Source organism: Acipenser ruthenus, chromosome 23, assembly GCF_902713425.1.
Source record: "Acipenser ruthenus chromosome 23, fAciRut3.2 maternal haplotype, whole genome shotgun sequence".
Lineage (NCBI taxonomy): Eukaryota > Metazoa > Chordata > Actinopteri > Acipenseriformes > Acipenseridae > Acipenser > Acipenser ruthenus.
The window spans coordinates 6,509,057-6,653,235 of record NC_081211.1 but is presented as its reverse complement, the minus strand read 5'-3'; the positions used below and the strand labels follow the sequence as shown (position 1 = coordinate 6,653,235).

Below are 144,179 nucleotides of genomic sequence, written 5' to 3'. Positions count from 1 at the left end.
GCTAATTGATCTCAGAACTTTGTCCAGTTGGGTCCTAAAGGGTCCAGATAATGCTGCCTCAATAACATGACTATTCAGTCCATTCCATACCCTTACCACTCTACGTGTGAAGAAGTGTCCCCTACCCTATGTCCTAAGTCTATCTTCACTTCATTTCCATCTGTGTCCTCTGGTCCTGGTTTCTGTACTGCACTTCAAGTATTGGGTTGGGTTAACCATGTCAGTTCCTTTTAAGATTTTAAAGACTTGTCATGTCCCCCTGATTCTTCTTAATGAACAAAAGAAGATTTGATATTGGATATAGCCTGAAATATACACGTTACAGTACTGTTACTGTTTAATTTATTATAATACATGTGCTGAACGAAAGCTTATTGAATTAAATAGCCCACAAAACTCTAATGACCATCAATACTTGTACAGTACATTATTAAACTGCCCTTTTACTTTAAAAACAGACTGATCTGCGTACAGAAGGGAATTGCACCTTAAGAAAGCAGCCAGTCAGTGGTTTCAAAACGAATGTGACCTTGAGTACAAAACAAGAAATCTGGTGCTTATCTTGCATTGTCACAACATCACAACATCGTAATACAGCTTTTAGGCTGCATCCCTAAGTGTCCGAGCCTTGTTTTACTGTACAGATGAAACATGTTGTGTTTTTTTGTTTTGTTTTTGTAATCACAAAGCTCATATTTCAAAAGCAATTTATTTCATAATAAGAACATTTTCTTTTAGTCTCAGGTTTCTATATGTGTGGGCATTCCGAACGATCAAACATTCACAGAATAAATATTCAAAATGAAAATGACTTCCAGTAATAAGGATGAACGAGGTGCATTCATTTAAACAAAATGTTATTGTTCGTATGCATCCTTATTTTTCACAGCAGGTCTATTATACACTTAGTTGCCATACATCTAAATATACGGCAGGAAATGTATGGTACTATTAAAAAAAAAAATGCTAATTTCTCATTTGTTCAGAACACAAACAGATATAGGTTTGTTAAAAAACATTCAAAAAGAATAGTAGAAGGAAATCTTGAAACATTCCAAATTTGCAATAATGTCAAAGAAATGTGGATTTAAGCCCCTGCTGTGGTTTGTATGTGATTGATAATAACAGGAACATATTTTGAATGAGACAAATGATTAGTTTAAATGTCAGTATTATTAGCCACAAGGCAGATGAAGTGGACATGATTGTACTGGAGAAGATTAATTAAAGTGATTATAGCCCCTTCTATTCTGCTAATAACCGCCATTAAGCATAATAACCAGGACTCTAATAAGGAAGTTATTTTTGTACAGTAAAACCTGGACATCTGATCATGCTCTAACTAGTTAGTTATTATTATTATTATTATTATTATTATTATTATTATTATTATTATTATTAATAATAATAATAATAATAATAATAATAATAATAATAATAATAATAATAATTCCTACAGAGGTAAAACAGCTGCTGATTTTAAAAAACTAGTAGAAAATATGGGCCTCTCGTCACACAACAGAAACAGCACCGTTTCTAAACAATAGAGTGCTTATTTGTTATAGCTGCCTCTAGCCTATCATTGAAAGACAGGAACCGTGTACAAGATTTTAACCTTTCTGTTTGCTTAGAAGAGCTGCAGTGATTGACAAGCAAACGCAGATAAGTGTTTAAAATAAAAGAGGAAAAAAAGGTCAATAAGCTTTTCTGTCTCATTGAAATAGGAGTAGATCCCGTTTGCTTGGTGTTTGCTGTGAGCCGTATTTATCCACTCAAGAGGGGGCAGATTGCATGCCGTTTAGATCGTATCACTATTCACTGAGTACTGACTCCAGAGAGCAGATCAGGCTTGAACAAACACAGCAACTGCCAGCCTGCTCTGTATAGGTTATTATTATTAGTAGACATATCTGACCACATGAATAGAAGACAGAGAACCTTACAGAAATGTTTGCGAATTACCTTTGGGATTTACATAATAAAACCCAAGCAGGGCTGTTTGAAAACTTGGAAAAAACTATGAAATGGATTTACAGCCTGTACTGTGAAGAACCACTAAACTGCTTTTGTGTCCCTGTTTCTGTGGTTGGGGAACATGAAAAAGCACAATATAGTCAGTATGTCAAACATTGGTGACCATGACAGTATGTACAAATAGTGTGGAGTACAAAATGGTAAGAATGGTGAAAACGGTGGTATTTAAAACCTAGCGGTAAACAGAAGAAGTGGGGTAAAGGATATTATTATGAGTTATTTATTATTTATTTAGTGTGTGGAAGATACTGCTTGTGTCTTCAAGATAACGTGTCACCGAGAGATGTACACACAGACACCCCCATATTTATTTAAATAATGTTAATGCAAAGTTTCATCACACCATTCGAGTTACATGTAATAAATTAATGTGTGACATGTGTGTGTCTCAACTGTATCCCCATTGCCCTGTTTGGTTTCATTTCCTGTGGGGTATAATTAAGGAGGGAGGTCAATTTAAACTTTTACTTGAGGTATAAAAGGGATACTCATTTTACCAGCACTTTACAGCTGTTTGAAGCAAATGTTTTTTTATTTTTTTTCCCTATTGAAACAGGAAATTAAATTATACATTTTCAGCTAATGGCAACACTGAAGCACCCAGCAGTACAATTAACAAGCGAGATTCGAAGCAGCAAGCTCTACATTGCATGACTCATCTTTCAGTGATTCTACATACTGAACCATTACAGACCCTAGACAGAACATTGTTTCATTGTACATGTAATTTATAGCAATAGAACTGATGAAACAAAGCACATTCAAGTGCAGTTGTTGTGCATAAGACTGATCAGGAGAGTGGAGATGAATCAGTACATCATTATTGATTTTGGTATGTGATCATTATATAATAATGTTTAATTATCAACTTGCATCACTCAAACTGTGACAGACCATCATCATGTGGCTGGAAGATCCTATTACCTAATAATTGTTCACATTTTTAACAAATACAGATTTTTGCTGAATGCTCATTTAAAGGTAAGGGTTAATAGCTATATAATATGATCCTTTTAAATGTTTTTTTTTCTTATTGATCATCATCTCTAGCCAGTATAACTTATGATTTATTATAATAAATAATTCTCAAATCATCACTGGTTTGTGCATTTGAGCCCTAAAGCATGGTCAAAATGATATTGTGATGCATTTGCACTCCCGAAAATATCCTCATGGGATATCTTCCTATTTGATAGTATTCCCATGGTTTTATTGTATGGAATTCATAAATATAGGGAATATGCCATGGTCATTTTTATTAGTTAGCAATGACCCTGTGCTCTCTACTATGGTGCTTCCATTGATACTAGTAGCTTTACTATGCCCTAATATTTCTCTCTACAACCTAACAAACTGCATTTTACAATAGACTACAATGCTTAAAGTTAAACAGATATTATAGTAAATAATACTTTGCAGGAAGTCTTAATGCCGTTTCCATCTGAGCAAACAGATGGGGGATTTATAAAGAAATATAAAAGCAACATTCGCAAAGCTAGCACCATAGCAACAAGGAACAGCTACCAAAGCCCTTCCAAGCTAGTTGGAAGCAGCATTGTCAAGCAATTAAGTCATGTAAAATGCCCCAAGGTCCATCTCAGCTCCATCCAGATAGCATGTCCCTGTCAGAACCCCTGTTACAGGTCCCAGGAGAGCCTTGCTCAAACAACATGCATTTTCTTGACAGGTGACCCCAGTCGGTTGAAGGAGACCTGAATTTCTACATTAAATGTGTCTGTCACTGTACTCCTCCATGAATGAAAGTGTGTCGGCATGTACAGTACTGGGCATACTATTGACTATACACACAGTAGTTATAATATATATATATATACATATAAATAGTGACAGTGTGTCTGGATTATCCCCGTTTAGCAGGCTGAATACCACAGCCTTCCATTAAGAATACTCGGACAACAGAGTGTTATTCAACAAAGGGTGGTACCTGTATGTTTATTTATGTACAGCACATCCTTGTTCCGAGGATGCGGGTTGAATTGAAAACTTTCACGAAATAAATAAAACTAAACCAAATCTTAACTCCCTCACGGAGTACTAACTAAACAGAAGATTATTAACTAAATAACCAGTCAGCTAAGCTGCTTGCCGGTTGAACGCGATTTCAGTATTAAATACACAGATTTAATACCCCTTTGTTTTAAACTTCGCTCGGGCTCTCCACCACACTCCATGGCCTTAGCCCAACCCTTCCCCAGCAGGCGGATTCCAGGTCTTTGAATACACCTGCTAACAAACCACAGGTGTCCTGGATTCCCTGGAACTTGCAACACCTGCTGGGAAGTGTGGTTTTTACCCTGTCTTTAGGTCTGTTGGACTACACTTGCTCATCCAGTAGTTATAACGGGTATAGACTCCGTGCTACCCGCGGTCCTATATATCTCCCGTCTATAACTCTACCCCACACCTTACCACTATATGTGTGTGTGTGTGTGTGTGTGTGTGTGTAAGCAATAAGACCTGACACAGAGGGCATTACCAGGCATCATACAACCGTTTGGGTAATGGGGCTCGAGACGAAGTTGAGGGCACTATTACAACCAAACGGTCGTATAATCCCTGATGGTCTATTAAAATAATTGTGTAAAAGCTATGAGAAATATGGGGGTGTCTCTCTTTATTTTGGTGCAATAATGCCCCCTTGCTAAATATTCAGCTTGTAAACGTAACTTGCTGCAGTTCATTATTTTGCAGGCACTGTCCAAAAAATAAATTACTCTCAGTGAGAATATTAATAAATTATATTATTATATTCCCAGTGTCTTACTCTGAAGAAACAAAAGAAAAATCAGCAGATTGCAGCATAACCAACAATGACAATACAATCTATTAGGAACCAACACTAAGCAGTTACCATTGATTAAAAAGAGAAAAAGCACCAGGAAAATCAGGAACATTCATTCTAATTAATGCAAACCAACTTCCATTTAACATTAAAATACAATGGCCTGAAATAACTAACAGACTCAGCAGTTTTGTTGACTGCCTGCAATCTGTTAGGAAGTTGAAGCCAGAGTACATAGTACATGAAATTGCCTTCATTTTCACTGTTCAAAAACAACTGTAAAACACATTTGTTTTGTGTGACATTTTACACACATGGTAACAGAAAAATGTGATGACGTGACACAATATTCTCTTTAAACGTGTTCATCAAAACAACGATTTACAACATATGAAGGTGTTATGTTATTGTATATATAATGCAGTCCTATATTATCAATTTGTTATTATTTATTTCTTAGCAGACACCCTTATCCAGGGCGACTTACAATTGTTACAAGATGTCACATTATTTTTACATACAATTATCCATTTATACAGTTGGGTTTTTACTGGAGCAATCTAGGTAAAGTACCTTGCTCAAGGGTACAGCAGCAGTGTTCCCCACCTTGGATTGAACCCACAACCCTCTGGTCAAGAGTCCAGAGCCCTAACCACTACACCACACTGCTGCCCATGGTTACAATCCATGTTTGAACATGGTGTAAACCTGATACAAATATGTGACGCCGCGTCAGGTAAATTGCTTACTTCACTAGCTATAATCCCCTTTACATATAGTGGCAAACAACAAAGAGTTTAAAGTCGTTTTTTAAAAGTAATCCATTAGCTACACAGGTCTCAAATGTGGGGTTTTGAAAGAAACACATTGTGGCACACATGTATTTTCATTTTAAGACATCTGGTACCACTTTAGGTGTCTATGCCATACTCTCAGGTTATCTGTTTGCACTTGGACTTGGTCTTTTCACCTCAGCAGTGTCTTCTGGGTCAAAGTATGTTACTGGTTGAAAGCATGTCAGTCAATAGGGGATGCAGCTGGCTTGTTACTGACAGTTTAGAAGCCGTTGAAGGGGTGGGGATAATTTCACTCTCCAGTTGAAATGTCCAAGGAATTTCAAGACAATCTAAAATAATGGCTTGTAACCAGTGATTTATTTAACCTAGTGTAATGCTGTTTTAAAAATGATTGCTATAACGTGAGTTTATTTTCAGAACTGCACTGAGACCTATGTAATGAGTGGATGTGCATGGCAGAGACATTTTATAGGACTGTTCTGTTAGAACATTGTTAAACAACGCAGAGTGTTAGAGCTTTCCTTCCAGTGACTTTAGTGCGCTTTCATTAAATCCCTTGAGCCTGTGACTGCATAGCTCAGAATAAATTAAAAAAAATGTTTTCTATTAACTGTAATTTATACACCTAACTGAATTGCTTTCTTTATAAACCACACATATTACTGAATTGCTGGAAATGGTGCATACAATTGCAGTAACAAGATAATTGTTTGTTTCCTATGATTGAATTATAATATCATATGAATTACAAGGATACTGGTTCAACATTTAAGCACAAGCTTACACTTTGAAGATGGTTCTAATTAATGTACTTTTGCAAAACATATCGACGTAAGGATATACTTCTATAACTGAAGTTAGAATTTTTGACTGCTAGCTCAAATGTTGTCATTCATAATTACCTTTTTAGCACAGACGTATAGAATAGGAAATGTTATTGATCTTCGTAATGTAGGAATATGGTGTTACAGTTGATGTTCACAGGATGCAACTAATGGAAAAATACAGTGTGTTCTCAAAGAACTACATTTAACTACATTTAAATAAAGGTGTGTTCCTTTGATGTATGTGTAACGGGCAGTGTTGTGTGATACACTGCAGTTATTCTGTCCAGTGGCAGCTCTTTTGCATTGTGGTTTAGCCGCTTGCTTACAGTGCGTGGGGTCACCAGTTCACGCCCAGCTTCCGCCCTGTTATATGTGCTACGTCAGTGATACCCCTGGTAAGATATCACTTGGGCTTGTGTAGTTAGTAACTGTAGCTTAAAGTTTAATATCTCATTAAGGGAATCTGAATTGCAGTTGAAGAGCTTATTTTATCAGGTAATTAAATATTTTTCTGACCTTATCCAGACTTAACTTAATTATCATTCTCTTTCAGGCTTGTCTGAGATTCATCAATTATAAAGAATAGCTCTGTTTTAATTTGGCAAGTGTGTATATATTTAATCCTCCTCCAGACAAGCATCTCACTACATGAAAGAACAGAAAGGTTATTTTAAATACATTGCACATGTGTATTTTAGGGTGAACTTATCAGGAACAGTAGATGGCCCTTGTCAATCTTGTCCTGGGTTAGATTTCACTTTTGGTGTCACTATAAAGAGATTAGATCTATAGGGAAGTATGTGTTGTATGCTGATGTCAGTGATATTAACTCATCAGCCGCTAGGAGGAAATCCATTACATTCTCCCCCTGTTTAATCAGGATCTGGAGGTGCTGGCCATGGTTCTGAAAATGTTGATTTCATTAATCCTTAATGTTGTTGTGTAATGCTTTATTGTGGGACACCAGATTTGTAACCAGCATACTCAAAACATTAATAATTGTCTTATAATGTCGATCAAAGGGACATGTTTTGCTGGTTTCAGAAACGACTTCATGCCGTGACTGGTTATATGTTCTCAGAGTTTGATCAACATGTCATGCCAGTTTTGCTCTGAACTTACCAGTGGCAAGAAATCGCAATGTCAAAGCCAACTGCTCACCAGCTGGTACAGCACATCTTAAATAAGAACAAAAGAACAGAAGAAAATGTACACACAAGAGGAGGACATACGGCTCAACTAAGCTTTCCCGGGTCCTAGAAGCTGAGTGATTTCAGAACTTTGTCAAGTTGGCTCTTAAAGGATCCCAGTGATTCTGCCTCAACAACATGACTAAGTAACCCATTCCATACATTCACCACTCTCTCTGTGAATATGTGTATCTCTCACTCTGTCATAAATCTATCTCCAGTTAATTTCCAACTGTGTCCTCTGGTAAATACCCTCAAATGTATTCTGATATAGGGATTACTATTTAAAATATGTCTATAGAATGATTTGAAATGGGTATTGGTTCATGCTAATACAACCACAGTAGGCTATTCAGAGAGATAATTAATTAATGTGTTAAAAATTTAACAACACGAAAAGCTGCCTCTCCTTCACTTTTACAATTGAGTACTAATCAATAGCAATCAATTTCCACAATAATTATGTAAACAAGGACAACCAGAAGCACTTTGTTTTATGTTAGGTATTAACACATTTTATTCTATTTAACTAATACATACTGTAACTATTAAAAAAAGTTATTGTGCCTAAATGTGTTAAGTTTTGTTAAATATCACCTGGTCTTAGCATAGGTTAATAACACTGTCTGTCAAGGAAATTTAGCATGATAAAAATGTATTTCAAAATTGAGAGAAAAGGGTAAATTATTGTTGGATTATTGCAGCCATGTGTGTATACCCTTGGCATTTCGAGATGTTCTCTTCCAGGTGACAAAGATCCTGTATTTCACACAACATATCTGCAATACTGTCTCCATGACAGTTCCTTTTGAAATGCTAATGAATGAAATAAATTGTCTGCTTCATTTTGGAAGCTAATGCAATGTGTCTGTATAGATTTGATTTTTTCTTGGTGGTATAATGGATGCAGGTAGACAATCTCCACAATGAATTTGAATGGAAGTGTTTTAAACACCCTAAAGTTTTAACTTTATATTAATAATTTAGCTACTGTAAAAAAACATGTTAACCCTAAATAGGCCAAACACCAGTATCCTTTGAGGCACTTATTAGTTATACTCATTAAGATAATCAGAAACCAATACTCGTACATCACAACAACAACAACAAAAAGTATTTATGGCCTGTGACGAGGAACCCCGCTCCTTTGTATAAACCTTCACTATATTATTTGCATTGTTTTCATTATAATTATGGCTGTTTTGTTTTGATACTATAACTATCTGTATTGGCTTTATTATTGTGATTTGTTGTTGTTATTATTATGATTTGGGTATGTATTTAAGTAAATATTATGGTGAACTGCATTATTTTGGGTTAGTGAGCATGGATGGGGTTAACTCCCCAGCCTAATTGAACGATTGTGGAATGTGACAGGTGGCTAGGAGTTAAGTGATTGTCAATTGTTTAATTAACTCCTAGCCACCTGCTATATAAGATCCCATCTCCACATAGGTAATGGTGGAGCGCAGTTAGGAGAGAGCCGAAAAAGCCGAGAGTGTTTTGTAAAACGATATGTATCTGTTCAACACTTATTCATACCGAACCATGAATACCTAACATGAATTTATCATGAACAGGGGCAACCTTATCATAAACAGACAGGGCTGCTAAGTGGAATACAAGTTGAATGTATACTTAATTAATGGCAACTGCATATAAATACATAATAAATTAAAGTATCACATTTGTTCATTTAATTACATTGTAATTAATGGTCTTCAAATCATTATACAAATACATTGAAATTCAAGTGGTGTAAACTGTTAAAAATGGGTGAAAAATGGGAGAGTCTGTCTATTAAGGGAAAAAAGTAGAGGCAGCTTACTCATTTTGCTAAGTATGCCTTTTCTACATTTCTTGCATTGACTTGTACTCCTGTCTTGTTTCCAGTAAAAGGCAATTTTCCCATTTTAGACAAATGCTGTTATTTAAACGTCTTCTTCTTGGAACACAATCCCCTCCGGTGTTTTAAAAATGATTTTTTTGGTTAGGGCGTTTATTGCTCGTAAACTGTGCTGAAGTGCCATGTTAAACTTCTCCACAGTCCAAAGAGCAGCCACACTCACAATTGCTCTTTGAAGGACTGTATTGTGCAGCTGTGGCTTTTCATTATACACAATGGACCCTATTCATCAGAAGGCATGGTATTTTTTTATTTTAAAGAATATTTTTAACAAAGCATTTACCTCCATATCCAACACAGTTCCATTGTCACCACTGTTCCAGCCCTATCACTTTCATGGATGACTCTTACCATATTGAATTATATCAATTAGCTAATTGCAATGCGTACTGATGAAGCCATGCACTAAAGGGAGAAACCTGCAGTGATATCTGTTAAACAATGAGCAAGCAGACATCCAGCATGTCTCTGGCTGCAGAAACAGGCAAAACTAAAAAGAAACCCCAGATTTAATGATTTAGAAAAGTACCTAATAGAGGTAATTTAACACATCTCTCTTTAAGGCTCACAAGCCTTACAAATGCAGGGAGAACATTAATTTGGCAATACACAACTAAAAATGTCAGGTAGAACCCAGTGGTTTTCGAATAATATAAATCATGTTAATTACTCAATAAAGAGCAAGTACCTTCAAATGTAATTTTAACTAGTTTGTCATTCCAACATCAAACTGTTGATTGGTATAATTGTGTTAACTAGGACAACCAAGGGAACACTTTGTGTTTGTATTGAGCAAGTAACATGATGTATTCTATTTCATTAGGGGAATTGCTGGGAAAATATAAGTATCGGCACACCCCTAATATGTTGCATTGACAAACTAACGATTATATCATTGTCAACCCCTCCCATGCTCTGTGAAGATTCAGACAGGACTCTTTACTGTGCTGATCTGTAACAGGAAAGTTAAAACACACAAATACTTTAGCTCTTGTGTTGTAATGTAAAGCTTGTAGATTATGTTGGTGTATACTAATGATCATTCATGTAATCATTGTATGCATATTTATACAAAAGGTATATAGGAGAGCATTTGCTTTAAATATGATTACTCAAAGTACCTGACACAAACCTTGACCAGCAAGCACAGTGACAAATAAGGGAAGCTTGGTTGCTTCACAGCCCTCTGTTCCCTTTCTGATATGGAATTATTATCAATCACACATGGGTATATATGCCTGAGCTGGAGCAAGCTAGCAAGATGGGTATAATATCTGTAAATTCATTGTGCACTAGTGCCAGTCTCTGGTCGTCTGCCATGTTCAACTGGTAGAACTTCAATAGAGCCCCTGCAGATGCAGATGTTGGCAGTCGTTGAATTATCTTCTATGTATCCATCTATGGAACAGTCAAAGAATATGAAGTTGATGATGACAATGACAATGCGCACCTATTAGTGCTTCAAGAGGCACCTTGTCACCACAGTACTAAGTTTCCTGAACCTTGTCACAGTTTGTTGGCGACCAAGTCTTCTTACTCTTGTCACAGAGGAGACCAGTCAGATGATGGTTGTCCTGATGCACACAGTGCAGACAAGGGCTTGTTATAGCTTACTGTATAATCACAGGGAGAGGAGGAGCAAGTTTACAGTGAAGCACAGCCCACTGCTCCAAAAAATATACAACATACAGGCTGTAACTAAAACATGAACAATATAAAGAATAACCAAATGCATAAGATAGCTTTCTCACCAATATAGTTTTACTATACTGTACAGCTTTGGCATAAATACACTGGTCAAAATTTGGATAGAAGAAACACCGAAGCAGCGTCAGTGTCATTTACTAGTTGTTTTAAAGGATCTTGTTTCTAAATGATTTTTTTTTAAAGATGGCCAGGGTCATTTCTATTAAACAGCAGTCATTTAGATAAAGCAATGCTATGAAGCATTGTACATTGCACTCTGAATGTGTTTTAATGTCATTTGAAATTTCGTTTTAAGTTCAAATGAGTTAGAAGTGTGTGGGACTAGAAACGGAAGTGGTAACACTGTCACTGTTTCTAGAAAAATTGCAATGCTTCCTATGGAAACTTGTTTCTACTTGTTATTCAGTGCGCCATAGTATCCTGCAAAAGCCCTTACTGTTGTAAAATGATACACTGTCATCTGCTGAAAAATACAGTATCAGTAGGAGAAATCAGTAAACGATGTGCTGTCTCTCATTTCAAGGCGTCCTCAAGTTTAGATAGTAATGCTTAAATGTAATACCTGTGTAGCCTGAATCACTTTCTAATAACACTGGAAGTGAGATTGAAACTCTGTCTCTGAATATTCTCTGCTGTGCACACTGCTGACAAGTAAGCACACATGCTATAGCTGTCCATCCGAGGTCAATGTTCCAGATATAAAGGGTAGTGTTAGACCCAATAGACCACACTCATGATTGCTTTGTTAAATGTGTGGGACTGCAATGCATTAATGCCAAATCCTTATGAATATACAGCAGCTCTATAAATATCACCTACACTTTATAATTCATCTGAGAGCGCTGTATTGCACTCAGAATGCCAATGTGTGGCTGATCTCTTCACACTGGAAAACATACAGTTTGCCTCAGTTTGTCACGGTTTCATTTGCTGGGTTGCTTAAAATGTCAAGAACATGTTTTTTTTTCAAAAATTATAAAGCACAGGTTCAAATGTAGGATGAGTCTGAGTACTTTCATGATTATGTTTGTAGTTATACAACTAGTCTGGGGCCCCTTTTCATAAAAGGGATTTGCTCTGAATCGCAGTCACAGGCACCTCACAGATTAAAATCTGGGTTTCATAAAACTTTCGCACGGCTATGACATCGCCGATTTTGACTGAAACTTGCGACAGCCAGACAGCAACAGCAAGTAGTAATTTTCATCGCAAATCCTCTTTTAGTACAAACCATGTCTTTCATAAAACTAGCTGAGAAATCAGAAGGGAAAGAGTATTTAGGGACTGGTCAAATCCTCTGGATGCGTATACAGACTCAGAATTAATATCAAAGTACCGATTGCCAAGAAGGGAGATAACTCATTTTAGGGGGTCAAACGTATTTTTAGATTTAAACAGAAACAAATCTAAATGTATTTTATTAACCAGTTTTAACCTAACAAAGATATTTGAAACAAAAAATATTTTAAACCATTAAAGTATTTATTTTAATGCGCAAAAATCAGCTCATTATTAACTTGTAAGTCCACTTTGGATTTACTCTGCACACTGGACTAATTTTGATTTCCAATAGTACATTTTTTTGCAGAAACCAGGGTGAAGGCAGTAGTGTAAATCATTCATGCATTGATCAAGTACCCCTTGTCTTGGCTGGGGGCTGCTTTGATGCTGGTTGCTGCCTTTATTAAAGAAGGTATTCAATGATTCTCCTGCAAGATTGCTCATGTGAGATGAAAGGTTATGGAGAACAATACACTGGGATTGGGATCTGGGATTTCCAGGCTCCAGCTTTGTTTTACTGTAAATATTTGACCATATAGCAATTGTATATGGTGTCAATGCATCCAACCCCATCCAATTTAATCAAGAACCAAATGGTAAGGGTGTCACTTAGTTTTATCTTACAATATTACAGTGTCTAATAGAGACCCTTTCTCTTACCACACATACTGTTTCCAGACACTGTGAGAAGTGGTACTGGCCCAGTTTCAAGGCTGAGCATACAATGGTTTACTCATTAGCCATGAGGCAGTGCTGGTGATGAACAGTCCACCAGATAAGTAGTGAATACATTCTAACAAGTGGTTTGATAACATAAACTTTTTCTGTTATATTGACCAAAGACTTGTCAGATTATAGTTGGATGGATTTTCTAAACTTTTATTGGTACTAAACTAAATTGAGTTTACAGGATTAAAAGTTGTTATATGACTATATTTGCTCTTAACATTTGGTATTTACCAAAGAAACAGATGCACGCCTTTGATCACATGTCCTATAGGATGTACATAAAAGATGTATGGTACAAATTAGTCTAAATAACAAAAGACGGTCTGGGGGTGACCTACCCACACATTGACTCAATACTATAAGGATCTGTGGAGTTAGCCCACTTCAAGCTGAGCCTCATAACACCTGTAGAGGTATGATAACCTCACATTAACCACTCTGTCTGTCATGCTGAAATGTTTAATTTAATGGCTTTTAACAGCATGTCCAAGTAGTTTTCTATTTTTGCTGTTATTTTGACATATTGTTTCTCCAGTGTAATCTCCTGGCTGACTAAAATCTCTTTTTTCTTTACTTTCCATTATTTGAGTGCATTGGGAGTCTCTATGGATTGACACTGATAGGACAGCTTGTCTGCTCTCCACTAGACTAATTGCTTGCTGCACAACAAACTCTTTCGACTGCCAGCCAGCCAGCCAGCCCTGAAGAATATATTCCAGATTTCTGTCTAGCTAGAGAAAGCCCTTATGGATTTTAATGTGACAATTATTCCCACATGTAATTATGCAATAGAAGCGCTGCTTTTCAAACCCCCAAACCTTTTCAAAGAAAAGTTATACAAGTGAATCTGTGCCATCCTGGCTGTCCATGGTGGTGTTATACCCCATTAACTTTTAAGATTGTGCACATTTTTGTTATATTTGGACCATAATGTCTAAACATTTGACTATATGTCTTTGTATTTTAAAATGGGATTTGTGTTGATTTTCTAGGCTGACTAAACCAATTGTAGTTTTCAAACCTTTGGAGGAAATTCCATAAAAAAAATAGAAATAAATAGTGAGCCTCTAGCAGACCAATTTTACACTTTGGGAATTAGTGTTCAACCCTGTTTCCCACAAATTCGACAACACATGCACACAAATAGCTTTCCCAGTTTGTGCTGTAAATAACCAGGTCTATCCATCTTTCCTCTGGAAAATGTCAGGATCCCCATAAAAGATTAATGACATTACAACAAACTGATATAAACCAAATGTAGTAGCCAAAGTGTTCTTTTCTTTAGGGATGAGGTATTTACCACTAACCTCTGAATACATCTTAAGTTGTGATGTATATTGCCTGACCCTATTGATTTAAAATATCATCAATCAATGTCATGGGATATGCATATAGATATTGCTTCTTTATTTCATTTTTTTTAGAGCCCATGCAAACTATAAGTGTCCCTTGCAATTTTCTATTTAGTTTTCCAACCCCTCCTTAATGGAGTCCTACACTCTCACCATCACCCTAAATGGTTCATGGTTCTCTATTTACCAAGCCTGACAAGCAAAGCTGCTTTAGGATTCTTTTTTCCCAGGTTTGCATGAAACAACTATTGTTTTTTCTTTGGCTGTTCTCTTCCATAAGTGATCTATCCTAATTTAAAACTGTAAAAGCCCCTTGTCACTCGGCATAGAAATAGAAGCACTGCTTCTAATCTGTGGATGCTTGTGGAACCTTCCAACAAATAACAAACATTTCTCCCTCAACGCATTTCTGTTATATTTGTTTCAAAAGTTTGAATACATCTTTTAGCCAGGCCATCTGTTTGTGGGTGGTACAGTATATGGTTTTATAAAATAGCCGGCCAATAAAATCTGTACAGAACCTTAGCCAAGGTCTTCTCATATAACACTATGAGCTAAGTGCATTTTTTTCTCTGAAATGAAAACTACCATTAGTTCACATCAATTGTAAAATCTAACATTCATCTTGACTTGAAAATTGTAACACAGCCCCCCCCCCCCCCCCCCCCCCCCACACACACACACACACACTCAACACTATACCCTCTGGCACTATCTCATTATTAATGGGTTCCGATGTCTTACCATTCAAAACACCTTTCAAATACCTCCCTTTTTCCCTCCTTGAAATGTTACACCTCTGATTAAACAAATCTGGGTCTTTAAAAGGAAACTCCTAAGTGAGGGCTAAGTTCTTTATAAAAAGTTTTCAAATTGAATACTGTCATTATCTGTGATATAACACTTACCCAGAATGGCTGTCTCTATATTTTTTGCTAAACAAAGCAAAAATATATACTACATAGAATATGTAAGCAATAACACACTCCAGGGTGTGCAATAGTTATACAATTACAAGCTGAGTGTGCTATGAGGCATAAGGCAAAGACACAAAGCCTGCATAAAGGCTTTGCAATTCTCTAAAAACTGTGACTGTTTATTATATTCTGGAGATTATTTATTATTTATGATTATTATTAATTATAAGCCTAAATTTAATCACTTAACTGTATTACTGAACTACTGTGTTACACTAGGAACTGGGACCAGACCATTACAATTCATTTTGTATGGACCCCTTCACAAAGCCATCACAATAAATCTGGAATGAGAAGAAAAATAATATCTATAATGTATCTCATCTGCAGACACCTTTGTCTCCCAGTCTTCTTGTATTTCACTATCCTAAGCGGCTCACATATTGTTAATGTATTTTGTAGCTTTTAATTAAGATGGTGTTTTAAGCTGCCATCTAGACCTTTCCATTAAGAGTCATGTTTCATCTTTGAAAAGATATCGGTTTTGAAAGATGCCTGTCTCTGAAATGGGTATCTTCTTTTTGATCATCAACATAACTCAGTATCTTATCTTAAGCAAGGATCTAATAAAGTAGTAAGTCGTTCAAGACTGGGATATTCATCTGGTATTATTATGGATTTATTTTGCACTGAGGAGTGCCATGATAACTAATTAGAGAGAATGTATACATCTTAGTATTGGTCTTTGTGACTAATATTATTATCTCTGTTACCACTGTTCCATTTTTTTAAAAAAGCATTGGGTATATGTGTACAGTATATTGTAAATAATAAGGTCTAGAAATACATTTATATTGAGAGGTGACTATTGACCATCATCTTCACAAACACACACACAACCAAAAAAGCTGGGACTATGTTCTGATCATGTGATTATCTCACATTAACTAATTAAATACAGAAAAGCAGAAAACAAGCTTAGAACCAAAACAAAATAATTAAAACACTTTAATAAATGTGTCAATTAGCAACAAAAACATGTACTAAAACTGTTACAAAGCTTTTAGTCTGAAGCTTTTAGCCCCCCTGCCATTAAAGTACATTTTGTACTGTTTTATTTGTATCTGTTTTGCATCCCATATGTGTTCTTAATAATAATAATAATAATAATAATAATAATAATAATAATAATAATAATAATAATAATAATAATAATGCTGTATGTTTATTACGCTCACCACCCTATTTTCCCTTTGGGACAGTCTCTGAACAAGCTAAGCAAGGTGTACGCTCTATAAACAGTACAAAATACTACTGTGAATGTGCATTGGTCATTTTTTTCCCCTGAAACAGTGAGGTTGTTAGAGATTTTCACAAATCTTTAAAAACTCAGTTTCTGGGGGAAAGAAATTACTGGTGAAAATGTATAAGTGTATATGCAAATTCCAGGGCAACTCGACTGTTCCCAGGTCTTAGTGACATGAGCTATGAAGACAGGCCAAAATAATTAAATCTCCAGCCTAGAAAAAAGAAGGGAAAGAATTGAATTTAAAATTGTAAATGGTAAAGATAAAGTTAACCTAAGACACTACTTTAAATTTAGCACAGAGAGAAGAGGGCATAAATGGAAGCTGAGTAAAAGTAAGTTTAGAACTGAAGGTAGGATGCACTTTTTACACAGTTATACATCTGTGGAATAACTTTGCAGGTCAAGTAATAGTAGCTAAAACACTGGGAACATTTTAAAAAGACTAGATTCTGTGCTTTTAAATTACTTCCCCTCAGTAGAGGAGAATGGGGTGCTAACAGGGGACGAGCCTTGACTGGCCGAATTGCCTTTTTCGTTCCCAAACCTTTCTTACAAATTATTCATTTAAGGAAAATCCTAATTTCCGATGGATAAAAAAGAAAAGATAACATGAAAAAATAATGAAAAGGAAGAACAGAATAAGCTAGCCCTTCTGGTAGGAAAATCTAAAAGTCACATTCATTTTTAAATTCCTGCAATGCCTCAATATCACAATGAAATCACACATCCGCAGGCTTCCCCCATCCCCATGACCTGAGCTTGCACTTGTGTTAAAAAGTAATTAACTATTGGGCCATTTGGTGTGACAAAGCTTTCCCCCATGGGAGTTACTGTGACAGAAAAAGACCTGTCTTCCCATTGAAATCAATATTTTACAAAGCAGATATTCAAAGGCACCAAAGAACAGTGTAGCAATAAGCAAACATATTGCAATTGAATGGCTTCTTAAGAGTGATATTATCATTCTGGGCAACATTCTCTTATATGTGTTTTCCATGGCTGCTTTGATCTTTTTCTTACTTGTTTCTTGAATCCCCATCTGAAGGTTATGTGATGTCTTGATGTCCAGTGTCCACACTCAGTCACACAGCCTCAGCTAGCCACTCCCCCCACAGATCAGCACGGTACGGCATCTCAGGGAAACACACACCAAAACCTAAGCGAGCAACGAAACCAAACCAACAATCTTTGAATTATACAACAAAATAACAGGACAATAAATGCAACGATGAAACAACAATGAACATTGTCCCAAAAATCCCATATACCCAGCGTCCTTTGTGCTCATTTACAACTATTTTCATATTCCTCCCAGAATTCCCTGGGAGGTGTCTGTTAGAGGGCGGAGTCTCGAACTTCCTCTAGCAGGCAGTAGGTGGTGTGGTCAGTCGTGCTCTTTAAAGTATTTTCACATGCTTGAGGGGGCCAACTTTTGTGTGGAAATTGGTAGATAGAAGATTGTTTTTTTGTAAAGAGTAAGAATAAAGTGCCTTGGTTATGCTCTGTGTTAATAACACATGCACTTGAATGTATATCCTTTTATGTGGATCACAGCTCTAACATTACATATAATATTGGTCTCTGGGAGAAAAAAAAAACACAATGAGAGTCCTGTTATAATTATTTTAAAGGATGATTTCACAGACCCTGAGTAGCACTAATCTTGAACTACCTAATTTATTATTATTATTTGTTTATTTAGCAGACGTCTTTATCCAAGGCGACTTACAGAGCCTAGGGTGTGTGACCTAATGTTACTTTAGGCAAGGTAGTATAAGATTAATGCAAATCTGGATCTGTGAAAGCAACCGTACATTTTCTCCAGAGTTTGAATCTTTCCTCACCTCTGTAACCCAGAAAGACTGAAGACTGAGCAGCCATGCCATGACTTATCACACTCTCTAACTGTGATGTTAATCCTGAGTGCCAGTTTTGGTCTAAATCCATTTCCTCAGGGTTTAAAAGTATAAAACAATGATGAACTTTGAGGCTGCCGATACCAAGATAAATACAATTCCATGCTTTTTCAACACCGCATGAAGGAAGGACAAATTAAAAATAAAAAAATACATACTACATTCATTAGAGACAACAGCTGCAGTACTACTTCATTGATCACATCGTTCTTCTGTTTAAGCGTGACATTAAAAACAACATTATTTTTCATAGCCACTGTATCTACCTTTTCTACTCTGTTGGTGTAAAGCAGTTGTTGTGGTTGCTAGGTAGCCTTTGATACTTCTGTTGCAAAAAAATAGATTTCTGAGCCTGTGGTTGCAGTGGTACAGAATCTTATTATATACTGTGTTTGTGAGGGAGCTCGGGGGGGAATGGAAGGTTGCTAATCACATTACTGAAGGGTTGACAATCGATAGTACTGCATGATTGTTGTCATTTCTCAGAGTCAGGAGTACATATCAGGAATCCCCCAGCTGTTATTCCCTCATTTGCTATACTGTGTAATGTGGAGTTTAAAAGACCTCCAGAAAATTACATGATTTTTAACAAAACGCAAGTCTGTCAGCACAAAACATGAAAGCGCAAAGCAATGTGAAATAAGGAGTGGTGTCTTTACAGTGTGTGCAATGGTTTTATTATTTTAATAAACTGGCAAATTGGAATAATCAAACTGATAGCCTGCTTTGCACATTCAAAAATACAATGAAGCCCGGGGCCGCCTTACATTTAGATCTGCAGCCCTTTGCGCATTCACATATGTGACTGAAAAGCAGAGCTAAAATATGGCAAACTGCTTTTTTTTTTTTTTTTTTTTTTATGGAACGATAGCCTGCACTCAGAATGGAAGAGCTACCGGGATATACAGTAATTGTTTTGTAGCAGATGTTTCTTATTATTTTTTTTTTCAATGCAGCACAGTAGCAATTTTATGGTATATATTAAAAAATATTGACTATTTTGACTTAATGTTATGGTGTGTAACAGGGTGACGGTCCGAGCTTACCCCCACCCACAATCACATTATTCTCTCAAGAACACAGAGGTATTTAGAATGCGGGAAACAGCAACTTGCTAATGTTGACAGGTATAAATATTAATTTTCGTAATGGATACTCGCAAATGACTATCAGGTTGTACACAATGACTGACATTCACAAGACAAGCTCACGACTGACCACCTAATAGTACGACTGCTCCCTCCTAAGGAAAGACATGGCATTAAATAATGTTAAATATATTACACATGTTTCTTCTCATTTATACGTACTTGTTTAACCTGCATGAATACCATCTTTGTTTACAAACACGATCGTTAAACTATTCAATCATTTACTCGTTATTATTATCATTGTTATTAATACTATTGATACAAAAGGCCGGCCCTGAATCTGCTTTGTGTTCATACATTTGTAAAGGCTGGACCTGGGCTGCCTTTTCTTTTTTGGAGAGTTCACATATGAGAAAAGGCGGCCCTGGGGTGCCTCAAATCGCAAGTGTGAATGGGGTCTTAGAGTACTGTGTCCATTTCTGGTCACCACAGTACCAGGACCAGAAGACACAGAAACCAGGACCAAAGGACACAGCTGGAAATTGAGTGGAGGCTTAAAACAGAAGTTAGGAGACACTTCTTCACACAAGGGAGTGGTGAGGGTATGGAATGGGTTACCTAGTCATGTTGTTGAGGCAGAATCACTTGGATTCTTTAAGACCCAAATTGACAAAGTTCTGAGATCAATCAAACACTAGGAACCAGAAGAACCAAGATGGACCAACTGGCCTCCTCTCGTTAGTAAATCTTCTTATGTTCTTAATTTAAATAAGATCAATCTAATATGGCCCTAATGCTACTTAGCTCAATCCAGATGGTTGTCATGCTGATGCGCTGGGGAGGCCGCACTGTGGTTGATCCCTGGAGCCAGCATCGCAGCCTTTGTGTGTGCTGATACGCCAGGGAGGCAAAATAAACTGATCCCTGGAGCCAGCATTACACTTCAGCCATTAACACCAGACAAAAGGATATCTACATCATCATATGGAAGGAAACGTAAATGGATGGAGACACATATGGATCACATTAGTTTACTGTAAAGCTACGTCTTAGTTGGTGCTTATCTTGGCGAGATGAGTTCAAATCAGCATGAAGTTTTAACATCTACTCTCGTGTAATGGAAATCATTATTACTACAGTGTTACTATGGCTTATTGTAATAGTTATGCTACCAGAACAGTGTAATTGCTCTCTAGTCAGGGTTCTATTGCTTAACTCATTTTAAAGTGTAAGGGATAAACTATATGCTTTGCTTCAATAAGAGGACAGAAAAGAAGAATATGAGAACACATTGTACATGGATAAAATAAACTGTGTAAGCAGGAATTCTCAGAAACAATATGGCATCCCTTGAACTCTTATCTGCATGGATGCTGATTTTAAAGAAAGAAGAAACAAATCGAAAAGATTGGTGGTTTATCACTATGCTTAATGCATTGCATGGAGATCAATAGGTTATCATGCCAGGTGTACAAATCAGGAATCCCTGAGGAGGCAGTGTGGTCCAGTGACTGACTAATTGTGTGACCCTGAGCAAGTCACTTAACCTCCTTGTGCTCCATCCTGCAGATGAGATGTTAAATCAATGTCCTATTATAAGTGACTCTGCATATAATGTGCAGTTCACAGCCTGCCTCTGTAAAGTGCTTTGTGATGGTGGTCCACTATGAAAGGCACTATATAAAAAATATTATTATTATTATTATTATTATTATTATTATTATTATTATTATTATTATTATTATTTTTATTATTCCATTAACCAAGAGTCAGTGTTAATCTGAAAAATCACACGAATGGCTATGGATCCGGGTGATAATATATTCTGATTTGTTCAACTTGGTGTTTATTTTAAGACACTCAATTTATTTGTTGGCAACTAAGGTGATGTCTAATAAATCGATTTAAAAAAAAAAAGTTCATAATGAGAGAGGACATGTTTATTTTTTTGCAGCGTACAAACTGTCTCACACATTGCAGCAAACCCAGAGAACAAATAAAAAAAAGAAAGAAAGACAAACAGCTGTAATTTGCTTAAGAAAGACTGTCAGAAATATGAAATAGGAGTACAGTGGAGATTGAATACATACATCATTTTTGTTGAGATCTTGTCGTGTTTCATCTGACACCACTTATACATGTTGTGCCTACCTAACAAATATGTAGTGCCTGGTAATGAATGTTGATGGAAATATGCAAATGAATTGTCACAGGACTTATTCTGTTCACATATATTTAAATACATTTAAATAAACAAGTGGAATAAAAAAAAACATCTTTGAGAACTGAGGCCCGTTTAATAACTGGTTTTAAATGCATTTGAAAAAAAAAACATTGTAACCTCATGATTAAAACAAAAGACAGGATCTTGACACCTGCCCCACTGCTTCTGGTTTACTAAGACACATGTGTACAAAATGATGCTCGGTTACCATATGACCCCATGTACTCTAGGACAGTTTGGGACTGTTCAGGCTTTTCATCTCACATTGCAATGCATTCTGGTATGTTTTACCTGCCTTGGGTACCTTTCACAGCAGGACTACACTTACCAGAATGCATTGGGGGTGTAAGTTGAAAAGCCTGGACTGTCCTAGTGTGCATGGAGTCATATGGTAACCCTATCTGAGAACGATTCTGATCGACTCTTTAGACCAGGGGTGGGCAATCCTGGTCCTGGAGGGCCGGTGTCCCTCCTGGCTTTTGTTCCAACTGTGCTCTAAATTACTTAATTGTACTGATTATTACCAATTATTGGTCTAATTAAGTAATTTAGAGCACAGTTGGAACAAAAGCCAGGAGGGACACCAGCCCTCCAGGACCAGGATTGCCCACCCCTGGTTTAGACTAACCCTCAGATTGGTCTGTGACCCGTTCAACTGAGACCTGCTAGGCAGTAGGTCAGGACTCAATAAATATTATGCAATACTGTAATATTTGTGTTAAAGAAGCTGTCTGTGGAGTTGATACACATTTTTATGGTGGCTCATTAAAGCCAGGGAAAATCAATTTTAAACGTATCGTACATTTTCTGTATAAATTATATAACAATGTTTGTATTTCGAGATCTGGATATAATGTATCGTGAGGTTTCAACATAACTATTTCTTCATTTTCAGTTATTTTATCATTCGGTAACACTTTACATTAAGTGTCTCTGATTACTGTGTATTTACATAGTAGTTACATAGTAATTACCATGTTATTAAGCATATTTACAATGTACTTAATGTGTAAATCGTTTTGCACAACATATGTATGTACACAATTGTATCAGAAAAGGGTTAGGGTTAGGTTTAGAGCTGGGGTTAGGGTTAGAGTTAAGGTTAGGATTAGGGTTATATCATTCATTTTACTATGCATAATAACATTGCAATTATGTGTAAGTACTATGGGTACAACAATTAATCAATGCATCGATTATTGATCCTCTGTCCTTAAATTTCCTGAGCTTCAATTATATAATGGTGAATCGATGCATCAAATCAGAACCCAGTTTGAAGTCTCCTGTTGCCAGTTTGCATTGAAACCTTGAGTGTGTGAGAGTGCACTTCTTTTAGTGCTAGTACAGTAGATTAGCGCGTTGCTAGGATACACAGAATGTGCAGACTGATCGAATATGCCTAACTGCACACAATGTCTTTACCGATGTTATTCTCCTATTAAAAATAACGGATTGCTTTCAAAACTACACTACCCAGAAGCCCAGCTATAACACTTGTATGACACGTTTTTGTTATTTATTTGGCCATTGGATAACAAGAAATCAGGTGGTTTTGTGGGCGTTTCAGTTGGCGATGCGCTGCTGGTCTGTGTGACAGGAGTGATTTGAAAAAGCAACTAGCTGTTTTGTGAGAGTCCTGTTGTGTGGAATAATTTTGGAGTTGTATATACAGAGAAGTCAAAAGTACCTGAAAAAACCTATAGTCAACCTTGTGATTAAAAAAAAACTTAATTTGATGTATGTCCCCTCACACAAGGAAACGCCACGGTGGTTGAGGTGAAACCATACTTTAGTTTTTTAATTTATTATTTCTAATTTATCATTAACTCTTAATAATACTATTAGCCCCTTCAACACGTTTTTTTTTTAATTTGTCAAAAAAAGCAACAACAAAAAAGTCAAGTTCAGAGGATTTTTTCACGTGCTGCTTATTTTAAAAGCTGTTAATACTGTTATCTAGCCAGAATATTATTATTATTATTATTATTATTATTATTATTATTATTATTATTATTATTATTATTATTATTATTATTTCATAACAGCAAAAGTATTTTGATAGTTTTAAAACCATCCATTTCTCTTTGGCTAGCTTTTCTTTTTTTACAAAAAAATTTTTATTAGTCGTTTTATTATGTATCAGAAATAAAATGAATCATACTGCAGCTACTACATCCCTCAAAACATATATATATATAGTTGTTATATGTAGTATTACTGTTATTGTTCAATAACAGCATATTATTATTTGTTCTATTTTTTTTTATTTCACAAAAATTAAAAATAAATTTGTACATTTTTGCTTAGTATCTCACATCTTATTTTTTGCTTGCCTATCATATTTAATATCAAATCTTACTGTTTATTAAATAGAGCCTTCTGATATAATATGGCCATTAATTTGTTCCTCCTTCTCTCATGGTCATGACAGTGTGTGCATTGCAGGGAGTCATCAAGTCAAAGACAGTTTGAATACCTTCACCCCCCAGGGGACCTATTTTTTAAATAGTCCCGGCAGGGGGGTTGGATTGTAAAGTCTGTCTGAAATGTGAGGAAAACCAATTTCTTTTCTTGTATTTTTCATCAATAAACCTGTCACTGTTTACATTAATGGTATTCCAAAGAAATCTGCTGGATTCTTAGTATCTCAATAGTGGGCGTAAATTCAAAGCCAAATATTTGCATCTGCTGTTATGTTTTCAACTGTTTTAAGTACTGAGTCTCTACAGTTTTTGAAAGTTTATCGACTTTTATTTCAGCGTTGTTATGGTCTTAAAAGTCTACTTTCTGCAATTCAGCACTTCTGCTACATCTGCTTCGATTTACGATCACGAGACAAGTAAATTATAAGACAACTATTTGAACAATGGGCTCCTAGAGTAAGACTCGCCCCCCTGGCATGAGAAGTTGGCTCCGCCCCTGATTGTTAAGTGTTCTAATTTGAATGTAAGTTGTGCCTTTTTGTTTGACTATTATGCACAACAGTGTTTTCAGTTATTGGATCTTCTGTTGAAAAATGTTTGTTCTTTCCTTTGAACATTAAAACGTCAATGCATCGATCATCGTTGATAAATGCCTATACGATAATCGAATAGGAAAGGGTGCCGATTGCACCACTAGTAAGTACACATGCATTTACTGAGTAACTACTATGTAAATACACAATAATTAGAGACACTTCATGTAAAGTGTTACATATCATTATTTGACTTCTTTACTTATGTTTTCTGTTGGTGAAGATCTACTGTACGAAAAAAGTGGACATGACAAGAAATGGCCCCCTTGGATTGATTAAATAAAATGTGTATGAACAGAATAGATATGAGACCTGTCTTGTGAGAACAGTTCTCTGAGGATCTGGTCTGAGATCAGTTGTAGTTTAAACACCATGCACCATGCTCATATTAGACATGTACTTTACTTGCATGAGCTTTACCATGCTTTGATTATACCACAGAAATAATTCACAGGAGACTAAACAAAATATTCAGGCAAGTCTCCGAAACCTGTCATCAAATGTGAAACAGCATTGGCAGACTAGCTATTTTCACAAACCCGTCAACTACAATTAAGCAATGATTAACTGTCATCCCTCCATAAGCAGTATTCAACCCATAACAATGAACTCTGAATCACAGCCTTTGCTGTGATATTAAGTTCACCTCACCTCCTTTTATCATTAGTCTCATTTCAGGTAACCATGGCAATTTTCTTCACAGATGCAAAAGGATGAAAAAAAAAATTGGGTTAATCTCAAATGCTGTACTGTGTTGCTGGCTTGTTAATTACATTTTGTATTGAGTGGCTCAGACTGAACTGACATAAATCTAACCATCCAACTAATTATGTGTTGCTTGTTTCCTGAGGTCAAAGCTTGCAACTGCCTGTGCTGCTCTAAGGAATTGCATATTTGAGGCATTTCCAAAAAAAGTATGTTTTAAGAAAGTTGTTTTTGACTGTGAGAGGGAGTGTGGGTGTCCACTGATAGAGAGAGACCAGAAGTGTATATCCCAAGATTTATTTACAATATTTACAGTCCTAGGGCCGGGTTATCCTGTGGAGACTATGTGGCTATACCAACAATGATATCATTTTTTTTTTTTACCAGATATACATTTTTTAAAATGAAAATACACGATTTCTAAAACATGTATTGGTATAACACACAGGCAGGAACACCAACAAAGTGTAAGAAAATAAATACTAAAATGCAAAAATGTAAATGGCTGTGCATTATACTCTGAAAACTATGGTAACTGCTAACAAAACAATTACATAAATCTAACCCATTTTGCACTTTCATTAACTACATAGTCTCAAATGTGCAGTTTTTCTTTTAAAAAAACACATGTTATATGCATTTACGTTTTAAAATAGACTTGGGCCTGCCTTCCAGGAAACCTGTTTCTGCTTTATCTCCTTGGTTATTTCCGTTCAGTGTCAAAGCATGTTACTGGCTGAAACCATGTCAGTCAATCAAGGAGAGAGCTGATTGGTTTATTGACAGGAAAGTGAAGTGGTGGGACAGTTTCTGTTTCATCCTCCAGTTGAAATGATCCAGGAAGTGCAAGGAAGTCTAAAAGAATGGCTTGCAAACAGATTTCTTTAATCTAGTGTAGTACCAGATATATATATATTTTTAGAATGAAAATACATGTTTGCTAAATCTTTCAAAACTGCACATTTGAGACCTATATAATGCATGCATGTGCATGGCAGAGAACATTCATGGAACTGTTTTTAGTTACAATTACATTAAGAGTCCTCTATAACACATTTCATTGAAGTAACATTTTAGTAATGTGTGTTTTGTTTCATTAAGTAGGATTTGGGTTCAGCACCACCAGTGTCAATTCCTGACTGTCTTCTGATCAAAAATTCGAAACCAGTATCATTTTATTTTTTAAAGAAAGGCTATCAGTTGTGTATTATATAAGTATTAATCTGAATTCAAATACTGACAGCAGGATGCAATTCGAAGAGTTTAGAGACTATAAACACTTTATTAATTGACATACACAGAGAGCTCAGCTGGTTATTTGAGTGTTGAGTGTTTAATCAGTGACAGACTGGTATTTATGTACAGTATATATCAGTCTTAGTACTATGTTAGGCACAAGTCCATATGTGTGCTCATTTTCTCCAGTTTGGATACCAATTTTATTTTTCATATGGAGAGTCCTTGGCCCTTCCTTACATGACTACCAATTCTTAAAATGTGATTTTCAACAAAATTACTGAAGATCAGGAGGCGTCATTTTGTCTCAGTTTTGTCTCAGTTTTTTAGTAAGGTTTTTTTTAGTAAGACCATTCCTTTCTGGTTCCAAAATATGTTGCAAATAAATCCATTTGTGCAATCTTCACAACATGACAAGCTCAATTACTGTAGATGTCTTGTTCATCATTATTACAATATATGCGTTTTTGATCATTCAGAAAGGTATAATTAGCATGCGGGTCTGTCATTTAATTTGAGAAAGTTGTCATTATCTGAATAAATAATATTTGTTAAAAAGAAAATGCTAATGATGTACCAAGCCGTTACAAACAAAGATGGTTAATTAAAACACACTCAGTGGGATAAACTGGAATACAGGGTGTATTTTTTTCTCTTTAAAACATGTTATTGCACCTTTTGTATGAGGCGTTTTTTAATTATGTGGTCTTTCTATAGAGCTGTACTGGTGCTTTGAAGACTGACCTAGTTGGTAAGCAGTAATATAACCTCCAAGGCTCCCATTACTCTTGGTCCTGTTGGTGTTTGAATGATACAAGAGCTTCCTTAACCATATTGATATCAGGACACTAATAAGTATATATGCTATCATTACCCACTCTTTCAAACTCATTGCCTATTCTCATTTATTCTAGTGGATCTCATCCTGTGTATGTCTCATACTGGACACGACCGTTTTAAAATGAACCCAAGTTTGGGAATATTGGTTATATTGGCTGATCCACCAAGTGGGTTTTAAAAAACACAAGAAGCAGAAAGCAAATTCGTTTGCTATAGAAATGAACAACAGGCCGTAGTACTGTGTCTGTATGTAATCCTGGTCACCAAGTTACCAAAGGGAAATGGGAGTCCAGCGAAGAGCATCTAATCCCAGGGCTTAATAGACTGAGCCTGCATAGCCAGAACAAAGATGAATTAGCAGCGACATTATTGAAGTGTTTACAATCTTAAAATGAGTTGACATGGTTAACGCTCACTAATACGTTAAGCACAGTGCAGACACCAGGAGACACTTCATCACACAGAGAGTGGTGAGGAAATCGAATTACTTACCTAGTCATGTTGTTGAGGCAGAATCACTCGGGTCCATTAAGACCCAACTTGACAACGTCTTGAGATCAATCAGCTACTAGATGGCCAAGTGGCCTGCTTTTGTTCGGACATTTTCTGATGTTTTTATGATCTTGTGTTCATATTCAGTAATGTGAGAATTTATAAGCATCATCAGTGTTGCAAAAGGAAAAACAAAATTACAGAACTAGCATGAAACCACTGAATTGGATCTCTTAAATTAACTTTAAAAAAATATATATATATTGACAAATTACATTATTTTGTACTTCCTCTAATCCTTTTTATGGCGTTTTATAATATTGTAGTTACTGAAGTATTGTGTTTTTTTATGTCTGTTTTGGGGTGTTTTTACTGTCAGTTCAGGAGCTGCTCTTTGCCCATCAATAACATCTATAATTATCATTTGAATAAAATTTTAAAAAAGCACATTTCAGGCCACATGGTTGTGTGTCTGCAATCAGGTTTTACTTGATTAATAATTGCATTGGTACTACCATCATGCCACTCCCACTTGCATGCCACCAGTACAGGGGTGCTCAACATGCTGGGCTGTAGTAATGGATTGAATTAATGTGATGCTGTATACTGTGGAATATTAACAAAAAATATGTACCCAACACATACCCAAGCGATATGTTTTTTCTCAAATCAGGTTAATAAGGATCCAAATGATACAGAGTCAATGTGACCTGGTTCTCAAATACACTCACCACTCTCTGAGTAAAGAAATATCTCCTACCCTCTGTCCCACTTCATTTCCTACATGTGCTATATATATATGACTTGCAATACATACTCAGTCAACATTTTGTAATGACTAAAACCAAAATGTATTCCATTTTGTTCCTAGGAAGCCATTAGACACGACTGCTTAAATATCTGTCCCACTAAGTGATATTCTTTCCTGCTTGAAGATGTAAAGTCTATTTTTTGATCAAATCTTAAAAGTAATGTAACTTACAAAAAAAATGCCATACATATCTGAGTGTTAGAGAACGCCTGGTACAACCTGACATATCCTTAAAGTGTCCATTAGTCTGTTTTCAAAACTGTGTTTCCTAGTATCTGGATCATTAGCTAGTCCCCACGGAAATCCGCGGTAACATTTCCTAAATTCTGCAACGAGAAAATAGCTTTTTAATGAAAAATAGGTTATGAGTATAAATAAATAAGAAAAATTAAGTCACAGTTAGTTAAATTCATGTTTTTATTAAATCAAACTTTATTAAAACACAGAACAAAAATGTTTGCCATATTTTATGGAAATCAAAGAAAATTACAGCAATTACAGCACTGACTATTGGATGCCATTTTTTAAAATATACATAAAACATAACAATTCTTACAAAATAAATTAAATACAGTTATAGCAAAAAACATATGACTATATTTAATCACATTAGTAATAATAACATTTGCCTAGCAGAATAAGTCCTCATGGATAAGGAACTTGTTAAAGGATCACGATTATGTTTACTCAAGGCTGCAGAATCCTATTTTACACAGTGTACTTGAGAAGCGATCACCTTCTCAGGGTGCCTAGTTTAACTGCCAAGATGTCTGTGTTATAAAGTGCCAGCGCAGCTTTTCTTCAGTTCAAATACTGTATCAAAAGGGAGAGACAGACTGAGATGTAAATGTAAATACAACCGTATCATGCTTTAAATATATTACAGAGATGGTGTATCACAATTCTAGAATCTTGTTCCATTTTGAGTCCCAAAAGTCATTGTAAACATAATTGTTCATAACCTTATTGATACAGCTTGCAATCAGAACACTGGCTCACATCAATATACTGCACAAGTAGTGTCTGTCCCTGAAGCTGACTTTGATGGAACATAAATCAAACTTGGCAGTCATCAAGAGGCCTTTAACTGCCTATGTAAAAATGTAGTATTAAGGATTTATTTTCCATGGGTTTTTAAAGTCACTAGACACAGTAATCAAAATATTATTAACAGTATAATTTTACAAATTGATAGAATTACTGTCTGAGTGTTAATAGGCTTCGGGGATGTTTGAAGTCAAGGCAGAGGATGATGCTTGTTCAAGGTGTGATACCTTGCACACTGTGTTTGTACAGATACATCTTGACAGCAGGAGATTGTTTTTCTGTGTTTTAATTAACTATAAGCACATTCTTAATCAGATTCCAGGCTTATCATATTGTCAGGCGTGCCTCAGACAATTATTAGTAACTCTGCTTGATGCAAGGAGATTCCGGTTCTTATTAGATGAAATTAAAAACAAATTCATGTAATTATCTCTTGAAAATCTTTGGAAGGTTGAGACCTATTGTCATGCAATTTGCTTATATAAAATATCAGCTTCTGCAAAAACAATGATTAATAGAATATATAGTACAACTCTGCAAATGTAGTATATCTAACTACATATAACGCCTGTAATGATATGTTTTCAACAATTTGTCTAACAGTCTGTTCTACTCCTTAAAATAAATGTCTACAGTACACATTCAAGAAAAAAATGACATCTTTGAATGTGACACGCATGTCTGTGTTAGGTGCCTCAGTCTTAGATAAGTATAGATGTCGCTTCTGCCCTGCTACCTTCTCACACCCTCCCCGACTGCTTCCCTCATAATTAAATCACCAACCTACTCACTAAACCCTAAAGCAGTCACGATCCCAACCCAATCACATCCGCCACCTTAATAGCCAGCCACTCTCAGGATTAGCCTAAATACAATCCAATAACAGAACGTTAACAGAGATACATTTTCAGTGACAGTGCACTCAGTGGCTGGTTGATGTATTTCTATACCAACCGGGTTGAGCCAGTTGAGTACTAGCTGTAGTCGTGCTGCCCATATGAATGGTTGTAAACACTAAAGGGACGTACCCCCCCCCCCCCACATGTTACAACATGAAGAAGCCCATGCATCTTTTAGATATTGTGCTAGTTCTGCAATTTTTTATTTTTTTTTTTATTTTCCAGCAATATCTATGGATTTGTAAAGCTGCGGTCAAATGCTGATTTACAGTACCAAAACCATTACTCTGACAGCCTATTAGGATATTATCAATCATTCTTTGAACAGTTTCCAGTTTCATAACACTTTTCCAGAAATGACTATTAACCCACTTCAATTTTGTTCCCTCTCATTGATTTGCTTCATTTTTCTTACATGAAAAGTCTTGGCCTTCTTAGTTGTGCTGACATTGAATATGGTGCCCTTCATTCTTTCATAGATTTTTTTTTTTCTGAACAAACCAAATCATCCACACAAAATACGCTGTCCCCTGTTTCCTGCACCATTCCATATGATACTGCAAGACTTTTCAGAGGCTTCATGTGGGTTTAAACACTCAAGACAATTCCAGATATCGTCCTGGAAAAAGTTTAACCAAAGTCCAACAATACAGATGTTCAACATAAACTCACTGAATGTTCGTTCACTGCAAAATGTGAGTCCAGATAATACAAGCCTCACTTTCTTACAGAGGGTGGAACTGAGTTACTGCAAATACATTCCCTCCAGGAAACATTAGCTCACTAACTCTTGTGTTGATTCCATTACTTTTAGAATGTTTAGAAGTTCCTGTTACAGTAGTTTATATATAAGAACACATTTAGCATTTGTTATTATTATACTTTCAAACATTGCAATTAGTTTTATTTTCAGTTATTATCAATACATGATATTTTAAGTAAATTGTTTTAACTTTTACACTTTGTTTAGCCATTTAAATATAACATAAGAACATAAGAACATTTATGAATGAGAGAGGGCCTGGGTACATCAAGGCTCATTTAGTTCCTAGTAGCTGATTGATCTCAGTACTTTGACGTCTTAAAGGATCCAGGTGATTCTGCCTCAACTTGACTAGGTAACCCATTCCATACCCTCATCACCCTCTGTGTGAAGAAGTGTCTCCTACAGCACCCCTGTTCTGTCTATCTCCACTTCATTTCTAACTGTGTCCTCTGGTCCTGGTTTCTGTACTGTGCTTTGAGTATTGACTCTAGTTAACTATGTCAGCACCTTAGTTCTGTGTAGCTTCCTTCTATCTTATGAATCAAGTATTCTTAAGTAAATGTTTCAACAAAGAGTGTTATAATTACTTAAAAAAATACAAAAGAAAGATGATTTAATCAACTTACAGTATATGTAAAATACTGTACAAATAAAATAAAAGTACAAATAAAACCTGAAATAATTTAAAGTAAATTGAATAAATAAAAAAAAATGAAGACCAAAAAAACAAACCCTTATCCTAGCATGTTTTTCTCCCGATTCTCTGAGATCAGTCTTCCCTGTCTGGATTCCCACAGGTAGATTCCCCTTGCTTTGTGGTCCCTGCTTCGAGGCTTTCTTATCGACTCCTTGTTCATATGCGGTGGTTTGTTCTTTAAGGCTAAATATATATGTCATTGTATTAACCAGAGGTTCTAGTACTACTGTGATTCTGATGCAAATAGAAGTCACTCCTGTGTTTGTGTGATTCTTAATGAGTGTGCAATCAGAAGGAACTTAAAGTCAGATACAAGCCGATGTCTTGTCTTACAAGGCCTAGTGCCGAAAGTCTAAACATGTGTCTTTATTAAGCAATTCTGTTTTTATGGGACCCAGTCAGCTTTCATGGATTCAGGGTTAATGTCAGCATATTATTAAACATGTATTACTTACATTTAATTGCCCAACGTTGTCTTATTTGTGGCTAATCTGAGTTTACCCCGCGTGTATCTTGAGGGCACAGAAATAGGGTTCTTGTAGGCCATTTAGAGTGCCTTTGATATTTATGATACAAAGTCAGACCCTGAATCTGTTAATATTTTTAAATTAAGTCTTAAAATGTGATGTTTGTATTTTCAGAAGATCTTCTGGTTGTGGGGATTACTTATTAAGTGGTTTAACAAATGTATTGATTGTTGGTTAAGTTGTGTCTTAATTTTAAACTGTTGTGATTTACTTTTGTTTTGTAATGCACCTTATACTTAAGAGAGGTTGGTAAGACGTTACATTAAGTGTCTTTAATACTGTATATTTACATAGTACATAAAGTACCTTGCTCAAGGGTACAACAGCAGTGTCCCCTACTGGGGATTGAACCCACAACCCTCCAGTCAAGAGTCCAGTGCCCTAACCACTACTCCACACTGCTGCCCCAAAGTGTTACTAAGATGCTATATAAATTACATGTACAAAGCAAGTCATTTTTGATGGTGTTTGCAATCTATCGGGTTTCTCTAAATCATGTCAGGAGGCCTCTTAGTGCCAGCACTGAACAGCTTAACTCCTTCAGTTGAAATCATGTGGCCATCTGATGCTTCAAACCTGCCAGCCCCACTTATATTCATTATTGTTTGATAGCGCATTGTAAAACAACATATCACATATGTATTCCTGTTGCAATTTGCCTCAATGTAATGTCTGTGGTAAGTGTATTTAGAGTATTTTAATAGTTTTCAGGACAACCCTTATGACAAATATTGAAAGGAAAAATGCTACTTAAAAGAATATACATCGAGATAAAATTCCACTGTAGTTCCCTGCAGCAGTACTTTGGATGCAATTAATGTAAAACACATCCATAATGCTCACTGTGCTTTATAAAAGAATTCAGTAGTACATAGTCTTTCAAGTGAAGTGTCCATGCAAGAAAGAATATGTTTAGGACATGGAGCTGAGAACAAACAACTACGAGCTTGCATTGAATTCCATTCCAATTCAACACTGTATATGCAGAAGCATGTGTTTACTTCAATCAGTTTCTATGAAGTTTCGTGATTGAGTGTTTGAAATTATGGATGAAGGATCCACTCACAATACCAATATATTCAAAGTAAGTACTGCAGATACTGGTAGCCTACCTGATATGATAGTCTAATTTAAAAAGTATTGGGAAATGTGTATACGTTCTAATATGATATATGGAATCATGCAAAGTCTGCGCAAAAGATCATCTGGAATGCCCTTATAAACGTTCCCCACAGTAAAAGCATAGCAAAGTGTCATAGGCATGGTAAAGCTTAGGTAAGCATATTAAAAGCATGGCAAACCATGGTAAACGATGATAAATGCATAGTATAACCGTGATAAACCATGGGAAAACTGCAAAACTACAGTGCAGAAATACTGGGGTAAAATGAATAAGGGTGCAGGCATTAAACCACTCAAAGTATTCCTTTTACTGTTGTGAAAAAGTACTGTGATTTTTAAAGGCAGCCTCCAGTTCATCGTAATAATGTGAAATCAATAAATACATTCATCTTATTTTAACAGCACTCAAATATTGACATTAAGTGAAGTTGTAATTAATGTCCATTTTATCACCTTCTGTTAATTACCATCTCTGCTATCGTGAAAATTAGACACAACCAGCATAATACAAGTCCGAAGACTAATAGTGCCACAGGGCAAACTAGCCGTTACAGTACTATCAGTAAGGAGTCCAATTTATCACTGAAAACTAAACTGGTTCATTTCAAATCCTTTTGTAAACATTCCAGCTATCTTTGCGTAAAATGAAAAGAAAAAAAAAAACTTCTAAGTCCATTTGTAACATAATCCAGCTTTTTGCTGCTGCAAATCAAACAGATCTAAGACAACAGTTTGAGAATAGGCAATATTGTGTAGGTTTTCATTAGTGTGAATGTTATGAAATCAACATGTCAAGGAGTGGTTTGGTCAAAATCCTGTCACTGTCACATATCAAGTCTAAAACCACTAGGACCTGGTTCTCATTTAACAATAATCAATGTGATTATATGGTTGTAGTTTGTTTGTACAATTTGATTAGAATTTTAGCAACATGTTTCTTTTACATTTTTAAAGTGTGTTTTCATTGTATTTGTCCACTGTTACGAAAATTAACAAAAGGGATTCCTAAGAGGTTAAACCTGTAGTGCCATGGAAAGTGTGTTTTTGGTTTGTGTTTATTTTTGTAATTGTAAATAATTTGTGTAAATAATTATTAGAGAACTCCATCTGAGACATCCTACTTACTGGGTTTGGTTGTGGGAAAATGCAGCTGGTGGTTGAGTAGTCCAGACCCAATGAGACACGATCATCATCTTTGGTTGCTAAGGAATAAAAAAATACAAAATACAAAAATTAAACATGTCTACTGGTGCCAGAAGTGGGCTGTTGCAAGGCCATAGATCTCAGACAGTCTGCACCATTCAGGGAGATCTCTAAATTCCTCCGATCACTGACTGTTTTAACCGGGATCAGAGTTTGGGATTAAGAAGTCACCTTCTCTGACGACCATGTCTGTATCTGGGGTCAGGGTGTGTTTAATCTGTGAGGAAGCCAAAACCACAGATGACCGTGTGTATATCCAGGGTCTGGGTTTGGTTAACCTATATAGGAACAGGGATTAGCTTCAGGATTTTAGAGTATAGGAGTGAAGTGTATCAGCGGGACCTCCTGGATAGTGGAGTAGAGCGTGCCGTCTTCATGCCACATTTTTGTTTGTTTGTTTTATTTTGCTTTTCTTACTCTTCTCGTATGTCCTCCGTGAGCTACCATCGCTTGTAAATATTGTGAATAACACAATTAGACTCTGTTACATGGCACTAAATTCAAGTTATTGTCTACGGAGACTTGTTCTTATTGGGCAATTATAGATATTTGATTCAGGCCTAAATTACACTGAGCAATAAGATACTAAATTAAGCAATAAGCTAGTTGAAAAATAATCTGCCTAATTACATTATAGAGCAAGATGTGTTTAATTACAGAGCAATGCAATTGCCATTGTTGAATTTCTTTATCAATATTTAAGGCATTGTGTTATCTCTGCTGCCTGTGCTGTCTCTGGGAATAATTAAGCCAAATTAGCCAAGGTGACTATATGAATGACAGTTTGACAGTTTCTTGTAAGATGTGGAATTCATGAGAGAGCCCTTACTGTATTTTGTTTCATGGCAGTAACAAACCCATTAGCAGTAATGAGCCGATTTAGAGTAGCACAAGCTTCACAAAAAATGCATTTTCTGAAGAGAGAGACTCATTGTAATGAGAATAACCAGAAAGTGTGGTGGATGCCCTCCCATTTTCTGGTAACTGAGTACTGATAAATATATCATATTATACTGGTCTGAAGATTCATTAAATTAGTACAGTCTGCGTCGTCTAATCGGGATACTGATAATCAGGATTTCAGCTTAAATGGGATACATCTCTGGGAGACGGTTCTTCCCAATGCTATTTATGTTGTTTAATTGGGATATCACTTCATTTAATTGCATTACAGTATTTTCAAATGATAAACGGAAAGGTTGAGTAGCACAGTGCAGTGAGTGCTTGATTATGCTGTGACTTGCATAGATTGCGTAAACCGTGTTGAACTCTTGAAGGAGCTGGAGTCTGCTGTGGTTTCTCAGGCTGCTGTTGCAAAGAAAGGTGGCGTGTTGCATTGCAGGTGCCTTGCCTTGTGATAAGATGTGATTTCATTCATTTTCATTTCATGTAGAAATACAAAACAGCGATTTAATTTTGTTTAGGAATAAAAAAATAAAAAAAAAACATTGACTCGTATTTTAAATTATGTATTTAACATTTAATCATAATGTGATGTGATTTAATTCTTTTTCTTTTCATTAAGAATTAAAAAAGTGTGGTTAATGTCATCTCCACTGTCTCTCGTTTAATTGGGACAGCCGCTTATTCAGGATATTTTTCCTTCTCCCGAGGCGTCCCGATAAAGCGGCGCCGACTTTTGGCTAACAAGTAATTACAGCCATAGAAACTGAGGAACTTAAATAATAAAGCTGTCTGTGACAGATTGAATACTTCAGTACCCATCTGGGGCTATGTAAGCCACACTGATGGCAAAAACATATTTAGCATAATCTGACATTTATCTTTAGATCACAACAGAAAGGCTTTAATAGACAAACATTTCAAATCCTTGAAATATATGGTAGAAGACAAGCTGATATTGACAGTCGTCTGGTGTTGGCTGTCATTAAAAACAAAACAAACACAAAAAGGGAGGGGGGAACTGGGACGCTCCAAATGCTGTACTGAATTGTATTGGACAGAGGAGATTTTAAAATAAATATACTTTGACAGGGGTTTGTTGATACATTTCTGTAGTAAATCAGTATTGTTAAGTGAGTAGTGTTTGTTTCTTGGTCCAGCTGCCTACAGTATGTCCAACTGAACCTGCAGTTTTTATTTAACTAGATCCCTCTTTAGTGGTCACAGCTAATACAGTAGTTATTTACAAGTAAGCACTGTATTTTAAAATTAAGCTATATCGTTCATTGAATAGTGGTTGATGCAAACATGTGTAATACAATACAAAAACTAGTCAGTCATAACTGTAATCTAGGGATCAGTCTTCCAAGCATGCAACAAACAAACATTTCTTTTTTCAGGTCCAAACCATTTAAATCAGTGGCAATAATGAGCATTCATGCCTGCAAAACTCAGCCCTTAAATGTTCATCACTGCATGTTTGAGAAAAATTGGTCTTGTTCCAAATGTGACTGTAGAAATCTTTAGTCATGTAATGTGCTGATGGTTTAATTATTGCCTAAAGTTACGTCTTGTGGCTGTAGCACTAAATTGCAGATGAGCAGATCTTCTTCTACCTTGAATACCTAAAGGTCCTAGGTAGCATAACAACGAAGAATAAGAGAAAACTTGAAGTCTTTAAAATCTTAAAAGACGTGATACAGTTAATCCGAACCTATGCCTTAAGCACAACACTGAAACCAGGACCAGAGGACACAGTTGGAAACAAATTGGAGATAGACTTTGGACAGAGATAAGGAGACACTTCTTCACAGAGTGGTGAGGGTATGGAATGGGCTACCTAGTCTGTATGGTTGATTCAGAATACTTAGATCCTTTAAGACCCGACTTGATAAAGTTCTGAGATCAATCGGCTACGAGGAACCGGACGATCTTAGATGGTCCGAATGGATGGCCTCCTTTTGTTCGTAAATGTTCTTATGTTCTGATGTTCTTATACACCATGCATATACCGGTCTGGGATTGGAGTGCTGGTCGGAGGTGAATTATAGCTTTATGATTGAAAGGTGCTCCTAGATCTAATAAAGTATCTGATGTAAAAACAAACTGTGAAAGAGCAAGATGAGAAGCTGACGGGAGACCTTTTGTTTGTTTTACTGTACCTGAACCCTTTAAGTTATGTATGATTGTATACTTCAGTAAAACATTGCAAAATATAGTAGAATATAACCACAGTGAAACCAAGGTAAAACATGAATAAGAAAGGCAAAAAGCATAGGAAATCATTACACATTACCAGGCTAACCTATAGCTTTTGGTTGAAGTACAGTAAACAGTGGTTATTTGTTTAATTGGAGTGTGCTGATGCAATCGTGAATTAAACTGGGTTACAGTATACTGGAATGATATTGTAAGTAATTGGCTCTAATTCTGCTCCAGCCATGAAACCTAAAAGCGTTACTGAAAAATCAATTTGTTTGAAAACCCACAAGGTGACATGTTCTCCACAATGTCCTGAGGGGCAGGACAGAGGTACACACTGAGGTGCATTACAGTTAGTAAACAAGAAATAATTAAAAAGAGAAAAGGAAACTGAGAGAAATACACTGCAGGGTCCTACAGGTGTCAGCTATGCAGGTCCACACTATCGCTGAATAATTTACTCCCTCAGCTCCAGCACACTCATTGAAAATCTGCAAGCCCTCATTTTTTTTCTACCCATGACAAGGCACATACAGTGTCTGCAAATTCATATGAACTGTGTGACAGGGTTGGCGGTTACGTCAGACCAGAATGCAGGAAGGAAACACAAAGGAAAAATACTGCCGTGCAAAGGACCGGCGTGCACCGTTTTTATTTTCAAACAACAATAAGAAATACAATATTTAAACAAAAAAAACACTGCTACCAGAGCAAAATAAATATTCAACACAACAAAACTCAGGCTGGGCAATCACTTTCACTGATCCTGTATATTGATTTATTTTTAAACTCCTCTGGCCTCTGCCAGCAACAAAACAATAACAAAACACATGGCTTTCACCGTCATTATATACAAATGAATAAATCATAATACAAACACAAAATAATAAACTGCACAGGGGCGGAGGGGTACCCCGTTCTAAAATAAACAAACAAATACGTTTGTTTAAATAATAAAACAAAACAAATCCATTTATGTCATGGCTTTGCCCCGCCCCCTTTTCATGTGCAGGGCTCCTCGCTCTGTCACAAACTGCAATAGCGTTTCAGAGTAAAATCTGAATAACAAATTGTTTTGCTGTTATTTATTTATTTTTAAATGACCAGACATTCACAGCGAATTCAAGTGAAACACAACAGGAATAGCAGGTAATGCACTGGGATTCATAGGAATTTGTGGTCATTATTTTAAAATGTTATTTTCCAGTTATAATCTTGTTTGTATTTTTAGTACCTATTGCTGTTAAGAGGATGCAGTGACCTAAATTCCTCATGTTTTGATTGCCAAACAATTTAGAATGATAAAGTCATCTACTATTCATGTCATGTTCTTTGCTAAATGTCCTGATAGAAATTAAAGAATAATTCAAATGATATGATGCCAGTAATTAGAAGGTAGTTTAGATCCTTATGATGGAGTCTGTACACATAGATAATTGAACAAGGCCATTTTGATTGCTATAATTATTTGCACAGAGTACATTTGTCAGGAGGATATTAATCTAAAACTCTTGTCTTTTAAAATATGAACAATTTTACACAGGCTGCTTAAGGGGTCTTGGTTGAATTTATTTGCCTGTAACATTCCGAAGAACACTGCAATTTAACAGAACATAATTTAAATATCCACTTATGTATTGAAAGCTCTCCCTTTGATAATTTTGATAATTTCCCTTGAAAGATCATTTTCTGAGTGGTTTTGTAGGCATAAGCTGGCCCAACTGACCAACGGTTGATTACAATTTTCAATTATTCTCCTGTTTACATCCATCTCAAAGGCCAGAAGAGAAATGAGAGGAATCTAATCTTTCTGGTTAGCATATTGAAAAGAAAAGGAGGCTGTGGGAAAAGCATATCAGATTGATTCCATATCGCCTTGGTGATGAGTTTGCTAAAGTAATTTGACAGTAAATGAAACATTCTGCTTTGATTACATGCAGGTATCTCCTTTTTCATTTCCCTTTACATACCTGAGTTGAAATATCATATTATCTTCAGTTCAGTATGTGTTAGACAGTGGGGATTGGTTGGCGTTGAGTATAGTAAATCTCTGAATAATTATTTGTTTATTTAGCAAAATAATGTGTGTTTGAAATAGTGATTCTGACAAAGAAAAATGGTGCAGACGCACAATAAGTGTGTTTCTTTCTGCCGATGAATGAAGCAGAACTAACTATGTGTGCATTTCTGAAAGAATTGCGTAAACATACATATTTCATCCTGCCCACTGTCTTGACGGTGCACATATTGTTGTTCTAGATGACTGAATAAATTGAACATGCTTCTGACTGAGTACAGAGGAAGCACTGTACTTTCTGCCATGAGAGAGAGCAAGGTAGCTCCCAGTGGCTTCAGATGAAATGTTTGTTAAAATTCTTCATATTTCTAGGGAGGGATTGTCAGCCTCTCTCTATCTTTGATGTGAGAGGAGCTTCAGGAGGAAAGACAGGGCTGATGGTGTTATTTATTCCACGTGTAGTTTGTGTAGAAGAGCTTCGGTCTCATTACATCTTGAAATCTTTGACCTTTCCTTCGCACAGCTGTGAGACATCTCATATGTCATAATCTGAGTTACCATCTGTAAACTAGTTGAAAAATAATCTGCCTAATTACATTATAGAGCTCATTGTGTGACCCTGAGCAAGTCACTTAACCTCCTTGTGCTCTGTCTTTCAGGTGTGATGTACTTGTAAGTGACTCTGCAGCTGATGCATAGTTCACACACCCTAGTTTCTGTAAGTTGCCTTGGATAAAGGTATCTTCAAAATAATAATGCTAAGGCTGCATAATGCCTGAAGATGTTATTTATAACGTACCTGTATTTGTTCTTTTCATTGTTAACATCCTGACAGCTTTTTACACATATAACTTTAAACTCTGTGTGAAAGCTCTTTTCAAAATGGCCGCTCTAGTGCATTGGGGTTTGAGATCTGTTCTCTAAATCACTGCAGGAAGAGCGATTTAAAAAACATAACAAGTGCTCTGGTTTTTCTGTTCTGTACCTCATCACAGATCGTTATAGCTGTGTTACCTGTTTGACAATGTGGGCAATAACTTTTACGATTTTAAAGACTTCACTCATGTTCCCCCCCCCAATTATTCTTTTTTCCAGGTTAATTACATTCAGTTCTTTCAGTCTATCTTTGTAGCTCAGTCCTCCAAGGCCTAGGATTAGTCATTGATGTTCTTTAGAGTCTCTCCAGGGCCACACTGTCCCTTTGGTGCAAAATTAGAAACAGTGCTCTAAGTGCGGTCTCACCCCGTGCATTGCACAGCCTTATTATAACCTTGGATTATGTTTGGGATTTCCACCCACACCAAACACCTACAGGATCCTCAGCGAGGCTTTATTCCAAATCTTAAACCTTCAGAGTATGACATAAATGAATACATTCCTGTCTACTGCAGAAAACAATATTGTATTATTTAAAGCATACATTGATTTTAGAGATTTCTATTTTCATACATCTTCTGGTGTGCAAAAAAAATCCCCACAGGATTGTATTGTGTACGAAGCGACCTGTTAAAGGCAATCGCAAGGATTAATTTACAACAACTTTTTTTTCAGGAAGGAAAGACTAGAATAACTTATCTTCCTATGAAGAAGGTTACAGAGGCTGTGGCAGCAAAATTGATTTTAGATCAATCTTCAATTTTTATCATTCACTCCTATTGTCCAATAGATGTTTGGGATTGTTGTGGCTATAATCTGATGAGCTCAGTTTTATACACACGTCATTTATCTTTCACACACTGTGTGCTTATTACACGATTATGGGGTTCCTTTGCATGGGCTTGCACTGGTTTATTTATTTAAAAAAGAAGCACAATTCTACTGACATGTAAGACAAGAGTTTTTTTGCCCTCTCATATTGCACTGCCTTGTCGTTCCATTATGTAAGCACTGCATATGTTGAAACCTATTGTGACTTACCGGATCTCATTTTGTAATCTATTGTGCTTTCATTCAAATACAACAACAAAATGACTGGGTGAATCACACAGTAGCAAATTACACAGCGTTGCAAAGCAAAGCAGCTTGACACCAGGAAAGCAATTCCCCAGATTAGATGTTTTAATAGATGTTTAACTTGTGCTTGTTATATAAACAGAAAGCTACATGAACGTACACAGAGTGCTGTATTTAATTCACTCAAAAATAATCCCTTAAACCCTAATCAGCCATCATCAAAGAACTATCTAGGGGCCTCCATTTCTCTACACTTTTAATATTATATTGTCATATCTCTACTTGACAAGGATCAGTTTATGGGACTATGGTTGCTGTCCCCATTCAATTCCCAGTTGCTCTATCTCAGCTAGTGGGTTTTACTGTCAGACACAGTACTATTACAGTGAGACAGGGGGTGAAGCTTTTATAAGTGACTTTACATTTGCATTTCTGACGCTGACCTTTACACGATTTAAGTCAATGCTAATATTAACCTTTAGAGTTGAAGTTTCACCACAAAACTAAGAAAAACTAAAAAGAATGAACAGCTTTTGTTAATACTGTCTCACAGCCATTATCAACATTTCATAAATCACCAGGGAACCCTACTGAAGCCCTGTCTACTTGCTTCAATCCATTTAAATCTAAGCATGTTCTGAGATGGCAGAAATTAATGGATGATTTGATTTGTACTCCTGGAATAAGTAGTACAGAGTTATTAGTTATTTTACAGGCACGTAGTTTATAAAGTGCTGTCTTTGTCCATACTGTACCAGTACTAATAACACAACATTAAATCATACACCTGGGGTGTGTTCAATAGCAGAGTGCTGTCTCGTGGACCCGTAATATATGTTAGCAGTTATTGAACAGTCTGTTAGGGGTGAGCAGTTTCACAATAGCAGCCAAGAAATCGTTGTGTATTAAAACAGTTGCATTAAGCGAGTTTTGCAAATGTTGTGTATATTTTTGTAATATAAAGTTACTGACACTTTTTGAATCACTTGGATCCTTTAAGACCCAAGACTTTGCCTGGTTAATATTTAAAATGTAGACATATTGTCCCCATGCAGCAATGCCTTCTACTGCTTAAAGTGTTACAGAACACCCTGGAACATTAGCGTATTGCGTTACCTTTGCTGTGCCCTATGATGTCTACTGCATTTCATTTTTAAACATACTGTGGATTTTACTTTTTGTAAGCATTCAGCAGAACAGAAAAAAATATATCTTTGAAGGACCGCAGTGTATCCAGACCAAGCTCCCTCCTGCAATAATGCTATATTTCTGTGTCCACAATATGTCATTCATTTTAATGAGAACAGCAGCACTGTTGAAGGAGGGAGCATGAACTGAATACACTGCGATGTTTAGGAGAAGACACGTCTCTTTCTTTTGGGGAAACGCACACTAATAATTGAAAACTAAGTGGTAACGGCATTAAACACCTGCTCTTTAAGAATTTGAACCCCAAGTTCAAATGTATTTTTGCTCCAACATGGCATCATTAACACAAAAGCTTATTACGGTATGAATGATTGGTCTCTATGCATCAAGTATCGATGTTTTGAAAACTATAGAAAGGTTTTACAATGGATTTACTGTATGTTTTCTTAAAAAGGGAGTGATCAATATTTTTGTATTTCTAAAAAAGAACTCTAACAGTCTGTAAACATTCAGCACCTTCCCCTTGTTTTATAATAAAGGTTATTTCGCCTGCGCATTATTGAGATGACAAGCTAATCTAAACGAAAATGGGACCAAGAACATGATTTATTTGCTAATACAGAATAAAAATAATGAATGTAATAAATTCATAGAGCAGATGTTAACCATTGACTGACATTGAATACAGATAAGGCATCTGCATATTGGCTCTGGACTTAGCTCTGTGTCACAATCATCAAGGTCAATAATAAATTAAACAAGTATTGAAAACAATGCAGTATCATCAGCCAATCAGCTTCCAGCTATAGCGGGCATTAATACACAGTAGATGCCCACTGGAATGTCACTGCATCACCTGTGAATCAAATTTAAAATCAATCCGCGCAAGTACTGGCGTTTTCTTTTTGACTTGCTGCATTTTTAAGAGTTGTTCACATCTATTGGGTCGTACTAAACAAAGACACCATTGGTCCAATTTTTTTTATTATCCACCAAAACCAACCAATCAATACTTTGCATCAACGACAGCACCCAATCCTGTACCTGCAACTGCCGATTCAGCCAATCACAGCCTGTCAGCTCGACTGGAGTGCAGACACAGCATCTTTCAAAAACGACAAAGCAAGACACAGACAGTTAAGTAATATTGCTCCATTCAGATATCACAAGTGAAAAAGTTATTTGTTTAATAAAGTATTTTTTTCTTTCATCTTCGGGTCACATAACTCGGTAGAGCTTTGATCGACAGGCACTATCGCTTAAGTAACATACCGTAAATCACCCTGTAAATTCCAAATTAGAACTACTAGTATATAAGGAAAAAGGTGATTACCATGATGTGCACCAACATTATGAGTAGAACAGTACAGAATAAGAAATGGCAATGAGTAGTTTAATGAAAAAGTGGTATTGAAGACCTAGATGTGATTAAGTAACTGTAGCAGGGTAGCATTGCGGTCAAGGCTGGTCAACAGCAGGAAAGCAGACACAGAGTCAGGATACTGCCGTTTTAATCGTGAATGCACATTTTAATTAACAACAAACACAAAAAAAACAAAGGCACAAGGGCCAAAATAAAAGGTTTAAATTAACTCCCACTGTTCAGGCTGGGCATTTGCCTTCTCTGAACTATCCTTCCCCGAGCAAAGGATTTTGCTCCCTTTTTATACCTAATCATCCAATCAAGATCCAAGCACATTCCACACATGGATTTGTCAGGGATGGAATTAACCCCTTCCCTGCCAAACTTAAATACAAAATACCCCCACACACCGGCAGGGATTCCACCCTGCCACAGTAAGCAAATTAGGTTTTACTATCATGGTAAAGTATATCACAATTTACAGCATGTGAAATCATTTCTGCTGTGTTCCCAAGATTGATGTACAGACGGAAAGATGTACACAGAGGGACACCTTCACCAATGTCGTTGATAAGTTTCAACAGACTTTTAAAAGGGATAATAATTTCAATTCATGTTTTATAGTAAAATCAATGTTTGCTTATTGCAATTCACTGCTAGACAGCCCTCTAGGAGTTTTATTGTGTTCTTGTTGTTGTACTTCTTCCAAGTTTAAGCTAACATAGAAAAACAGCCCAAGGCTGCAGAGAGATTGAAGGCCTCTACAGTCACAGCCAATCACTGTGACTCACACAACAGCAGATCTGTGTCCTCAGAAAGTAATCACTTCGCTCTGTTCTGGACAGGTGAAGGATTAGAATTTGTAAATTATGCTACTGAAATCTGACAATGCAGTTTTTAACATGTCTGCCTCTGCTATGTATCACTGGCTCTCTGATCTGCTATGCTAATGAGGGCATGAGCTGCAGCTGGGACATCCATCACTGGCAGTGACTTTGACAGCTGTTACTCTGGATAGTTTCCTTAGATGTTAAAGCTGCTTGATAAACTTAGTTTCCAACAGCTGAAAAGATTTTAATTAAAGGCGTCAGCTAACCCTGACGGAAACTATTCCCCACAGTTCAACGGGATATCTTTTTAAATAAATGAGGCAGCATCCATTTGAGAACATACAAATGAGCTACCAAGAGACTGTTAGCACATCACAGTGTCACTGTGTGCCTTTCAGCATGGTGTTTCTTTATTTATTCTTTATCAATGTGTGACTGCATAATTACTGTTCCTTGGTTGTAGATTCTGGGAATTAGAGATGGTGCGTTATTCAGGCAGGTCCACTCTTTGTTTGGCTACAGATTATAGAGCGTTAGGTATTATAGTTCATGTTGTACACAAGTTGGTTAAGATGCCATATGGAAGTGGGCAGTTGTACAGTTCTGATCACAACTGTGGTTACTCATTTTTTTAATGGGATAAGTGTGGGTTACAGGGTAAGCATTTTTAAAATAAAGGAATTATTCCCAGAGGCGCCTATCTTTGTTAGAATGTGTGGGGAGGATGAATGTTTTAGGCCCTCAATATGACTTGCTTTTAATGTCTTGAAACACACCTGAACAATACAAATCAGTGAGAAGAAAGAACAACGTCTGGCAGGCCAATTTGCTTCTGGAATCAAGTGAGAGTTCTGCTGGTGTCCATGGAAACAGCCACACAGACACAACAGAATTTCAGATCGGATTGGGGAAAGTCGATCATAAGGCCTTTCAGCGATATCAGGATTTATAGTGAACAAAGATTTTGATTGGGTTACCTGGACAATAAATGCTCCACCCCTGGTGGAACTGATACATTTTGGGTTGCCTTTGCACTTATCAGACCACAGGCTCATTAAATTAATATGCGTATATTTAGAGAGAGAATAATATTTCAGGGTTACCAAGATACAGTATTGAGATACAGTTACATAAGATTTGATGTATGGTTGCAGTAGACCTCAAAATATTTCCTGTTAATAATTACAGAATTCCTCTGTTAAAATATTTGTGAAAACACCATCAGAGGTTTTCCAATCATGACAAGGTTTCTGACAGCATCAATATGAATATATGATGCTCACAAAAATGCAAATGGCGAGAATGTGTCTCTAATGGCAAGACACTTGATTTCACAGTAAAACTGGGTTCAAACAGGAATCCACAGGAAATGAGGTACCTCACGGCACCAAACAGAAGCTAGTTAGCTTGAATGAAATTTCAACTTTGAGCCCCATGCCTCAGCTGTTAATAAATAAAACATAATAGGCATTTGCAGGAGAACTTTGAGAAATGATGTTCTTAAGAAATACGAAATAAACATATCAAATGAACTTATCAATAAAATATGTTTGTCAAGGAAGACATCAGTGGCACAGCAGTGACTTGAATAAAACATTTTGCTCCAGGGCACATTCAGGCATAACTCGATATTTCCGGAATATCTTGGTATCCTTTTGGTCCTTCTAATAAACACGTTAACAATTCATGCATTTGACACGCACACCCTGCTAATAAGATAAATCACTACAAGAGATTACACAGCCTGGAGGTGAAGGAGGAGAACCCTCACGACTGCGTGTGGAACCAGGGGAAGCTACAGCACAAACACTGCGCGTTAACCGGGATCGTAGACATTAGGGTAGGGATTATTTTAGGGGATTTTACCCCAGTTTAATTTAGTTTGAGTAGGAAGAAGGTTCCTGAAGCTCCCTTTTAATGGGAGCGGCACTTGGCCCGAGCATGGCCACCTTTTGTTTTATTAGCTGGTTTTCTCACAGTGTTTTGTTTTGCATTTTTTGTATATACATTCATGTACTGCATTGTATCCTCCTGCGCTAGGGCTACCATTGCTGGTACCCTAGTGGTGTCCACCAACACTGCAGCTGCAACAACTGCCTGTGTGTGTGTGTGTGTGTGTGTGTGTGTGTGTGTAATAAAACCTGGACGTCTGTGCGCCATTTCCACTTCAAACCCTCTGTGTCTCTCTCGTTCCTCTGCGGATACCCACACAGTAACAGTGCACCCCTGGTACAGTCACATGTTTACATAGGGGGTGGTGTCTGTGTGTCCGTTCATCCATCCGTCTGTATGTCACACTTTTTTGCATTAATCTGGAGAATTGCTTATCAAATTTCATTGCCAACTCTTATTCTACACCATAATGTAATATTCTGATAGCTCTAATTTTGAATTTACAGCCATGGAATGGGATGTATGTTACATACTTGTGATTTTGGAGCAGGGGCATTATTCATTTTTTTGCTGCACCGTTCATGGATCACAGAAAGAAAGCCAAGAACAAAACAGCCTATAAGAAATGTAGTAGGTGTGAATCATAGCATGCAACGGTCATGTAGAGGGGCTGCAATGAAAACGATTTGTTTAATACATTACAATTAACTTTGAAAAAACAGAGTAAATAGAGACTGCCCTACTTCTCCAGACTATCTGCCAGTCACCCTCCCGTTGTTTGTTCCCTCTTGTTTAATTTCTCTCCCTCTTCGGTCATGTCACAATCACAGCTATTACAATTCCTCTTCTCCAATATTAAAACAGCACCAGTCTATCATCACTGAATGTGCAGGTGGTTAATTATTGAAGCCAGACATTGCAGGGAAGTCAATTACTGCTACAGCTAAAGTGACATTTGATTTTGTATTAGTAATTGCAAATCAGTGAGAGGAAGTGAGAGTGCTTTGTATGCTGGGCATGTCTCGTACAGACAGTAGAGGTCTTGCGCTGTATCCATATTACCGGTAAAGTGTTTGCTTGAAATGTTGCTATTAAATGTATTTTATTTAGAAATTACTTTTATTATTAATAAAGCTTGCCATGGGTGCTGGGTCTGGGTTTGTGACAGTCTGATGCTGCCTTGGGGCTTAGCTTTCACCCTCTTACATTAGTGATGTGACCTTTCTCTAGCCAATCGGCAAGGGGGTGCCTAACAGGCAGCGATGCAAGCTGCACTGCCATTACAAATTCTGAACCCTGCTGCTGACATGACTTTAAGCCTGGCTCTTTATAAATTCAGGGCAGATAGACTTAGGACACAGAGAGTGCTGAGGGTATGCTGAATCACTGGGATCCTTTACTGAGATACTCAACAAGGTTTTGAGGTTTATCAGCTACGAGGACGAGCATAGCCTTATTTCTATTTGCATCGGTTCGGTTGGTATCACTCAGGTTCACTTGGTGTTTGTAAGAAAAACATTTTTAGACTTTATCTATGTTACAGGCAACAGAAAACTGCATGCTATGTTTAAAAAAATATATGCAATGAACTGCTTAAGAATTTTTTTTTTTATAAGTGTACTTATAGATATTTTCTTACTTTATATTGTATCAGTATTGTATATTTGTAGTATATTTCATATATACTTTTTTTCAAGTCCAAAATGGAAATAAGACTACAAAGAATCGGATGTTAAGTATACCCAAAGTGATTTTAATATACCCTGATGCCACCATTACCATTACTTATCCTCTATAAAAAATGCATTTTCTCTTTCCTGCTGTGCTATTAAACTGGCTCCAGCTCCACTGCATCGGCATCACTTTCAGAAAACCACACAAGGGACTGCTTTTAGTGGTAACTTGAAAACGAAATAGTGCAGGCATCATTAACAGAGCACCAGCCACTAATGAACTCATCTCCTTCTGCCTTCTTCACAGCTGGTTCCATATGGCACCACCAGACTCACTCCCTCATCATTATTAGCTGCCTGAATTAGGATAGGGCTTTGCATTCAAAAGATAGGCAAACCCATTTATACTGGCAATGCTAGAGGTGATTTAATTTTGATAATTAGACATTCAGAGAATCAAGGATACTGTACATATTAATCTCAGTTATAGGGGCACTCATATTAAAATGAGCATACTGTGCTCTATATATGTTATTTAATATACTGTTAAAAGCTCTATAACCACGAAGGCAGAAGAGCCCGGCTCTTTTGCATAGTGGTTAAGATGCTTGCTTGCAGTGTGAGAGTTTGCCATGCCTCCGGTCCTGTTCCATTAGTGACATGACTGATTCAAACCAAGGTTGCTGCAGCTGATCGCCATGGTTACAGAGTGTAACAGGCAGCGGTGTGTGATGATTCTAACAGTGAGATAAGATGAGGGGTTTTGCAAGTGGTGTGTAAGATTTCTGGTTCCCACCAGCCTCCGCACTATTTGTATCATCTGCATGTCATTTGCCTTTCTTAATGGTTTGTTTTCATTTCTGTTTGTCTTGTTATTAGCAGTGTCTTGTGATAATTCTGCTTTATCTATTAAAAATTAAATCCATGATATAATAAGGCAATTATGGGTTCTAATAGCAAACTAATTGGATGCACTTAAAGCTAATCAGAAGTTTAGGAGTGCATTTTCTCTGCTTGTAGGAGAATGTGGATAATGGCTGTAGAAAGTAAGACACTATAAGAGTATTACTATTTAGTGTTCAATAATATCTACAGCTTAATGAAAACTCTTTTTTTCATTTCTCAAGACTTTTTAATAAAAAAAATGTAATACTTAGCATTATACTTTTAAGCATTGCATCCAACATTAACTTACCCCAGGCTCTATATGTTTTCTAATAAGTTATCTGAAAAGGTAAACCAGACAGTACACCAATAAAAAGGATATGTACAGTACAGCCTACCTGCCATGTTCAGTGCTGACTCAGCTGTGGAATTGGGGTCAGCAGTGCAGTACGCGTTTTACAACAGGAAGGATTGCTATATGCTCAAGCCTGTTATTAGCATCCAAACTCTTTTTGTATAGAACGTATCTTGTCAAACATGGAGCTACCCTTGCCATGCTTGCCATGCCTGCCATGCCGTACAGGTGCTAATGGAGCTAAAAGACAGAGGACAGTCTCCAATTGAAAGCAGCTCTCGGATAGCCTAATATACAGCAAACATTACGCTTTACCTGGACATATAAATACTGTGGGTGATTCTGATGAAGATCAGCACTGTTTTGTAGGCTACAGTCTGAAAGTTCATTCTGGTCTGCATCATTTCCAAGCAACTCATCAAGGTAATCTAAAAAGCTAACATGTAAAGTCTTAAACCGTACTGCACAGCAGAAAGTCAGCCCCACTGAATGTATAAAAGTAAAACCAATTTGAGGCATATTGTTATGTGATAATACATTCAGATCTACGGGTTATTCTGTTGATATACACCGTTGCATACCCTGTATATGCACATGGTTTCCTTTAAGTCCTTAGAGCTTTCATACACAATAGAAAAGTCTTTGCGTATATATATTAACCTTCAGCTCTGGGAAACGCTAGCAATTTGCTTGAATAAGCTTTTACACACACAGCATTTTACAAGGTCGTCCCTTGTAAAGCACTATTAACTTAGCCAGAGAAACCATGATCACTCAAGGGACACCACAGATGATTATGAAAACACTTCCAAGTGTGTTTTGCTTACCTAGCTTTGCCATAAATGATTTCCCAACTTGCACAAAGGAGGACCTTCCTTCCAACTGCTTCTTGTTTATCTGGTGACCACAGGGTTATGACAAGTGACTGTACTTCCTGACCTCTTGTTTATCTACAGTAGTCCCCAATGAAAAAAGGTGGTAAAAAATCAATGATATTTTTATTAGCCTACATGTGCTCATTCCAGATATTTCCAAACATATGTATTATTATTATTATTATGATTCTTATAATCAGTAGTAGCCATTTACAGCCCTATAGATTCAATGTTATTATGTACAGCTGTAAATCTGAGCTGCAAATAAGGTTGGTGGTACGCCATCACAGGGATGGGCCGACTCAATGGTAGGACGGAACTGGAAGTCGGTCATCTTGGGAAAAGGCCGTAGCTGTAAGACTGCTGACCGACTCTATTGTGATCAGCTGTGTTGCGTGCCACGATTGGACAGAGCGTGGCGCCGCACTGATCACAGGGAGGAGTTTGGCAGTACAAAGGGTACGCAGCTACGTGAGTACAGCCCATTACGCTGAAACGTAACCCAGCCGGAGCACTGTTTTGTTGTTGTTTTGTTTGGGACAGATCTATACAGAGCCAGGAGCTGAAGCTACGAAGTCAGCATGTTCACCCGGAGCACCTGCACTTCCACCTCACCACAACGAGTACCTGCACTTGGAGCACCTGCACTTCCTCACCACCTCAACCTGTGCGTGCACCTGGATTGGTGATTATTTGTTTATTATTTTTGGTACCTTTTGTTTGGGACTGCAAACCCATCGTGTTGATCCCTGATACCATTGTTGGTAGAGGGGATTGTTTTAAAATAAACGGGACATTTTTGTAAATACACTCTCTCGTTTGGATATCATTCCTGCACCACTCACATCCTGACAGTGCCAAATATATCCAGGGATTTTTAAATAGATTCAAAATTTTGACTTGTGACACCTTATTAATTGAAAAAGAAGAATAAATTGCAGACCAATTGCTGTGCGATGTATTAGTCTTGATTGATTATTAAAAGGTATAAATGGAGCGTTTTCATTTTTCAAGGAGATTAGTTTGCCATCTGCTACGATGAATCACCCGGCAATCTTTTCCCTAATGATATAAAGAAGATTAATAAACGTGGATGGTCTAGTAGTAGTTAAGACCAATCTACTAACTTTGCAATTTGACACATCCTTTGGGTAGGTAGTTTAAAAAAAAAAAAAAACAGCGCTGAGAAGACATTAGTCTCTAAATCTTACTGATCCACCAGAACCAGATTTCCAAAAATGATGTGATAATTTACTCAAAGGTTTTGTTTTAAGGCCACTTATAAAAGTTTACTGCAGTCTGTTTTTCATAATATGTAAAAAAAGCTCTCAAGGTCGCAATCCTCTACATCCTGCCTGGGAGCTCATCCCCAAAAGATATGTAATACCTGTGCACACCACAAGGAGGACAAAGGGACTTTTTTTTTAAAGAAACTACTTTCCCTCCAGTGGAAGAATACAAAAAAAAAGCATCCCATCCCAGCAGAGTCTGATTATTTCCTTTTGGTCGGGTATTGCAGTAAAACATAGTGAACCATGGCACAGCAAAAGCAAGCATGACAATACCCCGCCAATCCGTTTTGACTCATAGTTCAGACATATCGAAAATCACAACCTACTTGCAGCTGTCAGAAAAAAGCTGATGCTAGTCAGGCCTTTATTAATGTTTGAGAGAAAAAACTAAAAGAAAAGATTTTCTTTGGGATCGTCTGACTTCATACAGTATATGGTTAATCGATACATTGATAATATACAGTAGTTTATATAAATACAGTTTACTGAGTATTATTTTTTGCTGTATCCCTCTGCTTTTAGCATAACAGAGGGTGTTTTACAAGCGGTTTGCAACGAGTGCATGTTATAAAGAGTGTGTGCATTATATAAGAGATATTAAATACTGCAAAAAGAAAACACTGTAGGCTTAACATGTAGGCTGTGAATATATTATATTGTCAGGAAAATACCAGAGGTTGGTGAATTCATTTATAAATAGCAATCATACAGAAACTTGCAGATTGGATTATAAACTGTGTAGATTACATATAGAACCAGCTGCCGCCCCAGTCTGATATAGGAACATGATCAGCATTAGAAGCCTGGACTGAGATTTGGGGAGGGATTAAGAGTGCTTGCTCCCTCCTTCGATCAATCCCTCTTATGTTATTTAAACAGGTATAGTCACCTGGCTGGGGGGGGGTGTTGGGGAGTGTGACGGTCCAACCTGCTGACCTGGCATTACCAGATCAGTCCCTCTTTCCTCCTACTCCCATTGAGAGGCAGCCAAGTAATCAATAATCACTACTGTCACCCATACCCAAGACAAGTAGTCATGATCCTGGCATTGAATTACAAGCTGACATTTAACAGCCACAGCAGTGCGTTAGAAGGCCATCATAAACATGGTACACATACACTGGGATGGACCATGTTTGCCCGTTTTATGCCATTCTGTAGTGTAGCAGCATCAAATATAGACCCTGATCCAGCTGATTTAATTAGTGAACTTTTTTCAGAATTGAGTGCTCATATATGGGAGACTGACAAGGTGTTTTTTGTGATGTCTAGGTCTAGATCACAGTCACCAAACTTGACCATTTGCGACATGTGGCAGATTTAAATCCAGAGGAGAAAGGCAGAAGAAGTAGTACTCTTATACAAGTTTACCATTGTTAAAGCACAACACAGTGTAATACAGTGCAGTAAAAGCTTGGTAAAGCATTATAAAGCCCAGAGAAGCATGGTAAAGCACATAAAAAGCATGGTGAGCTATGGTAAATGCATGGTATAGCAATGGAAAAAACATAGGAAAAACTGCACATTTACCTCTGTAAAATTGTGTAAGGGTAGAGGCAGTAGAATAGTGATTTTTTCTATTTTTATTGTAATTTTTTTAATAAATAAAAAAATCAGTCAGTGGAACAAAACAGTTTGAGAAACACCTATGTCTCCTGGTTCCCAGTCATTCATCTCTGACAAGACTAACTGACATTTCAAAGGACTAAAAGGTTCAAAAGAGAGACTTTCATCCACTGGATGTCCTTGAAGGTAAAAGGAAATTCATAATGCTTTTCTGCTCTCCGCATTTAAAATCTATAAAGCCTTAATTACAACAAAGTGGAATGTACAGTATTATACTGACAGAGCACAATGTTACCATGGAGTAGAAACAATTTCTCAAATCCATAATTATGAAACCTGCTAACCCTGGCTATTAGAAAAAGCAGTGAGGTGCTGCTGGATAGAGATGTTCTGGTTATCACAGAAAGCAAAATGAAAGCAATAAATGAGCTAAGGGGTGACGTGATAACACAAATGGCAATTAAAACACATGATCTGCCCTGGCTGCCCAAACATTCTAGTCTGTGTCTCTGATTAGAAAGAAAAGTTCATTATGGTAGAACTATAGACTTTTCAAATAGGAATTATTAGGTGCTAATGAATGAAGGACATTGTATTTGTTAAATCTCTCTCTCTCTCTCTCTCTCTCTCTCTCTCTCTCTCTCTCTCTCTCTCTCTCTCTCTCTCTCTCTCTCTCTCTCTCTCTCTCTCTCTCTCTCTCTCTCTCTCTATATATATATATATATATATATATATATATATATCATACTGAATTGTTAATCATAGTTTCTTTCTTTTTAAATAAAAATCTATTTCATTAACTTTCCAGAGGACATTTTTCATTGCCCGTCCTGTACTAGCCTGCCTTTAAAACATACAATCCCTACCTTTTATATGAATTTTTATAGTATAGTGCTTCATGCAGTTTACATATATTTAATCATAAATCCATCAACTTTGTTATTTCCTTGGACTGACTTTGTACACAAACGTTATACAATTAATAGCAAGGTTAAGCAGGTTGAAATCGTATAATACCATGGTCACTAGTCAGAAGTGTATCGTACCTATTGAACATTGACACATTTGAACTAGTATTCCTATCAAATAAAATAAAAATAGTGTGATACAGATTTGTGTTCTTATTTAAACATTTATACAAAAAATCGAGAATGTTTACCGTCATAAAAAAAAGCGCCATCAAACATATGCAATTGATTTATTAATACAAACCAAACTTTGAACGTTGCCTGTAAGAATTTGTTTTCTTCTGTGTGTGGCGAATCTTCCCTTGTGTGTGGGTCTCTGTATAAAGTTGTATTAGGAACATTCAGAGTTGTGCTAGTTGTATGCAGACTGTTTAATAACATAACCTGCCTACACTTCCGTTAAAAGTGAACTCTCTTGTATTTATGCAACCCACTACCCTTGCATAAATACTACCCTTTTTTTTAGACCTTAAGCAGTGATGTCACTGTTGTTTTTAAAAAAAATTTGGTGTTATGCTGTTTGAGGTGCAAAAAAAAGCTCTTATTCAATTCATGTATATAGAGTTCTTTTTTTGCAACAAATGTATATCTTTTTTTTATATAGGGTTCATCATTTGCAAACTGTATAATTCTCACCTGTCAGACAAAAAGGTACCCTAACCCCAAATGAACCCTGCTTGTATTATTGCAGGTAGTAGCAGAGTGACACCTTGGCAAGCATTGTTCAGGTGGAAGAAAATGTGTTAAACTAAATTAGGAGAACAGTAACAAACTGCAATGTACAGCAGAAAAGATTAACAACAGAATAACAGAGCAAACAAAGAATATCCAAGTGTAATAAGCCTAAGGAAAGCCTGGTTAAGCATTGTAAAGCACAGAGAGGTATGAAACATTACATAGGTAAAAAAAACATTGTAAACTGTGGTCGATGCAGTGTTTTTCTTGCATTTGTTGTCCGTCATACAAAGAGTGCAAGTCTAAGTGTAGTTTTTACTAATAAGTTCTAATGGGGATTTATAGAATCTCATATTTGGGTCTCAGCCACGGGTCTCAGTGATGCATTGCTGCTGTAAGCCTTTCTTTATAATAACATTGCGGAAGTGTCTTTACTGGGGAGGAGGGCTAATGACATGCTGCATAGCACAATGTCACTCAATGTAAATCTAGCATGATAGGAAACAGTGCCGACTCATAGAGCTGCACTGGCTTTCTCTCAGCCCTCAGGTCTGTGATTTGGCAAAAAGGACGATGAAGAGCGTGAAATTTGTTCTGACGGGCTCCTTTTGTTCTATTACACTTGTCTGTACAGCACGATTTGATCCAGTGCCTCTATTTTCAAGAAAAAATAAATAAACCCGATGCAGTGATTAGTGGCTTAACCTAGATGAGAATGCCTCTCATCCCAGCAGAGCCCCCTGACCTAACAGACAGAGAGAATGTGACAGAAGCAGTGTGACAGTTCTATGACTACAGTTAGATGATTAGCACACTGTTCAAAGATACAACCTTCTGCATTTAAAAATGGAAACACGTTTGCTGTGGGAAAATCTGTCCTTGTGAACTCCCACATCTAAACCAAGTACTGTGTCTGAACAATATGTTATCATTGCCCGAATATAACCCTTACCAAATGATCTTATAGAGGTTTATCTTGTTTTTTGGGGTTTCTTAAAGTAAAATGCTGGTATTATAATGGTATCAAACAGGAGGGGTCCCAGGACTGAGCCTTGGGGGACACATGTCGAAAGAGAGCAAGAGGCAGAGGGTCAGCCACGCCAGAACACCCGGTGCGTGCGATCAGTGAGATAGGAGGAGAACCAGGCAAGAGCAGTGCCGGAGAGTCCCAGGTCAGCGAGGGAAGACAGGAGAACAGAGTGGTCGACTGTGACAAAGCCAGCAGAGATGTCGAGGAGAATTAGGACAGAGGAGAGGGAGGCAGCACAGGCAGAGAGCAGAAAGTTAGTGACGGAGAGAAGAGCAGTTTCAGTGGAGTCTGCTGTACATTCAATCTCAGCTCTACAAACAAGACAGCCTTGTGTCTGATAACTGCGCAAACGCGGAGGACTCTAGTCAAGATTTCCCTTAAATTGAATCTTACATATAAGTCTGCCTTCCAGCAGTCTAACTGTAACCAACATAACTGCCTTCACCTTGGTAAACAAGCACACAAATCTCAACACTACGCGGAAAAAAGTACACTATAAATACATAACAAAATGTCCCTGCACTTTCCTTATCGTTTGAAAGCAGTTGTTTTTCATACAGGGGAGCCAGATATCGAGTCAGGGGACATTGTTGAGTCAGTGACTCAGGCATTATCGCTAGCAGAGACAGTTGCTTAGTTACTAGCACTTTCACAAATGCATTCTCTAAGATCCATTTTGCGAGCAGGAGTTTAAAAAACAATGTCCATTTTGATTCCTCTGCTAAGTCAGGAGTCAACAGTGATTGAAAAGGGAAAAAAGCTTGCTGATTCTCTTAATTTCCCAAATAAACGCCTGCAGGATTTTATCATACTGTTTTTAAACGGAATTTTGAAATTTCAAACAATGTAGCTGGGAGCTCGTAGTGGCGTCCTTTTCAATGCCTCTTGTGATCCAGGCAGGCATCCTAGCGAATGACTGCTGGGCCAGGGAAATGTCAGGTAGGGAGGTGCAGAGGTAGGGTTTCACAGTCATGGAAGAACAGAGCCCCATTTTTGAATAGGGTGATGAGCAGGTTCTGGCAAACCAAGAATCAGACATTTTGCAGATATGGGGATACATCTGTTTAATATCTGACTTGGGTATTGTGTGATCAGTGTCCAATCGGCCCTATTTTTGTTTGGGAAAAAGAAAAGTTGAATCGTGACTGTGTTTTCTTTCTGTCTTTGTGTGCAGTTTGAGTTTGGCACTAGTTTTAGACAGGGAACTGGACATACAGTAGACATTAGTGGAATTAGAAGAACTTAACATTTATCACAACATTTCTTGGAATATGTAATTGCAAGGTTTATGCTTTCAGGCATAATCGTCTGATAACATCTCAGAGTTTGAATCAAACAGAGCTGTATGCATGCTGATTTTCCATGTGTCATAACATATGTTGTTTTTTTAATGACGTGAGCTTTGCATTCAATTCACAGAATGAAAGGAGGTTGCAGAAACTGTATGTAGAAACTGTATAAAACTGTATGTATATGGTTCTTTTTGAGTATCAGGAAGAATGACATTAATTGCAGTCTTTTAGACCTAAATGAAACACTGCAGTACTTACAGCGTGAACTAATTGTTCTCATATAGCTAGAATGTTTTTGTTATATATATATATATATATATATATATATATATATATATATATATATATATATATATACTGCTGTACTCCATGAGATGAAGCTGTCTGACTCCACAGCAAACGTCAAATAAGAATGCCACTTTCACAAAAAGGTCAATTTGGAGATACAGCCACAGTAGAATTCACTAAATTGTTTTATAATTTATAGAAAAATGAAACTGGCAGATAGAAAGTGGACTGGCTGTCTGGTTAGCTGACATGGATACTGTAATGAATTGGAATCTCACCCCATCGAATTGAATGGAAAGGCAAGTCTAAACATGAACCGAAAACCGTACGATTCAAAGATGAACGTCTTACCATTCAACTAAAGGACAAGCTCTGTAGTAGAGATAAGTACGTGTGTATGCTGAGGTCAGTATTATTAACTTATCAGCCACTAGGTGGAGATTCATTACAATACTCAACTCGCATTTGCTACAACGCATCTATGTATATTATGGCAAATAGTCTTTTCACATTTTCGTGAATAAGGAATTCATTCTTTTGTATTCGGTTGATTTGAATCTGAAAACAAATATGCAGAGTCTAAACTAATCTGATTCGGAGAAATCAGTGCTTCTGAAGCTGAAGCTTCTTTTTAATAACCATGCGCAAATAATGCCGGAAATATCGCGGCTCACGTGAATAGAAAAAACTGCCTGGAAGTAGTTGTTCTGTGCATGAATGATGCCTCCTCAATGATGAAGGTGACAAAGACGTGGAGTTTGGCGGTTTCGGATCAGATGATACAGACTCCGCATTCTGATTCATTACGCTTTTGTTACGCTACAATCCATATTTTAGACTTTGTTTGTTTGTTTTAGACAATAGCTTTGTATTGAACATTTTAATGCTATAGTGCTACGTTTAATTTATTATTTCGTAGGGGTTCGCGAGTGGCTCATCCAGTTAAAGCGCTGCTGCTAGGAGCGCAGGATGAGTCACACAGTTTGGACGGCGCTAGTTGGTGTCCGGGCTGTGCAAGTGGCCAGACTTTTCTGGGGACTCCGATGGGGACGTCAGATTGGCTCTGACGCTCTCAGGATGGGGGATGGTAAACTGGCAGCGACTCAAACCCCACTGGCCGGATACCGATCACATTCAGAGTGGATAAAAAGCAGCGCTGATCTTTTTTAAATGACTATTGTGCAGAACACAATTCTGATTTATTTAATTTCAGCTTCCCTCCACATGTATGTGTGAGCTCACAAGATTAATCTGTGACATGGACACATTTTCCACACGCAGCATTGCTACCCAAGAAGACAGACTTAGCTAGCTGATGTCTTGCTCAGTGGGATGTTGTTCACAAGCTAAGTCATTGGGATCCTTAAAGAGCACCTAGACAAAATACTGTACTGAGATAAAGCAGTGTGGAGTAGTGGTTAGGGCTCTGGACTCTTGACCGGAAGGTCATGGGTTCAATCCCAGGTGGGGGACACTGCTGCTGTACCCTTGAGCAAGGTACTTTACCTAGATTGCTCCAGTAAAAACCCAACTGGATAAATGGGTAATTGTATGTAAAAATAATGTGATATCATGTGACAATTGTAAGTCGCCCTGGATAAGGCCATCTGCTAAGAAATAAATAATAATAATAAATCAACAACAAGTAACCGGACAATACTTGATAGGCTGAATAGCCTCCTCTCATTTGTAACTTTCCTTGCTTTGTTATCACACCAGCCAAACTGTTATGGGTCAGTTAAATAAAGTACATGAAGCTAACAAATGAATTTCAATTATTCTTATCTAATATGCATTACCATCACTTTTTCCTCTATAAAAGAGTAAATTACACATTGTTTTCAAAAGGATAAAAACTGTTTAAGTTGCAAAACTAGACGTAAACACAGCACGTATTTCATTTAAGGCAGTTTAAGTAAGTTTGGTTGTTTATTTCTCATTTTGTAACTTTTTTTTTTTAACCTTTTGAAAAAATGAAGCAATTTACATTTTAAAAAGCAGCTACAAGATGTGCTGTATATTAATGCATATTATTTAATACATTTATCCATTATAGATACTGTTTAATTGCTCTTTTGGTTTCAGGGCTTGCAATAAAAGGGTTTAATAATGGTAGCATATCCATATGTATTTGATTGATATTCAACCAGAATAACTACAATTGAATTGATAAGCTATTCCATCTTTCTCTCCAGTTAGGTGAAATAGCAGCTATTTGGTAAGAACCAACACTTTTTTGTATTCCATGGATGAATTATAAAAAGAGCCTTTTATCTGGAAGTCACAGTACATGTCAGATCATAAAGTTAAGTTTTACTGCAGTATCAGATACAATGCTACAAATTCGACCACAAGCATTACTGTGGTTGGCTGTAGATGTTTATGTGTTTTCATTATCTTCCTCAAACAATCCATCTCAGCTTTACATGCGTATTAATGTGTATTCAGTCAACAGCAAAATGATCGATTCGATATCTAGATTGACAGATATAGGCACTGTATATGGATGTGATATGATAGGCACAAGTTTTAATTGTTGTTTACAGAGAAGCTAAATGGTGACATCTAGTGGCAAACAAAAATTACAAGTTAACAGACTTATTTTTTCTTGGACCAGTTTAACCTCAACCAGCGCCAAGTATCTAGAACCAGTACGACCTGCTGAAAACCAGCAAACCACCAGCTCTGACCAGCATACCCTTTATAATAAACAGTACAATCTACTGTCGTATGCTACAGTAAATACTACAAGTTGTTGTAATTTGTTGTAACATGCAGTGGCTCTAAAGGACAGGTATGGAATTCCTTTAGGACATGCTATGGCATTTGTTTTGTGAGGGGTACTGCAGTTAATACTGTATCAAAGTGTTCATTAGACACTATACACTGCAGTCATTTTCATCAGGGAAGTCTGATTTAGTCCTGGCTGCAATATTGCATAGAGGTACACAAAAAAAGCTTTTCACTTGGAAGCCAATTTAAAGTGTTTAAAAAATACAATGCAATAATAAAACAGCATTGGGGCACAGTAACTTTGCAGTACTAGCCTGCTGCAGATGCCCATCATACTTTTGTTACAGGTTGTACGTCTCGTGTATTGTGTTGTATTTATGTATTATAAATACAAATACTGGGTACTCGTCATATATTCTTCATTACACATACACGGAATCTTTAAAACACAGATAGATCACCAGTAATATTTATTTAAAGCGTATTTGCCATTATTCATTATTCTTCTAAAGCCATGTTTTTTCCATAGGTCTTTTGAATATATAGTACTAGAGTGCTTACCGTTATGCAGCAATTAGATGAACCCGAGTGAATGAAAATGCTATAATTGCTATACCTTTTGTAACTAATCTCACCACGTCTCGTCAATTTATTTCGGGTTAAAAGAAGACTCGCATTGGTTTCAGATGTCAAGAAAGCATTACGCATGCGTGTCTTATGTACCGAAACCCAGCATCTTTTATGTCAAGCAGAGCTAGCCTTTTATGTTTATTTTTTTAAACACCTTTACACCAGAAAAACTCTGCCTCTGTGATCTGAATAATGTAAGTACGGTATTTTAAAAAAGAAGACAAAAATGTATGTATTATTCCTGACTAATAATTTTATAATGCGCTGTTGTTTCAAATGCGATGCACCATTGTAATGCGCGATTACTGTTGTATTGTGTATATTTATTTAATTGTATGTGTTGCTGAAAAGTTGCGTTTTTAAAGATTATTTTCTTTTTGTTCGTTTCTCCTGTAGTGGCTCAATAGATCGTGTATTTTGTGTCTTTCAAAGCAACAGAAGGTAAGACATATGTTCCTTCGGTTATCTATTAAATTAGATTAAATGTAATAACTGTAAACAGGGAAATAATAATCTCGTTTGTCTGCATACTCTTAAATTACACGATGTCCTTTTAACATCCCTTAACTTTTATCAGCGACCGACAGTGTTTCAGAAAGTGAAATCAGCGTGCTTGGTATGTACTGTATAATTCTTGTGAGATTTATTTGCCAGGCTGAATTGAATTAAAGTTGAACCAAATAAACGAATAAAGCTTTATACGTGTAACTACTATATATAGTTATGTAAAATTTATTCAGAAAGAAAATTAACAGGTTGCGACACATTTCTGAATCTGATATTTTTAAGAGTACGGTATTTTCTTTTGAGTGGTAGTTCTAAAATGCTAAGAAATAATAAGCAGTATGGTGGCACAGTAGACACCTGGCTATTTGATTGAGGACTTGAACAAACAGAAATATTTTGAATATTTATATATTTATACTATTTATTTATTTCATTTTTGCTCCAGGGAAAATAAAATGTGTACCTTTTTTTGTAGAAGGCATATCTTGGGACACGATTCATTAAGCACAAATCAGGGGGCAGGAGGTTAGTAATTGTAATAATACCCGAATGTGTACCATGTGAGATTCGTCAGTCAAATTAGGCTTCAAGGAAAGCGCTATGAAGATACTGAGGGAACAGAATTCATTTAGCCTAGAGCAAAGAACAGTTAGGGGTGGCTTGGTCTTTTAAACCCTGAAAGGAGTTGATAAAGTTAACCCTTATCAATAAAGCACTGAAACCAAGACCACAAGACACAGTTGGGAATTAAGTGAAGATAGACTTAGAATAGAGGGAAGAAGACACTTCTTCACACACAGAGTGGTGAGGGGATGGAATGGGCTGCCTAGTCATGTTGTTGAGGCAGAATCACTTGAATGAGCTACTAGGAACCGGGGGAGCACAAGGGTCGAATTTCCTCCTCTTGCTTGTACGTTTTCTTATGTTCTTATTAATTACAGTAATGCAACATTTCTTCTCTTTAGTGTGGTGTTTATTTATACTCATAGCAATATGGAACACTAATTGGTACTTAATAAAAAAAAAAAAGAAAACAGGCAGAGAGGAGAATATTCCAAGCTAATTAAACATGAGCAAACAACTCGAGAGTGCTTGACAAACGTTGAATTAGAAAATAGTTCAACAGAGACTGGAGCTCTGTAAATACTTTGAATTGTGGTCCTTTGTAGCAAAAACAAAAAGCCCAAACCATGAGTAAGGTTGCAGTGGACTTTTTAAACTCTGAAATGTTGAATTTACATTAGTGCTGTATCTTGCTATGCAAATATGTTCCTCTGTTTTACTAATGATCTTTTTCCTGAGGCATGATCATACTTAAATGGCAGAAGTGTATGTGTCTGTCCATGTTCAAAGTGCAAGTGAAAAGTTTTCGGGCTTAGTATTATAGGTACATATTTATCAATAGCATAAACAAATAGGTCTATGGATTCTAGCAGGATTACATACTTATGTTAAACATAGTGGGAAAATGTATTAAAATAATATATATTGTTTCTGTTACAAAATATACAATATTTCCCTTGTGTTTGGATTTGCTTATCATAAAGTGCAAACATTATTTTAAAAAAAGATTACAGTAATTACTGTAATTATGAAAAGTAATCTCTGATTATTAGCGGCATTGACAATATTAGTCCCTTTATACGGATTAGCCCCTATACCTAATCATTAGTAGCCTATGTCACCCAACAGCTTTGATGGGTTGTATTACAGTGGTGTTTACAATGAAGGGAAGTCCTAAAACCCTATAGCCTCTTTAAAAAAAACTATTTATATAAACTGGTGAATGCAGAATAAATGTTTTCCACAGTTTGGTTAACTTCAAGGGAATTGGTATAAGGTCATTAGAATTTAGTGAAGCATTTAAACTGTGGTTTCTGCTGTTGGCTATATAGATACACACTTGCCCTGCAGTGTAACTACTGTGGTGTACTGTATTCAATTGATTATTCCTTTTAACTTCATAGTTCATTTACCCAATATTGGCAGGCAATCACTGGGAATGTACGTTCATCAGGGACAACTGGATACTTTAGAGATGGCTGTTGCAAAAAGGTTTATAGAAAACGCCATTTCTGCATTGTGTACTTTCTAATTTTATTAATTAGATATTCCTTATCTTCATTGAACTGCAAACAAATAACTCAAGTATAAGGCATATAAATTAAGAGCTTCCTTTAACCTAAAGTAGCACCAGATATCACGTTTTAAAATGAAAATATACGTGTGCTATAGTAGCATGTGTTACTTTCAAAACTGAACATTTGAGACCTGTGTAGCTAATGGATTTATGGAAATATTTTGTTAGCTACAATTGCTTTAACAATTGCAGATATGCTCTTTACTTATCAGCAACACACCATTTAAAATTGTGTTCTAGCCGAGCATTGTTTCCATCTCCAAGGTACATGCCTGCTTTGAAATATAACTGGCACAGATGTAGGTGATTGATTGGGAGATATACAGTAGCTTGCACTAACCCTCTATTACCAGACGAACATTGATGGAACGCGTGGCCTCCTCTCTTTCATAGATGTTTGAGCCCTGTGTGTTTCATCAGCATGAATGATAATGAAATAAGAAAACTGCTTATTTAGAATGAATGTGGGATGTGAAATGGTTCTCTAAATGTCTTGTGCTGTTTCAGATGCCACCTTAGTGAGAGCAGAGTTCCCGGCAAGGTGCCATGAGGAGACGGCTGTCTCACAGGGACTCCAAAACCCCGCCCCCCTATGACAGAAGTCCTGACTCGTCCCCCTGTAACCGAGGGCCCCACCCCTGCTGTTTCTGCTGGTGCTGCTGTTGCAGCTGTTCTTGGTAAGATGTTTTTAGTTATAACCTGTAAAGCACTGCTAAAGAAAAAATGTAAATCGTGTTTTAATGCATCAACACATACAGGGCTTGAATTGAAACACCTGCCGTAACACTGTCAGTAAGTGAGGGACAGGGAGGCACTTGCTATACCTCAGACGTCTATTCTCCAAATATGATCTCTTTTGAGACCTGCTGAGCACGGCTAACTAACAGCTCTCATTCTAGCTGTCTTGCACATCCTCAGTTACAACTTCTATATCTGCACTAGTGAGACCGCACATAGAGGACTGTGTCAATTCTGGTTACCACTCTACCAAAGGGACTGCAATGTCATTTTTGTAATGAGGGGACCACAATTGAATGCAGTATTCTAAGTGTCAGTGTTTTATACAACCTCATACTCTCCTCCCTTGATTTGTACTACACACATTTGACTATATAGCCAAGGAGCATTCTGTTTTCCTTTTAAGTGACAGCGACATCCAACACCAAGGTCTCTCTTATGGCAAGCCTGCTGTAGTTCTATAGCACCCATTTAACACTTTTGTTACATTTCATTTGCAACGTTTCTGCCCAGTTATGTATGCAGTCTAAATCCCTAGAGTAGAAAGAGCACCAATCCCAGCTGCACCCCAATGAGTACATGCCACTTCACAAGGACTGTCTCCTTCCAGTGTTTTAACCAGTTATGTATCCACTTGCATGTACAGTTCTACCTGATCTTAAGGGTTAGTGTTTTGTACGGCTATTTGTCAGGTCCCTTTTGAAAGTCTAGATGTATTGTGTTACATGCTCTGTTTGTATTCCTCCTCAAAGTACGTTCTTCAAAGGAGTCTAGAAGATTAGTCAGACAGGATCGACCTTTTCTGAATCGATGTTGGCTGTCTTCTATGATGTTGTTACTATTTCTCATTTCGCCTTGTGATTGATTCTGTGGTCGTACCTGTTTGGGACATTTGAGAATAATAAGCAGAGACAAGCTGTTTCTTCACTAGGGACTGTTAGGAATCGTGTTAAAAAAGCAATCGTTTGCAGCTTCCACCATTTCAGGCTTTTAACATATAAGTGATGGATTGTTTAGCTGTGGCCTTCCTACTAGTCTTACAGTTGACAATTCATCATTTAGAAAAGACTGCCATTCAAAAAGATGGACGAGAATGTAAAACCAAACTTACTCTGGAAGAATCCCCAGAAGGCTGTTTTAGGCTGTGAGCTGCAGCAGTGGCTTGATATAATTTTAGATATCATGCTTTGTCCCAGGCAGATAGTAAGCAAGGCACCGAAGCTGTTGTTATTTCCAAAGGAAATGTTTGCAAATGTGCTTAAAATGTACTGTATGTGAGCTCATAACTACACACTTTTGAAGGTGGAAAATGCTGCTGTGACAAGATTTCTTTTAAACCAGTTTGAACAATTTTGTTTGGCGATACACAGCTATAGCCAAAGTTTTGTATCACCCTAAGAATTAACACATTTTGCTTCATAAAGTCGAATGAAACCTGCTGAATAAAGTTCTGTCAAAGTATTTAATTACATACTGTTTTTAGTTCTCCATATACTTAACAAGAAAACTGACAAAAATTAAAAAATGTGACATTTCGAAATCTAACATGAAATACTGTACTGCTATTATGGCTTCCGGTAGACTTTTGCCGTATCATTTTGTAGTTTCTTTGACTACATGATGTTAAATAAAACATATAAATTATGTTCATATAGTTGTTTTTTTTTATTTGTTTTTTTTTATGTCTCAAACCTAAAATTCTAGGTAATGCAAAACTTTTGACCACAGCTGTAAAAAGACTGCTTTTGAATTACAGGCGACAAACAAGTCTCGCTACAAGCTTCATTTTCATTTTAGTGTAATGCGCCTCATGTATGGAGCGCCATGTTTCATTGCCTCTGCCACTGCTAAACAATGAATTGCTTTTATCTTGAGACCATTTGCTTCACTAAACAGTGCAAGTATAACACACACCCTTAGCAAATGTGTCGGGCAACCTTCACCTTGACCTCCTATACTAAATGCAATCTTCGTAGTAATCTAAAAACGTCTCAATGAAATTGTGGTAACCCGTCATATAAATGAGTTCTGATACCACTGCTGGCTTCTTTGTTTCCTTCCATAAACATTTATATAAAATCCTTCAATTGGATTTGCTACCAAAAGAGTATTTGTCTTTTTCAAATTGTAGTACAGTAAATCGTTTCATTTTTATATAACTAGTTGTAGTTGGAGTGCATTGTTTTTTAGCGCTCTGGGATGCCATGGCGTGAAGGGCGTTGTATAAAAATGAATTTGTATTGTATTGTATTGTATATGAAAGTATTATATTTATCCCCTGGAGAAAATAAGTGGTGGCGCCTTTGTCTGTATGTCACTGCTAAAGGTCCCATATGATCACACTCAACTCTTTATTTGTAGAGTTATTTGTAGAGTCTTATCTGATATATTAAACATATGTTTAAAATCTACACATTGAGGTATTTCTTTTGCTGACACTTCTCCCTTTCTTCGTGGCTGTAAGTCTACATTTAACTCCCTCATGAAGCGGTTTTGTTTTTCTAATTGTCAGCCTGACAGTGCCAAACAAAGACCAGGATGTGTGCAGCAGGAGGGCGTCCAACATCTCCACACTAGAGAGCCTTCAGAGGAACGAGGATAGGTAGTGGACTGTCTTCATTTTACATTGGAACCAACACTTTGTACATGTGTGAATGATGGGAGTCGTGTAACACTTTTAGCCACTTTACTGTATTCCACGGCTGTCCAAGAGGTGGTTCATGAGCCATATACATATGTATAAAATTGTGATATTTGTGGTGTATAGAGCCTTAAGAAATCATCACTATGGCTACGTTTAAAAATACATGCTGAACTGCTTTGCTGTACACTAAAGGAATAACTTGATATTATTACTGACTCATTTTGTAGCATTGCGATTTTGTATTCGTTCACTTGTGAAATAGATTTTACTGCCTGGAATCTTCTATTGTATTAATGATGTATTACAGATTCAACACAAGATTCCTGTCACCTTTCCTTCAAATCAATTGCTGTATTATATATTATTTGTAAAGGACTACTGTTTGTTAATTTGCAACATTCTTACGCATTTTCCACTAAGCCTTTTCAAACTGCAGTAACCAGGCAACAGGAATTTCAAGTGAAATGTATTTTACAATATTAGTGTGGTAGAAAAATAATCTTAGCCAAAATGAAATATTTACTATGGAATTTGTTTAACTTTTAATGGAACTAACATGTAGTATATTTGTAGTCTATTGCCACTTTTCTATTTTCACCCTTGCATTTAAAATTTAGATGTAGGCTCACTTGCGCAATGTTGCTCATTTTAAAGTTTTTTTCTTTGCATCCAATTTGTTTTATAAAGTTGAAAAAACTTCATTTTTGGTCAGCACCTGTAGAAATGTCCAACTTTTAGACACTTGTCATGTTGTGTGTTGGGATATATCACTTTCTGCTACTGGTCTTGTTGATGCATGACATTGTACTTGAGGAACTCTTATCAAATTCATCATTTTTTTTATCAAATTAAAAATACTAACCTGAGAATCAATCCTCTGGTTAGCGGCAGGCTGAGTGTGGAGGAGGCCTCATCCTGGGCCCTGTCCTTCAGCACTCTGCTGGACAATGCATCCGGCCGTGACGTCTTCATGGAGTTCCTGCGCTCGGAGCACAGTGATGAGAACATGCTCTTCTGGCAGGCATGTGAGGATCTCAAGACAGAGCAACAGAAGGCTGATATCGGGGAGAGGGCCAAACAAGTCTACCTGGACTACATCTCCATACTCTCTCCCAAAGAGGTGGGTAGCTCACATTCATATCTGGGTAGTGGATTATTAAGTCTCTAAGGTGTATAGAAAGTCAGTTTTACATTAGGCTACATAAACTACACTACCACATTATTTTAAACTATCAATGCATGCCTTGCACTCTGACGTAATGATATTACAGTTGGTACACAGCTGTATTCTATGATTCTCTCAATAATGAATAAGCAAAAAACAGATCTTTTCATGGGTAAGCTAAAGCCCAGAGCCATATAAAAAAAACATGGAAAACCATGGTAAAATACGGTAAATACATAGTATAACCATAAAAAGCAGGAGTTTAAATATAAAATTACTGTGTATTTAATATTTCTACGTATGCTTCTGTGTTCAGTTGTAACAAATGACTGCTGTTCAGACCCTCTCTTGATAAACATGTACGTTTATGTGTATGCTAAAAACATTCTCATGCAGTTATCAGTTTTAGATAAAAACACTACTGCAGAGTGTGTTATCTAGAAAGAGCATTACCATGTGTGCAAACAGTTAATTAGCCATGAAGATTGAAAATGCCAACAGCTATACAGCTACTGTAATGTTATTCGTCACCTCTCTGGGTGGAGCATGACCCAGTGGTATTACTGGAAATCCAAGGGCTGTTTTTTCCCCAGAATAATTATATTTTCACAACCATATTCTTTTACAGGTCAGCATTGATGCCACAGTGCGGGAGACAATCAACAGAAACATGGCAACTCCCACTGTGCACGTTTTTGATGACGCCCAAGCACAAATCTACGCACTGATGCACAGAGACTCTTATCCACGATTTCTGAACTCCCCTCTCTACCAGTCTCTGTTGCAGAGCCTCAGTTCAAACAACTCCTCCAACAGCTAGGAGGCGCTAGAGTGCTGGTGGCAGATCCCCAGTTCCTAGTCAACAGAAGTCATACGCTGCAGTATGTTTTACACAATTCGACAGTTGTTTACAGAGGTTGGTTTTGTAAAACATGTTTAAAAGTGGCACCCTGAAATGCTACAGTGCTTTGCCTCATACTGTAATCTGAATGAAAACTAAATCTTGATTTTTAATCTTGCCCTTATTTTATATTCCTGAAAGACAAAGTGTCACGAAAAACTGGCCCCAGTTTATGGTACCATAATAATCTTTATAACAATACCCTTGGCGAGGGGTCTGTGGAGGAAGAGACATCAACACAAGCCTTGGTACCCGCTACAGGACAGATTTTAGTAGATCAGAAATGCTTGTGTATTTTCCTGGACTGATGTTTACAGGCAAGCTGTGAATTTAAGGTCATAATAACCATAAAAAAAAGTGTATCACAGTAAAAACATAGCAAATTGTAATAAAGGATAGTGAAAGTATGCTTCATTATATTAAAAAATAAAACATGATGAACTATGGTAAAAGCGTGGTAAAACAGCAAAATTACTGAGCAAATTTACCATGGTCAAATAGTATAAGGGAAACAGATTGTTATTGGTGTGTGTTTATTAAATGTCTGTTTAGCTTGTAATCTTAAAACTTACCATAACAAGGTCTTGCCACTTGCTTATCCCTAGCTAGGACCAGGGCTGGGTCATTTCCATTTCCAAGTCCTTCAAAGGAATACATACTTTACAGTACTCCCTGTGAAGGACAAAATTACTGGTGTGTTATAACCATACAAAAGTAAGTCTCCATCATGTCCATTCACACTGCGTGGAATAATATGTGCAAGCTAAGCTCACCTCATATTTTTCATGCTTTAAAAGCATTTTACAATCATACAACACTAAAGACTACTGAAGTGAAATTAAACTGAAGTGAATCATATCAGCACCCTTACAGACCACCTCCTCCCCCCCCCCCCCCTCGGCAGAACTATTTAAGGATTTTGAATAAATATTGTAGCTTTGCTGCAGTTCTACACCAATACTGATATATCACTGTGCAATGAATAACTAGTATGTATTTTTTCATACAATTGTGATACTATTGGTCTATTTCAATTTGGAAATATTAACAGTGTGGTACAGTTCTATCAATAGCTTGTACCAATGAATCTGCCCGTGTGCTACCATTTCCCCTTCGTACAGACTATCTGAATTGTCATTGGAAATCACATGGTAAAGGCAGTGATTGTATATACTGCAATACAATTCTACTTTAATCCTTTTCAATACTCAGACCAGTTTTTTGGGTTTGTTTAAAGACTCGACTGAGGTCATAAAGTATGCCAAGAACTTCACACTTTAAATACAAGCAAGTCAGTAACATGCATACATACCACAGCTGAAAATTCACAATTCGAGCTAGTATTGTGATGAAAATGTTGATGGCCATATATAAAGTTTGATTGAGTGCTTGAGCTCAGTGATGGTCCGTGCAGTACAAATAACAACACTGTGGCCTTGCAGAGACTCCAGGGAACATGATTCATCCAGGTGCAAAGGAATGAGTGATGAAGACGGGGTTGAAGGAAGTACATTTATTTAGCCTAGAACAAAGAAGGATTGGAGGGGGGTTGACAACATAGTGGATAATTAAAGTGACTGTAGTTAACAAAATAATTAAATCTTACTCGTTGTGAATTTCTATTCGTTATATATGTTTAAAACGTCCGGTTTTAAAAGAAACATGTTATAGTAAACATATATTTGCATTTTTAACACGACATCTGGTACATCAAAGTTTACTACAGTAAAATTGCAGTTAATGTGCTGTTGATCATACATTTCTGATTCTTACATTATGAGCAATGAGAGAAACAACAACAACAAAAAAACACTCACATTTTAAAAGGGTCTTTATTTTTTTCATTTTTCCTTTGTATTTCTTTTTTTTTTAAATATATAACATTGAAAATTAGTACAATAAGTGCATTGCTATTTTTCTCCAGTCTCTTCTGTCTTTTCCTAGGCTGCATCTAAAAGGAGTTCAACCATTAGTTTTAGTCACATTTCACTCCTGCCCCAATCTTTGTGTATTTGAAGTGGTGTGTATTTTAAGCTGTCAGACAAACCCACTTCTCTCCCTGGCTTAAGGACATGTGCAGCTGCAAAGCATGAGCATTGGAACATAACAACCTCGCTGCTCTACTTCCTTGAACCAGATAGAAAAGGGGCTTTGGAAAGTACACCCTTTGAGTAATAATATGACTTTTTAAAGTCTAGGAGCAGGAATGACCCCTCCAATCTGTCTCAGTTGCATAAAAGAATGTCCTTATGAACAGTTTCAGCAGAGCAAAAAGGGATATTTTTATTTAAAATGTGTGTATTGACATCTCTTATTCAATGCTACACGGTGTTGCAACTGTTGTATTTTTTTTAATGACGACTTCAATAGAAAGCTTGCCACCCGGTGGCCGGATGTTGTATCTGTGGCTTCTTTGTAGGAAAGGTATTGACTTTTATGTCAGCACTTGCAGACAGCCTTGTCTGACACTTTATATTATATGAGATCATTAGCAGGAACTGAATGTGAATGTAATGTAATTCAGAGAAAAGAGACCCTTCTGAAAGATTATTTCTTAATTACTTTTTAAAATGTTTTATTACACTCCAGTAAAATGATTTGGAACGATTAATCTAATACTGGGAGATCATCACTTTTACATTGACTAACACTGTCTTGGTCTGTATCTCACAATTAGGCACCTCTACAAACCCCTCTTTTTAGTCTGTGTAAAATACATCAGGCAAACAAATCTGAGACTAATACTGCACTATTAGGCACCCCCAGGACTGGAGTTGAGAAATACTGGCATAAAAAATATTGATATCAAGGCATAACAAACAGTTGATTTAACCCAGGATTATGATTTGTCCCAGTCACATTAAACAGCATGTAGAGATGAGGAAAGAACTCTTGCAATATACTGCAGCACTTTTTAAAGGCGGTAACAGTTTACATGTAACTCGTCAAAAAAACTTAAGGAGAACATTTTAAAATATGGTATAGATTTCTGCCAGGATTTAAATGCAAACTTGTATTGTGGCTGCTGCTTCTAATACTAGACTAAAAATGAATATGCACAGCTTAAGATCCGGCTAATAATCATTCAGTGCGTTTCGTTTCTGAAAACACCTAGAAATGGGACTGATTATATCAGTGTTGGAAGACGTGACATTTAATGTGAATCTCATTACTGGATCTGACTTCGGAACGTTGCATGTATTCAAACTAACGAGAGAATGACTAAATTGCCCTGTTCCGAATTACTGCTTGCAAGCAGCTGTTTAAACTTGATACAAGGAACCGATCTGTTTAATGTAGGTTTATACATACTCCCCCCCTCCCTCATGCACTGCACTTGTTACATAATTCATGGCCTTAAACAAACCCCATGTCCCTTCAAAGGGCTCGTTGGTTATTCAATCATCTTCATTTTTATAGCCGCAGTATTTCATGAACATTTATGCAATATACTCTGTTCCTTTCCATGACTCTGTAGGTCAGGGCAGTTTCCATGCACAGACTATTCTGGTGATTTCAGCCCAAAACCAATCATACCCTGGGAGTGGCAGAACAATAAGAAGATCCATGACCAATGCACCATCACCTCCCCTGACCTCCACAAAACCATGTCTGGGGTGACAATGTCTTGGCAATCTGAAAGAACTGGACAATCCCTGACCCAGGTATACTACAGATGCTCAGTGAACCCATGGCTAGGTGTATTGAGACCCTACTAGACAACAGCAGAAGGCTAATATGACACTGAGCAGTTCATACATTATACCTTTCTAGTCCTATAGTGGCTTTAGCAGCCACAATACAAGTGTGTTGTCACTGGTAATGGATGTATACAAGGATGTTAAGGACAGCATACTTTTTTTCAGCTCCACTAAAGGTGATGCAGTTCTAGTCCCTGGTTACAGACATCTAGGGGCCATTTCAATATTAACTATTTTAAGGAGTTAAAAGTTCTCATTTCATGAATATGATTGCCCAAGACCTTTTTTTTCTACTCAGTCACTGTAGTATTATTAACCTGTGTTTTCAGTTGCAAATTTAACTTAAAGATCCTCAATTATTAGCTTGGGTTGATTTTTTTTAAAAACAAATATTGCTTGTTTTAAAAAGACATGTACTGTATAAATTAAAAGCACTATACAATGCACCAGCCTTACGAATCATTCATTTACATTTTCTCCGATATAAAAGCACAGTGGAAATTATCTGTATAAAACGCTGAGATTGAGTGGCAACACAGCCTCGGGTTGCCGTGAGTTTTTTCTTAGCAGAACTGAAAGAGAAAAAAAAAAAAGAGTGGCTTTCAACAAAGGTATAGGCTAAACGGTATTGAACAGGTGAGAACATTTACAGGGTGTATAAGAATTAATTTAAGCTTTTTACAACCTTGTGAAAATGTGCCTACCTTCCAGCGGTTTCCGCACTCGTTGCACAGCACAAAGGTGGTCATGGGTTCATCAGCACTGCGAGTCTGCACCTGTGCAGTGAGGAAGAACGACACTTGTACTTGTCTAGCACTTCACTGAACTGTTGTTTTATCAACCCCGATAAACTCACTGGGTCAATACAGTATCATCAAAGCTAATGCTCGTGGGACCAGAGGTAAGGCAGCCAAATTTAATATATATATATATATAACTTTCTTATGCTATTCCAATGGTTTGCCATACATGCTTGTGCTCAGTAATAAAGATATTAGCTTGTCAACTTAAATTTTGCTGTCTGTGTTTGAATAGCCTAAGCTGACGTCTGTTTTCAGCCTGTTAGCAGCTTATTTACTGGAAATGACCGAGGGTTGCGTAGAGGAAGAGACCCTGGGAATTGATAATAGGAGAAATATGCTTTATGACTTAAGAGATGAGTAAGGAGATTCCCCTTGTCTCACGGAGAGCAGCCCTCGCGGTGGTGAGACCGAACCTATCGGTCTCCAAGACTGGGAAGCAACCGATACTTCCCCCAAGGGGGATCTAGAGGTGAGACAATGGGAGGGTGAGTGTTAGATAGATTTGGCTGAGGGTTCCCCTTCTGGCTGAGAACCTCCCCCTGCAGAGGACGAAGTCAGCGGCGACTGGGCTTCTAAGGTTGGGAAGTGAGCTTCACTTTACCCCCAGAGGGGGACTGTTGCAGAGGTGGAGTGGCAGTATAGAGAAGGAAAGTGTAGCGGGGGAAGGGAGGGGAGGCTGAGAGCAAACATGGCTTGGGGTTTAAATAGGGGTTTAGCAGATGTTACTGGTAGGAAGGAAATAAGTTTACAATGAAAGCCATCCCACTGACATTGAATGAGGCTGAGCAGTACACGTGCAATCAGGTCCTTGTGTTTGGCTAACCTGGTTGTACGTGCAGTTCTTCTTCTTGCATTTGCCACACTGCAGCAGGTCTGTGGTGGTTCCGCTGGTTTTGGCCATCTGGTGTTCACGAATAGCTTCCTGGGTCAGCACGTTCCTCAGGTTCTTCAGCTCATCGCTGGCCATTTCCTACAGAGAAACTCACATTACCACTACAAACTGGAGGCAACGGTACACATGCTGTACAGAGAAAAGCTTAGAACAATCACGGTCCTGGAGGGCCACTCCACGGCAGGTTTAACAGTTAAAAAGAGATCACTAACCATTTGTGACTTATATAGTGTATAGATACGCAAGACAGGTAAGAGTGATGAAAGTATTTTATTAGCTATAACAACATAGACCAGGGGTGTCCAATCACAGCCCTGGAGGGCTGTTTCACTCCAGGTTTAATGAGATAACTAATTACTTCAGGGTCTGGATGGAGATTTAATTGCTTCAATAAAACCATTTAGAACAGGGTTGGAACAAAGACCAGGAGTAGAAGGGCCAACTTTGGACACCCCTGGCTTAGACTAGTGGCTAGTTTCACAGGACCATTAGCAATCTTAGTGCCTAATGTTAGCCTTGGTTAGGTAGTCTGGCATCAGCACTAATCAGGATCTGTGAAACCAGATGTTATTGTGCTGAAATCTCTTGATTTTTCTCGTCCCCCACCAGATCAGGGCCAGAACATTAAGCCACCAGGTGGCACTGTATGCTGTTAAAACATTCTATTACAAACGACATATAATTATACAGGGGGAGACCTATTTTTCTACATTTTTCTATGCGGCTCATGCTTTTTATTACATAATTTCCAAATATTAGTTATTTGGCACTGCATATTGAAAAGCTGCATTAACTTCCATGGCCTAAAAATACATTCAAATTAAAGTATACACTGTATGCTATTATCTTAGCTTTACCAAACTAAACACAGCTGGCCTGAAAAATCCTCTCCTTATAAACTGTACACAATGTATTGCAAACACTACTGCCGAGATTGCAGTTCAGTGAGTTGTTCTTGTTAATAGAACAAGGAAGAAGTATCTCACGTCGGCAGTCATGCTGGCGATCCTGCTGAGCTCTATGGCTCTGCTCAGCACGTTCCTGCGTAGGTTGGGGTTCTTGGGGTCCTTTAGGTTGCTGATACGGCTGCGCACACGGTTCTTATATTTCATATCTGTGGCTTTTATGTCTTGGTAGATATGTGTCATTGTCAAGGAATTCCCCACAACAGAGAGAAAAGGAACAGTTCCAAAAAGCCTCACTTCCTAACGAGATTTATTACACTGTAAATGTCAATTCCCATCAGCAGCAGCTACTCTGGTAAACAGCGTTGTCTACAGTATAAGGATTAGGTTATAAACAGCGATCTGCTCTTTGCTGACATTTAAAACATGCGCTAAGGAAGTGCAATGAAAATTAGGCAAGTGGTTCTCTACATATGCAAGTGGTTCTCTACAGTACTACTCCGAGATTATGATTTATGTTAGTTGATAGTAAAATTGGCTAAGATCAACCAATTTCAAAGTGGCATGGATAACGTGTCTGCATCTGGAAAATCAATAACTTTTTTGTCGTGCATCTTAAGGAATGTCTCAGAAGACAACTACTGTGATCAGAAGCGACTAGTGACCTCTTCGGAGGACAGTAACATCTAGTAGGCTTCAATCAATACATACAATAGCCAGGGCTAGCTGTTGAAACCAGAACAGTGTGCAGGGAGTTTCATAGGAAGGATTTTTACTGAGTTCGAAGGGGCGTGGCTGTATTCATATAAATTCCCTGATCTGGAAGGATATGATCTTCAATCTCAGCTGCCATGGATTCGCAGTTCGTTCCGTAGATTTTGTAATCATCTAGACAAAAGATTAATAAAAAACAAACTTTCAATACACAATAAAACATGACATCCTTTTATGATTAGCTATTTAAAATAACACACTGTCTACAATGCAAAGATGTTGTTGAATGTTGCTTTTTCATTTCACTAATCAATCAAAACCTTTGAGTCAATTGAGAAAATTGAGTCAAATTCTCATTTATAATGATGACCTGGCAAGAGGCTCACACCACCACAGCAAACAACATAAAACACAATACATAAGTTAAAAAAAAAATAAACACATAATTCCTAGCAAATTCATTAAATGGAATACCTAATCATATAGCAACAAAAAAAATGAAATGCCTGCTGAACACTAAATGATATATAATAATGCTGCGGCACCTGTCATACAGAACGCAGGCTTACGAGGGGTCCAGCATTATGTACTCTAGTGTGTCTATCCCCTATATAATGTATATACTAATATCCTTATCCTAGTGTGTTTCTCACCGTCAGTTTTGAGTGCAGCAGACAGCATCTCAATACACTTGTCACGTATAGTCTCCCCAGTGAGCAGGTGGGGCGGGAAGGGGCCCCCTGAGGGGCTGAATGAGGGTGTCAGCGGGCTGGTGGGGGAAGTGGGCGTCTTTGGGGGCTCCACTTTGCCTTTACCGTTGTTTACTCTGCAAGAAATACAAAAATCAAAATCATATACAGTATATATAAATAAAAGAGATAGTAGTATATTTTACCCATGGGAACATTTGTCAAATCTTTGATCATAAATATGATATACATTTGTGGTTGGATAAACTTACTAGAAGTTGTATGTTATTTGATGTCCCAACACAAAAGTCCACTCAGAATTTAAACAGAAAGGACAGAGGGATAGAGGGATTGTCTCTTTTCCAAATATTTGAAGACGTTTCAAATGAGCAAGAGAGCTCCCAAGTATAGCGGTGTACCAAATATTAAAAGATGCGAAGGTACAGTATTGTACACCACTAACTGCTCTAAGGAGTTGCTTTGAGTTGTGATTTACTTGCTTAGTTATATTACTGTTTACACAGTACAAAAAGAAAGGGCCAAATTCAATGTGCATTACAATGTCTGTTCAATAAATATCTCTGGATTAGGAGCTCTTAAATAATTGTATTGTTTGATATTTTGTAGGCAGTATACCGTTCTTCTCTGCTGTCAGTAGAAGGCTTCCTGTGAGGCGGAGATGAGATTGCAGGTTTGGAGTTGTGGGAATCTCTCCTGGGAATAATAGAAACATTCATATGAAATGGTGTAGCGTGGCTCAGTGGACTGAATACTGTCAGTGCTAGAGAGAAGTTACATTCGAGCTATGGTTACCTGTGTCAAGTGTGCAAATGTTCTTGTGCAAAAAATGTATTCCCTTTTACTTATAAGGGATTTGGAATAGACAAAGCAAATTGTTATTGCTGGGGTTTTTAATGGCATAGTACAATCATTTTGTTTTTGTAAGTAAGTTTCTTAAAGCAAATCTTTAACTTTCTGAACAACCATAATCTAATGCCCAAAACCTAATGATCTTTATATTTGACCTGTGCATACGAAATGCCATACTACTAATAAACAGCTGTGGGGCCTATAGATAAAACATTAGTATTCCATTAAGTACACTGCCACATTATGCATTCACTAGCAGGCGAATGTTTTGTGAAAATGCGTGAATGTATTATTGTATCTAAAGAAACATAATTCAGCATCTACTCTGTATTTAGGCAGTTTCAAAAAGCATGAACATGGCAAAGACATTAATATGCAAATAGCAGTCAACGCATACAGCACATGAAACTCAGCATCCTGCTGTATCTCCATGAGTTTAAGAGACATGCCCTGCACTCCCCTTACCTTTCCCCTTTGCAATCAAGGGAGAGCTTTTTCAGTGGCGTGGAAGTGCTGTTGAACAGGGAGTCGGACGGGTTTCTCCTGTGAATGAATGCATACATTGACAAGAGCTTTGGAAATATAGCCTGCTTCCGAGTATAGCTAACCATGTCTGCTAACCCTACATTTAGTAGATATCCCACACCATTGCCTTGAAAACAAAATTCATATATATTATTGTGCTTATAAAATTGGCAATTGAAAAAAAAAAAATCTCAACATTGATTGTTCACTCAATTACCTAATTAGATGCAAACAATGCGGTTGTGAAAATATTCTTGCACTGTCATGTGATCGCTAAGAACCAATCAGAGTGCACAGTTTGTCCATGACATTTTCTAATGTAAAAACAGGCATTGTATTTTAGAATAAAACTGAACAGGTTCAACAATGGCTACATTTACAATGAAAATAGAGGCAGCGTGCTATGATTGTAGCGCTGTTATTCCTTTTTATTATGACAGTTCTAAGTACCGCACCAGTGGGTATCATTTGATGGTAATTAAGGAGGGGCTATGCTAATACTTCAGAGGTATAATCATAAAAAAGACCCATGCTATAAATGAAACGTGCATTGTAGTAAAAATGACTCACAGCTCTCCTGCACAGTACACAGATTTGTCACACTACACTACATTACTGCAAGGCCAACATTCAAGACTATTACAATAGGTATTTAAACTAGACTCACCGTTCTGCTTTAGTATCTGAGGAAGGTCTCTTTATAGCTGTGGCAGAAGTAGAATCAAAAGAGTCCTTTCTGCAAAAGAATTAATAGAAAGAAAAGTTTATCCAAAAGCCCAAAAAGCTATCAGCTATTAAATCACAATCATATTCACATTGTTTTGTTGGTATCCACGGCATTATGAAAAGACAGTTGTGCAAAAGTGGCCATTCAGTGCCAGCTAGATACTGCACCAGGTGTAAAGAATTCAATTCCCAGCTTCCCAGAACTTCAACACAAAGTAAACTCCAGATACAGCCAGAGGTGGCCACATGGATTTAGATCATACAGTGCAGCAGTGAGTTAATAGCCAATGTCCTGATACCTGTCACCACATGCCATGCATAAAGAGTACAATCTATTTTTCCTGACCTTTCTTTCTTGGTATCTATGGAGGGTCGTTTTGGAGGCAATGAATTGGTATCTGTTGAGTCTTTTCTAGAAAGCAAGCAGAAAAAGCTTTAAAAGGATTGAATGGATTGCAATGTACTCAACCTTTTGCATACTGTCTTCACCACTAGTTTCAATCAGTAAAGAAAACCCAAAAGGTATTACCTTTTTAACCCTTATCATATTGTAACCGTGTTAAGTGTGTTTATTATTGCATAAAAAGACAATCTACACAGTAGGGTGCACTATGTGGTGGCAAGCTAAGTGTACTGTTTAAAAGAATGAAATAGACTACACATGCGCTGTCTCAATTTGTAATGCAGTAGCTCAGAAATTTCTGTTTTGGAAAGTCAGTCTATCGCATCTGCTTAAACATTATCCTTAAAACCTGCACTCAACACTGTTGTAATATTATGTTTTATTTTATATATAAAATAATGTTTTTTGCAGAATCTCCACTAAATAATCATATTGTGATCAAATAAAAAAGAAAACAAAACCCCATTATAAAACTGTTCAATTTAAAATGAATAAGAATACAGCACTGCAGCATGAAATCCATTTGACAATGTTGTTTCCATTAGAACATTGCTGCAGGTCTGTTACGGTGTGTTCCATTTACCTAAAAGGATTCCAGTTCTGACTACAGTCTTTAATTACCTTATTTGAAAGAAGACAATTTCATGTTGCTCTTATAAAATGGAGAATAAAATGGTGAATTGCACTTAGACATATTAAACTAAAGACATATTAAAATGCTGCTCTAAATACTGAAATTATTCTAAACATTGCATAGTGTATATCTGCTTTTGAATAGCTTATGCATTATATTCAAAACAAAACAAATATCAAAACACATTTATAATGTCAAATCTGTCTATTCGACTACTGTAATTAGTCAACAATGTTTTGTCCATTCATTTTAGTTCATAAAGGTGAGCCTAACAATGAGCCAGCAAACAGAAAAAATTTATTAAATACAGAACGGTAACACACGTTCCTGGCAAACCTCTAACTACAGGCCTGGATATTTATGCTAACGCTGCAATCACTGTTTTCAATCAGATTTCATTATCCTAAATAATCAATTTGCAACTCAACTGTCACTTAAGACACGGCTCTATTTAGAATGAGGTATACAAGTCATGTTGACAAATCTTTATGACTTTCTGATGACCAAGCTTGTATTTTTCTGAGAATGCCCTTGAGGCGTCAATAACATGACAACACCTTTCTTCAAGAATTTGTGATGGGGCATATTAGAACAGTTAGTGCTAGACTGTGATTTAGTTTGCACTACTGGTAGGACACACTGCTTTACATTTCAACACAAGCCATGCAAAAACAGATTTGGGAAAAAAGAGGAATATCTTTTCTCTAACCTTTCTTTTTTTGTATCTAGGGAAGGTCGCTTTTGAGGCAATAGCATGAGATCTGTACAGTCTTTTCTGGAAAAAGAAAGAAAGACTTGAAGGAGGCTTGGTGGTCCAGTGGATAAAGAAAGGGTCTTGTTACCAGGAGGTTCCCAGTTCAATCCCAGCCACTGACTCACTGTGTGTGACTCTGAGCAAGTCACTTTACCTCCTTGTGCTCCGTACTTCGGATGAGACATACAACCAAGGTCCTATTGTAAGTGACTCTGCAGCAGCAGTTGTGATGCATAGTTCACCCCCTAGTCTCTGTAAGTCGCTTTGGATAAAAGTGTCTGCTAAATGACCAATTAATAAATAATATTCATGGATTATAAAACCGATGAATGCTAGACCAAAACAAGCAATCTCATTGGGTTATTTATGAAGGCATGGTGTGGAATTAATCATTTGAAGTGTGAGCTCATGAACCAAACACAGAACCCAGGTACAACAATATTAAAATGGCATTTTATAAATTGACTTTGACTTAAAATAATTGGAGCTAACATAATAATTCCATTATATTTTAACGCCATGTACATCCATTCAGGGTCTTCTTTCCAATCAGTAATTGTTATCATATAAATATACAACATTTGGACCCTGACGTTGCAACTCTTTGGGAAAGAGGCTATGTGGTGTGCTAAAGCAAATGTGTTGTAGCCACTCCATCCCTGGGGTGGTTGCCTGTCATTGCTTGCTCAGTGATGGTACGTTCCTTGCGATGGGTGCTACATAAACCCTTTCCATGAGGACTCAGAATACTACACAAATTGTGTTTGACTTTTTTAACTCCAAACTGGTCTGTGATTTCTGACCTTTGATTCATTTGTAGTGGCACAGAGAACCATTTTAAGGTGGTTTATGACTAAGGAAGGTGACACTTGTTCACAGAGAGGGGTGAGAGTATTGAATGAGACAGAATCACTTGGTGATTGAGATCAGCTACTAGGAACCAGACGAGCTTCGATGAGCCGAATGGTCCTGCAGCTACTATATTGTGTCTGCTCAGAGGAGTCAGTAGCCACTTCCGAGTTCACCGTTTAAAAGTAGATTGATAATAACTAACCATGCCATTCAAAATGGTGTTTGAGCATAAAACAGATTTCTTTTTTCTGACCTTTCTTTTTTGAGATTTAGAGAAGGTCGTATTTGAGGCAGTGACTTGAAATCTGTCGATTCTTTTCTGAAATAAGAAAAATAAATTAATTGATTCCAATGCATGGAAAATTTTAGCCACCAGAACTTCCACAAAGTTGGATGCAACAATTAGTAAAAACTCAGGATTACAGGTGGTTAACTGTGTGTTTAAGACAACTTACTCGTGTACAGCAGGTGCAGCACAATACAAACACTTCTATAAATGAACGTTCAAGCAAAACATGCTGAGCAGCTTAAAAGAAATACACAACCAAATCGTAACGCTTTAAAAACTACTTCTGACCTCTTGTTAGTAAGAGGCCAGACTAAAAATTGTTTGTTGTTACCGACACTACTGAGCCATCCTGATAAAGCGGCGCCGACTGTACTGAGAAAAACAACTTGAGTGCCACATTTGCAAGAGCTGCTATGAAAACATTTCAAGCCGTCATCACGTTAATAAAAAAGTCACTTCCACATTTTGCATTGTAATGCTATTACAAACTATCAAAATGAAAGAAAGCAAGAAATTCAATATGCTTTTAGTGCACTTTGGAGAGGATGCTTATACAGTAAATGGCATTTTAGATTTAATTTCAGTCTTAAGCAACAGGCTTTTTGTTTTTTTCATTAGACTAGACAAGATACTTTCCCACATTTAATTTCCCAGCAGTCATGCAACCCAATGCAGGGGGAGGTGGCCATGCTCATACTCATGCTAACCGTTCATTTGATTTACTTATTGATCACTAGAGACTGCATACCATGCACAATTCTGACCTTTCTTTTTTGGTATCTAGGGAAGGTCGTTGTTGGGGCAATAACTTGAAATCTGTTGAGTCTTTTCTGGAAACAAAAAATGGTAAAGCTTGACCACATTTCTAAATCTTAAAAACAATAAATTCAGGCATTGTAATACAACCTTTGAATTAAGTGCCCTGTCTTGTCCCTCAGATTTTGGCAATAAACGAACAAGAGCATAGGAAAAAATCACACTACTTCCATAAATGAGGAAAGTGTGTGTGACCTCTGACCTTGAGCTGTTGAGCTTTTGATTGGTTCTTGTGTAAAAGCTTGTTATCACTTCATTAAGTCTGGTTTTAAAAGCTAGCTTCCATGTGCTAAACCCATTAGGAACCTCTGTATCGCTAACCAGGGTATAAACATACAGGGTCATTCTACCACACATATAAACATTGTTACACTCACGACTCCTAAACAAAACAAGATCTGAGCATTAGATAAAGAATAAATATGTTTTATTATCAATTTAAAGTATCTAGATAGAATGTTTTTTAATATACATATGGCACGAGACACTCTTAGCTCTGAACCTCTGTTGTTTTCAGTGGAAAGTGACTTAGAATGTTTAATAACACCAAAGGTCAACATATTAAACATCATTATTAAATAGTTTTTACTTGATTTAAGCTGCTACTCAACGTGCATGCAGCATTAGTATCCGACACTGAAATGCAGGGCATACAATTTGTATACCTATCACGCCGTTTGATGAACAACGCTACTGCAATTCCAATATTTTTCACGATTTAAACAAATATTGTAGCAAGTGAATCACAATAGTATAAACTTACTTTGGATAGGTACATATACTGTTTGCCTGGCAAGTGTACTGTAACTTGAAATAGACTGAAACACATTTTAAGGAATAAGCATCTGTCTGTTCACTATACTTTCAACTGAACATACAATATTATTCTGTACACTTTTTTTCTTGAAGCTCAATTAGAGAACAACACAAAGGTGACCTCAACACAAACTCTGTGGTATAAGAGTAAGAGTTTATTCTACAGAATGAGTATAGTATGTTAAATATGTTAACGTTTGCTCCATTTTTTGTGCAATCTGTTTCTGTCAAAAATACTATTTGCAGGAGAACTAGGTATTGAGAAAAACAACTTCAGTGCCATATTTGCAAGATCTGCTGTGTAAAATTTCAAGCCATCATCACGTTGACAAAAAGTCACTTCCACATTTTGCATTGTTATGCTATGGCAAACTATCAAGACAAATTTAAAAGAAACCAAGAAATTCAATATGCTTTTAGTGTAATTCAAACAGCAGGCTTTTTGTTTTTTTCATTAGACTAGACAAGATAGTTTCACACATTTAATTTCCCAGAAGTCATGCAACCCAATACAGGGGGAGATGCTCATACTCATGCTAAACAGTCACTTGATTTACTTATCAATCACTGGAGACTGCATACCATGCACAATTCTGACCTTTCTTTTTTGGTATCTAGGGAAGGTCGTTGTTGGAGCAATAACTTGAAATCTGTTGAGTCTTTTCTGGAAACAAAAAACAGTAAAGCTTGACCACATTTCTAAATCCTAAAAACAATACATTCAGGCACTGTAATACAACCTTTGAATTAAGTCCCTCAGATTTTGGCAATAAACGAAGAAGAGCACAGGGAAAATCACACCACTTCCATAAATGAGGAAAGTGTGTGTGTGTGACCTCTGACCTTGAAGTGTTTGCGGTTTCGATTGATTCTTCTATATGATATTTTCTTTCTTGCATTAAAGAGGTATTTTCTTTTCCTCCTTCAATGGGGTAACACAGAAAGTCAAGATGACCCCTTCTGAATCTTTTGATAGCAACATGCACACAGAAACAAACCCTTTTTTTCCTCACCTTTCTTTTTTGGTGTCTAGAGAAGGTCGTTTAGGATGCGATGATTTGGAATCTGTCGAGTCTTTTCTGGAATCAAAAAGAAAAACTTTCTTGAAACCTTTATCGATGAGCAGCGAGTCATCACAGATGCTTTTTTTTGTCTAAAAAGGGACTTTATTTCATGCAGAAAAAGCATGCTCGTGTTAGTTCTTTCAAGTTGCAATTTTCCCTTCTGTATTAATAAATGGCATTTTAATGAATCAAGGTGCAACTGTCTAAGTTGTCGGTGCTATTTTTCCCCATGCAACTTACTTTATGTTAGGGGCTGTAAAAATAAAAATTAACAGAACGACGAAAAAGATGATCACCATGACGTATAACAGCATGTACAAAATAGTATAGAAAAATAAATGTAAATTAATAGTTCAAAGAAAAGTGTTATTTAAGACCTGGATGCCATTAGGTAAGCAAATAAGTTGTTAGTGTCACAGTAAGGTATACCAAAATGATTTTTAGGATGGGAAATAACTTCTTGTGTGTAAAGATGTGAGTGTGACATAAGCACAATCTAATGCTAAACAACGTTAGCAGCAAGTATTGTAATAATTTAATAAGACGTTTTAAGAACCAGGTCTATTCCATTCCTTATCACAAGCCAAGCAACATGGGATTAGAACACAAATCATATTTTTCTAACCTTTCTTTTTTGATTTCTAACGAAGGTTGTTTTGGAGGCAGGGACTTAGAATCTGTTGAGTCTTTTCTGGAAACATAAAAATATATATATACAGACTTAAAATGGAGGAATTAAAGACTTGAAGCCTGACTCAATTAGCTTATAGTTGGGGGAAATAATTTTAGGAATTCTCCACATTCTCTCACTATTGCTATATTTCTAAAATGCTTTTTTACAGATCAATTGAATTGGGTTGTTAGGGCTATGTGAACAACATCGTGGCTCACAACAGTACAGAAAGAAGTGTTTTCTCTTCTGAACACTTCGCTGACTCCTTTTGCAGTGGCACAGCACACCAGGAAAGATGGTTTCTGACTCCACAGCTACAAATAGCTGCAGAGTGCAGTTCGTTATTTCAAGCATATGGGTTAACTTACTAGGCAGTTTTGGGGGTCTTGTAAAAACAAAATGACTTATAAGCCAAAGCGATTTATATACCAGCGAGTCGTACAGGAGATATCTTTATTGACTATGATGCAGGCTAAACTTCTCATAGACACAGAATTCTTATGGGGTTTCCCTACACTTACTACAGGGATTCGGGGTAGAATCCAAAATGGCCGCTGCGGGCTGAATGAGTGAATACACATCTGTCTACATTTCTTTTAGCGAAATATTTAAAAAAAGACAAAAATTAGACAATAGTCATTCAAGCAAGGAAAATCATTTTTGTTTAGTTGTGTTAGCTGTAGAATTGTGAAAGCTAAACATACAAGCGGCCTAGTAAGTTAACAGCCCAGTAAGTTAACCCGCACTCCCATTTTTACAGTATGTGTAAAGCAGGGATGCTTGAAATGGCGCACTCCACACTGCAGCTATTTTACAGCTACACATTAAATAAAATCCTTCTCTCACCTTTCCCTTTTATGCTCGCCTGGGTGCTTCTTTGGAGAAACTGAAATGGATTTTGAATCAGACGAATCTCCCTTACTGAAAAAACAAAGAAATAAGTGGTGAATTTTAGTATCAGCTGATCCTTACCAAATGATCACCAATGACAATGCTGTGTAACCACAATGGCACACTCCATCATGCTGTCATTGCTGGTCAAGCAGTTATCTGTATATTTCAAATTTTGCTGTAGGGGGGTGTCCCCAAATTTACTACCAATACAGAGGGACTTGGTGGGACATTTACTCTTCACATATTGGGGACAAATCAAGGACAAGTGCCCCAACCATTCAGTCCACATAATAAATGGGCACTATATGCCGTTAGGTTACCACTTCGCGTGTGGGACAGATTGTTCAATAGTAGGTATTTGAACACGGGATGTGAGTGGGGTAAAACAAGCAACAAATGCCCCACCCCCAGCTGTTTCTAAATGTGACTACCCAGCTTTAGCTGTGATCTATATGGCAGTCAATGTGTCACGCAATGTGGTCCTCTACATAAATGTATGAAAGGATCAATGTTCCTATTAGTATATGGTATTTACTGTAGGCATTTTCCAATAAGCAATGCATACGTGGGTATTCCTCAGCCCCCTGCCTTCACCTTGCCTCCTTGTCTGGTTGTTTGGTTGGCTGTGTCGGTCCCCCAGTACTCGTAGCCTTGCTGTGAGAAATCTCCTCCCTCCTCTTCTCATTGCCCTCTCCTTTCTCGAGCTCTCCTTTCTGAGCATCAGCTGATTCTGAAAGAGCGGGCATTCGGAGATCACTGTGGGGAAATCTGCTCTGCTTTTGTGATGTACAAAGGTTAAAACATTAGTGAACACCCCATGGATTTTATAAAATGGGGGAATGCCAAGTCATTTTCACACCACTTTAACGGATTTAGAAACCATTAAATCTAAAATGTCATAGAAGTCCCTTTTTTGCTGAAAGAGAGAAAAATAATAGTGCTTTTATTAACTGAAGCGTTTCAGAAGTTGAAGTGAAGACATTCTTCAAAAAGACAGTTGGGAGTAAAATGATGTTGGCAGCATTGCGCAGAGGATTAATGACCCAGGACATGTGGAGACTAATATCTAAGAATTGTTCTGGGTGTAAAAATACATTTGTAACACAATATAGTACACAAGAAATAGTGGGAATATATTAAAGGTAAAGGGGTGTTCACTAACATTTCAAATCCCTACACTGTGGCCATAGGCAGCATTTGGGTCCAAAATGTGAGGGTGCAAATAATTATTATTTACATATTTTTAAATGTTTGTTTAGCTGATTGCTACATTTTTCATTTCCCTTTTTTGCAATTTTAAAAGCCTTTCATACAAAATGTTTCCTCTGTGCACACACCTCTACCAAATACACGCCAAGCGTAACCAAATGTTTTATCCAGTGCTGGTTACTTCAATTTCTTTCTTAGTTTCGTTCCTCTACTCACTTGGAATTACACTTCTGGTTAATCCCTTATAATAAATCCATTCTGCTCTTTGGTCGATACAGCATGCTCAAAACCGACTTAAAGTGCTAATGGGTTGTTGTGTGCATTGACTGATTCATTTCAGGTGCCTCATAGTCATCCCCTGCAGTCACCAGTTGCTTCCTACTGCACACTGACTGACCAATAGCAACATGGGATGTTTCCATCTAAAGACCTCTGGCTTTTACCTTAATTTATAGTTTCAATTCTGGGATACAAATCCTCAGACTAGATGGACACACACATTACAAACCTCCTCACATGACCACATCCTGAAGGACACAAAGTCTGGGGATGGTATGTTTTGCTGAATATATTTTGGAGCCACAAATGACATTGGTTTTATATTCTCATGATTTCACTGGAACATGGAGTAGAGCCGTTCTTCTAAGAAAACTTTCAATGTATTATTAAACTATATTGTTTTTAATGATATTTTTCTGCTCTTATCTTTGGCATTCTTTTTAGAGCTACACTTCCTGTTATAAAGGAACGCAGGTGACATTGGAAATATGAAAGTTGCTTCCGGAAGTTCCAGTACTTGTAAATTGAAAGAGAACAACATTATAAATGCTGCTTTTTCCTTTACAAGAACTCAAACTCTTAGAGGTTTCCCACATTGGCTCGTCTTCCCAGTTACCAGTCACTGCTTTCCCTATGACTGACCACTTTTCCGTCTGCATTTCTTTAAGTGAAATTAGAATAGTGAACGGAAAGTGCAGCACTGAAGTATCTGCTCAGATCAATCATTTTTCTTAGTTAAAAAAAAAAATCTAATTAACCTTTACCATAATATCTTTCATGAAAATGTGACATCTCAGAAATGATATATATAAGTAAGACTTTCTGAATTATTTTGCTAGCTCTGTGTAATGTATGTTATGTTTCCGTGTTGTATTAGTTACTGTAAAGGGCAAGGTAATTTTCAAATGCAAAAGTCACAATTCTTTATTATGATTGATGGTTACAGGGCTAATCCTTCCTCCGCACGGGGTTCACATTCAGAATTGAGAATGCATACATGCAACAGTGTGAGACATACACACTAGCCACAATTAACATGACCTCTGCTGTTCTTCCAAGCTTACCCATGAGCAGCCTCTTCCAGTTCTTGATCAGGATTTTAGCCAGTGTGACGACCTCCTCATCAGTACAGTGCTTCCGCACTGCATTCACCGACATTCCGATTCTCGTGCCCTGCAAATAAATGTTTATCTGCAGGTAGTTTTCTGAGTCTAATGATAAGAACTTAAGAGCAGATAGTACAGCGATGCCCTGCCAAGCATTTCTGTCTGCAGTAGGCAATGTGTACATATGAAACACAACACAATTCAAAATCATTGTGATATTATTTTTTGGTATTTCTCTAATTTGGATCCTAACCACTTTTCTGACAGGGACTAGGGCAAACTGTTAAGAAAGTATAAGAGCATTATTCTGTTACCCCGGTACAGGGAGCTGTACAGCTATGGCCAAAAGTTTGGCATCACCTACAATGTTAGGATTGAGACATCATTTAAAACAAAACTATATGAACATAATTTAGATCTTTTATTTACCATCATGTAATGAAAGAAACTACAAAATGATATCGCAGAAGTCTACTGGAAGCTATGTAATTCAATATGTTGACCTAACATTATTCACCAGGTTTCATTTGACTTTATGAAGCAAATTGTGTTAATTCTATAGGGTGATGCAAAACCTCTGGCAATAGCTGTACATTCAGTAAAAGAACCTGTGAGTATACGAACCTGGTGCTTATTGATCTCCTAATTCAAAAGCAGCAAGCGTAATCAGAAAAGTCAAACAGAGAGAACCATAACTCTCCATGACTGTCTGGCTGGTAGATTCTGAGTTCCTATCTCTCACATGTTATGATATTTTTTTCTCATTGTTCACTCCAAAGCAAAAAAAAAAGCAATTAATCTCAGCAATTGATAGTCCATTCTATATTTCTTAAACTTTTTTTCATCTGACATGTTTGTTTGTTTGTTGTTTTGTTTTTATAAATTTGATTATTTTTGTCCTGTGAAGTGCTTTGAGATACATCTGTATGAAGGGCGCTGTATAAATATGATGTTAACATTGAAAGTCTATGCTGAAACCGATTGCTAGAACCTTAATGTCATGATGTTACACAGTTTGCAACATTACCTTTTAAACACATGTATATATAATACTTAACAAAATAAACACAAAGACTTTTCATTTGAACCCACATTTCCTTGGAAACTTTGGAAATATAAACTTTGTATATCAGTGTAATATCAACACAAACAGCTTAGCAGTCATACCATAAGAGGAGAGATGTGACCAAACGACAACAGCAGTGCCATAACTTTCAAGACCCCCATCTCCTGCATCATCTACATGTATGATCTCAATAAGACTGCAAGAAGCGTTTCATGTTGCTCAGATAGCATCATGATTTATGTGACAACAGGTTAGTTGTGAGGTGTACCTGAAGAGGGGAGAGGGGCATTGACCTGCTATGAATCCCTTAAATCTGGCTAGAATGCTTTAGATGTTGCACAGAGAAATAACTTGCCATGCTATTTAGTGAGCTGTTGTAAAACTTAGTTATATCCAGCAGGCTGTGACATGCAGTTGAAAATATTTACATTTTAGGATTACGATTTAAGAGAAAGGAAATGGGTACCTGAAGTAGTTTTAAAGTCATTTTATATGCCTTCAGCTCTTTCAGCAGGTCCAGCGCCCCCTCCTGTAGTAAAGAAACATTACACATCTTCATAAATACAGTAAAAACTAGTCTCAGTGTTTTTGTTGACATTAGATTAGATTTAACATGGAAAATACAGAGGTTGAGTAAAAAACTACACAGTACTGTATAGGAATCTTGTGTGCAGTCAATATTGACTGGTGGATATTGCTACTGGAAACAGCATTAGTAACACACACCCCCTACCACGACTGTTATTAAAAAACAGAACAATCAGTGACATATCAAATTTGATCACCATGATCCTGTCCATCATACGTAATTAACACAGATAATTGAAGTCTTACTGTATTTCTTGGAAGACAAGCGTGCAAACTCCACTGTTAATACAGTAATTAGTTTATATAAAATATGAAATGCATTAATTACCCAAAGAGCTCAGAGCAAGAACAGCCTTTACTTTTCAAATTTCTTTAGCAAAACTGTATCAAAATAAAATATTTATTACAACTGCAATCAACTGCCACCTGTGCTAGTAACCTTGATCCATCAGCGCAACATAGCAAGCCTCGTCCACATTGCTATGTTCATTGATTTGGTGAACGTGCATTCACATTTTTTTTTGTTATGGGTATTAGGACAAAATGGCATTTTTTTTTTTATCCAACTGGATTGGTTTATTGCTTATCTTGTATCTGGTTGACAGATATGGCCATTCAAAATATAGCTGGTTACTTCAAAAACAGTACATTGTTCCATGGTATGTGGGGAAATGGTGTGAAAGAAAAGCCTTTAAGAAAGTGAGAAATTAGACCTGGGATTATTTTTAGCACACAGTTTCTTCCAGAAAGTGATTAAGATGCAGTGCAGTGTGTTCATTTGTTGAACCAAGCCAGTTTACTTTCTACCAATACAGTGGCTGACAGGATGTGAACTTCTCTGAATTTTAGATGCATGTAAATTCAGCATGGAACAATCACCTGTCTAACTTTAAGACCATTCCATTTTCAGCATGAGTTAACATCCGGCTGGTGCTTTTAAGTTTGCTTTGACATTGTAATTGTTTTATGGATTGGTAAACCACAGTGGTTCTTGAAAAAAGCAAAAGTGTTGACTGCATTTTGTAGATAGAAAATGGGCATCTTCTCACTGAGAGGATAGATTTTATTGAATTGTTTGGGTACAAGGGTGACAGTGTTCTTGTGTTTTGCTGTTCTCAGTAGTGTGCCGACAAGGTCTGACAATAGCAAGAATTGAAAAACATCTTAAAAACACACATTGACTCTCATGCCAGACTTATAATACTTTACACATAGCAGACACATTTTTGCAGCTTTTTTTGCTTGCATAGCAAAGTCATGTGCGTTCAACTGTGGTTCGGTAGAAACTGAAAATAAAGGGCCTTGATTACTGTGTAAAAAAAGTAATATAAGTTTGGTAAATGCAAGAATTGTATCTATAATGTGTAAAGTAAGGATTTTGTATTATTTATAAAAATTATAAAAAATGCTCTGTTTGACAGATGACAATCGGGCTGTTTGTTTTGTGTAATCTAGGTTTATTTATTGGTTCTGTGTGAGACAAACTGTATTGTTGTCAGGGTTTAGGATCCAGGTTTTACATTTCTGCTCAGGGTAATCCAGAGGTCAGAAATGGTCACAGATTTTTTTTAAAGGTACATTTTTAATTTTAGAGGATTTTCTAGTTTTTTTTTCTGTTTGAAATCAGATGTGTTAAGTCCATCCTTTACTATGATGCCTGTTGGCAGCAATGACCACTATAGAATGTCTCCAGACTTTAATTTACTTTGACTGCCACAGCATTATAAGATCACAATATGCAACAGGTGTTTGAGTGAGGGGTACTGGTGGGGCCCTAGTACTTCTTGCAGAGAAAGTTTTGTGCCAGTCAGTGGACATTCTGGTAAATAAAAACGTGTTTTTTTTTTTTGGTTTTTATTTTTAGCCATGGTGACCTGTGCTAGTATATTAGGTTCATTTAGAGGTTTAAGAATTATACACATACAGTGTATTCCAATTAATTGCATACCTGATAATTGCCTGTTAACTTTTAAAAAGCGAAGCACATTTCTTATGAAAATGCACATGCAGTAGATTCATGTTAATTGCATATGCCATGTGCGTAAGTTTTATTTAGACATAAAATATAAGGAACGTGTATCAAGTGCAAATAATGAAAACAAAGGTAACAGTTCAAAACAACAGATTTATGTGTGAGCAAAAAAGAAAACAATTGATACGAAATACAATTTAAATGGACCACGGGACGTTATGTTTGTGGGTCAGAGCTGGATTGTGAATAGGAAAACAACAAAAAATCAAACCACCAGCAAAAACCCCCAAAAAGGCAGTTGGACTCGCTATTTCAGACGTGGCACCTCTAGTGGTAGTAATTGTACAGCACCTTTGGAGAAAGTACATTACAGAAGGTACTGGGACGAGCTAGGTACAAAAACGACAAATTGGCCCTGTCCTCTCTTTCAACATATCTCAACACAAACCATTTCCTATTCATTTTAAAAAGGATATCACTTTTTTGCGGTGACTCAGTTTCAGTTACAGTATAAAACGGGGCTGGGGGTTCGTCGTACTCATGCGTTTTAAAAAAACAGAAAAAATATACACGTAACGAAACAACATGAAACGTGTCGTATGGCATTGAAACTTAAGATACACTTAAAAAAAAACGGAATACTTTTCGAGTTTTCAAGTTCAAATCCAAGGCAACCAAACGGCTATGCAAATTAAATACCTTAATTCAAAACAAACGGTGTCCAAAGTACACACACCCCTGACACGAAACTACGGAAATTGAAATGAGAAAATTAAAAACACAACTGTGTCTTTAAGAGCCAAATCATAGCAGATTCTTTTTCAGACACGTTGTCACACTGCTTTGCCAAACACCTGTTGAGCAGTCGCTTTTCACGCACTCGTGGTAACATGTGTACAGCGGAATATAATTTATATATATATAAAGAGGTCTTTGAATTACGTTTAACACACAATACAGCTTCCTATGTAAGACACAATTAGCTGTAAAGTAATTACCATCTTATAAAACATGCATTTATAACGCCTGTCATTAGGCTTGCAATGTACACAACTGCATTTGACAAGCGACATTTCAAATGTTTTTCTCACCATATTATTTGTAGACACCATCTTGTCCAATTTTTTAGCAATCCGGATTAGCTCTTCTTCCCTGGCCATACTGGTTTCGCTGACATGAATCAAACGTTTAATATGCAAAATAATACAGCTAATAATAATAATAATAATACATAAATACAATGTATTTAAAACTGTAAAGAAATGTTCAGAAGTTTGTTCCCACTATTTGTGTTGTGAGTGCAAACGGAGCAAGAGGGGGTGTGTCCTGCTGCAGCAGGCAATACGAACGCAGATCTCAAACCATCTGTTCCAAATACCCGACACATGGCGAGCGGCACTAAATATAAAGTCCAAGGACCTACTGTGTCTTTAGCCAGTCTTACACAGAACATATTCACTCGCAGTTATAGCAAAAAGGCATGCCTAGGTGCTGTCGTGCATGCATTATAGCTACTAGGGATAAAGTGTACTGTGTGCTTTAACTGTTCAAAACATTAGTTTAGAACGCCAAAGTCATTTTGCAAGTTTACTGTGGTTTGCCATTCTTTTTTTTCTTCTTTTTTTAATATGCTTTCTCTTGGTTTATAGTGCTTACGTGTGTTGTGCTTGCTGTGCATTCAATCATTGTTTGCTTGGACGTTGGTACTATTTCTTTTTTAACAAGGTGGAGGACCACATTAGTCCCAATTGTGTCTTGTTTAATATTTTTATATAACTATGTATCACATGAGAACTGGCATATCATATTGCAATATTATTTTCTTTCTTTTTTGTACTGTATATGGCTGATCGTGTTTTCTAACTTAGTCCTTTTTGTAGATATAATATCTTATACAGTTATCTCTTTTACTAACTTGACAGAAAGCTGCGCACCCAGCACCCAGCACCCAGCAAACAAACATACATGTGGCCACCCCCTAATTATTATTATTATGTATTTCTTAGCAGATGCCCTTACCTAGGGTGACTTACAGTTGTATACAAAAAATATATATCAAGAATTACAGTATAATTAAGAGCAAGATACAGAATACAATGACTTCAGTCCTAATAAGAGCAAATACAAAACACAGTATGATTTGATATCGGGGCAGTTCAAGAGCAGATAACAGTGTTGATCGTTACATCAGGGTTAGATACGAGTGCAAGTGAAATACAAGATACTGCAGATTGGGTTAAGTGCAGGATTAAATACAGTAATTAGCATCAATTACCTAACTAGCATATACAGTATATTTGATCAAATTACAGTACCAATGTTAGTGTATGTGCAACTTGCCACAGTCTCATTGGCTACACCCAAGAAGCTTTCTAAAGAACAGTGCTCTTTCTCTGGCATCTGATTACAAGTCTGTATGCTGCAGTTGTGCTTCATACCCTATTTGTCTTGCTCTGTGCTCTACAATTGCTATCAACTTTCATTCAGGAGCACTTTAGACTTTCAACTATACAGAATGCCATTTGGGTCTATTTGACTAGGCTTAGGGACTGTCTACAAACTTCCATACTCTCTAGCAGGGACATACCTCTCACACTATACAAAGCCCTCTGTACTTAGTGTTAGGCTCTTAATGTGAAGACATGTTGCATACCTGCATGTGCAGACACAAGGCGTGCTGAAACGTGTGCTGTATTTGTTTGGCTTGGGCAGTGTAATCAGATCTGTACGGCGTAGCTGTTGTGATAGCCCAGACTGTACGCAAAGTCCATTACCCCCCTGCTGTGTTAAAAGTTATGTCAGATAATTAAAGGCGCAGTGTCTGTCACTAGCCACCCAGAGTCTCATGTTTCCCAACACAGATACAATATCAGGCTATTTATAAGATTGTTTGGCAGCATCACAAGGTCAGCTATCTGTCTTCACTGTATTTTTGTATACATGTTGTGAAGCATAACATGTGTTTTTTCTTTGCTAGATATCTGAATTCAGTCCCTTGATTTAACAGGCTGAACACAAGAGACACCCGTGCAAGCACACATCTGCAGCAGAGAGTACACTGTTCAAAAACAGAGTTGTTTGGATGTAAATATAGACATGTACTGTAAATAAAGCTGCCCACACACCTCGAGGGGCTGCGTTCCTTTCCAGGGTCAGTACAGTGGTTGTTCCAGGAGCTCCTCCTGGTCATTCCTATTTGAGGCAGTCCATGCAATAATAGTACAAACCGCATTTCATACATATGTGTTCTTTTTGGAACGAGTGACCTTTTAAAGAAAACACATGAGTGCACAGCCACGAAAGTAAAACACACTGAAAAGAAGATTCTTCCTTTTTTGATCTTTTTTTAACACATTTTACACTATGAACTTAAGAACATTAGAAAATGTACGAACGAGAGGAGGCAATTCGGCCCATCTAAACTCATTTGGTTCCTACTGTAGCAGCTGATTGATCTTAAAACGTTGTCAAATTGGGTCTTAGAAGGATCCGAGTGATTCTGCCTCAACAACATGACTAGGTAACCCATTCCATACCCTTAGCACTCTCTGTGTGGAGGAGTGTCTCCTGTCCTCTGTTCTGTCTATCTCAACTCTATTCCACCTGTGTCCTGTGGTCCTGGTTTCTGTGCTGTGCTTAAAGTATTGGTTAAAAAGAATGATTAAGTTCTTCATGGCTAATTCCATTAAGTCCTGGGATCATTCTGCTTGCTTTTTGTTGGACTTTCTCCAGGGTCACAATGTCCCTTTGGTACTGCAGATTTTTCTTGATAATTTCTTGGTTTCCATGTTTTAATTTTTTTTATGTTTTTCTTTTGCAGTGCAATGGTGGACTCACAAAACAATTCCAAAAGGTTTTGGTCTTCGTGAAACTTGCCATAGACTGATTCTCTCTCTAATATTAGATAACATTTACACTTAAAAAAGCTGCTTCAAGAAAGCAAAGATTTGTGAATAGCGTTATCTAACACTAGGGTAAGACTTTTTTACATTATTGTTAATATAAAGTACATGTTTTTTGTTGAATCAGTTTAAGGAAGTCTCTAGTTTCAGTATTTGTCATTCACATACCAGTGTTAGAGTTCCTGCTGCTGTGTTGGACCAGGCACACACAGGCAGCGTGCACGCGCACACACACAAACAGGCAGCATGTGCACACACGCACACACACACACAAGCAGCATACGCACACACACACATGCACAGGCAGCACACACACAGGCAGTGCTGACACACACACAAACACATGCACAGGCAGCACACATGCACACATGTACAGGTAGCGTGTGCACATACACACACACACACCCACATACATACTGGAATGGTGGTGATCTAAATCTGAGCCTTACAAATGTTCTTTTTTACAAAAACACAGTGGAGCGAAAATGGTAATACAGCTATAGTTACTTAAAAAGAAACTTGCTTGGAGAAATACAGTAAATTTACTTTCACTTGAATTTTGCCTACAGTGAGAAGCTGTGTTTAATATTTAATTACGATTCCTAATTGTATTTACCATCATTACATCTTAAACCATCAAAGTCTTTCTCAATGTCTTCAAATGTTTGAGGGCATTGCAAAGGACTTCTTGTCATTGTCATTGCATTTATTACGTCTCTTTTAGTATTTCTAACTTCAGGGATTCATGCAGGCTCCTAACCTCTGCTATAACACCCCTCTCCCCTACACAGAATAATACACTTAATAAACTGCTATTATTTATGCCAGGATTTCAGCTCAGTAAAGCTGTTGTAATGCAGGTGGTGGCTGTCCGGGACACAGCCTAGCTCAAGCAGCAGGAGCACTCAACCCATTCATTACCAAATCAGTTAGTGGCTTTTTCCATTGTGCCTTTTTGTTTTTTAAATACAAAAACAAAAAAACACAAGAGAAAGTGAAAACAGTGATTTGGCTCAAAACAATGAGGGTGCCTCCAAGGTAGGCTAGACTAAACAAGTTTTTATCAGTTCAGGTTTAGGGAGTACAAAAAATAACAGGAAATCAGAAGAGAATCATTGCAGCTAAATGGAGGGTGTTACAGATTAAAACTCTCTGAACTCATCTAATCAGTTAAAAGTCTGTAATTTAATATGAGGCTAGGCGACGGACCAAGCAGCTTTGAGGCAATAGTTAATTTCTGTGTGTTGCATAATCATCAAAACAAAATAGATTATTCAAATTTCTGTGAGGTGGGGATTCGTCCTGATCTACTGAAATAAAGTTTAACACTTCTGGAGGAAAGGCTGCCTCGCATGAATTTGATTAAATTACATTCCTCCGCCTCCCCCCCCCCCACTCTTGTAGTAGCATGTGGTACTATCTGTTATTAGCATGCCTAACTGTAAACCTAATATTAATAATGCCTGTAATTTTGAGTCAACCCCCCCCCCCCCTTCCACTCCCACTTCCACTCCACACACTTTTGCCTTAACAACAACAGCAGAATCTAGTATATATATTCTGTGTAGTTTAACTGTGTTACTTGAGATAAAATGTATGTTACACTGGATTTATGATATGTAAGTGATTTATATATGATATGTGTGATTTATTCAGTTCTACAGGGACTTGATAGAATGGTTATATTTAGTGTTTATTATCTATTAATGTATTTCTTCAACACCAGCTTAACTAGCCAGGATCCTGTCTTCCAATTCCCGAATTTCCTTTCCCATCTGGTACATGTTGCTTCAATATGCTTCATTACTTTATACTCTATATCAGGGATATGCAACTTTGTTCCAACCGCTAACCAATTAAATCTTTATCCAGATCCTGAAGCAGTTAGTGATCTCATTATACCTATTAAACCTGGTATAGAATGGACCTCTGAACCACAGTGCCAATCCTTTCTCTCTCTGGGTATATGTTGTGCACAAACCATACCTACAGGACAGGGTTTTATTCACATCCCTGTACAGCAGCTCTGGGAATTGAATCACACCCATGGTCTATTACTTGCTGATTTGTTGTCCTTGTGTACCTCCATCAGATGAGGAAATTCTCTATAGTATAACTGTGATATATTTTACACTGGTCTCCAGTGATACCTGAAACTCAAGTGATTTAATAATTGCAGAATGTTTTTGTTTGGTTTCTTGTCTGCCCTCATGCCATGGTTCATTTACCAGATACCACTATTGTAATGTGAAGGCTGTGCTGTGTTTATTGCTAAGGGTTCAAGTCCTAAGAATCTTATTTGGGGTCTTCAGCTGTCCAATGGCTGGTTTCAAAATGTTCTTTCTAAAGTTTCTAAAATTGATCACAGCAAGGTACTGTTTTAACTGAATAAAATCAAGCATAAGGAAACAACATTAACTTGAGTATCAAGGAATATATTAAATGTAAACAGATGCTGCCAACAAAAACATACAAACATATATTATTATTATTATTATTTATTTCTTAGCAGACGCCCTTATCCAGGGCGACTTACAATTGTTACAAGTTATCACATTATACATTATTTCACATTATACAGATATCACATTATTTGTACATACAATTACCCATTTATACAGTTGGGTTTTTACTGGAGCAATCTAGGTAAAGTACCTTGCTCAAGGGTACAACAGCAGTGTCCCCCACTGGGGATTGAACCCACAACCCTCCGGTCAAGAGTCCAGAGCCCTAACCACTACTCCACACTGCTGCCCTACAGATATACAATAAAGATATACAATATCTTTATAAGAATAACATTTACAAAAAATTAGGACAAGAGCAGGGAGACTGTTACAAATACCCAATTTTTTAAAACTGTCTACATTCATATAGCTTCAGCATACTAATAAATGCATAACTAATATTTTGTGAATATGTCCCATACTGTACTGGTTCACAATATTGGTCTCCAAAGATACTTAAAAAACACTGCCCAGATAATGTGCTTCAACCCTGCCTTGAAAGGAGCACATCAAATGATGACTATTCAGTTGCAGGTTTGAGACTGTGACCGACAGTGTTCATTAGTGCAATCTGTAAGGGATTCTGGCTGACAGAACAATCTAGCAGTTTGTTAGCAGACACCCCCATGCCTGCGAGACTGATTGAAGTGCATATAACGAAATGCTTTGAGAGAATACCTTCTACCAGGAGAGGGTTAGCAATTTACTAGCATCCCGGAACCCTGAAAAATGGAAAGTGACCAGCAAAAAATACAATCAAGTTTTACAAAATATTGTTTAATGTAATGGGCTAGTAATGGAAATCCCAAGATCAGGAAGGATCGCGGTGACTGAAATGGAAAGAGTTACAAAAATACTATGGGCATTAACGCACCAGAAAATTGAATAAATTCCATTGCATTCGTCTGATTTATTAATGCAGCCCTTTCTTTTTTTGCTAAAGAATGTAGCACTTTTTTTAAGGCGCTCCAACGTTTTTTCTTTCCATGTTGCAGCTTGTTGCAACTTGGTTCATCTTGCACACTGCCACTGTCCCTAGAATAATAGTACACGCCTCCTCAGAATGTTGTTTCATCTTCTTCAAAGTTCAGCAGGGAACAGATAGAGGCATACTCTCTGCCTCTGCACCTCAAACCTTGGCTTGTGTCCAGCATGGAGAATTGAAATGAGATTGTAAATCTTGCTGTATTTAGTAACTTTGCTCCACTCAGCTGACAACAGGCTACCTTCCCCAGCTGTCCATGGCACTGCAATGTTTTTCATTACAATAATCCATTCCGAGAAGTGTCAGAATCTTCTGGGTTATGCATCTGATATAAGCAATCCTGTAGCTGCTCTGCAGTATATGTGAAAGCAAAGGTATTTTAAGATTGCTCATTTGCAAATATCCCTTTTTTTTTTTGCATAGGCACGTAAGACTAAAACTACAGTATTTTGTACTGTACATAAGACAGTCCTTTTTGTGTGAGAATAAAGAAGAATGGTGGTTGAAATAATACAGAAGCTTATATACAGTGTAATTTATATATAAAAACATATGACAAAACATAAATTTCAATATTTGCCAATATTTTACAAGCAATAAAGAAAAAAATGTTGTTTGCGTACACTAAACTGGTAAGTGAGACGCCCAAACAGATTTCGTAGTCTTTGTTTCTCCCCAGGTTCGGTTGTGCTACAGATGAAGTTTTGTGGAGATTGAGATCTGCAGCGTTTGTGTTGAAGGTCCTATTCTGGTATAAGGTGCACATAGTTGACAGGGAATGATCCTACTCTTGTTGAGTCTCCTTCAATATGACCAACCTGGAATAAAAAAACAAGGTTCTGCTGTCATTCAGAAATACTTGACAAATTCAATGACAAACGGTTTGACTGCAAGTCTTTTTCAATGTCTACAATTAAACCATATTGAGGGTTTAATAGTTATGGATGACTTTTTGTTGGAAGACTAGATTGCACAGAGCAATAGAACTTAATAACTTAATCTCAAACCACTTAGGACAGTTGTCTGTTCAGAAACAAGCAGTAACACTAAAAAAACACCATCAATCTATCTAATAATGATGGAATGATTTTTAGGGGTTCCAATAACTGTGGGACAGATTGCTCATGAATTGAAATAAATTGATGGGATGGTATAAATGCCCTACCCCCAGTAGTTTCATTGAGGTCATTGATAATAACAGGATAATAACTTAGCAATTAATACTTGTTGGTAAAGAACCAACACTGTGCAACAAGACTGGTCAAGCCACTTGTGTAACGTGACTTTTTCTTCTTGTATTTTAGTGTTATTATTTAAATAAATATTCATCTTGCATTGTAATCCTGCATTGCCCTGTAACATTTGTAAGTCGCTTTGGATAAAGGCACCTGCCAAATAAATAAATAATATTCAAAGTGAATAATATTTCTGGAAGAATACTTTGTGGAATGGCTAAGTGCAACACTGTCAAGAGATAACCATGATGCAGCTTTGGAGCGACATGCACAAGCAATGTGTCCGGCACTCCACATGAAGCAAAAGAACTGCTCAGTGTATCGTGACCCAGCACAGTCAGCCGAGTGTTTCACGTGGCATTTACCAATGTGTGCTGAAGATTCGTTTGTAGCTCACGGGTGAATGCCAAGATTTCACTAATATACTGGATTCTTACAAAAGTATTAAATCCGTGGTGTAACCCAATGTGTGGGGCCCTGATTCAAAGCAGGTGGAACACAAGAGAAGTAACAACATAGAAACAAATCCATTTTAGATGACGTGTGTGTATTGGTCTTCTAGCACTACCTATTCCCACTGCAAAGCCACGTTTAATGAAAAAGAGGCTAGCCATGATGCACCTGATCCAGTAAGATAGGTTACAGTCACTTTAAATCCATTCAAGTTCATAAAAGAAAAATATGGAACACAATGCTGCACACTTACCCACCAGTGCGAATCCTCCACTCCCGTGACAACTATCACCTCCCCTTTGCAGAATGTCAGTTCCTCAGCGTTCTCCACTTTACAGTCCACCAGGGCTTTCACCCTCTTCTGCTTTGGCTTCAGCTATGGCACATGGTGATAAATCAAGACAACAAGTCAGAGGTGAGATGCAGCTGAGGGATTTGAGTGCTTCTGCACAAATACTTTTCAAAACTGTACTGTAATCGGTGGGGCACTGACCAGCACAGACTTCCTTGGTTGTGGCACTGGAGCTGTGGCTGACGGCGATACCGAAGGGTGTCCGATGGTGGTGTTGTACAGATCCTCCATGCTCCCTGGGATGCTGGGGGAGGTCACCGGGGTCTTCCCCACCCCCCCATTACTGGTAGACCGTCTATACGATGTGGTCTTCTCAGAGCTGAAATATAAAGCACTTAGAACTGAAAGAGCAGTTCTCGATATAAGTGTGACATCCACACAGCTGCCATCCAAATGCTGGAGATGTTTTATTAATTTTACTAACCGGATGCTGCTCTCCTATTGCTTTCTTTGGCTAAGAGGTAACGACTTATGAAACTTACAAAAAAACACTGCTTGCCGATGAAGCGCTGCGCAGGGACCCTCAGACCCTGCTCTCAAACAGCTAACCCTGTCAGTGGACAACTCGCCCTTTTTCAGACAAACACAGCTAAATAATAACTTATGCCTCAGGTTTTATTGACTTCAGAGTTCCATTATTACCTTGCAACACACCACACAGATGCCCTTATCCATTAATTCTGATTCAATTTTTTCATTTATTTAAAAAACAGCAACAGCAACTGGCCGCTCAAGGAAAAAAAAGGCCACCAGATGGCACTGTTTGTTAATCTAAGATCTTATTTTATTTAATGATGCAAATAAAAACAAAAACAGGCATCAAGGGTTTAAGGGTTATCCCCATGTAAAGCTATACTCCAAGAGAAAGAGAGAGTTTCCAGGTTACCTGACTGGCCCCAGGTGAGCCTGTTGGCTGTGGGTTGCCTGTCCCTGCTCCAGCCCACTCTTCCGGGACTCAGACTGGGACTGGTTATCCCAGAACACGCTCTGCCGGTGAATGCGTGAGCTCTTCTCGCGAGGGGACTTGGGGGCCGATGACCAGCGGGACACCAAGGCCTCCAGCAGAGGGGGGCTGTGCCGGTTGGAAGATGGTCGAGCAGCTGTCACTTCATGCGCTGGACGGGACAGCGGGTTCGAGGCGCGTCGGAGCTGGGGGTGACCTTCCGGAGCCGAGGAGGAGATCTGGGGGTCTGAGCAGCCTGGTGAGAATGAGGCTCAGTTTAAACAATAATAATGGCTTGTAAATGTGTTACTAGTAACTGCTGCAACCAGCAGTCTATTGAATGCAACGCCCTGAACCATAGACCATTCAAGGCAGTTCCTAATCTGTAAGGAACAGGACCTGCCTGAATCCAAATAACAATGTTTACCTTATCTGTATTGTAGTTTTAAATTCAAACATGATCTTCTCTATGCTGAAAACAAATACCAAGACAAGTAACACGTTCTACTCATTGGAAAGATTTTTTTACATGTTCACTTAACACCTTACTTCCCAGCAACTTTTACAAAATGCATGAACCTCTTTTAAGCACGCAAAATAAAGTTTCTCCTGCAATAAAATCTTTGGTTCCTTTTTCGTATATGGCAAGTACAATTGCAAAAAAGAGATTGCATAAAAGGATTCAAACACTATGGTTTCATGGGCTTAAACATTGTTAATAGACAGTTCACTGACAACTTCTCATTTTATCTTTGCATTTTTAGTTGTGTTTTCCAGTCAGTGTATCTGCTGCTGTTGCAATACTGCAGCGCCATCTAGTGACAAATTAAACATGACAAGGCAGCCCTGTAGACCGGTAAGCAGACAATGCAACAGGCTAGGAAGCCCTGGCCTTAGCAGGGACTCCTTCAGACTGGAGTGTAACTTAGATCAAAATCCGAAGGGACCAAATAACAATATAGGAATGTTCTATCTAAAAGTTTGGTAAAAATGATGACACGGAAATATGGTTTGAAATTCTGCGTTGTCTCTACCCTGTACTCAGATCACTGCCTCGTAGTGATGCTTGTGGATTGAAGAGAGTAGATGTAAGGGAAGTCCCAGCTGGCTTACCTCGTTGGATGCTTTTGGCTGGCAGTGGAGGGGCCACGTTTTCCACATGGCTGGAGTACGAGGATGAGCCTTTGTAAAGAAACTCGATGTTCTCATAAGTCTTGTTGGACACACCAGTGTTCCCTGAGCTCCACTGACTGGGCGACTTGGGGAGTGGCGACTTAAAAGACCTCTGTAGCGGACTGATCTGTTTGAGAAATGAACAGGATCGTTCACGACGTGCTGCTGCAATCCAAGCGAACATTCACTCCATGAACTACATTCATTACTTTATCAGATCAAGAAGTTAATTGGCTTGTTGTAATTCAGCATATTTATACTTTAATTGGATGTCTGTATTTTCACTTTTACATGGACAGCTCTATTTAAAGTCCACTCAAAGACCTTTCCTGGGAGGCAATGAAAGATCTCCCTGTATTATAAGTGTATTACTCAGTGGTTTTGTAAATTCCACAGTAATCTGTGTATCAAATGTAGTTCATATGTGTCAAGGTTACCCTTTCGTCTAGGTCATCCTCACTATCATACACGTCCTGTTGCTGAGTCTCCCAGATGTACTCAACGTGGATCTGAGTGTTGAGCTTCCCCACCTGAGCCTGCTCCAGCTGAAATACAGAAAGCCACAATGAACACAGGACCCATCACAGACCACACTGGTAGCGATTTGTCACAACTTGACAAGGGAAACGTAAAAGGGGATACTTCATGCTATCCACATTCTCGGAATATTTAATTTTTTAATATCCCATTAAGTGTATTTTGTACAATTGCCTGTTGTTATTTCTGCGCAGGCAAAAAGAAGTTCACCACACTCAAAGAAGTCCTAGAAAGTTATCTGCATCAGAACAATAAAGGATAACGTTTCGACCCTTCGGTCTTCGTCAGACCAGGCTTAGTAAATAATATACATAATTAGGCTTGCTACTTTCCGATTTTAAATCGGTAAAGCTTGTTAAACGTTCCACCAAAACATGAGTTTGACTGAAATAAATTTACATAGGATAAATGTCAGTAAAACTACTCGCTGTTTTTCATTTTCTTGCCAAAAATAATCATTTAGAAATCATCTCTAGTTTGTGTAGTTTTTATACTTGCTGTCTGTCCCGTCTCCGTTCCGCTCTGAATGTCTAGGGGTCGCGGTCAATCATCTCAGTGCTCCCTTAGTAGGCTACTGTAGTTCACCGTCAGTCATTTCACCCTGTTCTGACAGATCTTGTTGACTGAAGCAGCGCTAGAATGCTCTCATTCATTTAAATGACTGTCAATCATCAAGACCTGCACGGACTGTACACTTTCATTTGCTAGCTACAGCGCCTGTCATTCAAAGCGCCTACTTTGAAGTTAGCGGGTTAAGGTGTAGGTAGGCTTTTGCTATAGGTATACGGTGACAGTTACTAGTTTGATTTGAAAATGGGGTGCAAGAGGAAAGCACTTAATGAGTATTGTGCACAATACCCTGACCGACAGCTGAGGTCTCTGCGGCAGGGCGAAGTGGGCCTGTCTGCCTTGCCTTCCAGTGAGTCCAGCTGTGCTGAAGCAGGAGAGTTGCGGAGCTCAGACTCCGAATAATAAGTGCAAGTTAGTTCTGTTCAACTATCTAATGTTTTCTTCTGTGCTATAAAAGTGTAATACACTTGTATGTGATGCGTTTTCTACAATTTATTTGAGACCATTTGTGTAGGATCTTGTATAGCTCTGTTGTGACCAAACATTATTTCAATTAGAATGTTGGTAACCACGGTTTTGTTGCACGTTGAATATGATAAAGGGGTTTTGCTAAATGAGACATTTCTCAATGGCATAAAAAGTATGTTTTTCTTTTCTTTTCTTTTTTTTTTTTTTTTAACATAAAGGTTGCTTTCACCAATTCTCTGCTTGAATTGAAAAATAAAGATTTAAAAAAAACCTGGTAAATTCTTTCTAAAATAAACGTTGATATTAATCATCGATTTGGCAAACAAATAAAAAATTGAATAGTAGCAAGTCTATATATATATATATATATATATATATATATATATATATATATATATATATAATGCTCCAAGCAGAAACAGCAGTAGAGAAGGATAGATAACACACATAATGATATTTAAGAAACTATGGATGATATAAAGCAGAAACTCCCTTATTCATATAATGCAATCGACCTCCAGTTTCTGGCTTTAATGACTGGAGTTACATTACTGCCTTTAAAAACATGACAGCAATGCCGTTATCCCTTAAATAATACCATGAAAGACATTTTTCCTGTTCAAATGTTGTCTTATTGCATTACTAAGCTTCTTTCAAGTACTGCTATCCATGTATATTATATGTGTGTTTGATATTACAGGTCTTAAAAAGTATCACATAGCATGTATTCCCCCAAAGGAAAAAAAAAAATGTTGATGTTGCAAAACCTGTAATTACCACCTCAGGAGTTCTGTAAAAAGTGTTCTCTTACCAGCTCTGCACACTGTGTGTGGTTTAGACGTTTTCCTATGTCCAATGCAGTCTCGCCAGCTCCATTAACTAGAAAAAAAAAGAATACAAGTTAATGAAAATCATTTACTAGTAAGCTTTTATTCAGTCAGGAAACTCATGCGGCTATTTATTAAAACATAGATTAGATAACACTACTGCATTATACATATTTTATACTACATTCTTTGGCCTTTGGACTCGCCTTTCGAGGTACTCCTGCCCATACACCTGCAGATAATTAGAAAGGCTGACCATAGGGAAGCCATGGGCAGGGGGGTAGGATAGCTGCTCTCCCCCGTCAGACAAAGCCAAAATGCAGGTGGAGGCTGAGGAGGAGGAGGTGAACTCTGGCACACAGCAGGGACATAATGGACTGAGGTAAGATATAAATCCTTTCCTTGCCGTTCATTGGACGTGTTGTTTATCGAATAAGATACTAGCTATTCGAGTGACGATTTGATCTAGTATTGGAAGCGCCTAAAATATGCTTGACGTTTATAAGTGATTTGATCTGAGGTTAAAGCAAGTTCCCTGCCAGAACCACAGCTTGCTTAGTACATGGAAACTCCCTGTATTATTGTGATTTATTCCCTTCAGAGTTGGAGCTGAGCTGAATAAACACTCCAGGCTGGGACTGCCAAGACCGATGAACTGTCTGCTCACCAGTTTGTAGGGCTGCCTTTCCCTTCAGCAGCAGCTTGAGACACTCCGTCTTGCTGTACAGGCAGCTGTAATGCAGGGCTGTGTTGCCTTCAGTCGTCTTCTTCTCTAGACTCGCACTATGAAGAAAACACAGGGATGTGATGCACTTTCATTAGCAGGGGTGTGAAGACACACTAAGATCACGATACAATATGTATCACCAATGCAGGTCGTATAAGCTTCGTATGCATTGGTCTTGAGGGGCTGCTTTGTATGATTACGTTTTGTTAAAAGACAATACTTAAATAAGGAGTTCATACATTCATACCAACTACACATCACACGTATTCATCGTTCAAGAACCATTTGGGAGACAAGTAGCTATGCAGTGCTCGAAACACCATTCACACTTCTATTATGATATGACACACAGTGGGGAAAGTATGTAACTTCCCCACTATTCACTACCCACACATTTTTCAAAACTCTGCTTCACAAACTTTTTTGTTATCACTCAGGCTGTCATCAAATGCATGAAGTAAAATAGCAGGCAAAAGTTGATGAAATGTATTTTAGAAAAGACAACGTTTATCTCTTTGAACTGGTCTTTTAAAATGTCATAAAACATAGTGAATGCATGCTAAAGCATAGCTAAGCAATGTAAAATTCCAGAGAGCAATGGTAAAGTATATTTAAAAGCATGGCAAACCATGGTAAACTATGTTAAATGCATAGTAGAAACATAAGACAGCTGCTAAATGACTGCGGGTAAACTTGTATAAGGTCCGTATGCAGTGCTTATTAGTTATTTTGCTGTATGACTTACACATGAAAACATTTTGAAAAACATAGCACATGTACAATATACTGTAAACATGGAATAACCGTGAATTATTGAAATCGTGAAATGACAAGGAAGCACGGTATATTTGATATGAAACATTTATCTGACGACCCCCAAAGCCACCTGGAATCACTGTAATTAAGTTAGTTGCGTTAAACACATTGCTAGTGTAATGCAAGTTAGTGTGTCTTCTACACCGATAAAGATATTAAGCACCGGGGTAATACAGTATATAGATACCTGTTCTGTATAAGGAATTCAACTAGTGCAAGAGAGCTCCTGTCTGCCAGCCTCACTGCCAAGTGAAGTGCCGTCTCGCCAAGATCCTGTCAGGACAGAAGAAACACGGTCAAAAGTCTGTTAACTGCAACTGAGCACTGGAAAGAACTTTAAGATAGAGTATTGCACTAGAATGTAGTTTAGCTGGGGATTCCCTGCTTAACACCAGGGCTCCTGTAACATTAGAGCCCTTAGTGATGTATATGGGAGGACGGAGCTTGGGAGACAGCTAGTGGAGGGCGATGCTTAATAACTATGCATCACTGAGTGGGATGTGAATATTTTCAGTAGAAGCTAGTTAGATCTGAGAGACTGGGGTGTAGCATATTCTAATATTTAGATTTGTACCTTTGTATAGCCATTAGGGACAGGCTGTTTCAGCTGCCTGCGCCTCGGTTACACCCAGCTACAAAGCGACATGGAATTAGGACCACCATGAGAAAGCAGCTGGTGGATATAATCATTTCTAAAAACATGTTCTTTGTTTGATTATTTTTAAAACAGCAGGGATGTCCACAATTAAATCCTTTATGAAACCACTGAGATACACATGCACACTCAGCACTTCAAATACTGCAGATACACTGCACCCTAGTAACGGAAAGCAATTGGCAAGAACAGTGCAGCCACATGACTCTTTCCAAGACTGAAGCTTGTATTTATAAAACTTAAACATAAATACCAATAAGCGCTTTTAGAACTGTGTGGCACCCATAGATATTAAGCACTCAATAGTGCTGGATTAAGAAGTACTAAAAGAAACTTGATAAATTCAATAACAAATGTTTCGACGTCATTGAAAACACTGAAAAAGACTTCAAGTTGAATCATTTGTCACTGAATTTATTAGGTTTTATTTTTTCTTAATGCACAACTGTGTGTATCTGTGGTTAGACTTGAAGACTGAGAGAGAGAGGTCTAACAGTTATAGCAGAGACTGAGGAGAAATTATGTTGTGGTTAAAACTAAGGAGTGTGAGGCTGTGTGGCCAGTGGTTTGAGCAGAGGGCTGAGCTGCAAAGACAGGCTGAAATAACTGAATCTATTTAACCTGGAACAAAGAAGAAATAGGGAGGTTATGATTGACGTCTTTAAAATGTTAAAAGGAGTTGACACAGTTAACCCAACCAGCACAGAAACCAGGACCAGAGGACTCCACTGGAAATTAGGAAAGAGGGAAGGAGACACAGAGAGTGGCGAGGGTATGGAATGGGCTACCAATTCATGCTGTTGAGACAGAATCACTTGGATCCTTTAGGATCCAACTTGACAAAGTTCTGAGATCAATCAGCTACTTGGAACAGGATGATCAGGATGAATGGACTCCTCTTGTGCGTACATTTTCTTATGTTCTTGTGAAACAGTGTGGTGTAGTGTTTAGAGAGGAGGACTGGGGCACAGTGTAGCCTTATGGGAAGAGCTGAGTGGGTTTGGGATTAGATCAAGGACTAGGTGGCATTACAGGACACAGAAAAATAATAAAATCAGCACACCTGTCCATCTGGCATGGCAACTGGCTTTGCCAAGTCTTCCCCCTCCACATAGATCTGAACCAGTGTAGTGATGTCCCTATTTCTTATTGTATCATGAAGACGCCACATATCTTCATCGCTGTTCTTCTGAATGTATTTGCGGTCCACATATTTGGCAACGATATACTCCTTTCTGGCATTCCTGTAAAAAGAAAAGGTAAGAGTCTTATTTGGCCTCAATATAACTGTTTAATTTTGTTTTTAAAAAATTACTGAAGAATTGTTCTATGCATATCTCAATAAAATTGACACTCTGCTATTTCAGCAGAAGTTTACTTGCATACATTTACATTGGATAAAAGCAGTTTCAAAGCTGCTTCATATACTTACATGTCACTGTTGGGAAGGGGTTTGATGGCATCATTAGGTAAGGTTGTCTCCATTATATCATTAAATTTTGTATTGCCAATGCTGACAGCAAGCTGGAAAATAGAGTATGGTTTAAAACACTGCAATTATTATAAAAAATAAATAAAAAAGATGAACACAGAGGCATTCCCATCTACATCTACAGTACTGTACACTGGAGTGTGTGCATGCATTCCATCTTCGTAATGTCTGCATATTTTCAACTTTATGCTTTGTGCCCACTGCTCAGTTTTCTGTATTTTGCATTTATATTTCATTAAGGATTACCACATCAGAAAACCACCACACAATTCTGCACAATTCATCCCACTTGGCCTTCTCTGTTTCAGAGAGGCCCAGAACTAAATGGCTGGGGGAGTTCAGGCACAAAGCTTATATTGTAAAAATACAAGGAGTACTGCAGAGTCCACACAACCCTTATAAATGTTTACCACAGTGCATTTGCACAGCAATGTTCCCCATGGTTATACTATGCATTTACTACAGTTTGCCATGTTAAAATACAGTTTTTCCTATGGTACACTTTTTAAAGTAAGGCCCAGTGTAAATCGCGATTTCACAGGCTGCGTGGAAATCATGAGATTAGTCCAATACCGTGATATTTACAATATTCTTAAGAAATAAAAATAAATTATTCAATAATTATTATAAAATAAATTATTCAATAATTATTATTTGTATTTCATACAAAAAAAACACATTCGCCATGCACATAGTGCTGTGCAGTGATTATGTCGTGTGACTATATGCAATCTAGGCGGGAAATTAAAATACTACACACTGTAAACAAGAAAATGGATGTCTCTAAAAAGGCTAAAAATGTGTCTGCAGCCGATCACGTAAAGCAGCATCCAGCAGGAGTTTTACACAGCGATGAAGGTAAGCTCTTCTGTACGTCCTGCAACGTTACTGTAGATCACTACCGAGAATCAGCTGTTGACAGGCACTTAGATTCAAGTATTCACCGAAAGAGACAGGCGGAAATCCAAAGCAGTACTGCGACTGCTTTACTTGCAAAGAAACAAAAAACTGTGACTGAAAATCCAAAAGCACAAAACACATTAAATTATGACTTGACAGTTTGCGCAAATATCCCTCTTGAAAAATTGGACAACCAAAAGTTACGTAGATTCTTCAGACTGAGTGTAGCAAATGGTGGAGTGATTCCTTCATCAGCCCAGCTGAGACATGAATACTTACATAAAGCAGGAGATTATGGAATTGGTAAAACAGTCTGGTTGCTTGTCAGTGGTCACACTGACGAGTCGACTGATGCCCAAGATCAGTATGGGTTACACATTGTATTTGTTTTTCAAGACCTAAATGGTGAACATGCATCTGATGTACTAGAACTGAAAGCTGTCCTTGCAGATACACTTTACCTACAGGCTGTTAATTACAACATCGTTTCACAAGCCATTGTAAAGTGCTTGAATAACTTTGACGTTGATTTTGATGATGTCAGTGCATTTATCTCTATATTTGATGTTTAAAAAAATAATAATAATCTGTACACATAATTTATAAAATAGTTCCGTGCACATTCCGCAAAATACAATACTTTACCTGTGACACTGCCGTGAATTTTAAAGAAAATTTCTGCAATTTTCACAAGGCCTTATTTATAAGGGAAGCTCTATTGCTGCCCATGTTCAGATAAAACAGTGGGATGGTGCTCAGTTGATTAAAAGCATTGAATTACCTACCAGTAACTCCGAGGTGCTGAGCCTGTCCAGTGTGAGGGACTGGATCCTGGAATAGTGGACACCCAGCTCCCGGTGAATTCCAGAACACTCTATACAGGTCAGAATACCCAGGTTAGTGGACAGCCATGTTGGATCTGAAAATGGAACAGCACACCTTTAGGACCGATTAGGAAATGTTAGTAACATAACCCTACCAAGGCTGTGAATAACTACAACAGTAAAATACACTTTGCAAAATATACTAGAGGTGAGTATAGCCATACCAGGAGCACCGCAGTCACAGCACACCTCATTGCCGGGCATCTGTTTAACCTCAGCGATCACGGCCCTGGTGAGCTCCTGCAGCCTTTTATCCTGGTACTGGCTCTGATCCCCTTTGAAGGCAGTGTTCAAGGCTTCTTCTTTGCTGTTCTGCAGAACCGACACCCAGCTGCAAGGAAAATCTCATTTAAATAACTCGCGGCTGCCTTTGATAAGTTCCATCCAGGAAGCATTGCAACTCCACAGCATGGAGCCACAGCTACCTAGTCCAAACCTCCCCTAATGTTGAGTTAACTATGCCATTACATCATATTGTCTAGTAAAATCCAGAACAATAAGAGGTTTGTTAAGGAAATGACACAAAACTTACATATAACCCACAAGTCTTAAATTTAGCAGTTGCTAGGCAGAATGTTTTTTTTTTCCCATAAATAAATGCATAAAAATCATCTTATTAAACATTTTAGTTGAACCTAGTTTACTGACGTTGTCAGACACAGCTTTTGTGTGAAAGTTGTAATCTAAACAGAATAGCTCTTGGGTGAGGTAAAGACAATTATTTTTTCATTCCCTCACTGCAGCAATTCTCCGCAACAGCTCAAGGAGAACTGAAAGTCAGGGGGTGTCCATCGATCCCATGACCAAGCCAATTGCCTCTTTACACCTAGGAACTTGTGAGAAAATGACAGCGAGCTACCAGCCTCTAGAGAACTAAGGCCAGCCCTTCATGTCTCTGCCTGAGCTCACCAAGTATCTGGCCAGTAGGGTCCGCTATAGCACGGTGAGGAGAAACAGTACCTAGCAGAGCCAATGCAACGCACCCTCTGGAATCCCCAGTGAAGACTGGCGACTTTGCAATGGCACGAATCTCTCGATGGCCTGACTGTAGCACACCACACACACATGCTTCTACCAGGTGAGGCACACGGGGACCCAGAGATACTCATTTTGAATTAGCAAATCTCTCTATTTCATCCCTTACTGTATTCTGTCATCATGGAGCATTTTGTTACTCACAACAATCCCACATCCTCTATGAATCATTCTTGTTGCGTATTGTGATGTCACTTTTGTTTTTCACACACCCACTGCATTACGCAAAATTATTAACAAAATAAAATATACTGGGAAATATGCTTTCAAATGGGCAGGGGTTATCTGGAATAGGTGTGTTTAAATGTGTAGAATTAAAGTACAAGTAAACATAGAGAGTGTTTATACAATAGTAACTAGTAAGCCTTTTTATTTAATATTAAGAACATAAGAACATAAGAAAGTTTACAAACGAGAGGAGGCCATTCAGCCCATCTTGCTCGTTTGGTTGTTTGTAGCTTATTGATCCCAAAATCTCATCAAGCAGCTTCTTGATGGATCCCAGGGTGACAGCTTCAACAACATTACTGGGGAGTTGGTTCCAGACCCTCACAATTCTCTGTGTAAAAAAGTGCCTCCTATTTACTGTTCTGAAAGCCCCTTTATCTAATCTCCATTTGTGACCCCTGGTCCTTGTTTCTTTTTTCAGGTCAAAGAAGTCCCCTGGGTTGACATTGTCTATACCTTGTCTATATTCAGGATTTATTCATAGTCTATTCCATATAAACAGTAATGTTCTACACATGCAGTTTTATACATATGAATATTGTAGTCATTTATTTAAAGCTGTATTAGAGGTGATGTGGGTTTTTTGAGTTTCGAGTTTATATAAAAATGTTTAAGTTTGGGAAATTATTCGGTCTAACACCCTGTTTAGAGGTTAAAACATAAATGGATACTAAATGATGTGAATAGAACAATAGAATTTCCTTACATGATACATTCTTGCTCATCCTCTGCCTGGAAATGGTAGGTTCTGTTGTCTGCAAAAGGAAACAAAGAAAGTGTTTGCCTATTGAAGCCAAATCAGAGCACTGGGGGATCAAAGATTCAGGCCAGATTTTCATGGAATTATGAAGTAACCACAGATGGAAATGAGATCTTAACAGCTCCACAGCCACTGTAATAAAATACATGTTACACTCTGCACCTGGTTCCCATTACTAGATTAATCTAGATCCGGCCTGTATTGTTTGCTTTTCTTTTTTATAGTTAAAACTGGCAACGAGCCAAACCAAAAACAATCAATTACAAAGCCTGAATAAAGGAAACTATACTATACCGATTATGTAAACAAGACCACCTGCAAGAAATATCATTAGAAAAGAAGCAAAAGGTTTCTATTGATGTTAGAGTATTGGGGGGGGGGGATTTTTTGTGTGTAATATTTGTCCTTTTGGTCCCTGGGCAGCAGTGTGGAGTAGTGGTTAGGGCTCTGGACTCTTGACCGGAAGGTCGTGGGTTCAATCCTTGGTGGGGGACACTGCTGCTGTACCCTTGAGCAAGGTACTTTACCTAGATTGCTCCAGTAAAAACCCAACTGTATAAATGGGTTTTTGTATGTAAAAATAATGTGATATCTTGTAACAATTAAGTAAGTTGCCCTGGATAAGGGCGTCTGCTAATAAATAATAATAATTAGGATTATAGAGTGTTGTGTCTCCATTCTTTCTTCAGTGCAGTAGGTTACAGTATAAGAAATGAGGTTTATATGAATATACGAGGGAATATTTACACAAGGCCAGCATTACTGCATGTTTCCCAGGGTTACCAGCTGATGCTGCTTGATTGTTTCATTTATGCATTGCTTTCGCTATTAAAGTCTATGGTTCCTTCTATCTGTGCGCTTTCAGAAGCTGATGTGGCTGAGCTCAGGTTAGACAGGGAACTGCATAGTTCTGCATGGTTCTGGGTATTTTTACATGGTTTGGGTTGGGTTTGTGCTGTTGCTGTTTGAAAAAATGTCTATCTGTGCTCTGATTGGCTAAAATGACCAAGAGCATTGCATAAATGACAAAAAACAAGTTTGATGCTGACTGGAGTGAATAGTGGCAGTCACTCACACTCACACATATCCAGGTGTGTAAATCCTTGCAACAAAGGCAGAGTAACCTATTAACCGATTATCGTGATATACAACAACACTAGGTAATTCTGTACATTGTTTATAACCAAAAAACCTGCTAATATCATGGTAAATGTGTGCTCTCTAATCCAATTATTGCCCAGTCTGGTATTTTGGAAAGCATTGGTTTCTACCTTGTTCATTGGCTCTCTGTACTGATCAGTAATTTGCTAAACGTTATGCGTTGAGCACCCCCTGCTGGGACCTACGTGTAATGAGGTCGAAGCTCTTCTTTTCTTCGAGGTTGGGCCTCACCAGGCAGGTGAGAAGGTTCAGCTTCACCGGGGGTCTGTTTATCTGGGACGAGAAAAAACAAATACATTTAAAAAATAAACACATCAAGATGGGTAAACTGGATTACTGGTGGTCAGAAATTGTAGATCGAAAAATGTAATGAAAAACAATAGAAAAAAAACAAAGCCATTTCAAAACTCTGAAGAAGCTAAATACTTTTTGAAAACTTTTTCAAATAAATTCATAAGTTTTTTATACAGATTTTATGATTGTGTGAGACAAAACTCCCTTAAATGGAAAAATGAAAGACAGATTAGTAGATTGATTTGATAAAGTGCTTACCACAATTTTTTAACTATAAAACATGTCTAGCACGCATCAGTGAGCTACCCTTTGCTTTGTTTAATGCACCACTTATGCATGTTATTTATAATGCGCATACAGTACACCATAACTACTGGACACTGCTCTCCCATTGTTTTCTATAGTCAGCTGTTCTTTTATTACTCAATAACAGAACAGCAAATAAAGCACAGCTGAAAAAAATGACACCTGCTCCACTGCTCACTGATGAAATACTTCACATGCTGTCAAAAAGTTAACATTTTCAGAGTACAACGATTATTTCAGACAAGCAAATAAATAAATAACTTTGGTTGTAATATAATAGTGACAATGGCATTGCTGTGGTGTGCTCCTCGGTAACAATGAAACTTAAAATAGTTGACTCTGTTCCACTGTTACCTGACACACAACAGCAATGTCATTATCCCTTAACTATAACTACTATATTATCCTGTATTGTTCTGAATCCGGTGTTTTTTCCACTTTGTGAAGTGCCTTGCAGGGATTTTGTCTGTTTAGGCTCTATATAGCATTTTTGTTTGTGTTAACTGACAACAGGAATGTTAACTGACACAGTGGTACTGTCCCAAATATATATTTTGTTCCTCTGGTCACATAATGCAAAATGAACAGGCCCATGTACTGTACTGTGCTTACAGTGCTGTGTGATATCGTCAGGCAGCCGTACTTGACTCCACACTTCCTCTTCTGCCATACTTTTCTGATTCTAAAGGAGCAAAACAAAAACTGTATTGAAAAGGGGCAGCTGTAAGCAGATTCTGCAAAATGGGTGTGTTTTTAATTATTGCTCCTCGCAACTGTGTGTCAGAGTATTAGTGTGCAAAATCAGTTTAAGCATTACTCTGCAGTCGTCTTTGAGATTCAAAAATCATTTTTATACTTTTACATTTATACTTTAATATTAAACATTGGTAACCACTCAGCTAACCCATATTAAAAAGCACACCAGCAGAATTCTAAATAAATGACTACACTAGTGTGTGTGTATAGGACTACAGTACATGTATATGGAAGACTATGACAAAATAATATTGAATATTAAATAAATGTGTATAGCTACTACTGTATAAACACTAAGACCAACATCTATACCTCACAGCAGTATACCTGAAAACATCAAAGCGTTTAGGCAAAATCCCAGATGTCTACCGTTTAAATGTTTAAACTATTAACACCCCTATAGTCTATTACGTCTCATTGGCAGAAGTGAAATAGCTTGACCTTACCCGACGCTCTTCTTGAAGAGAAAGCCGGATTTCTCTGTGCCGTACTGCTTGTTTCCCTGGGGCTGATGAATGCTGTACCCGTTCCCAGAGTTCTTTCTGTTCAAGTGTTCCTGAGGAAGGGGGTGTATTTAATTAGCATTGCACTCTCAAAGCAAGGGTTCAACGCTTAAACATGTACAGCTATGGCCAAAGGTTTTGCATCACCCTATAGAATGAACTCATTTTGCTTCATAAAGTCGAATGAAAACTGCTGAATAATGTTACATTAACATATGGAATTATATACTGCTTTGTAGTTCTAAACATCTCGGCGTATCCAGATCACGCTGCCTGCTGCTTCAATGCTGCTTTTCTGCTCCCACAACACGCCACTCATTTCAATCTGAGCTCCAGCATTGCTGCAGGAGGGAGCATGAACTGGATCCACTGCGATTTGTAGAAGAATGACCCCCCCCCCCCCCCCCCCCCAAGTAAAAAGTTTATTTACCTATAATGTGTGAATAAAAAACGGGACTCTGGTTAAAAAAGCTGCAAAATCAAAAACATGGGACACAGCAAAGGAAAGTATTTCTTGTAACACTTTAAGGGATGAGTCTAAAGCAACTTGAAATACTTGTTTCTGTTGTGTTGTATAAAAGTCTACTTGCTATAGGGCTTGGCTTCAATAAATCACCCTAACATGACTGTACAGTTCAATTACACTGTGCACTTATAATAACACTCGGGATAATGTAAAAAATAAAAATAAAAATAACCAAACATGGAAGAGAAATAAAAGGTAACAAACACCTTAATATGCATTCCCGACCCCCGTTCTGAAATTCATACATGCATAGTTTGACAGTTGTGATGTGTATTTATCCCTTTGTTTGAGTAATCATTTTCCCAGTAGTTACCCCAAGTTCAGTGCAATCAAGTTAAGTCCCCAGGTTTGATTGCATTATCTATTTGTGAAAGGTTTCCTATACGTTACATATAAGCAGTGGATTATCATGGTGTATTACAAATAGAGAGTGGATTATCATGGTGTATTAGAAATAGCAAGTACATAAAAGAAGCACGATGACCTTAAAATGTTGCAATTTTCACCACACAGGGATAATCTATTGCATGGATCCATCACTGTTAGAGCACGCGAGCATCACGCTCCTCTGTGCAGTGAGGTGTAGCTGTTGCTCTTATTCTCAAGGGTGTATCGGGGTCTCCTCTTAAAATGCATGCATGCCCACCTCTTTTTGCTCCGCTGGCAGGAAGGTTCGCAGGGAATCCCGGACCTGCATGAGTTGCTTTGTCTCTTCATCCTGTTCCTGCCTCACCTTTACAAACAGCACACACAGGGGTTAGAGTTGTTTTTTTTTTTTCTAACAATAAAAACGAAATGCGGTCAGATTCAGTTTCTCTTTACATCACATGATTTTTCCTGTGGGTCTGCAAAACCATGATGAAGCCACAGAAGCTGACAGGCTTGGTTTCAACAGTGCTGTGTTTGAGTTTTTTTTACAGTTAATCAACGGAAAACATAAAACCTGATTTTTTCCATCCACATTCTGGGTTCAAAAGTTTATACACTTCTTAGTGCTTAGTTAACCCTTTTTAATTTTTTTGTAGATTCTTCTTTTGTGTTTTTGCGCGTTACAACTGACCTGCTTTACAGGAGTTTAAATGCTTGTTTGATAGGAAGGCATGTGCTGTGATGTGAACACCAGTTTATTTTTCAATGCAGTTTACCAGAGAATTATCAAACACAACTATATGGCTGAATGAGGAAAAGAAAACATTAAAAAACTGACCTTTTTATTTGTTTTGACATGTAAAGACAAGCACAATCTTAGACAATATTTAAACAATGCCTCTTTTTATTTAAATTCAGTAACTGCTTCACCAATTAAACCGTAGCTTGTTCATACTTGCCCAGACCTGACTGTCAGAAGTAAGCTTAGTCCTTCAATTGGGAAACATTATTATAAAGTCGGTTTATTTTCCATCAGACAACATAAGCACATGTGTCCTGTATGAGTGTGGTTTACTTCCGTAACTGTAGAATATTTTAAGTCTTGCTTTGCATGGAGTGTCTCAAATAACCATATAAGATCTGAAGTCCCCATATAAAGAGGTCTTCAAACCCAGAGCCCAGATTCAATGGAAATTCCTTTGTATGTTCTTATAAAGCCAAACCACATGGGGTTGGGAAGAGAATCGTTTTTCCACAGTGGCCTGACTTACTGTGTGCACGGACGCTGCAAGCTTCTCCACGAATGGGCTGAGGTTTTGAGCTGCTTTCAAACCATCCTGGAAAAAACTGGAGAGACAGAGAGACACACAAGCTTGTGATATACGTGGAAATCTCAAGAGACACTGGAAACGGGGCACACAGGTCAACACTAGACACTGTTTTCCTGAATAGGCACAAGTCTGCTCCACTGAGTGTGGTGCTGTCTCAGTTTCTATTTCGCTCAGCTGAGTGGGGCACTTTTGTAATGTTATGGGAACACTGCAAAATTACCATGGTAAAATTTTATGAGGGTGCTTTTAACTTGTGAGCTTTAAAAAGTGGCAACTGAAATATAAAATGACATACAAAGTTAATCTAAACAAAAAGCAAACATAACACAATAGCAAGTGTAAGTAGCGCAGGAGAACGATTGGGATAAGTGCAGATACAAGCATGAAAGCTGTACTCACTTTAGCTGTGCGTGAAACAATTTGATGAGACTCTGCAGCAGATCAGGACCCTGTCTGACCTTCAGCTCCTGAGTTTTAAGAAGATACTGGAAATAGAAAACACCAATGCAAGATCAATACAAAGGAACCACGAGAATTTAATAGAGCAGGTTAGGTATCACAAAAATAAGACTTCAAGTGAAAGGTATATTAGTAGTTTTGGTCTGGTGGCTAAATAACTTCTCCAGAGCTACAAGGTGAATGTCTTCAAGCGTAATCCTTTAATTGTAAGACAGCTTTGTTAGGTATTTCTTTTTTTTTTTTCTCATTACTGTCTGATGAAACCACCTGTCAGTGATTACACTGAGAATATGGGATTGGTTTAGGTGGTTGTGTGTCCCTGTATTGGGCTCAATTACTTTCCAATGTAGTCGCAAACTACCAATAACTCACATTCTACATCAGATCTCACTAATGCATTTTCATTGAAATGCTGTGATATAAAAAAACAACCCAAAATTCACCATTACATTTAGTACAGAATCTAAAGCGCAAGGCATGTAGGGCTGAAAGTACCGAATATATTTCGCCTAGAACAAAAAAAGAATTAGAGGGACTTGATTTAAGTCTTTAAATCTAAAAAGGGATTGACAAATCCAACCAGCACAGAAACCAGGACCAAAGGACACCATTGGAAATTAGGTGGCGATTGATTTAGGACAGAGGGAAGGAGACACTTCTTCACACAGAGTGGCGAGGATATGGAATGGGTTACCTAGCCATGTTGTTGAGGCAGACTCACTGGGATCCTTTAATACAAAGTTCTGAGATCAATCAGCTACTAGGAACAGACGAGCATAGATGCAAATGAACTCCCCATCGTTCGTACATTTTCTTATGTTCTTATCTGGGATCAGGATAACTGGGTTTCTCCAGATTTAATGTTTTTTTTAGACTTTTTTAAACTGCTTTGGCATACTACCAACCTGGGCAGTTCCTTGTGTGTCAGGACTTGTTTAAACAATAACTGAATAAATATAGAAGTCCTTATATGCTGTTATTAAACACTTATATTGAAACTTGCTACTCTATTGACTACCGCAGTGCCACCAGTGACCGAATGTAGTTTGTACTGTTGTCCAAAATCCAGACAATTAGCAAATCTACTGGTCAACAGTAAAATAACTAATTGGGAATAGGGAGTTCATAAATCTGTAATGTCTGTAACTCTGAAACTTATATTATTTCTGACAATTTAATGTATGTGTACTGTATTAATAAAAGGTCTACATCTTTAACATGATAAATATTAGAAACAAATACGACTCCAGGAGAGCTATGTTTCAGTGGGTAAATGAACTTGAGAAGGATACAGCGGTACTTTATATAAATATATAAAGCATTGGCAGCATTGGAGCTGATCCTTTTGCGATTATTGTTCCAACCCTTCGTCACACTGACCTCTGTCATGTGCAGCTGGAAAGCCCTGCGCTCTTTCTCCATGTCCTCAGCGATCTCTGCCGGTGAGAACTCTGTCTTGATGACCCCGAGCTGCCTGGCCCTCTCCCGCCGCTCCTTCTCAATCTTTGTCCTGGGAGGAGAGAAGATCATAAATATATCAGCACAGAGGAATGGCACTTTTCTGTCTTCTCTGTGGGTTTAACACCTTATCAGGACCTGTACTTCATATAGGACCACTGTTTTCCTTGATCGCGGCGTGCTCTAGACTCCACAAGGTGTTGGAAGGTGTCTCCAGGGATTGTTGATCCATTTTTTCATCAATATTTCATGTAGCTGGTGCAGAGAGGTAAGCAGAAGATCTGGACAGAGAATGCATCATGTTCAATTGGACAGATCTGCAGAGGCCATGGGAGATGCCTAAAGTCTCTGTCATGCACCTCAAACCATTAAGGCACAATTCTAGCACGGTGGACGGATGCATTATTACTCCCAAATCCAGTTGGGTAGACATGTCGTAATAAAGTAACAATGTAAAAAATGTAAGCTCTAAAATCTAAATGTGACATACAGTTGCGGGAAATAAGCATCCGCATTGGTGGATAATACATGTTTAAACTGTTGACAGATGTCTTCAAATTGTACATGCTTAATTAAATATACAACTGTGGTAGCCTTAATTCCAACTAACTCTTGCCGTGTCACTATTTCCCTGACACCCATTTTCAATGGAGATCTATCTCTCACGCAACTTGGTGCATGCAGTGACAGGTTGAAATAAAAAGGGAGCCTGAGAAGCAAGCAGATGTAACCACAATCCTAAACTTTGAAAGCAAGTAACTTACTGCTGGTGGCACAGGACCGGTTTTCCAATGATGGCTGGTTGAGTTTGTTTAACTTGTTGCCTTAGCACAAGCAAATAACAAAACCCTTGGCAAGGAGGAACAGCTTGGAGTCTATTGTGCTTGACCACTCCATCCACAATATTTTCCAACTTAGTCCTTGTGTCTAACCACAAAGCCATACTTCTTATTTGCATGTACAAGCGGTCAATATTCATTAGTCTTTTTCTTCTGTGTAATAGAACATAGTCCATTGTTGCATGTTATTACAGGGACACACCCAAGCATAAACAACGTTAATTCACAAGCTGTTCAATAGGAACTAGTTTAAATTACTGTGTTGAACCCACAGATTTCTTCTAGGAGAATGTGTTTCTAATTGAGCAATAAAACTTGACACAGCAGGCTTTACCAGTAAAATTGAACCAAGAGAAAGGTTGACAAGTACAATAATCTGGCAGGTAGCGCATTAATAAGAGTATCAAGATTATAAAGCTGTTATACTAGAGAATAGAATGACTGAACAATGTTTCTAGTTTTAATGGTAGCATCAAGTTTATTTTACAGCTATAACCAGTAATACTTAACATTGGAAACTTTTTGGGTTGTGGGACTTTAAGATGTACTTTGCATGTGTATGTATTGGCATGTACAATATATAATAAAGAAGAATCAAATGCATCCAGGAACAAGGTTTTTAATGAAAACTCAATACTGGGTACTCACACTTTTATATCGTAATCCTTCCAGCTCTTTTCAATCTGTTTCTTTAATTCCTGGAAATGAGTCACAAACTCATATTAAAACACATTTGACTACAGGAAAGCTTCTGAAGTTGTTTCAGGTCAGAATGCCAACTCTTAAATTTACAGTGCATAGCTTTTATATACGCACCAATGTTTTAAGATCGTTTTAAGATAATATTCAGGAAACCACCTCACTTATGGAACATCTTTCAAATATTTTTTAAAAAGGCAAAAAAAGAAGGGGTCTATTATCTAATCAGGGATACCAAAATCTGAGTAGGGTTAAGGGTGAATAAGGAGGTAACAGCAATAATTATAATGTAGGTATTTATACTAGCGAGGGATACAATTCTCTCCAAGTAAAATCTATTGGTCCACTATTATATCGATTACATCACAAGTGCCTTGGTATTTCTTATTTAAGGTATTGTATTCTAATTAAAAGTTACATGCTGATTCCACTGTATTAAAACTGCAGGATAACAGGATTTTCCCAATGAAAGTGAATGGCAGAGAGATTGTCATAAAATAAAAGACATTGTGCACATATCTTCTGAACAGTATACAAGTTAATCAGCAGACACCAGGCATACAGTTCATAAAGTGCAATTCTATATGTGCGGTCCTGTGAAAACATGAAAACCATGTCTCTTCGTAAGAAGGAAGAAGGAACAACGCCTCACCAGCCTCCCTTCTCTCAGCTCTCCCTTCAGCAGATTATCCAAAGGGAATGAGATAATGTTGTTCAAATTCTGGATCTGTAAAGATAAGGTTCAGTATGATTCATTTAATTGTGACCCAGCTTGAGACTAATAAAAGACACATGGTCCCGGACTAAGTTTTTGCTTCAGTGCCAAAAGTCTGCACTGAAGTCTGCGATATATATAAACATAATTTAGATCTTATATTTAACATCATGTAATAAAAGAAACTACAACATTATATCGCAAAAGTCTACCGGAAGCCATAATAGTAGTACAGTATTTCATGTTAGATTTTAAAATGATAGACTTTCAAACTGTTTCATTTTGGTTTTTCGTTAAGTGCACAGAAAAAAGAGGTTTGTAATTCAATATGTTAACATAACATTATTCAGCAGATTTCATTTGATTTTATGAAGCAACTTCATAAAATCAATAAGTTAATTCTATAGCTAGATGCAAAACTTTTGGCCTTTATTACGTTTTGAAACAAAAGTCAACTTATTATTATGGTTTCCAATAAGGCAGAGAAAAAAGGAAAAAGGAAAATGCTGCATTGGAACTGAAAGCGCTAGCACGGAGCTCTCTCACAGCAGCAGGGTCTGGGTCTGGAAGAGATTAGTGGTACTATGGGGATAAGCAGAGAGCTGTATAATCTGGAGGCCCCTCTCCAGAAGCCATTACCCTGCAGATTACTGAAAAACGGGTTCAGCATTTTCCACCATTGATAGGAAAAACCTGCCACAGTGCTGCAGCAGCATACTTTCCACTAAGAAAAACAATCTTATTTCAGCATTTTATTATATACATGTGAGGGCTGGCAATCAGTGTGGCTCAAAGGTTATCGATTCGGACTGGGAGGCAGTATGACATAGACCACATTCTCAAAACTCTTTACTCCAATTTGCTATTAGCCTTTCTAAAAGGCATTACAATTGTATAATGTGTAAGAAACACATTAAGACTACTTACGAGGCCCTATATTAAATATCTGACTTTGTTTATGGTTTGGTAACTTTATTGGGTGTGTTTCACCTTCCTGAAAAAACCTTGCAATTTGGAGTAAAGTGCTTTGAGACTATATCCTCTAGTGGTTAGAGATGAGCGAGGGGAGACTGTGTGGCTAACTGGTTACAGCAGGGGACTGGATGGAAATCTACGACACTGCACACGTGGTCAGTTTCTCAATTGCTATAAAGAAGTTTACCACAGTAAAAGCGTACAAATTGTAATAATGCATAGTGAAAGCATGGGAAAGCATAGGTAAGCACTGTAAAGCCCACAGCAGTATGATAAAGCTTATTGCAAAACATAACAAACCATGGTAAACTATGGTAAATGCATAGTATAACCATGGGAAAACTGCAAAATGAGGGTGCAAAATTACCGTAGTAAACGTTTATAAGTGGAGGCATGGGGATTTATTACTTTGCCCGCCCCACAATGTTATTATAGTGACCTTGAAAGACAGTTTGTGAAAAGGTCTAGCGGACCGGGTTTCTTTGGCTTGATTCCAGCAGAGGCAGGGGCTCAGCAGGATGCCCTCCCTGTCTGACACAGACACCCAGGAGCCTCACCAGGTTCTTGAAGAGCGCCGCCACCTCCCTGGTGAACACCGCTAGGTTGAGGAAGCCGGTGGACACCTCGTTGTTGTCCTGGGACAGATGGCTGTTCCCCAGGTTCTCCAGAATCTCGATATACTGTTCTTTGCTCTCCACGTGAGCTGCGAGGACAACACAAAGCACAGCAATGAGAATGTGGATGTGTTGAAAACAGAGCGAAAATACAATCAGTACATGTTTTTACCTAGCACAAATCATTTGCAAAATCGAGTGAGACAATAAATTTGACGGTTGGGTGATTTTTTATCCTTTTGCTTAACAAAATACAAGTCAAACATTTAGTAAAACATTTGCCAGTGCGAAGATGAAGTTGGGTTTATTCTGGGTGTATTAACTGTGTTAATTTCAGGGCACTGTTCCACCCTAAGTTAAACAATTAAAGATTTTGTATTTCTATCAATGTTCTTTTTCAGTCATAGCTTTACTGAATGTGTCCTTTGTTACAACTGAAGTGAAAATATATGCATGGAAATGTTTTCTCTAAGTAAATCTGCACATTCCTTCTGCCGCAGAAATGTTTTCTCAAATACTGGTGGTAGCCAAGCCGTCACCAAGACTTCAGGAAATATTTCAAAAAGTAAAAGTTCAGCTTCTCCAGGGCACAGAACTGTTTCCACAGATGAAGGAAATGTTTATGACTCCTTCTATTGCTCACTTTGTAATTGTCCCAGTTAAAATGTACGTATTGAAATGACTGGCCATGATTGGGAACTGAACTTGCGTACCCACTGATCTGAAACAGCCTTGGTGGAACCGAGTAGCTATTACTGACTGGGGGTTAACTTCAGCAACACATGCATGTTCCTTGCCTGTAACAAGACAGTTAGTTTAGCTATTTGGAGAATACATGGGAGGAGTGTTTTAAAGGCTGGGGTTCAAAAAAAGTGGTCTGCGGGTCCCAGACTCAATTGCATAGAACAAGAGTGCAAATGCGGACCGTGCTTTAAAAAATAAAAAAAAGAGAGAGAATATCGTTCTGGCACAATAAGAGAGCATTTTGTATTTCAATACTGAAATTGAAATATAATTCCATTCACAATAAAAAATGGTAACTTCACTATTATCACATCCCTTTGGAAAATGAAACACCAGTGCAGAACATATTTTATTGGAAGTACAGCACATGTGAAATAAACAGTTTTTTTTTTTTTTTACAGTGCTATTAGTGCTGTCTTTCATTGGAATGTATTGTTTGGTTAACGTTTGGTATTTAACAACCAAAAAGAGAATATAAGCATTCAATAATGGAATGTGGGCGGGTCTACTGTTTACTGATCCCTAATCTTGGATTTCTTTAATAATAATAATAATAATAATAATTTATTCAATTTATAAAGTGCCTCTCAAAAGATCTCAAGGCGCTGTACAACAGTAACAATACAACAAATCCAGCAAAACAAAAATAAAATCAACACCAATACAATTAAAAAAAAAAAAGAAATTAAAAAGCTTTAGTATACAAGTACGTCTTCAGGTGAGATTTCAAAAAATCAAGAGACGGGGCCTCCCTTACAATGAGTGGCAGTGAGTTCCACAGGCACTGGGCATAAGAAAAAGCCTGGTCACCCATCGACTGCAGCCTAGCTTTAGGAACCACGAGAAGATTTAGATCAGCTGATCACATGGCACGAGAGGGGACATAAGCATAAACACTGGCAGCCAATGGAGAGAGGCCAGGACTGGGGTTATATGCTCAGATCCAGCAGTTCCAGTTAAAACCCGAGTGAATTCTGTACCAGCAGCAGTCTCTGAAGAGCCCTGCCAGACACCCCAGCCAACAGACCATAACAATAATCAATGAGTGTGGAAATAAAAGCGTGATCCAGCTTCTCTGCATCTGAGATGGACAGAGATGGTCTTAAAAGTGCAATATTACGCAAATGGAAGAATTACGTTTTCGTGATGTTTTTAACATGAGACTCAAAAGACAATGCAGAGTCAAAAATTACACCTAGAATTTTTGCTGTAGTAGAAAAATTTATTTCCACACCATCAATTATTAAACTGACGCTACTGGCTTTGCAAAGCTGTTTTGAGGAGCCAATTAACCTCAGTTTCATCACAATTTAGCTGCAATGGTTGTTCTTGTTATTACTATATTGAACAGAAAATGCAGATAAAACAATTCTGACGGTATATGCAAACTTGCCAATTATTTTTATTTGAAGCCCTGTTGTTGTAGGGTAAGCTTGACAGCTTCCAATTTAAATGTGCTTTACTTAAAAGACCTTAGAACAAGGCGTTGCCAATAATAAAAACTCTTCACCCTGGGGATCTTAAAGGAAAACAATGTGTATAGTGTGCACTAGGGACAATAAACAGCTGTCCATGCATGGGTCCACCATGCATCAGTGTTTAAAAATGAAGGTATTGTCCTCTGGATTAATGAGGAATACATGATTAACAGTTGAGAGAAAGTGGGGAAAAAAAAGAAAAAGAAAAAGAAAAACACTATTGAGCTCATCACGGCACATAATTGTGTCCCAGCCAAGACACTGAATCCTCTGCAGCTTGGCACTGATTTAAAGGAAAAGCCCTCTCAACAAGTGTGGCTCACACTGCCCTGTAATTATCATTATAACCACCGTATGCTTTAGATGAGTTTGCTGTTTATGGAGAGGCTTCAGCTTACGGGAAACGCAAGCAAACTGACATCTGACTTTATTTAAAGGGGTGGGGGTGGGGGTATTTGTTCCTTTCAAGACAAACATAATTTTAGGTCCAATTCTGACTGACTAATGAGCTCCTTTCTTGGCAACGATGGTTCTTCCTTCTCTGGGCACTGACGGTGGAAGCATGGGTCTATAGTTGCCATGCCTGCGTTGCCATGGCTGTTTCAGAATCCCCATTGTAAACAGTGCAGTGCTTTGATACTGCAAGTCAAAAGGTTACAGCAGCACTGCTCATCACACTCTAGCCTAAAAACAATCTCTTTGAATCCCCAATGTATTAGGCATCAAAGGAATGTAGTTTGTCATAGTAAATCTGCATGGTCATTTTGCAGTTTTCCCATGTTTTTTCACTATGCTTTATTGCATTTTGCTATGCTTTATGGTAAACTGTAGGGAGGAGGATAGGTTCACACTCCAAGAAAAATGACCATCAAAGCAAGGTCTGCAAACCGAGTGTAGTCCTTGATATTACGTTTTAAACTAGACATTTGAAACCAAATGTAGTGAATGATGTGCATGGCATGGTAAACTGCCCTGATATCCTGAAATGAGAAACTTCATTTTGTGCTGTGACTGTTTCAGCCACTTTGAAGACTTTGATAACTCAAGATCACACTTGCACGGGTTGCTTCGATTGACATGAGGGTGAGATATGCTACAAGAGACTGAACAAGAATAACTGTAGCTGGAGGAACAGTTAACTGAACTGAAGGCACAGTCAAGTTTGATGGTTTATTCTCTTTAAGGAAAGCAATACAATATGTTGGCTTATACAAAAGCAAGACAAAACCCTATGTTGTGACAAAGGTCTGTTTGCCACACGCTTTGGGTTATACCTAACTTGCAAACAGTCCAGCAGGAGCTTCATCATTTCTGTTTCAGAAAAACAGAGCTCGAAGAAAGGTGTAAAGAAACAGAGACATAAGTTCCTCATTTGCACAAAAAGTGAGCTACTGCATTCTGGTCAGGAGCCATTGTTTTGTCTAACGTTTTATCAGTGAAACTTTTAAAAAAATACTTTTGGAAAACAGGGGCACACTCAAGATACAGCCATCATTAATCCAATTGAAACTGGATGTGGTTCAGATAAAGCTCTAAATCAAATTGGATGATAGGGACATGCATAGGGTAGGCTCCTGCTATCTGGGGCATGCATATTTGCATGCTTGCAACTAAATACCCATATAAAAGTTGGTCATAGTAAAAGCATAGCAAAGTGTAATGAAGCATATGTGAAGTCCAGAGAGCAATGGTAAAACATATTAAAAAGCATGGTAAACTATGGTGCATGCATTGTATAACCAATGGAAAAAGCATGGCAAAATGACTGTGGTAAACTTTTATAAGGTTAAAAAAGCACACCTTCTTAGAAAATGCAATGTTTCACCAGATCTTGGGGTTCACATATTGGATGCTTAAATATCCCTCTCTGGGTATCCATACCCCACGCTAGGGGTATAGCTGAGACATCACTCAGTGGTATGCATACACACATACACTCTCACAAACATATGGGGTTGCAAATTAACAAATGACTAAGTACCAGGGAATGCCAGGGGGTGCAGCAGGATCACTGACCTATGTCCCCACGTAATTAATGACGCTTGTTTTGGAAACCACTGAAGGCAGCCAAAGTATTGGAGGGACAAAGATAAGCAGGCATACAGTCAATAGACAACATAGCTACTGTATGTGTTGTTTAATAATGGATAAATAAGGAGGATTCTATCTCCATTGCTGGCAAACTCATTTGAAAAAAGAAATCCATTAAATTAAATAAAAGCACAGCCATGACTTACAGAGTCCTGATGAATGGATGGCCTTGACAAGTTTCTTCATCCTCTGTAGGGTCGCTTGGTCCACCTCCAAAGACTGTAAAATAAACAGCAGATTATCACAGATGCATTCCCTCAAGCTGTAAGATACAGAGCACACTTCCCGCACATGGCAGTTAATTCCCACATCCCCTTTCTTGAAATAAAGAAAGACCAATTGCCAAAATGAGTCATTCCCTTCCAATCAGATATCTGTCATATTTTGTCTGCAATGACAGTATAACAACATGTAGCCGCAGTGTCAGGTCAGCAGGTTGAAAAGTTCCAGAACTTTTATTTTTTTATTTTTTTTTATGATGTTGAATTTAGTTTCCCCCCACCCTCCCATATTTGCATGCTTGCAACTAAATACTAGATCAACATAATGTGAATCTTTTTAACTTCAACCACTTTTGTCTAAAGGACTGTATACGATTCAGAAAATCTCATGTTTGGACTCCCTGTCAGCCGCAGAATTATTTAAGCAAGCATCACAAAGGAATCACATTAATGAACTGTACTGAATATGATGGACTATCATAGTAAATGCTCTTTATAGATTTTCAAAATGTACTAAAGCTTGATAAAGCATGGGTAAAGCATGGTTACCTGCGGGCATTTAAGGTGGCAACTGGCTAGCATAATCTGAATATAAAGTCCACCGTGTGTATTGCATACAAACTGATCAGTTTCATTTAACTTCCTTTGTAGAATACACACCCCTTGTATTATTATTATTATTATTATTATTATTATTTATTTCTTAGCAGACGCCCTTATCCAGGGCGACTTAAAATCGTAAGCAAATACATTTCAAGTGTTAACAAGTATGATCAATCACACTTTAATGAATGTGTCACTTAAGAATAAACTGGACACTTGTTATAAAGTCAGACCATCCCAATGTAAAATCATTGGTTTTAGTTGTATTGTTTCTCAAACATAAACAAAGGCTTGGCTGGGACATCAGCTTCTGCTGACGGCTGAAAGATAAACAGGTTAGTATTCACTTAGGGTGTGACTCATTATGAAACACATTTAAACTGCACACAAGTATAGCACACTGCACTGCTTCTAAAATCTGTAAGCAGAATTCAGGTGGCTTAATATCCTCTTTCCAGCTTTAGCTTTTTCAATCTGCTGTAACGCACACGGCTAGAGGTTTGCTGCTGTAGGTGTTGATGTTCTTTCCAGTAGGCTGTGCCTCCGCTGAGCACCGATTGTGTTTTTACAAGTCAGCAAGATTTCAACACCTTATCAACAGCTGGTCAGCCTGCTCCACTCCTCACGTCTAGACTGTGATAACCTCAGATCAATCCACAGCTTCCCAATCTCTGCATCTGCATTGACCACAAAGCAGTGACAACAGACTGGTTTCCAATTCCCTTTGTTAACCCTTTCAAGACACCATTGGTGTACAATTATAATACTGAGGCGATCGAGGGATGCAATGACTCCCACAAAGGCATGGCTCTTACTCTACCAACACTCTTACTCAAAATCCCACTTGCTTCAGAATAATGCCCTAGCTGCAGCACATTCCTGCCCAATCCTCAACCTCCACAGACATCTGCGCATGGCAGACTTGTACAGCACACGAATTGTGGTTACCCCAATACAAAACGACCAACTCAAATCCATTTTGCGCCTTCATTTGCATGCCAAGTATGTGCCTCCCATCGTCACCTGCTACAAGAGCTTCCTGTTTTTCCATTGGTGCAACAGAGTCATGGTGCATATTACTTTGAATATAAACATGCATAGAGTAGTGTACTTATTCTATGAATAAGGATAGCCCAACAGCCCACAAGCCCCCATCGGGACTTGAGTGAAATCAATGCAGCACCCCATGTGCATTCATAGAGTACTCTGTTGATACAACAAGTATAATGTATGGAAAAGAAACTCCAAATTAAAACAGACAATTACTTTCTTTCATTATTTCCTACATGTGCTTGATGACACAGTGCAATTTTCAAAAGAGCAATTCACCCGGTCATTCTGTGGTTGGATTTAATGAAAGATTTTGACAAAAAAGAAATTGTGTTGAACACAAAAAACGTTGTTAAACGCTCAACACTTGTTGTACAAATGTGCTTTTTAAAAAGTTTTTTTTTTTTTTTTTTAAGATTCTAAACATTAGTTTATACCGTAGATCCCACCATTGGTTTGTTAAGCAAACTGTTATTCATAAATTGTTTCTTTAAATGTATTCCATCTCAGATGAACATGACATCATCAAAACACTTGTTAAGGAGCTAGAATGTCTAAGGTTACGGACAGCTTTAAAACCAGGGTTTGTGAACACTAGACTCTGTCAAAAAACAAGACACTAACTTTAAAGGTATGATTACTTATAAATTACCCTTTTTGCTGTTTTTCTATCATTTTGTTTTGCGTTGAAATGTCTGGTAGGATATAGTCATACCTCCCTAATACCCTAATAAAAGTTTGTCCATGCTTTCCCCAAGGTTATACTATGCATTTACCATTACCATGGTTTGCCATGTTTCTAAATATGCTTTACCATACCTCTCTGGGCTTTACAATGCTTACCTATGGTTTAACATGTTTTTATTAGGCTTTATTGCACTTTTACTATGGGAAACGTTTATAATGGTAACCATAAAACTGTCAACAACACTCATCACTACAAAATTCCAAACTCTACCCATCGCATAGTGTTCAATTTTAAAATCCCAGCCTTTCTTTTTCCCTCTTTTCAATGTATTGGATTATAAACCATAAATGCATTCATCTCTGTGGATGGCGCGTACCACTAATCATGGAGAGTGATTTCTATTCAACTCTGTTACTAACCTGCTTGCTTCAGGGTCATACAGTGTAACAATACTGTCTTAGTCACTGCATCCTATCCCACCCCCTGCCCACCCACCGATTTAATGAAACCTCATTAGTGCCTTGGCTAGGGAAGGAACCCCATCTGCTCTGGCACACCTTCAAGCAGGACCCTGGAGCAACATTCCCGCTCACTGACACAATCTAAAGCTTTTTGTTTTGCTTCAGTGTGCAGCTCATTCCGCGGGGACAGAAGATAAGAAAGAGTAAGACTAGAATGGAAACACACTGACTCTTAAACTGTTTTCTCAGTTGGTTTCCGAATGTTGCAGGGTAATGTACAGCTATGGCCAAAAGTTTTGCATCACCCTATAGAATTAACTCGTCGAATGAAACCTGCTGAATAATGTTAAAATTCTGGATTACCTACCACTTTATAGTTTTCCATATACCTAATGAAAATGTGACAAAAATGTTAAATACTGTACTACTATTATGGCTTCCGGTAGACTTTTGTGATATCATTTTGTAGTTTCTTTGATTACAAGATGTTAAATAAAATATATAAATAATGTCAATACAGTTTATTTCTATTATGTTTCAATCACAGAATTCTAGGTGATGCAAAACTTTTGGCCATAGCTGTCTATACAGTATTACCCATTTGTATAATAAAGCCACATGACAACTAGCATGAAAAACAGAACAAGTGAAGTCATTACCTACGTGTTCTCCTGGAACGTTGCTAACATGTAGAAGCTTTCTGCCTGTACTCTCCCTATCAGTATAATGAAGTATTTAAAAATACTCAATGGTTTAGAAATACTTATAAAAGGTTCAACACTTTCTTATACAGTCAAACTTACTTTGTGTTCATAATTTCTGAAGATCTTGATTGCTTACGGATGGGCAGCAGTGTGGAGTAGTGGTTAGGGCTCTGGACTCTTGACCGGAGGGTTGTGGGTTCAATCCCCAGTGGGGGACACTGCTGTTGTACCCTTGAGCAAGGTACTATACCTAGATTGCTCCAGTAAAAATCCAACTGTATAAATGGGTAATTGTATGTAAAATAATGTGATATCTGTATAATGTGAAATAATGTATAATGTGATATCTTGTAACAATTGTAAGTCGCCCTGGATAAGGGCGTCTGCTAAGAAATAAATAATAATAATAATAATGTAGTAGTCCTTCTCTCTTTCAGTACTGTACTATAGTTGGTAAAGTACTGTGATATCGTCAATCATGTAATCACTTATTTATTACCTTGAGAATTTGCTTTATGATTTTTGTACTGGCTGATACTTTTTAAAGTGTTGTAGAACTGCAAGTTAAACCCAAGTGGCATTACCAAAGTGTGTATATATGTGTGTGTGTGTATATATATATATATATATATATATATATATATATATATATATATATATATATATAAATATCTCAAAAGGATCTATTTCACTATATTATTACTGTTTAAAACTTAAGCATCCCCTAATCTATGTCTCATGTAAGCCTCTGTCAGGACTTATCTTGCCTGAATTCTGCTCCCCACTTTTTTCTATCTTTGTATAACCCTCCCGTTTTCAGTTTAAATGCTCAGCCCCTAATGAGTCCTGGCTTGCTTTCTTAGTGCTGCTCGCGCCTTCTTCCCAGAATCCTCCTTTGCAGTGTAGTCACGTTGTGTAGTATTAAACTAAACCGTTCGCACTGCCCCTGCAGTAGCAACTCCTGATTGGAGTCAGATATGTTGTGCATTTATAATTGAAAATCCCTACAAGACTTCCCCGGTATAGCTATAAAAATACATATTACTTGGTGTCAGTTTACATCTATAGATTTTTGGCTTGGCTGTTGAGTTTGATGAGTCGAGTTTGTTTAAATTAGCCAACAATCTGTTTCAACTGTAGATACAAAAAGCTTCCTCCGCCTTCTAATATGTTTGCCACAGTGACAGACAAATAGTCATGCTACTGCTGCCTCAGCAGTACTAAGGGATCAATGACATCTTAAAGCTCTGTTATAGCCCAAAAAGCAGAACAGACAAAAACAAAAAAAAGTTTTTATATTGAGAATATTATATAGGGAATATCTAAAGTAATAGTATTTTTAGTACTGGCTTATGTTAAAAAAAAAATAAAAAAATAGAAAACATATGTAAAAATACAACTTTAAGGAAACCTGAGATTAATTTTGTGTTCTGTCTACCATGGACGCAAGACAAGTACACTCCACTACACACAAAGACTGAGGCCCCAGCAGTGAAAAGCCATTTGCCAACTGTCAGCTGCAGTTTCTCTGTGCTGTGCAATATGTCATGAGGAAATCTTGATTCCTGGAAACCGGCGTTCAAGACAGAGGCTCTGCTGGGATCCTACTCCACTTATTTACTGGAATAGTACGTCTGTCGAGGCCAATGTGATGTGGAGGCTGATCTGCACCTGGAGGCTCGGATCATATTGTGTTACAGGGGGGTGATTGCAACTCAGAGACTGATACCTGAGCTGCTGACAGTAAACAGCTTTGTCAAAGGAAGCCATAACACTGACTTTTAACACCACCTTTCATATTGATGTCTGAAACCACCTAATCTGAATGAACTAAATATACTGAGGATCTGTCCAAAACCTGCTTCCTTCAAACACTACTGTGCTATTTCAATTGTTTTCTGCAACAGTGAGCATGAGGGAGTTTTCAGTGTTGACCATGTCTGTCTTAATGGAAAACATAAGATAAGGACTGCGGACAATATGGACAAAAAAGGAGCGGCCAGGGCTTTTCAGGGCCGATTCAGGGCTTCACACAATCTCTGCTGTGATGGACTCCCTTCCTAATACCTCGTACGTCTTAAAAACAAACAGCATAAAAAGGGTGGTGCACTGAAGAACAAAATATATACCTTTCTAGCCAAACTATTTGAGATGCAAGTACATCTGGCACATCTATAAACCCTGCAGCTTATTTGTTAATTACAAAATGCGTTTTCCTTTGTGTTATTTATTATTTTACATACATTATCACAACGGGTTTCTGACAATAGTTGGATGATAAGCACCTAATTAGATGCATTTGGTCTACTCATTAGGTAGTTCAAAGATAAGTATTTTTATAACTTACGAATACCTATAACAACCTACTGAGTAAATGAACCATGAATCATGCCTTCGGAATAAAAATCTGAACATATTTTCTGAACACGAATGACCAATGACATGCGCATTAAAACATCAATTGATTTGAAAGGACTTTGGCTATATTAAAAGTGAAGCTTAATAAAAGATGAGCAGTGACCCAGTTGGGTGTCATTATCTCAGTTAGATGGTGGTTTGACTGTGTTAGTGTTCTTTTAAAGAATGCCCTTAGAACACTGCATTAGAAAGGAGCTGAACTACGACTTTTGACACTGCCTGGCAAACAGCAACATCTGGCACAGATGTAATCCAAACGCAAACAAATCAGGCTTGTGGTAAATAAACACCAGGAAGCCTGCTTGTTTTCAGTTTTACCGTTGTGTGTGGCACATAAAAAGACATTAAAAGAAAACTCACTGCACATACGGATACAACGTTGACATATAATGAGTACAGAGAGGATTTGTATATTTATTACTAACATGTGTGACACCTTGGTACTACTTCCTTTCATGCATTATGAATGCTTAATGCACAAAATAACATCACTTTTCAGACCTCTGGTCCTGGTGTCTGTACTGTGTTTAAAGTATTGGTAATATAATATATAATCCACCATCACAAAGCACTTTACAGAGGTAGACTGTGAACTGTGCATTATATGCAGAGTCACTTACAGTAGGACATTGATTTAACATCTCATCTGCAGGATGGAGCACAAGGAGGTGAAGTGACTTGCTCAGGGTCACACAGTGAGTCAGTCAGTGGCAGAGGTGGGATCTGAACCGGTGACCTTCTGGTTACAAGCTCTGGACTTTAACCACTGGACCACACTGCCTCAGGGCTCTTGGTTTTCGGTTTTTATTTTTGATCACGTGATGTCCTTTTTATGATCCGACTCAATTCAATTAAACACTTGTAAAAGTCTTTAGTTTTTTTTTGTCCCGTAACTTTATGAGACGATGATTCTGTTTCATTGATAATGTAAAAAAAAAAAGGCAGCTCCTTATTTGTAATGCCGAACACAAACAGTGAGTGAAGTTAAATTGACTTAATTAAATCGTAATTAAGAGGAAAGTATTATTTGCAAAACAGGTTATAGCATGTTTGCAAGGAGTCATTAAGATTTTCAATCTGGGAAAAATAATTTAAATGAACTAGCTTTTTGTGTTCAGTTTGAATTAAAAATAAGGAGCTGCCTTTTTTTTTTTACATTATCAATGAAACAGAATCATTGTTTCATTCAAGTTACAGGAGAAAAAACAAAAAGTCATCTTGCTACACAATCAATGATTTTCCAAGAGTTTAATTAAGAAATGGAGTCGGCTCAATATAACTTTAAAGAGACATCACATGACCAAAAATAAAAACCAAAAACGCACAGCCTTAAATATTGGTTACAGTTAACTATGTCAACTCCTTTTGAGACTTTAAAGCCTTCAAAACATGTCCCCTCTATTTCTTGTTCCAGGCTAAATAGATTCAGTTCTTTCAGCCTGTCTACATAGCTCAGTCCTTTAAGACCTGGGATTAGTCTGGTTGCTCTTTGTTGGACTGTCTTCAGGGCCACAATGTCCCTTTGGTATTGTGGTGACCAGAATTGGACACCATACTCAAAGTGCGGTCCCACCAGTGTATTATACAACCGCATCATAATTTCCTTAGACTTGCACTCTACACATTTGACTATATCCTCAGTTCTAAGAGGTATAACTAGGCCTAATGTATCACTGTAAAGGCTTGTGTATGCCTTTATAGTGTACAAGGTGCTTACTTTAAAAGCACAAAGAGAACTCATTACATACAATGAAGAGATTCACCTGCACTGAAACATGCTCAGTCTGTGCCACTGGTTTTGGAAACCTCTCAACTGGTAAATGGGATTAGATATGGCAACAGGAGTATTTCCTAAAAGAATAACCATATCAGCAGTCAGGGTTCAAGTCCTGCAACTCTGGTGGGGGGGCGGGGTCACTGAATCCTATTTTTTTGCCATTTCTGCACTTGACAACTATGGAATTGAGCAATCAGAGAACCGCTTCAATGCAATTCTCCCAAAGATGATCTTTTTTGTAGTATTCCATGCACCCAAACGCGTCGTTCTTGATTTCTAGGGAATAACAGCAGAAGCAGTAACAGCTCTTGTCACTGCGAAGGTATCTTGTCGCCCGAGGAAATCACCTTGTGTCAGGTGTGTAGCGGCTCACCTGCATTCGTGGTTATAGAGCTTTGAACCTCATGTCATCTCACCAACAGAGGTCAGAATCCGGAACGGCAGGGAATCACACGACACTGCTCAGGACAGTCATTTAACTTCTCCTGCCTAATTCGTTTCTCCCTGATGTTATAATGTTAAGATCTGATTGCATGCTCTTGCCCTTGTTGATCACTGCAAGCCAAATCTTGCAGTAGTAGGAGGTTATAAATGGCATGTTCAAAGCTCAGAGAATTATGGCTAAGTAAAAAAGGGTAAGTAGGCTATTTCCACATAGTTTTAATAATAGTTTTTTAACATGAAACACCAAAAAAGAGTTAAATTATCTTTTTTTTACCAAGACTCTCCTACAGTCCACCAATAGTTTTCTAATGCATACAAAAATATATGTCATATTTTTACAGTATATAATTTAAAATCCCTTTCAACAATTCTGGTCTTCAAATTCGTTTTTTAATGTTATACCAGTAAAATATAGATTACAATCAATTGAAATGGTGCCAAATACTGTCGAAACTCCGTCCCCTAAATGATGACCTATTAATTTATTCTAATGGGCATACTTAGATCAAATATGGTACTGTATGCCCTAACTACTGTATTTTCATGCTGTAATCAACATTTGAATACACTGCTTGCAACAATGGGCTAATTTGCAAAGTGCTCTGGCAGGCAAATAACTGCCAAAATATCTGATCACAAGTAGCTGGTATATAATTGAAAATAGTACTATATGAGATTCTAGTTGTAATAGAACTTGTTATCTTTGAAAAAGTAAATTAGCTGTCCTTTGGACAAAGCAGTGGCTGTTGCAGTAGTGACTGTGATACCCTGAACCCATTGAGAAAACTAACTTGTATAGCAGACCCCAGACATTAGTCTTTAAAATCTGTCAAGTCCTCCACAAAACATGTCTAAAAGCAAGGGTATCAATTTACACCAGTCTGTAATCTGAGAGAAACCAAATTAACATTCAACCCCCACCCAACACAAAGCAGGCGCCTACTTCTCTATATCATTTACAAAACAGAACACTTTCTCTTGTTTAGTGGAAGTGTAAATGGACTTCAATTGAAATGTCCAATATAGAGTGCAGTCTACTGCAACACAATGAGAGGAAATAATCTATAAAGCTGCCAAACCAGTGTCTTTTAACTTAATATGACTAACCTGCTGTACCAGCTAACATTATTTGGTACGAGTCTGTACTTGATGTACATAGAAAATAAGAAAATACAAAACACAAAAAAGTTTGACAGTTTTGCAGTTAGTTACCTACCTCTTCCAAACTAGCAACAGTGTTCCTGCACTTTGTCATTTTCGAGGTGAAGCTTGAGGTAACCGGTGAAGCGATGTCCTCGCTAGTTACAATAACGAACTCAGGAATGCTAATTCGCTCCGGCATTTTTTTTAACTAAATAAAGGTCCCGTTCGATTCGTTTCTAATCAAGAAGTGGTCTGTTTTCCCACAGTTCCAAACAACTTCGAAAGTTTCTAGCGAGTTTTATGTGTGACGGTCCTCTTCTCATGTTCCAGTCCAGATGTGTTGTGGGCTGAGCAGAGCCCAGCTGAGCACTTGCTCGTCTTCGAGACCCGTATCTGCAGTCTTGTGTGTGTGAGTGTGATTCAAGCAGTTTACTTTTAGGTCTGGCCCTACCAGCGGGAGTGATCAGCGTTGCAGTCACGTGGGAATGTTTTCACGCTGCAGAGCCCAGATTTTCCATTTCGAGTTATGTGATTAACCCTATAGGCTGTTCACTTACCTGTATGGAAAAACAAAACATATTTTACAAATGTAAGCTGTCTGTATCATTGGTATTACAGTATTTTGCTTCATATGGAAATGGCCTTTATTTAAATACACCAGTATGGGTACCCCCTACCACGAAACTGCATATTGCAGTATTTGTACTTCAATATTTCACAAACGGTTCAGAATGATAATTGTATTTTCAATTGTAAGGGATTGTAAGGGTGTAGAATAAAACACCATTTGCCATTCGTGAATTGCAGATTATAATGTATTTAATTATCTTACCGAATGCAATTTAAATACCAATATAACATTGTATTTAATAACACAGTTGACAATGAGTTGTTCATCTAATTGAATGTTCTTTGCTGTTGTTGTTTGTTTGTTTTGTATTCACTAAGGCATTGTATTTAGATATATATTATTTTTGTTGTTGTTGTTAAAGAAAGACATTTTTGTTTATGAATGAAATAAACATGACTGTATTTTCTTTAGTAAGAAAGGGGAAGGGGGCTAACTAAACCAGATTTTCCAGACTCTTTTAGGAAACTCCTTTCCAAATAATTAACAGAACTAAGCTTTAACAAGTGTTTAATTGCAGGTCTTACTTCCAGATGACCAACCCCATAGCAAATTCAATGACAATGCAGCCACACTACAATGCAATGGTTCTACCGCAGCACTCAGTCAGTTAATGGTACCACAGTACTGTAGTGTTAAATTCTGGTATCTTAGTATAATCTAATCTATCTGTACTAGACAAATCCACTGTGTTTCTGTGGATAATATACACTGATATAGTAATGGAAACACTTTCTGTAAGTGATTATTTACAAACCCAAATTACAACTAGACACAGATCATTTTATAGACCAGTTTTACTGTGATTTGCTCCACAATAGAATAGCATACCATGAATGTTTTGAAACTAGACATACTGGGGCCTGTGCACAAAGCTATGAGTCATCAAAAGTCAATTTTTTAAAATGAAAAAGAAGCCATCAAATGTCTGTAACAGAAACAGGTATGCTGTAACAATCCAAAGGATTTCATATCAAAAGGCAATCAATGTTCAAGTTAATAGAATGTTCTAATAGCTTCGCCTCAGTAAAATGAGGGAATACTTTGTACATGTTTCAAAATAACGCCCATGCTTGTTTTGCACATTCAAGAATGGCCCTAATGGTATTTAATAAAAGTTTATATTACTACACCGATACACATTTCAAAAGATCTGCCACTGATCAAAATCTGGATTTCCTGCTGATGCTCGTTTACAAATTCCTCAAATTACCAACGCCTCATTAGATAAAAAGGTTATAAAGTCTCCACAATGCTGAACAAACATGGACAAATAAGCATTTTCTCAGATCCCGTCCCATATAAACATTTTACTACTGTACTTTTAAACTGTTTTGCAGTTTTCATGCTTAAAAATGTTTGTACATATATTCAAATTTTCTGAAAAAACTGTATGCATTTCCATAGCTACCACTGTTCTTAGCCATGCTGTGTCCACTTCACCATGCATTCACTATGCTTTGCTTTCACAATGCTATCCACAGTAAACTTCTACAAAGGACATCTACAATGGGGAACATTCTACTCAAAGGACATCTACAATGGGGAACATTCTACTCAAAGGACATCTACAATGGGGAACATTCTACTCAAAGGACATCTACAATGGGGAACATTCTACTCAAAGGACATCTACAATGGGGAACATTCTACTCAAAGAAGTCCACTTTCCTACATTATTGAAAACATACCAGTTGTCCAATTGCCTTTAAGACTCTGTTTCAATTCTTTTGTCAACTGAAAGGATAAGAGTACACATTGATATTATAAAACTGAGAAACACTGAGACATATTTTCAAAGCATTTACTCCAGTCTTTAATTAACTTATTTTTTGAAAGGAGAAAAACACCTATTGGCTTTACAAAATTAGTACACAACATCAAGGTGATGTAATTGAAAGTATCTTAAGCCCTTTCAAGTTATTTGTGTACATTGCTGTTACAGCGTAAAATTATTCAGCAGGTTTAATTTGACTTATGAAACAAAATTAGTTAATTGTATAGGGTGATGCAAAATGTTTGACCAGAGCTGTATATATTAGAATGTTACTGTAACTTCCTTACAAACTGGTAAAAAAAAATCTTTGTGTAAACAGACCAGTTATTTTTGGGCCTCATTGTAAACTAGCATTTAGCTAAATTACTTTGAATAATGATCTCCTAAAGACTAAATCAAAAGTAAACAAAAACGTTTCTTTACAGTATGTACCATTGTTATATGCTCTGTTGTGGTTTTCATTTTATTTGACTGTACTGAGTTCAGAAAATCTGTTTAGGCCAAGTTGGTTTTAATAGGACAGAGAAAATGAAAGAGGGGGTAGAAAAGGGGGCCTTTTAGGAAGTTCATTTACAGAAGTTCACTGTCCTGTTGTGTTTACACAACTGAAACCAAACGAGCCACTGGGCTGCTCCACCCTCAACCTCCCACCTGAAAGCACTCACTTAGATGGACCAATCACAGACTCAGGAGGCTGGGTCTCAGGTTGCAGCTGGTGATCACAGGGGGCCGCTCTAAGGATTATCAGTAAAAGCTTTCTGAAGCATTCTCTGATTCCTGTAAATGCAGCAGGAACTATTGAACCAGAGAGGACCACTCTGTTCTCTTCTCAATACGTATCATAAAAATTCCTGGTTTTGTATCCAGGAATATCAAGTCTGTATTGGTAGGGATGAATAAATTACAAGGGATTTATTGACCTTTAATGGAATCCAGCCAGGACCCCTGAGAAATTGATGACCATGACCGCCATCCACTATTCCCCTTTGCAGGGTATTTCATCTCCAGCAGGGCTAACAAAGCAGCTGTGTATCAAAGACAACGGTTCTGTTCTAAAGGGAAATGGTAGAAAGCAATTACAATGGAATGCATACTCTGTGTACATGAATATTGTGTACATGCACAAGGAATTTATCCTTTTGTAATTGATTGGTTTGAATCTGAAAACTAATGGACAATTGACATGACTTTGGCCTCGAGGGAATGCCTCTAAACCTATTCACTTGAATCTACTTAAACCCCCAACCTGATTCCATCTGGTTTGCATGCATAAAATATAGAAGATTTGTGAATTCATCAAATAGGTAGCTTGAATCTGATTAGATTGTGAATATAAAGCACATCAGCAGAATGGTACCAATTTCATATTATGACAAACCAGTGGTATACAACAATATATGCAGCCCTGGTTACCATATCAAAACGACTGTGCAATACTTGATTAGGTCCAATTAGATTTTCCTCTGAGATGAGAGAAGAGCCTTGTGAGTAATAAGAACTGCAGCGCACTCTGACGTTAGTGATGTCAGTACTGTTGTTGTTACCTTGATGACTAGCACTGTTATGCTACTTTATATTTACATGACAGTGCCCCCATTCTGTTGAGGCTGTTGTGAGGATGGATGGGGGTACCATGGTACCTGTCTGTAAATCCCTGTGAGGATGGATGGGGGTACCATGGTGCCTGTCTGTAAATCCCTGTGAGGATGGATGGGGGTACCATGGGGCCTGTCTGTAAATCCCAACACGAATACCAGGTGTAAAGGATTATCTACAAATGACTCATTTTAAGGGGCAGGCTGGATCACACAATGTTCAGTCCTGAAAAAGCAACGCAGATTTAAAATGAATCCATTCAAGGTATTGAAAGCCGCTGTATTACTTCAGAATTTTGCAGCCATGATTCTGTCCGTCTGGCTGATTTAAAAGTAGTTAACATATACCTTTGTATATGAAGTTCTTTGAAATCTTATTGAACATTGACACACTGCGGTATACAGCTGTGATGACAGGTGGCCATCTTTGACGTTTCATAGAGCGGATTAATAATGGTGTATCCTAATACAAACCAGCTTGTGTTATCAGCTGTTTTACTGTGTTATCCAATCAATAAACACAGAGCAAAAAAAAAATACTAGCGGTAACAT

General features: G+C 37.6%; 3 protein-coding genes across 15 annotated transcripts; 1 reads left to right on the top strand and 2 right to left on the bottom strand.

Annotated features, from left to right (window-relative positions):
• The first annotated feature begins 61,894 nt into the window (after nucleotides 1-61,894).
• LOC117413315 (regulator of G-protein signaling 20-like) lies at nucleotides 61,895-70,543 on the top strand. The gene is made up of 6 exons (XM_034022325.3): nucleotides 61,895-62,210; nucleotides 62,413-62,457; nucleotides 65,171-65,340; nucleotides 67,914-68,003; nucleotides 68,931-69,165; nucleotides 69,839-70,543. The coding sequence occupies exons 3-6, from the start codon at nucleotides 65,210-65,212 to the stop codon at nucleotides 70,028-70,030; spliced, it is 648 nt and encodes a 215-aa protein (XP_033878216.1). The 5' UTR covers nucleotides 61,895-62,210; nucleotides 62,413-62,457; nucleotides 65,171-65,209; the 3' UTR covers nucleotides 70,031-70,543.
• Nucleotides 70,544-70,656: 113 nt separating this feature from the next.
• On the bottom strand, nucleotides 70,657-94,707 carry LOC117413314 (transcription elongation factor A protein 3-like). Of its 13 annotated transcripts, XM_058997625.1 has the most exons (22): nucleotides 94,443-94,707; nucleotides 91,258-91,320; nucleotides 89,684-89,792; nucleotides 87,726-87,861; nucleotides 87,084-87,158; nucleotides 86,190-86,255; nucleotides 85,514-85,579; nucleotides 85,099-85,164; nucleotides 83,633-83,698; nucleotides 82,833-82,898; nucleotides 81,683-81,748; nucleotides 80,283-80,348; nucleotides 79,878-79,946; nucleotides 79,151-79,228; nucleotides 78,452-78,529; nucleotides 77,780-77,952; nucleotides 77,245-77,300; nucleotides 76,494-76,649; nucleotides 75,439-75,585; nucleotides 74,517-74,588; nucleotides 71,424-74,384; nucleotides 70,657-70,783 (listed from the first exon to the last, which is right to left on the bottom strand). In XM_058997625.1, the coding sequence occupies exons 1-21, from the start codon at nucleotides 94,509-94,511 to the stop codon at nucleotides 74,376-74,378; spliced, it is 1,752 nt and encodes a 583-aa protein (XP_058853608.1). In that variant the 5' UTR covers nucleotides 94,512-94,707; the 3' UTR covers nucleotides 70,657-70,783; nucleotides 71,424-74,375. The 13 variants fall into 13 exon arrangements, with proteins under 13 accessions (XP_058853608.1, XP_058853611.1, XP_058853609.1 ...); XM_058997628.1 differs by lacking the exon at nucleotides 81,683-81,748; XM_058997626.1 differs by lacking the exon at nucleotides 83,633-83,698.
• Nucleotides 94,708-99,779: 5,072 nt separating this feature from the next.
• On the bottom strand, nucleotides 99,780-140,075 carry LOC131696558 (arf-GAP with SH3 domain, ANK repeat and PH domain-containing protein 1-like). Its single transcript, XM_058997624.1, has 26 exons — nucleotides 139,701-140,075; nucleotides 130,265-130,337; nucleotides 125,749-125,894; nucleotides 124,154-124,228; nucleotides 123,451-123,500; nucleotides 121,886-122,015; nucleotides 120,446-120,531; nucleotides 119,987-120,062; nucleotides 118,993-119,079; nucleotides 117,764-117,873; nucleotides 117,174-117,243; nucleotides 116,147-116,234; nucleotides 114,747-114,795; nucleotides 112,942-113,108; nucleotides 112,679-112,812; nucleotides 110,934-111,025; nucleotides 110,565-110,745; nucleotides 109,034-109,119; nucleotides 107,971-108,086; nucleotides 107,288-107,355; nucleotides 105,339-105,446; nucleotides 104,842-105,028; nucleotides 103,672-103,984; nucleotides 102,927-103,104; nucleotides 102,687-102,809; nucleotides 99,780-101,563 (listed from the first exon to the last, which is right to left on the bottom strand). Exons 1-26 carry the CDS (start codon nucleotides 139,824-139,826, stop codon nucleotides 101,489-101,491), a joined length of 2,994 nt encoding a protein of 997 aa, XP_058853607.1. The 5' UTR covers nucleotides 139,827-140,075; the 3' UTR covers nucleotides 99,780-101,488.
• Between the last annotated feature and the right edge of the window lie 4,104 nt (nucleotides 140,076-144,179).

What these genes read in the sequence shown, in the direction of transcription:
- LOC117413315 (XM_034022325.3), top strand. Translation starts at nt 65,210, where the DNA reads ATGAGGAGACGGCTGTCTCACAGGGACTCCAAAACCCCGCCCCCCTAT. An exon ending in TGCTGTTGCAGCTGTTCTTG is followed by an intron (nt 65,341 to 67,913) that starts GTAAGATGTTTT and finishes TCTAATTGTCAG; the next exon opens with CCTGACAGTGCCAAACAAAG. An exon ending in CTTCAGAGGAACGAGGATAG is followed by an intron (nt 68,004 to 68,930) that starts GTAGTGGACTGT and finishes TCCTCTGGTTAG; the next exon opens with CGGCAGGCTGAGTGTGGAGG.
- LOC131696558 (XM_058997624.1), bottom strand. Translation starts at nt 139,826, where the DNA reads ATGCCGGAGCGAATTAGCATTCCTGAGTTCGTTATTGTAACTAGCGAG. An exon ending in CTGTTGCTAGTTTGGAAGAG is followed by an intron (nt 130,338 to 139,700) that starts GTAGGTAACTAA and finishes TTTATTTTACAG; the next exon opens with TCTTTGGAGGTGGACCAAGC. An exon ending in TGCCAGCGGAGCAAAAAGAG is followed by an intron (nt 117,874 to 118,992) that starts GTGGGCATGCAT and finishes CCCCTTCCTCAG; the next exon opens with GAACACTTGAACAGAAAGAA.
- LOC117413314 (XM_058997625.1), bottom strand. Translation starts at nt 94,511, where the DNA reads ATGGCCAGGGAAGAAGAGCTAATCCGGATTGCTAAAAAATTGGACAAG. An exon ending in CTAAATCTCAAAAAAGAAAG is followed by an intron (nt 81,749 to 82,832) that starts GTCAGAAAAAAG and finishes TTCTTTTTCCAG; the next exon opens with AAAAGACTGTACAGATCTCA. An exon ending in ACTGACAGCAGAGAAGAACG is followed by an intron (nt 77,953 to 78,451) that starts GTATACTGCCTA and finishes TATTTCTTGCAG; the next exon opens with AGTAAACAACGGTAAAGGCA.